The sequence below is a fragment of the Cnephaeus nilssonii genome (genome assembly GCF_951640355.1).
Source record: "Cnephaeus nilssonii genome assembly, chromosome: 17".
Lineage (NCBI taxonomy): Eukaryota > Metazoa > Chordata > Mammalia > Chiroptera > Vespertilionidae > Cnephaeus > Cnephaeus nilssonii.
The window spans coordinates 45,936,340-46,063,164 of NC_137088.1; the positions used below are offsets into that span (position 1 = coordinate 45,936,340).

General features: G+C 50.8%; 3 protein-coding genes and 1 long non-coding RNA gene across 9 annotated transcripts; 2 read left to right on the plus strand and 2 right to left on the minus strand.

Moving 5' to 3' along the window:
* The first annotated feature begins 5,787 nt into the window (after positions 1 to 5,787).
* On the plus strand, positions 5,788 to 24,605 carry KCTD6 (potassium channel tetramerization domain containing 6). Of its 3 annotated transcripts, XM_079794565.1 has the most exons (5): positions 5,900 to 6,027; positions 15,893 to 15,961; positions 17,627 to 19,872; positions 21,494 to 21,638; positions 24,018 to 24,605. In XM_079794565.1, exons 2-3 carry the CDS (start codon positions 15,935 to 15,937, stop codon positions 18,311 to 18,313), a joined length of 714 nt encoding a protein of 237 aa, XP_079650691.1. In that variant the 5' UTR covers positions 5,900 to 6,027; positions 15,893 to 15,934; the 3' UTR covers positions 18,314 to 19,872; positions 21,494 to 21,638; positions 24,018 to 24,605. The 3 variants fall into 3 exon arrangements, with proteins under 3 accessions (XP_079650692.1, XP_079650691.1, XP_079650690.1); XM_079794566.1 differs by having other exon boundaries at positions 5,788 to 6,027; positions 21,494 to 24,605; XM_079794564.1 differs by having other exon boundaries at positions 21,497 to 24,605.
* ACOX2 (acyl-CoA oxidase 2) lies at positions 20,718 to 61,327 on the minus strand. Its single transcript, XM_079794559.1, has 15 exons — positions 61,250 to 61,327; positions 58,340 to 58,519; positions 57,524 to 57,686; positions 57,175 to 57,326; positions 56,662 to 56,769; positions 54,212 to 54,331; positions 53,742 to 53,857; positions 52,914 to 53,086; positions 45,951 to 46,113; positions 39,703 to 39,893; positions 38,039 to 38,218; positions 36,380 to 36,485; positions 31,537 to 31,754; positions 24,617 to 24,749; positions 20,718 to 21,302 (listed from the first exon to the last, which is right to left on the minus strand). The coding sequence occupies exons 2-15, from the start codon at positions 58,494 to 58,496 to the stop codon at positions 21,240 to 21,242; spliced, it is 2,043 nt and encodes a 680-aa protein (XP_079650685.1). The 5' UTR covers positions 58,497 to 58,519; positions 61,250 to 61,327; the 3' UTR covers positions 20,718 to 21,239.
* Positions 61,328 to 70,907: 9,580 nt separating this feature from the next.
* FAM107A (family with sequence similarity 107 member A) lies at positions 70,908 to 90,577 on the minus strand. Of its 4 annotated transcripts, XM_079794840.1 has the most exons (5): positions 81,881 to 81,992; positions 76,092 to 76,133; positions 74,355 to 74,529; positions 72,700 to 72,856; positions 70,908 to 72,199 (listed from the first exon to the last, which is right to left on the minus strand). In XM_079794840.1, exons 3-5 carry the CDS (start codon positions 74,522 to 74,524, stop codon positions 72,092 to 72,094), a joined length of 435 nt encoding a protein of 144 aa, XP_079650966.1. In that variant the 5' UTR covers positions 74,525 to 74,529; positions 76,092 to 76,133; positions 81,881 to 81,992; the 3' UTR covers positions 70,908 to 72,091. The 4 variants fall into 4 exon arrangements, with proteins under 4 accessions (XP_079650966.1, XP_079650964.1, XP_079650965.1 ...); XM_079794838.1 differs by lacking the exons at positions 76,092 to 76,133; positions 81,881 to 81,992 and adding an exon at positions 90,137 to 90,577; XM_079794839.1 differs by lacking the exon at positions 76,092 to 76,133 and having other exon boundaries at positions 81,881 to 82,039.
* Positions 82,380 to 91,880, plus strand: LOC307113289. Its single transcript, XR_013814830.1, has 3 exons — positions 82,380 to 82,990; positions 85,657 to 85,755; positions 90,907 to 91,880. It is a non-coding gene; the product is annotated as an uncharacterized lncRNA (long non-coding RNA).
* The last annotated feature ends 34,945 nt before the right edge of the window (positions 91,881 to 126,825 follow it).

Below are 126,825 nucleotides of genomic sequence, written 5' to 3' on the forward strand. Positions count from 1 at the left end.
ATAGGTAATTAGAAACCTTATAAAAAGGAAAAATGCTCTCGTCAAACTTGCCAAAGCGCCTCCATGGCTGGAAGTGGGGGAGGCACTGGAAACTGCTGGCTGCAAGGGCGGCATGTGCCAGAGGCCGGGGCGAGTGTGCAGAGGGGCTGGGCCGGTCCCAGGAGAGGAAGCAGGGGGACTGGTTAGAAATGTGTTTCCCAGGCAGGGCAGCCAGTGAGGAAAAGGCTGAGGAACGTCTTTTATCAGGCTTAAGAGAACCTCTGCTTGGTGAAACCAGTGGCACAAGGACCAAAGGGGACTGATGGGGGAGAAAGGGAGTCTCTCTCTCTCTCTCTCTCACACACACACACACACACACACACACACACACACACACACACAGGAGACAGAACCCACCACCAAGAGAGGCAGAGGAAGTGGGTTTCTCCACTGGCCAGGTCCTTGGCTGTTCAGAATACTCCACGAGGGGTAGTTGGAAGGAGCTCAGCAAAGTCTTGGTCCAGATAATCCATGCAGTTAGCCGCTTTAGGATCCCTCACCTTCTGGGGTCCCTAGGGACCACCCCCAACTTGGGAGGGGCTGTGGGAGGCCATTGGATGGCCTCAGGTGGGCTGAGTGTAGGTCCAGCCACCAGGTGCTTAAACTTCCACAGCTCTCTGAGCCGTGGAGCTGCACCCCCAACCTTTGGGGTCACCTCCTTACCCAGGGGATCCTCACAGCCTCCAGTCCATGGCTGAGGTTTACACTTCCTCCCTGCTCCCCACAGGGCCTCGCATTTGTATGCCCAAGAGGCTGTTTTGGAAAAATCCTTAAAGGGACACAGACTGCTTCTTTTTGCATTCCTGCTCCACCAATCACAAGACTTCCTGAGGCTGAGGGGGTGGGGGTGGGTGGGTCGGGGGCTCTAACTGACCCAGACTAGGCAGGGGGTAGAGGTGGGGTGGGAAGGAGAGCTCCCCACTGTGGGTAATCAGCCAAGAGATTCATCCCATTTCCTGGGCCAAGTTTCATTTGCTAGTTCCTTTCCCCATCTTGTTTACTTTTTCTCTTTGGTGCCCTTTCATTTCTCTACTCAGTAAACCTGAGTGGCCATTTCCTGTGGCCAGGCTGGCCCAGGTGAGAAGAGACACTCTGGGCGAAGACTGAGACAGTTTCCTGCCAAGGAGGTCACATTCTAGTTGGTAATGGACAATTTCAAAACACAGTGAGCGTTCATGCTGAGTAGGGGCAAGCAGGGGAGGGGTTTGGGAGCCTGGGATGGGGGTGAGCAGACCAAGGGGGTGAGGGTGGAGGCCAGGGAGATCTCCTAGAGGAGGCAGAACTGGTGCTGGTTCCTACTAGGGTTTCCAGGTAAAATACAGACACTTGTACTTAATGCAATACTTGTGACATATTTACATTAAACAGATTATTTGTTGTTTACCGGAAATTCAAAAGGAACTGAGTGTCCTGTATTTTTATTTGTTAAATCCGGTGACCCTAGTCCCTGATGAATATACAGGAATTAGCTGAGTAAATTGGGGGGTAGGGGGGAAGGGCATCCCTGTAGAAGGAACAGCATGTGCAAAATCCCGGAGGGGAGGGATCCCAGGCTTCATTTAAGGAACTGAACAGTATCCAGTGGCTGGGTGTGGTGTGTTAAGTGCCAGGCTCACCGTGAAGTTCTAGGGTGCTGTTGTTGGCCAGACAGACAGACACAGCTTCTGCTCTCAGGAAGCTCACAGTTCACTGAGAAGCAGTGAGGTGAGGAGAGAGGACAGGCACTGTGGAACTTAGAGCCGAGGACATCAGCCTGGCTGGGAGGTCAGGAGAGGCCTCTCTGAGTAGGTGACAATCTGCTGAAGATGGGGAGACAGGCATGCCAAGAGCTTGGGGAAGAGTATTTTAGGCTAAGGGAACGGCATAGCAGAGGCCCTGAAGTGAAAAAAAAAAATTGCAGTAGGTCCCAGATACCAAAATGTGGCCAGAGGGGCTGGGGCCCCACAGAGAGAGAAGAGGGACAGAGGAGGAGGCTGGATTAGGGGCCAGGGGCCAGATCACACCGGAGGGAGTTTGGGCTGGATCCTGAATGCAATAGGAGCCTTCGAAGGAGTTTAAAGCAGAGTGACACACTAGCTCTGTGTTCTTAAAGGTGACTCATGCCGGAGAGAGGAGGGCAGATGGGCATTGTGGGGGCCGAGAGAATGAGGGAGGCCAGGGAGGAGCTACTGCAGATGTCCTGGATGGACAAGTGGGTGGCTTGGCCCAGCATGATGTGGTGGAGATGGAGGGAGAAGGAGAGGGAAACCCAGGCTGCACTGAGGAGGAAGACTTGGCAGGGCTGGGGTATCTGGCACTAGGAAGTGAGGGGTGGGAGGAGCAGTCATGACTCAAAGCTTCTGGGCTGGACAGATGGGAGGACGGTGGCATCATTTGCTGAGCTGAGCTGGGAGCCTGGGAGGTTTGGGGGTGGTAGGCGAGAGGGTTCAGGCTTGCACATTTTGAAGGTGAGGAGGCTGGTGGTGGACCATTGGAGGATGGACTGTGAAGGCAGAAAAAGTGTGGGGAGCTGGGCAGAGCTGTGGTCAAAGCTCTCGTCTCACACTCGGCTGTGTCACCTTGAGCAATGACTTCACCTCTTCTTGCCTGTTTTTTGATCTGTACCTGGGATGATGTGGGCAACCTGCACTCAGAGCTGTGGTGAGGGTGTGGTGGGCAACCTCCAAGATACAGTAACCCCATTGATTCTCACCTCCTGGTATTCACGGCCTTGTGTGGTGACCCCCACACTGTAATAGGGCTGGCCTGTGAGACCACAAGACTCCAGGTATGTCCCTTTCAAGGCTGGGTTAGAAAAGATCTGGTGGTTTCCTGTTCTCAGTTAAATCACTTGCTTTGGGCAATGCCAGCTGCCATGTTGTCAGGAGAGGCTCACGTGAAGAGGAACTACTGCTCCTCCTGAAAACTACAGGAGTGAGCTTAGATGCGAATCCTCCTGCCCCAGCCAAGCCTTCAGATGACTGCAGCCCCAGCTGACATCTAGGCTGCAAGGTCTGCTACCTACCTCATCTACTTCCAAATTCTTGACTCACAAAACCATGAGATAAGAAATGTTTGTTGTTTTAAGTCCTTAAATTTTGGGATAATTTATTATGTAGTGACAGAGAACTGACCCATTAGGTAAAAGCACTTAGCACAGTCCCTGGCACATAGTTGGGGCTACAGAATATGCATCTGTAGGTCTGGAGTTGAGGAGAGAGAGGCCTGGGCTGGAAGTATGGGTTTGGGAACCTTTTGGCTTAGAGACAATAATGGAATCCATGGAAGTGGCTGAATCAGTCCACAGAGAGGAGATGATGGCCTTGACCAGAGCCTGGACATGAAGGTGGGTAACGTCAGAGAGGACCGTGTCTATGAGGCTGAGAGGAGGTGCTACAGAGGCAGGAGGAAGAGTAGAGCAGGGCTCGGAAGAGTCTGTCTCTCAGAGGGTGTGGTCAACACATCACCCAGGGAGGCCTGAGGGGGGAGATCTGAGGCGGTTCTTTTGGATTCAGCAACAAGATTCCTGGTATCCCCATAAGAGCTGTGTGGTGGAGAGGTGGGCCCGGAGGCCAGGTTGAATGTTGTGGGTTGGGGTGTCAGTATAAACGCTTTCCACCCCTAAGCCCCAAACCAAGATGATTTATAGAAGAAATCTATAGGAAATCCAAATTACAGGAAACTCCAGTCTTACAGAAGCTGCTCTAGTGAAAAAATAATACATCATCAAAGTAAGTTTATTCCAGAAATGCATGGATAGTTTACTGTAACAAAATCCACGATTGTAATACATTACATTAGAGTGAAAAATCCCACATTTGATACATTTCAACGCCCATTCATAACACAGCAGAATAGTGTTTTTATTTACACCAATAAAAGATATCTATAAAAAAACCTACAACAAACATCATATTCAATGGTGACATGTTAGAAACAGTCAAGAACAAGACAGAAATGCCCACTGTCATTACTGCAATTCAACATTGTGCTAGAGACTTTAGTTAGTGAGTAAAACAAGGAAACGGAAATAAAAACAGGCAGAAGATACTAAACCGTCACTACTTGAAGACTCCATGATTACTTACACAGGAAATTCAAGAGAGCCTATAAACTTAGAACTAAAAAAGAGTTCAAGTTTGCAAAATGCAAGATGATTAATTAAAAGCCAACCACATTTCAATAGCCATCAATCAATATACTATAAAACATAAATTTGAAAATATAATTTATAATAGCAATAAAAACTTTAAGAGCTATGTAAGAATAGTTTTGTGAAAACCACTGACACAGTTCATTCCTCTCCGTTTTCAGTTGGGGAAATAGAAGCTCTGAGAGAGGAACTGACTTTTCGAAGGACACCCCGATAAGCCAGGTTTCAGTGGCACCAAATCCTAGAGATCTGAGTGTTGAATAATTTTGGTATTGTCTTTCTTTTGTTAAAAAGCAAAACAAAAACAGAACTCTGATTTAAAAAATATTTTTCTGATTGTAAACTCAATATTGATTCTAAAAAATATAGGAAATTCGGAAGAACATTCAGTAATGTCACTAACATTCCCATGCTACTACCTAGAGAACTATGGTCAATGATTTGCTGCATTTCCTTCAAAATATTTGTCTATGTATATGTTTGTAAAAGTAAAATTAGGATTTATCATGCATATCATTTTGTGCACTGCTTACTTTCTCACACATGTTCCTGTAAAATCACCTAGTCTTTTTGAATTTGATAACATAGCACCCAATTATGCTGATGAAGCATATGTCATTTATTTGACCCATCAGTTTAAGTTCTCAGAGAAAAACCAAGTATCAGATCTGACTGTGATAATCACTGGATGAAAGTGACACCTCAGAGCCAGCTCACGCACCTGCAGACTGAAACAGGCGAGTTTCTAAGGCCGGCGGTTATCCTGGTGGAGAAGAAATGGCAAAACCATCGGGCCCCCCAGCAAGGGGACAGAGATCTGGTTTGCAGGAGCGAATGGGATTTAGAAGGAGCCTATTCTTGGAGGCAAATTAGGTCCGAGACTTTTACCTCACTCCCCACCCTCTGCAGTCTTGGCTCCCTTCCTGGTGAAAAGAGGACAATATGGTGCCCAGACTCAATATGGTGACCAGCTCCTTTAGGCCTCAGAGCCTTTGCCCTGGTCCTTCCTTTCTGCTGAGGTCAGCTCTGCCCTTCTTCTTCCTATCTGGCTGCCCAGGTTGCCCCTTCAGGCCTGGCAGCCCTCCCCTACCCTGCCCACCAGGCCTGACGGGTGACCTTATTAGAGTCGCCTGCCCCACGGAGGGCAAGGCCAGGAGGTCCTCTGCCACCAGCAGAGTGTCCAGGTCTTCCTTGGCCATTGCCGCTGAAGCAGAGTCCCTCCCTTTACTCTCCATCTAATTCCTTTTATCCTGCGCCTCCCAACTCATCCTAACTTGTCAGGATTTTGTCCACTGGCTGTTTCCTTGGGTCTTGTCTGTTTTCTTCTCTACTTAGGACCCCCTCCATCTTCCTGGCCGCTGTACCCCCTAGGCCTGGCATATGGTCGGGGCCCCTTGCGTGTTCGTGAGAAGACAACGGAACAGCAGGGGGGACCCTAGGTCCGAGGGCGCACGCAGTGAAGGTTGCGGGCGGGCTGGGCTGATCCCCAATTGCAGGCGGAGGCAGGACGTCGGGGCGGGCTCGGGGCGGGGCCTCGGGTTTCGGGGCGGGGCCTGGGGGCGGGGCCTGGGGCTGCGGCGGAGCCGGCCTGACTGCGGCCGGGCTGAGCCCTGGGAAGTGCCTCGCCCCGGCCCCCGGCCTCCCGCACGCGCCGCCGGAAGAGGGCGCCCGCTCTCGTGGCGCCGCGGCTCTGCTGGGAGGCGCCTCCCGCGCCGCGCGGCTGGAGCCGCAACTCCGGGCGCGGGCTCAGTCGTCCCTCCGCCGCCGCCGCCGCCGCTGCCGGGCGCCGGCTCGCTCGTCCTCGCGCTCGTGCTCTCGGCCGCCGGTGTCTACCGGCGCGGCCGCCGCCGCCTGCAGTGAGTGGGGACGGGCCAGGGGTTGGGGGCCTGGGGCCGGGGGTGGGGGGGGTCGGGCACCGGGAGGAGCGGCCGGCCGAGCGCGGCTGAGAGAACGGGGTGGCGGGGCCGCGCCGAGGGCACCCCGGGAGCCGGGCGGCGCGCTCTGGGGCTGGCACGGGCCCGCGGCTGGCCCCCCGCGGCCGAGCGGCCGGGCTCGGGCGGGGGTTCCGGGCCCGCCCGGCGGGACGCGTGGTGACGGCGTACCCGGCTCGGGCTCCGGTGCGCTCCCCCCGCCCAGGCCCCAGCATCTCCCGTCCCACGCCGGGGCCGCGGCCGGGGTGGGGACTTGGTCTTCGGGGCAACCGCGGGGCGCCGCCCGGCCGGGCCCCTCGGGGTGCTCGAAAAGGATTGCTGTGGGGGTGCTGCTGCTTAGCCCCGTTTGCCCTAATGTAAAACCTGCGGGAGGGCTTCCGAGCCCCGCCTCGGGGAGTTTCTGCCCCGACACACTGCCTGCGGCTGAGCTTCTCACACCCAGATGTGTGTCAGCCCTGGGTATCGCTCCAGGTCAGGGGAGTGGGGGCCGTGGCCGTGGCCGTGGCCGTGGGGAGCCCTGAGCACCTGCCGCGCCGGCGCTGGTGGAGGCGGGCCCAGGGGTGGCCGGGAGAAATGAAACAGACCCTGTTTGGATATTCTGCTGAAGTTATCAAGTTTCTGTTCAAGTATAGCAGTTCTAGATCAAGTTCATAAATCCAACTTCAGGACTTGGTGGTAGGCGAGGTTTGGGTGCAGAGAGACCGGGGTGACCCGGTTTGGCCAAGAGTGTTGGGGGGCGGCCTGAGCGCCTCTCACCTTTTCCCCTGGGCATGTGCATCTTCCCGCTGTCACCAGTGCCGAGCGCCCGCATGATTCGAGGAGAGGAGGGAAGCCAGGGTTGAGTGTTGAGCACAGGCCTGATGTCTTCAAATGAGCCATGTGTATCTAGGAAGAGGAAAACCTTTACCCACGGGGTGGGTAGGGAGAGAGAACTTGGTCTTTGATTGAGAACCATCCGTCCATACTAACACTCCTTTTGGGGAATGCCCAAGTGGTCAGGACGGTCCCAGATGCTATATTCCTTAGGTTTGTGTGATTTGAATTTTCATAAGTCACATTTAACCCAAAGCATCACTACGGAAAGGAATCCTAGGGTGGATCTTTCTATGAATCCCTCAGTGTGTCTTAGATTGTGATATTTGGAGTCTGCTTAAGATGGAACACGCATATTTATTTGATTCTTCTTAACCTTGGAGATAACCCTGAGTCATGCTTTGAGAAGTTCCCTCTGTGGTCAGGAGCTCAGACGGCCGGCGGTCTCTGTAAAAGCGGGATGCTCCCCTGTACCTGTAGTTCTCCCCTCTGGGGCTCCGGGGAAGAGGGTCTGGGGAGATTGGAAGCGGATTAAGAGGTCTTTGGTATTTGCCCTGTCTTCATGCCAGTGCTCTAAATTACTTGTGTTCACATTCTCAAGTTTCTTAATTTACCATAGAAATTTTGTTTATACTGCCACTAGCATTTTCATATTTGTTTAACACTTGCCAGTTGACAAATGGTTTTCTATTCATGATCTCGCTTATTTTCTCCTCTGCGAAGAAGCAGCTGGGCATAAAGACTGATTTAATCAGGGTCTCATAAGCGGAATTGGGATGCAATCTTCACCCATTCTCTTTCCTCTGCACTGGCCTGCCTGTGACTTCAGAACCCTAGTCCTGACCTGCTACCCTGTAGGTCACTTGTTGCCTTTGTATTGTGCCTAAGTGGTATTACTTTTTGGGGGGAAGGTGCTATTATCCTGTTTCAGCCTGTAGAAACAGGGAGAGTAAGAGGCATTTAATGATTTTGTGATTATTTGTGAGAGCTCTTTAGTTTTTAGGACAGTTTTCACCTGAGAGAGTCTTCTAGACCACCTGGAGAGAAGAGAGAGAAGAAAGAATTGGTTTTAGGAAAAAACAATCCATCCCTTTAGTGGTGTGGTTAAGGATAACCTGACATCACAATCACATTCTCCTTGTGCACCTGGCTGCTTGTGCCAGCCTGTATGCCAGTGTTAACCCAGAAGACTCCTTTAGATGTCGCTGGACTAGTTACTATGAAAAGTATTTCACTTTCAAACTCCCACGTTCCAACAACAGAGAGATTCAGTACAAAGGTAATTTGCAGGTATGCACAGATGGAATTTATTGAGTCTTCTGAATGCCAGGCACGAAGATTTAATCGAAAGGCATTTTAAAAGGGCTGCCTGGAAACTTTGGAAAGGCAGTAGCTATAGGTTTTTATTATTATTCAAGTTTGGAGGACAGTGTGTATTGCAATCTAGAGGTTGTTAGATAGGAGTAGAACTTTTACCCTAGAGCCGTGGTCGGCAAACTGCGGCTCACGAGCCACATGCGGCTCTTTGGCCCCTTGAGTGTGGCTCTTCCACAAAATACCACGGCCTGGGCGAGTCTATTTTGAAGAAGTGGCGTTAGAAGAAGTTTAAGTTTAAAAAATTTGGCTCTCAAAAAAAATTTCAATCGTTGTACTGTTGATATTTGGCTCTGTTGACTAATGAGTTTGCCGACCACTGCCCTAGAGAATTCTTAGTCTGTACCTGAAGTGATAGACCCAGAATCTTTGAGTTAAATTAGTTCAGCATAACCATGAAGCCTGTAATTGCAATTCTGCAGTAGTGAGGAAAATGGCTTTCAGGGGTTCTGAGGTTTTTCTTTTAAGGTATTGTTTAATTGTGCATTTTCCAGATTTGCTACTTTAGAAAATTCTTAGCATGTTCTCTTAAGGCTTTTATAAATTCTTTAGCATTTTCCTTAATTATCTGCTAACAGAATTTATACATTAGTCATAATTAACATTTGGAGCTTAAACATGGTCGATTATTTAGTACTGTTTTATATTTTTAGGGAATGGTCACCCAGTTGTTGCCATAAGAATTTTATTTGGGCCAAAGGTCAGATTTTTCCAGGTGAACTGATTTTACAGGTTCTGGAGCCTTTCTTTGAACTTTATAATTGCGCTTGTTGCATCTACTGTTGTTTAAAACGGTCTGTTAGTAAGGCAGGTCACTTTAAAGGAAAATTTTTTTCATTGTTATCTTCATAATCTCCATTCCTGGCAAATTTTCTGAAATACTAGGTTTTTCTTTGTCTTAATCAAGTAAAACAAGCCTGTTTGATGTCCATTTCAAGATCTTCCTTCTGCTGCCCATCTTGTGGTCATTTAGCTTCTCATAAAGCCCTCCCTTGGAGACTGCCAGAAGGGAGAGAAGATGAAAAGAAAATAAATCATTTTCTAATTGTTAGCAGCTCTGGAAAATGATTTAGAAGAGATGGAAGCTGTTCTGGAAATTCTTTTGGATTATGTTCTATTTCATTCATCTGCGTTGTTTCTCAGATGTTCCTAATAGTTATCAATTCAGAGGGCAATGGTTCAGCTATTGGAAGACCAGGAATCTTCCAGCTTTGTTTGGTTTGTTTCTTGCTATATCTAAGCATCTCCACAGAGGATATTTAGAAGTAAGGAGTAAAGATAAAATTGAAGCAATATTATTTTTCCCTTAGAGCTCTTTAGTGAACAATTTGATTTTTTTTTGGATAGTTTAGTCATTGTTATTGGAAGTGACTTTATTTTATTTTGATGTATCATATACACAAGTGTAAGGAGGCGTTTGGTTGCTCTTTAAGATTCCCATAATTGCTTTCCTAAATTATTAAGCTTGATGGCATTACATCTTTGTACCGGAACAGAACCTTGGATTTGCTGTGGAACAGATTCAGGGGCAGGATCTAATTTTCTTTTTAGGATTGTTTAAGAAGTTATCTTGTTTTGATTTAGCAGTAAAAAAAGGGAAAAGGTTTAGTAGTGGACAGACCTTGTGTAACAGCTGTCACACTGATGGTGTCTGCTTTGTTTCCTTGTCCTGGTCCTCATTTCTCATTTTACCATTTGGACACTGCTGTATTGGAGTTCTGTTCTTTATTTATAGACAGGACGGCAGCCTTCAGTCACACTAGGGCAAGCATGTCAAACTCGAGGCCCGTGGGCCGCATGTGGCCCACAACGAATATTTTTGCGGCCCAGCCAATATAACGTTATGTAAGAAACGTTTTAATAAAAATTTAGTAACTTAATTTTTACATTATCTTGTTGTACATAATTATTAATAATGAACTGCAGTGTTCACTAAAGACTGATTACTATAATCGTGTTGCATTCATCTCCCTCACTGGCCTTAAGCGCAGCCACTAATACTAGCATCGAATATTTTAGCAGCCAATTGCCACGTCGTTAGTCTTGGACTGACTCGTTTGGTGTGCACAACAGGAAACATTTCACTTTCGGAGAATAAGAGAAATAGGTTTATTTGCCTTACGCTTATTAACTTGTGCAGTTATTTAGTGTCTGGTGAGTTAATGTTCAAGAAAAAATATTAGTTTTTATTAAAATGTTCTTTTATTTTATGTTAATGATTACTCATTTATTTCAGCCCTTTGTATTCATGTCTCTATTGAAATAGAAGCTTTTTCATGTTTTCTATGAAAATTGAAGCTTTTGTTTTTTTGCAGTCCACATAAACTTAAACCTTGTTTATTTGGCCCGTGTTAGCCTTTGAGTTTGACAGGCTTGCACTAGGGAGTAGGTTCTTGATGGTTTGCCTCAGGGGAATTTTTACAAACCTGTTATGACTGTGCGCTTAAACTGAGTGACTGTTAACATTTGTAACTAAAACCTTAGAAAGTGGATAACGTTAATAGATAGCTGAAGGAGGTCTAAAGTTAATCCTTTTAGTTTCTTGCTTTTTGGGTTCTCTTCCTTCTGTTTCTGCCCAAGGAGGGGATTCATGGAAAGATCTAAACTAGGAGTCAGAAAACTCAAGCTCGTAATCAGCTCTCTCCAGCTATGAGGCCTAGAGCAAATCCCTATCTGCTGTTTGTCTATTTTGAGCCTATAAAATGGGCATAGTAATTCCCGCACTGCTTGCTGTATCAGGAATGTTGTGTGTGTGTGTGGGGGGGGGAGCGGGGGAGAGAAAGGCCCTCTCCCCCTTTTACTTAAACGTTTCTTCATTCCAGAATCCCTTCTCAGGTTGTCCAGCTATTCCTGCAGAGGTCTACTGAGCGAGTTCTTCCCAAAAGTCCTCCATTTTTCCATTTGGAACTGTTCTTGCTCTCTCTTCCTTCTAGAAGGCCTCTGGCAGTCTGTATGTTCATAGCACTTTGAAGTCTGGGCTGTACTTCAGGTATTGCATGTTGCCTTTCTTCATAGATTGAAGGCAGGGATTGTACTTTTCCTGTTTCCTGTATCCACATTGCACCTAATGTCTACTGACCTACAGTAAATGTTGTTTGAATTATTTTTGAGGCTGTCAGGAATGAATGCTTTTGGTGATGGGAAGATGCCAAAGAGGGGCATCTTACAAAACCTTTGGATGACTGGTCTTTTAAATTGTTACTTACCTGTCTGTTTTATCAGTAACTGAATCAGATGCTAATAATACAAATTGGTAAAGCCCGTGGGTGTTTTTGTTTTGTTTTTTGTTCTCTTTACTTCAAAATACTGTTTGTGAAACAAGTCAGGAATGAAAGCTTGTCACAACAGCCCTGAATCTGACATTTGTTCTATTTCTCACCCTATAGCATGTGGAGGCCTATCTATATCCAACTGCTGAGTGTGGTATTAGAATAAAAACTGACTGCGTTGTCTGGCCCACATTTTCGCTTGTTTGCTTTGAAGAATTTTTGAGGTGGAGAAATAGATGCTTCGGGCTCTGATTTCAGCCCATGCTGTGCTATGCAAATGTTCTCTACATGCCTGACTGACCTTTTGAGAAAGAGCCTTTGTGATCTTCTGTAGCCAGGCCTGTTCTGGGAATAGTGTGCCAGATTCCTCTAAAAGTGGGAAAAGTGAATCTGTTCAAAGACCACATAAAGAAGCCAGTGCTTTTCCGATAAGTCCATGCTTCTTATTGTCTCTTGTCAGAGCTCTTGAAAGTGCTTTGCTGGTTGATTGGGGAATGATGTGTGTGAGAGGGTGCTGACTGAAGCAGCTCAGTAGCTGGGAAACTGTTTGCTGAAGTGATTTGGAATTGTAGGTAAATTCAAACTGGCATCATTAGTATCTGGTGTTTATCGCTGCCTTCAGGCTGACTCTCCCAAGTGCCAGCTGAGTGACTCAAACTGATTTGTAAGGTTCTTTTTGCCCCCAAATTTGCTTTAATGGTTTGGCATTTAAATTATTTTCTACTAGTGGCCCGGTGCACGAAATTCGTACACATTAAAAGGGGATTAATTCGAGGAAATAATTTAATATTGCTATTTGCCCTTTGTCTATAATAGAAGTGTCAGAGATTAAAGAAAATTAGTAAAATGTATATGAAAACCTTCCTCCTGTCAGAGTCCGGGGCGCACTACGGGACCCAGAGTCAAGTCCCCGCCCACCCACATGCGCCTCAAAATCGCGTGAGACCCAGACCTGGCCGGCCGCCCCCCATTCGGCTAGATCCAGACCTGGCCAGTCCCACTCTTGTCAAGCCCCGCCGGGCAGGGGGCGTAGCCTCAGGTTCCCTGGCCCAGCGCCAGGACGGGGGGCATGGCCTGAGGTCCCCCAGCCCATACCAGGGTGGGGGGTGTGCATTGAGGTCCCCCATCAAGCCCTGCCAGGCAGGGGGCACAGTCTCAGGTTCCCCGGGCCAGCACCGGCAGGGGGGCGCAGCCTCTGGTCCCCGGTCAAGCCCCACAGGGCGGGGGGCGCGGCCTGAGTTCCCTGACCCAGCAATGGGGGTGCACCTTGAGGTCCCCCGTCAAGCCCCTCTGGGTGGGGGGCACGGCTTTAGGTTCTCTGTCAAGCCCCGCCTGGTGGAGGGCATGGCCTGAGTTCCCCCGACCCAGCACTGGGGGTGCACCTTGAGGTCCCCTGTCAAGCCCCACTGGGTGGAGGGCAGGACCTGAGGTCCCCTGTCAAGCCCTGCCAGGTGGGGGGGGCGCGGCCTGAGGTCCCTGTCAAGCCCTGCCGGGTGGGGGGGCGCGGTCTGAGGTCCCTGTCAAGCCCTGCCGGGTGGGGGGGCGCGGCCTGAGGTCCCTGTCAAGCCCTGCCGGGTTGGGGGGCGCGGTCTGAGGTCCCTGTCAAGCCCTGCCGGGTGGGGGGTGCGACCTGAGGTCCCTGTCAAGCCCTGCCGGGTGGGGGGGCGGGGCGCAGCCTGAGGTCCCTGTCAAGCCCCACGGGGGTGGGGGAGGGTGTAGCCTCAGGTCCCTGCTGATTGCTCGTTAAGGCTCCTTATGGGAACTTGGCCTCAGCTGTGAGTGCAGCCATCTTTGTGATGGAGTGATGGTCAATTAGCATATTCCCTCTTTATTAGATAGAATTTGTTTTGATTATTGTATAAATGAAATGTATCAGTATTAAAAGTATACTTAGTTTTTTATGTTATGAAAGAAATACCATTCTGATGGTATTTCTCTTGCAAAGTGAGACTGGTATCTTGGAGGTCTAAGGTTTTTAATGCTTTTACTGAGAATTTTAGTTTGTACAGCTGAAATGCTGATGAAAAAGAGGTCGCCCCCCCCCCCACCTTTCTCTTAAACAACCTTTTTGGTAAGGATCATGATAGGTTTGTACAAGGATAAGGTTGTAGAGTTAATCATAATGTTCTTCCATAGAAATTCTAAAAATTGAATTTTCAGAGAAGATAGGAAGAATTTGAATGACTAATTTCCTTCCTAGGCTCTTCCTTGTTCCCTGAGTATAGGATAATTCTTTTTTTTTTTTAATATATATTTTATCGATTTTTTACAGAGAGGAAGGGAGAGGGATAGAGAGTTAGAAACATGGATGAGAGAGAAACATCAATCAGCTGCCTCCTGCACACCCCCCACTGGGGATGTGCCCACAACCAAGGTACATGCCCTTGACCGGAATCGAACCTGGGACCCTTCAGTCCGCAGGCCAACGCTCTATCCACTAAGCCAAACCGGTTAGGGCTAGGATAATTCTTTCTCTGTAGAGATTAGGTGCATGTTGTGGGAAGGATAGAGCGCCCATAGAATGCTCTAAAGCAGCAATTTTCAACCTTTTTCATCTCATGGCACACATAAACTAATTACAAAAATTCTGTGGAACACCAAATTTTATAGGTCAAATCTCGATTCTCAAATGTCTCCCATCTCAAACAATTCAGTTCTTGATGAAGTTGTTCATGTAAAACTTTGCTTCTCACCCTATCTGGTTTGGCTCAGTGGATAGAGCATCAGCCTGTGGACTGAAGGGTCCCAGGTTCGATTCCCGGTCAGGGCACATGCCTGGGTTGTGGACAATCCCCAGTAGGGGGCGTGCAGGAGGCAGCCAATCAATGATTCTCTCTCATCATTGATGTTTTTTCTTCTTTTTAAAATATATTTTATTGATTTTTCACAGAGAGGAAGGGAAACATCCATCAGCTGCCTCCTGCACGCCCCCTACTGGGGATGTGCCCACAACCAAAGTACACGCCCTTGACTGGAATCGAACCTGGGACCTTTCAGTCCAAAGGCCGACGCTCTATCCACTGAGCCAAACCGGTTAGGCCTCATCATTGATGTTTCTATCTCTCCCTCTCCCTTCCTCTCTGAAATCAATAAAAATATATATTTAAAAAAACAACAACTTTGGTTCTCGACCCAAAAACCCTTTCATGCTGATACCTGTATGATCAGTCACATGTCTCTCGGGCGACAAAGGAGAGAATGTGTGTGTGAGTCAGTTGACCACTAAATCGCGTGTTGTTAACATCCCAGGAAATTGTGCTGTGAAGATTTTTGTGTTTTTTTTTTGCTTTTTGGGGTCTGGAATGGATTAATTCAATTTACATTATTTCTAATGGGAAAAAAATGATTTAGTTTTCCAACAAATTATTCCTCGAACAGCCTTAGGGAACAAATTAAGTCAGAGAACCGAGATTCCACTGTATATTACATTTTTTGCCAATCTGACAAAAAAAAAAAGGTATAATTTAAAAATAAGTATTTTTATTGATTTTAGAGAGAGAAAGGGGAAGGGAGAGAGATAGAAACATCAGTGATGAGAGAGAATCATCAGTTGGCTGCATGTCCCTTACTGGGGATTGAGCCGGTAACCTGGGCATGTGCTCTGACCAGAAATCAAACTGTGATCCCCTGGTTCATAGGAATCGAACTGTATCTCTTGGTTCATTGGTCGAGGCTCAATGACTGAGCAACACCGGCCAGACAAAAGAGGTATAATTTTGATTCATTCACACTGGATGGCTACTGTGTTGGTGGTTGTCATTTTTTAATTTGGCAATCTAAAGGAAAAGAGGTCAGTGCCCCTGACTAAAGAGTCAGCTATTGCATATATATTTGTTAATCCTCACCCAAGGATAATTTTCCCCATTGATTTTCTTTTTTTTTTAGAGTGGCAGGGGAAGGGGGGGGAGAGAGAGAGAGAGAGAGAGAGAGAGAGAGAGAGAGAGAGAGATCAATTGGTTGCCTCCCACACGCGCCCCGACCAGGCTGGGGATTGAACCTGCAACCCAGGTATGCCCTTGACTGGGGATTGAACCTGCAACCCAGGTATGCCCTTGACTGGGAATTGAACCTGCAACCCTTTGGTCCAAAGACTGACTCTCTAACCACTGAGCAACCAGCCAGGGTGGTATTGCATATTTTAAAAATTCTTGTAGCACCCTAATTGAAAATCGCTGCTCTAGAGGAATGCTTCCCAAATCTTTGCCCTGTAGCAGGTTTTAATTGAGCAAAGATGAGTAGTTTTCTCAGGTTTCCGCCTGCTCTGTGAAGTGGGAAAATCTTTCCTCTCTGTTTTCATGGTTACATGTGCTGTCTTGTCTTTTTCTCCTCCCAAGTTTCCCTGGAACCTGGGCTCCCCAGACGCAGCGCTGGAGCAGATGGATAATGGAGACTGGGGCTATATGGTGAGATGCTTTTGCAGATGTGTTTTGAAGACTGTCAAATTATTTTTGTACTAGATGCCTGGTGCACGAATTTGTGCACGGGTGGGGTCTGGCCGGCCCACCCTGATCGGGGTGGGGGGCGATTGGGGGTGGAGCCGGCCAGGGGGAGGGGCCGCGTCAAACTCCCAGTTGAACTCCCGGTCAAACTCTGGTCGAGGGGACAATTTGCACATTAGCCTTTTATTATATAGGATGCTATATAGGATGTCTTTCCCCCCTTATGTATTCTTAGGTATCATACATCTTGTAAGAATGAAAATTATCGGTGTAACTCCCCTTAATTAATTTAGATGTGTTTTGGGGTGTTTGGTAGTTTTATGAAAGCAAACTCAACATAGACTTCAGAGTAACTTTATTTGAGAGAGATCATGACTTTTGGTCTTTAAAGTTTATTGCCGTTAATACTCTTCCTTTATAGAACAGTGACTATGAAAAGGGTGCAGTGGGGAATGGTACAGAGCAGCGGTCGCCAACCTTTCGGATCTCACGGACCACCATGGTCCACGGACCACCGGTTGCCGACCGCTGGTACAGAGCACATTTCCTTGTGGTGAGGGAGGTGAACCATGGAGAAGGTGCCACTTTTCCCACTTGTGCTTTCCTTGTGTGTGCATATCTTCCTATTTCCTTTCACTTTGGTAAGAAATATTTTACTTGTCTAGTACCTGAAGTCTGTCAGTCTGTCTTTATAGTGTTTCTTAATATGATTTCTAAAACTGAAGGTATATATTATTTAGAGAAGTTTGCTTTTCAAAAAACTAAGAGCAGTTTGCAACATTAATGTTACAAAAGTGAATACACTATCAGATTTTGAAATTTGAAAGTTGCTGTTAGCTTTTGGGTATATAAGATGGTGTTGATCAAACTGTGTATTTTAACTTAGTATTTGGCACTGTTATTACCATGAAAAAGTTAAGATTAGGTCTGCACAAATTTTATCTTTTAAAAAAATTGCATGATTCCCCACCCCCTTTTGAGAGAAGAGAAAACAGAAGAAATATTGAAAGTAGATTCTTTTAATTATCAAATCATTTTTTTGACCTATTTTATGTCAAATTGAGTTAAGAAAAATGACTTATTTTTTAAAAAATGTTTTTTATTGACTTTTTTAGAGTGAGAGGAAGGGAGAGGGAGAGAGAAACAACAAACACCGCCTCCTTCACGCCCCCTACTGGGAATTGAGCCTGAAACCTGGGCATATGCCCTGACCAGGAATCTAACCAGAGACCTCTCTGTGCAGAGACAACACTCAACTAACTGAGCCACACCAGCCAGAACAAGTCTCTTTTTTCGCAGAGAGAAACTTAGTTTATTTTAGTTTGGCCTTTGTCTTTCCCTAATATACTCTCACGAAACTTCTCTTAAGGTACTGGGGCTGAAATGAAATGGCTTTGGAAGTGATGCCCTGGTTTCTTAGAAGAAATAGTTATCCCCTTTTGAAAGCCTATGTTAGATCCCTGCATCTAGGTGGTAATCACTGAAAGTAAAGCTGTTTTGCATAACAGGATTGCTAAATACTTACAGTTTGAAGGAATCTTTTGCTTTGCTTATTACCATTTTTCTTAATTTGTCAAAGTTAGGATTTTAAAAACTTCAGGTGACTAATAATTTTTTACAAAATTTCAGATGACTGACCCAGTCACGTTAAATGTAGGTGGACACTTGTACACAACGTCTCTCACCACATTGACCCGATACCCGGATTCCATGCTTGGAGCCATGTTTGGGGGGGACTTCCCCACAGCTCGAGACCCTCAAGGCAATTACTTCATTGATCGAGATGGACCTCTTTTCAGATATGTCCTCAACTTCTTAAGAACTTCAGAGTTGACCTTACCCCTGGATTTTAAGGAGTTTGATCTGCTTCGAAAAGAAGCAGACTTTTATCAGATTGAGCCCTTGATTCAGTGTCTCAATGACCCGAAGCCTTTGTATCCTATGGATACTTTTGAAGAAGTTGTGGAATTATCAAGTACTCGGAAGCTTTCTAAGTACTCCAATCCAGTAGCTGTCATCATTACCCAGTTAACCATCACCACCAAGGTCCATTCCTTATTAGAAGGAATCTCAAACTATTTTACCAAGTGGAATAAGCACATGATGGACACCAGAGACTGCCAGGTCTCCTTCACCTTCGGGCCCTGTGATTATCACCAGGAAGTGTCTCTTCGGGTCCACCTGATGGAATATATCACAAAACAGGGCTTCACGATCCGAAACACCCGGGTGCATCACATGAGTGAGCGGGCCAATGAGAACACAGTGGAGCACAACTGGACTTTCTGTAGGCTGGCCCGGAAGACAGATGATTGATCTCCATCCCGGGGGAGTTCCTGGACACTGACTCTCCAGGAGATGGAAGAGACTGATTTTTTTTGTGTGTGTGGGATTTAAAAAAAGGTTATTATTATTTTTTTTTTTGGTATTTATTTGAAGGCATTGAGGAGCAGAAGGAAGTTTTGTGCTTTAGTGGATTCCTCTATGTTTATTCCCTTCACCCTGAGTATGCATGTGCCTGTTCAGAGCCTCCAGATAACTTTTTTATAAAAAGAAGTCTGAAAATTATTACGGTATATAATCAACCCTTAACAGAGCTTTTTTTATTACAGTGCTAAAATGATTTCTGATTAAATGGTCCCTAACTCAACTAGAGGCTCAAAAATATAGGAATGAAAGAATAAACAAGAGTGAGTACTCCTGATGCTTTTGGCAAAAATCAAAACATCATGTAGGGTGACCTAGTTTCCAAACCAATAAGCAGTATTGTAATATTCAAAGAAAACTGTTCCAATCATTTAAAAGTACTTGTTAAGTACTGCTTTTTACAGTTATGACAACTGTTTCTTTCTATGCATATAAATCAAGCAACCAAATATCTGTAGCCATGGAAATGTCTGACTAGAAATATTTATATTGAATTCTGAATACAAAATGTCCCTGTGGTAGAAATCTTCGTATGCCTGGTGCAGTATAATCCCCAAGTGTACTGTCTACCAGAAAAAAAACTAATAAAAAATGAGATAGAAAAATTAGGTTTATATTTATTGACTATTGTTACTTAAGGGAAAATCGTATTTCTTGTCTCTAAAGTATGCATTGTTTGTTTTATGCACTGCCAGAGCACACTTGTATTTGCTTCAAGAGGACTCAGCGGTGCCTTCGGATGCAGTGTATAGAACTCTGCTGTGTTATTAAGCAGGAATAGATGGAAGTACAATTTGAACAGTGAACATACAATTTGACAGATTTTATCAAGTAGGAATTATGTTGAAGATTAAAGACTTTTCTTCAATAAGCCACCATTTGTTATAGCTCTGAATGTGACCCTTATCCGAGCTTTGTGTTGAGTCTCGGAACAAACTGACTCTTCAGCCACTTTATTCTCTTATACAGGGGAACCTCGGTTCTCAAACTTAGTTCCTTCCGGAAGGCTATTTGGGAAGCAGTTTGTTTGAAAACCAAATCATTTTTCCCCATTAGAAATAATGTAAATTGAATTAATTTGTTTCAGACCACTATAAGCAAAAACACATGAGACTCTTCACAGCACCATTTCCTGAGATGTTAACTTGACTTTTTGCCATAAACTGACCTACACTCACGCATTCTCTCCTCTGTTGTCGCCTGAGAGACACATGACTGATCATACAGGTATCAGCATGAAAGGGTTGTTGGGTTGGAACCAAAGTTTTATTCGACAGCTCAGACATTCTGTAAACAACGTGGTCGAGAACCCAATTATTCGAGATGGGAGGTGTTCCCGAACCGAGGTTTTGACCGTATATGGTACCCCACAGATTATTTTATTATTCAAGTTAAATCTATTTCTGAAGAGAGGAAATAAACTGCAGTGAACGAAGGATCTGGAACAGGTATGTGTATTTGTTTCTCAATAGTCTTTATTTTGCATAGTTCATTTGATTCTGTTTCTTGGAAGTTACTCGCAGGAAGGTTTATGTTAACGATAGTGAGTGAGACTTCCTAGTTTGTTGGAACACCTTCTAAGAGGAAGCGTGTGATGCCTTCCCTGTTCTGTGGGAGCAAAGTTCTAAGTTGTGTGTTCCAGGGCAGACCACTCCTTTTCTCCTCTGAGATTCTGCCTCGGAAAGCAGGATGAAAACTCCTTCGTCCGTTTTGCCCATGTCTCTGAAAGTTTACCTTAAGATTTGACAAATGACCAACATTCAGAAACCTGTAATCACCCCATTTTCACCGTCCTCAAGCTAAAATTCCTTAGTTACGGACAGGTTGCTGTGGTTTCAGTAGATGTACTCATATGAAGTTATCTTTTTAGAAAATTGCCTCCGACTTCAGATTGCTTAGTGGTTACCTAAGACAAAACCAAGCCAGCCACTCGTGTGTTGTTAAGTTAGCTGAGGTGAACATGAGAAAAAATGATTTGGTTTGAAAACAGGTTATGGAAATGGGAATAATGTTTGGCCTTCCAAGGTTTTAAAAGTTAAAAACTTTTGAGGTCTCTTCTTTGTTCAGTTTACTGGAGATAAGTTTGCTTTTGGTAAATTTTCACAGATTTATTATTAACAATAAAATGATTACTTTTATGGGTAAATTAGGAAAAATAGCCAGCTGAGAGATTTTGCAATTTAATTTGGGCATTTAATTTTGAGTGTTTTATTTGCTTAGGCAACTGAAAATGTAGTTTGAGTATGTTTGGGTAATTTGAGATGATTATGTCTTTTATAAGTTTTAATTTTCTGTGGAAAGGTTGATTTTTCAAAATTGATACTTAGTTGCAGTCTTAGGACTGTACATTTTATTTAGATTACAACAAGTATAGGCACTTTTGGAGAAGGATTGTGTGTGTGCATGTGTGTGTCCTTTTAAAGTTTAAATCCTCAGATAAATATGAGCTATAGGCACAAATGATAACTAATGAGTCTTTTGGCTTTTGCTAGATCAAAAACAAAACCCTGGAACTTAACAAAATAGATGCTACAATTGTATAGTACTATTGTGTTTTATTGTAGGAAATGCCAAACATATTTGTTTAAACAGCAGTGTACCCATTGACCAACATCCACAATTGTTCTCTTTCCTTTTTTCCCTCTCATGGATTTTGAAGTAAATCACAGATGTTTCATTCACTTCAGACTGTCTCTCTGAAAGATAATGACTCTCTTTAAAAAATACATACACATATGTACTTTAAAGTTCTAATGCCATATTTGCCATACTACCATTATCACATAGTGGTGCTTCTTGAATGCTGTTGATTATTTCATAGCTTGGATCTCCAACTTTGTAATAGTGGTCTTAGATATTTCTGGTATGCAGGGTTCCCCTGTTGTAGAAAGAAGTGCATTAGTAATACAGACTACTTCTGCTAGGATTAATAACTTTTCAAATTAAGTTTTTTTTTGTTTCAAAATTAACATTATGTAAGATTAATTTTAAAAATTATTTTTAAAATTCATTTTGTGTGAACATATGGAGAAACATTTTTTTCCAAAGGGCATCCTTCGTTTTCTCCAGCAGATTTTAAACTGTGGATGCAGGTGGCCAATTAAAAAACACAGTTATCATTTGCTTTTGGAATTTAACACAAATAAAAGGCTCAACTCTTTGAGGCTCTTTGAAATGGAACATTAACCATAAAAGAATCAGAAGGTGGAATCAGGTAAGCAACATAATACGTCACAGTGGGTTATCCATCCCTATTATTTTCTGATGGGTTGATTTGTTCCTTCACAGCTCTCTTCTCATCCACGTAACATTTACTGGTGTCTTTTTTGCCTGTCTAGGTTACACTGTAAGCTCCTTGGATGACTCTTGATCTCCGCTGTATCCTTAGTACCTAGAATAGTTTCTGGCATATAGCGTATGCTCAGTAAATATGTTGGATGATTGAATTAATCAGTAGGTGTGTTTAAGGCATCTAGCAACTACTTGGGCAGACGTTTACAATAGAAGAATTGGGGCGAAATAGGATTCTTGTTTGGAAATTATCCCCAATGTTTCCTCCACTGCTTGCATCTGTAGGGAATCACTGATACAAGTTCGTGTGTGTGTGTGTGTGTGTGTGTGTGTGTGTGTGTGTGGCGGGGGGCAGCAGCCTTTGGCTGCTCCCTTTGGAAAGGCTGGCTTGAAATGGCCAGATCAGGAAAAAAGCCAAAAAACTAGTCATCCCGGCTCAAATAAACCTGGGAGAGCAGATCACACAGTCTCCGCACTAAGTTCAACCCCCACCCGCCCAGACAGAAGAGAGACTAGCTGAGGGCTCTAAGACATGTAACTTAGCATAGCACCTTTCTTGTGATAGAAAAGGTCAGTGAAATATATTCTCATTTGTCTGCAAGGTTTGAACGTAGCTGCTGTTTTAATTTATTTGAAATACCCGTAGTGAACCTTTTTCTACTAGTGCCAATGAAAACCGCCTCTTCTCGTAGTTTCAAAATTATCTACAGCAGATTAAAAAATTACACCTTAAAAGTGCCATTTTGCTGCTCTCTAGAGGAGCCAGAAATGTAAGATGATGTGGCTATATATTAGCAGTCAACCGAGTATCATTTTAACTAATTGGAAACTGTTCTCCAAGGTCATTTATAATCTCAGTTCCTAAATTGCTTGCTGTGCCTGTCACCTTTTTAGCAACATAAGTGAAGCTAGGATGGCAAGTCTCTGCAGCACTGTGGATGCAGCAGGTTCCTTCGTCTCACTGTAGGTCATAAAACCACGTTAATTATTCCATAGATGCAAAGTGTCTACCCTGTGATAGATCCTGGAGTTAGGAAGGTGACGACTACATCCTTGTTCACAGTGAAGTGAGTGGCAGGTGACAGAAAAGGGAAAAGTGAATGGGATGAAGTGCATCAACCTTTTTTTTAAGGACATCGTTTTTTAAATATATTTTTATTTCAGAGAGGGGAAGAGAGAATCATCAATGATGAGAATCATTGATTGGCTCCCTCCTGCACCACCCCCCCCCGCCCCCGCCCCTACTGGGGATCAGGCCCACAACCTGGGCACACGCCCTGACTGGGAATCGAACCTTGACCTCCTGGTTCATTGTCGCTCAACCACTGAGCTACGCCAGCTGGGCTTATCACATCTGTTGATGCTGTGGGTTGGTCATGCCCCTCATTTAGATAAGCCTGCCCTCATATAACATCCAGATTAAATTCTTTTCTAATATCCAGATTAAATTCTTTTAGATATAATAAGTGCCCCCTACGTGCTTTAGTGAAGATGAGGAGTCAGGAGATCTGGCATGTTTCCTTGTTGCTAGTAAAACAGGTTTGAGGAGGTTACATCATCTGACAGGTGTCACTGCGGGGTAGCTTTCCCCCGGAGCACCAGAGGGCATGCGTTTATGCTGAGACCACAGGCGCTCTTCCGGAGTGGGAGGACTGCTGCAGGTTTATGCCGGGATGTAAGTATCAGTGAGTAGATCTAAGCATTAGAAAAAGTAAAACACTAGCCTAGTTAACTGTACGCGGCAGTGACCGGATCACACCGTCGGTAGCAGGTTGTTTGTGTTTCCTCGTTGAGTTAAAAGGATGCCTTCCTGGAGTCAGAGAAGGACCAAAATGGATCGGCCTTCTCTCTGACAACCGTCTGGGGGGTAATGGTTGTGTTATAACTTGAGACGATCACGTTAAACCAAGCTATGAGGTATGGCAGGATGCGTACTGTTAAGAGCAAGTCTGACACTCTGGTAAGTGTGAACGAAAGCCTGAGAGTTGCCAATCTGATGAGGCGTTAAGACACCTTTTCTGAACTTTGACCTAAGAGGTAAAGGAGTAGGCTTCACCATCTGAATATCACGTTCTCATGATAGAACTTAAAATAATCTGTTGTGTACGTAGAGACTGTCTTTGCTTTTATAAAATCTGTATCAAATCTGCTATTAAATGTTGGTCCCTCAAATTCTAAGTACAGGGTTTATTTCTTTACTCCAGTTAATGATGCTCATTGGCATGCGTAACTTTTCCCAGTGAGGCTCACAGCCTGGCCCTCCCTTCTGCTCGTGACTTAGGGCTCCGGTATTCTCTCCTAGGACTGCCTGCTGGGAATCTTCCCCCTAACCCTGCAGTTGTCATTTGTATGGCTTCCTGGCTGCTGACGGCAGTGCAGCAGTTTTCTGTGTTTCTGGGATTGTGTTCCTTAAAGTGAAGAGGAAGGAGGTACGTCTAGCAGGCAGTCATGTCTGAGAGATCCGCCCCCAGCCCCGCCCATCCGAGCTTCCTATCACCTCTGAATACCCGCTTTTATCAACACAGAACTGAGAGTTAAGAGGCTGAAAACAAGGTGGGGTGTGACTTATCTTATTTTTGTTACTTAAAAGCCAGCTTGCCCTTCTGTGTGTATGCCCTTGGGTGTGTCAAGCCATGATTTAGAGCTTGGGTCCTCCTCCTAATTCCCTTTATCAAATTCTGAGCAGTGCATTTTGCTGATTACAGTCCAGACCCAGAGTTCCTGCCAGGCCACATCCCCGCTCCTGGTTTCTTTTGTGTAGTCTCAAAATATTTTAAACAGACATGCTATGGCAAGCGATTTCTAACCTAATGGGAATCAATTTAAATGGGCAAACATTGGAGGTGCATTCACTGCTTGTTCTCTGCTCTCCTCCATAATTTATGTGTTCTACTCAACTACCTGAGTATTGGTCGGTGACTTCTGAGCCCAGTAGAACAGGCGTTCATAGACATTTCCATCATAACAGCCAAGTGCTGAATTTAAACACTGATCCGTGAAGTCGAAAGCATCCGTTAACGAGATGGCATCCTTCCTGAGAGAAAAAAAAAACAAGAGTTTGTGAGTATTTTAGACTGTTCATGAATCTGATTATTCTGGAATGGTGAATAACAACACCTAATTAGAGGTTGCATCATTATTCACCTTCGAACAAGTCAGCTTTAATTTTTTTCGAAGTTTTTATATTTGATCAATTATATATGCACAGCATAAAGAATCAGTTCTTTGAGGATATTGAAAATGAGCACATCTTGCTCTCTCACCTCCATTTCCTACCCCTCCCCCCCATTCCCACCCAGATCTATCTATTTCAGTCTTTTAAGTGATATTTTTGGTTTTAACCTGAATGTCTCTACTTGTTTATATTTCTGTTTCTTGCTGGTTTACTTGTAGACATTATCTGTTGACTCTCCATTACGACAGATGAGGATTTATTTTTAGCACCCTTCTTCTGACCCCTACCCATCATCCCCCCACCCCAGCCTATGCTTCCTCCTCTTCACCTTCCTGCCTCCCAAGATAGCTACAATTCTGGCCAGACTAATACTCAGTGCTTAAAGTAGTATGACTGTACGTATCCTATATATGATTTTGACTTTATAAATCCTGTTCACAGCTGAGCCAGGTCCCCACCACAGCTCCCTGTTGCAGTGACCTACCTCCAGGCTCACTGTCCTCTCTCCCACTCCGCTGTCGTTAATTCTTAGTGATTTCACTGTCTATGTAGATGTTCCTCTAAAGCTCAGCTCCTCAGGTCTTCGAATCTCCTGCTCCATTGACCTCGTTCTACAGCCTCCCTCTGTCATCTTTGCCGCGATCAGACACGGGGACTCATCATTAGCATTTGCAACTTCTCCGTGATCTCAGACATGTTTCCTTCTCTGCTCCTGTCTTTCTAGCTTACTCCCTTTAGTATTCTGACTTCTATCTTCTTTTTTTCCCTTTCAAGCAACAAATAGTGTTTTATTTTAATCCTATTGAATGAAATAGTTTTTAAAAAATATTCACACGCTTTCCTACCTTTGTAGCAAAGGATGTAAAACACAGTATGCAGTTATTTGTTTAAACTCTTCCCTAACTCTTGTTTCAAAAAGCATCCGAGGTGACTGGGATACTGGACCTATTTTAATTCTTTCTGGATGACGGGATATCATCATCATGAGGTGATTTCATGCAGGGCTGTTTATAACTCTGTGACCCCACTGGCACCCACCAGTAGGTCCCTCATCCCCCTTGTGGTCTCACTTTTCTCCTTATCCCACTGAAACTCCGTGGCTTGTTATGTTACCTCCTCAAAAATATATTCAACAATTTTTCTTGCCTTGCCATACTTGTTTGGCAAAACCCCATCCCTGGTTATCTTTAATTTTCCACAGACTTTGTGCCACCACCTTTGTAGCTATGGCTGGAAAAACCAATGCTGACTTGGTCATAGGGTTCATGGGGGTCCTTATGGTTGCCCAACAATCCTATTACATTGCTCTAATTCATTTACTCTTTTATTCTCTTAGGTGATGTTTCACACTTTGTCTTCTATCCTCAAATCTACAGTCTCCACTTCCCCATCTCTTTTACCTAAATCACTTCCTATTCCTCTGATAAAGTAAAAGTGGTAAGAGCATTTCCACAAGTTCCCACCCATGCATTTATCCACACAGTGCCTTTCTCTTCATGGCTCCTCCTGAGGCCAGTCCTTCCTTGTCTACAGGGAACAGTGTTCCAGAAATTCTGCCTTTCCCCTACGGCACCCACACTCCCCTCTCTCCTGGATCATTTCCCTCAGCATACAAACCTGCTACCAGTTCTCCCATCTTAAAAGTAAGCCTTTGACTCCTCCCGGCACCATCCTCTGCCCCATATCTTGGCTCCTCTTTATGACATTCCTTAAAGCGCTGTGCTCTTTTATGCCTGGCCTTTTCACTCCTTTTTGCTGTTCTCTTGGACTAGATCCATATAGGTTCCCACTCCCACCTCCCCACTGACGTATCTCTGGTCAGGGTCACCCCAGCATCATCTTTGGAGGGGCCCAGGACTCGGTGTTTGGGCTTCTTCCCTTCATACTCTCATCCTGTGGTATCATCCTTCTCATGCTTTAGATACCAGCCATAGGCCAGTGCTGTCCACATTTCTCCCTCCAGTCTCACTTGCCTGCTTACTAACGTTTTACTTGATTTCTGACAGTCTTTTAAAACTTAACGTGTTCAAAACCAAATCCTGAGCTTCTAACTTTCTCCTGTCTAACCTGCCCAAACCTGCCCTCCTATAATCTTTCCCATTTATGGTAAATGGCAACTCTGTCCTGGCCAAAAACCTGAACTCCTCTCTGCCTATTCCACCCCATATCTAACCTGTCAGCAAGTCCTGTTTTATCTTCAAAATATATTCCAACTCTCCTTCCCACCACCTCCACGGCTATCACCCTGGTCCAGTCCACCCCCATCTCTCACCTGCGTTATTGCAGCAGCCTCCTCACCAGTCTCCCTGCTTTGCACCCTTGTCCCCCGTCCCCACTCAGTTCTTCATCTGGCCGCTGGAGTGATCCTTTGCTCTGTGCTATGCCCCAAACCCTCCCGTTCTCACACTAAGTAAAAGCCAGAGTCTTAAGTCTTTGCAGAGATCCACACCCCCTCCCTTGCCCCTCTCAGTGCACCCTTAACTTTCCCACCTCTGCTCTCATTCTCCGCGTTGGCCACGCCCCTCCAGCCCCTGTTCTCCGGATGGATGTGCCAAGCACCCTCTGGCCTCCACCATGTCTACTTCTCTGCTTGGAATGCTTTTTTCCCAGCCAACCACATGGCTCCTCTCACCTGCCCCCCTCAGATTATTCCTCAAACGTCACCCTCCCTGGGTGGCCTTTGACCTATTTACAATTATAGTCCCCCCTTCCCCCCAAGACTGCTAGCCCCCTTTCCTGCTGTCCTTTTCTTGGTAGCATTTATCACTATTCTGCACACTGTCTGATTTATATTTTATGTCTGTGTTTGTCTCCTCTCCTCGAGGCTGTAAGCATTTGTGCCCTTTTCAATCTGAAACTCATATCCCTCAGTTGAGGAGTATCTTCTTTAAGCATTTTATTAATGATCTGCTCCCTTCTCTTTTCTCTGTCTCCTCTTTCTCAGCTTTTTTTTCAGACGATGGACAGCTAGGATCAGGCCTCTTACTATTATTTTTTTCTCTTCTATTTTTGTCTTTTTGCTTTCTGAGGTTTCTGCAATTTTATCTTTTAATCCTTCATTGAGTTTTTCATTTCCAATCTCATTTTTTAATTTCATAGAGCTCTTGTTTTTTGTTCTCTGTTACTTTTTAAGAATGAAATTCTTATTTTATGGCCACAATATCTCCTCTTAACTCTTTGAAGATATCACTGATCTTTTTTTTTGACATTAATATGTTTTGTTTTTATATAATTATTTTTAAAATTACAGTTGACATACAATATTATGTTTCATGTGTACAATGTAGTGATTAGACATTTAACATATGAAGTGATCACCCCGTTAAGTCTAGTACTATCTGACACCATCATAGTTATTACAGTATCATTTTTATTATTACTATAAATCTCTCTCTTTTTTTAAATTACTGATCTTTTAAAAAACGTTTTCTCCTCCCTGAAGATTCTCTTGTCTCTCAAGTTGCCTCATTCTTGCTTGCTTTGGTCTCTTTTGTGTCAGGGGCTTTCCTCAGGTGTCTGGTGATCCCTGAGTGTCTGGTCACAGCTAAGAGTGGGGCATGAACTAGCTGGTGATCCCTGAGTGTCTGGTCACAGCTAAGAGTGGGGCATGAACTAGCTGATCAGAAGTCTAGTTGTGCTTGTCAGTGTGGGGTGAATTGGGGGACCCTGGGCTGGTCAGATTCTCCAGAGGAGGATCATGTTACCATCTTCCTGCAGGGAACTAGCCTGGCTGCCCACTCTGGGAACCGTGGGAGGGGGCTCGTCAGCACTTGGCCTGTACACGTGTACTGAAGCCCCTGTGTTCTGGAGGGCAGCCTCACCCCCAGCTGTTTACCTTCTGCCAGGGTGGGGCCAAGCAAGGCCTTAAAACTGCTCACGGAGGAAGAGGGGAACTGGGGACTCAGCTCTTTCTGAAACAGACTTTCAACCCGTCCTATCAGTCAACTTCACCCCCCTGCCAGAGGCACACGGTCCTCCCGTTCTCCGGTGGAACTTGGTTGCTTTTCCCACTTGTAGGGAATGATTCACTTTTCGCAGGTCTGCTAAGTCACTGTTTGTTCACCTTCCAATTCTCCTGTTTTTCTCCTCTAAGTGTTCTTTTTTCTTTGTGGGTTTATGCCTTTTTAAACATTTTAACCCATTTGCTGATGTTTTAGTGCGGCTTCAGGGGGAACAAAGTAAATGCATAAGTTCAATCTGCCGTCTTTACCTGGAAGTCCCCCAGCTGAGATTTTATGATCACTCGAATAAAAACTATTTGGGTCAGTTAACTACCATTACAGAGAGAGCTGGTTTTTAGTGTCACTTAGAATAATGTGCCATCCTTCATTTGTCATCTCAGAAATCTGAGGGTGAGACTGAATAGTCAAGGCTGGGGATTGTGACATGGGACTGTTAAAAGCATGGAATCTGTTACATACCTAATTATCCTGCCGTAGTAGGAAGATTACTTAGGAACCATAATGTGAGTAAATCAATTTGTGGGCTTTTGATGCCTGCATTAATTGTCTGTTTTCATCCGGGCTGTTTTGTCTTGCCTTGTACATTTCTAGAGTCAAGTCAAGCACTTAGAAATGCTGTTGCCGATAAAAATCATGCTTATGAGGTGGTAAGGTGATCTTTTGTGTTTCATCATCGCTATCAGGGCTAGAACATTATTGTCATCATGCGCTTTTAAAATGCCAAGCTTTTTAAAGTTAGATATACTTGGGCTTAAACAATGCAGTACTCAATTATGCTATTAATGGTTCCTATCACTGGATTCCCAATTATATTAGGAAAAAGTTAATACCTGAGGAATAATTATATCAAATATATTTTTGATGGTTTAATTGAACATTTACTAACCACCAACTTCTGTGAGGTGCAATAAATGGTATGCAACATATTGCATATTATTAGACATAAAATAATTTGGTCTAGTTTTTTCTTTTAACCTCCATTATGAATATATATATATTTTTAATTTCAAAAATCTTTTTTAAAATTCTCTTAGTCTTGTTGATAATGTAAAGTTAACTCTTGGAGGTTCTAGGGGTAAAAGTCACACACACATGTGTATAACCCCATCTCCCCCCAGTACCACAGGCATCGTATGTTCTCAAAAAAGGTTGTGTTCTCCAGTTAGCCCATTTTTCATGTTATGAACAATGGTGACTAATTTGTATTTTTAAAATATATTTTTATTGATTTCAGAGAGGAAGGGAGAGATAGAAATATCAATAATGAGAATCATTGATTGGATGCCTCCTGCACACCCTACACTGGAGATCGAGCCTGCAATCCGGGCATGCCCCCTGACCAGGAAATGAACCATGACCTCCTGGTTCATAGGTTGACGCTCAACTACTGAGCTATGCCGGCCGGGCCATCGATTTGTTGTTTCACTTATTTATGCATTCATTGGTTGTTCCTTGTATGTACCCTGACCAAACCCACAACTTTGATGTATCAGGACAATGCTCTAACCAACTGAACTACCCAGCCAGGGCGGTTTTGATATGGTTTTAAATCATTGCATCAGTATGTCATAACCCTAAACTCCACTGCATTAATGTTGCATTTAAAAACTATTTGTGTTATTGTTTTGAAGATGCGTGCATGAATTACTAGGTTTAAAAAAAATTTCCTCTTGAAGCTAAGGAAGGATTAAAATAAGTTTAGTCAACTTAGTAAGAGTTTGCTTAAGCACATTGAACAAAGACAAGGATATAGGATTTGAAATAAACAAGAGCCCAACCTTAACCTTAACACATTGCGGGCGGATCACGAGCATCCTCGTGTTTTCATATTACACAGTGTTTTACATAAATGCTAAAGGCACGCCTTAAAATTAAATACCCATTGCATTTTGAAGTTATTTATTACATGTCCTTACAAGCTAATATCTTTTTAAGTACGATACTTTGTAAAACGTTTTTTTGTACTCGTTCAATAGAAACTTCTCTGGTAAAGCTAGCAATAAAACTACTGGTGTGCAATGTGCTAAGAGCTCACACTCGGGGTCAGACAGGCCCCAGACTGTACCTGGCTCCTCCTCTGGCTAATGATGTGACCTTGGGCAAAGTACTTAACTCCACTAAGCCTGGATTTCCTCCCCAGTAAAGTGGGGAGAGTAATAGCATCCACTTCAGAAGGCTGTAAGGCTTCACTGAAGTGATGTATGTAAAAGCTTTTGGCCTAGTGCCTGACACACGTAAGTGCTCCTTAAATATTAGTTATGACTAGGACTCGTTATCAGTAACCCTTTGCACTCGGATGTCGAGTGTGACTCGACACGGTTAGCAGTAGAATAAAGGAATCGAAAAAAAGCAAGCGAGTGCAAAGGGTTAATACATATTATTCATATGTAATAGGCTTCATTTTACTCAAATTACTTAGATACTATTCCTATTTCCTTGATAGTGGTGAAGAGTTCAATTGAGATAGCTAGATAAAGATTCTTAGGCATTTTTGTTTTTAATTAATCCATAATGCTTTCTGTTGGTGTGATAATGCTCGGGTGTAAACCTCTCCAGGGCTGTGGCCGCTTTGTCAGACCCCCGTTTAACAAGGTTTTGGAGCTGAAAGTTTTGGAGTTTGACGTGAACAGAGGGCGAAGGGATATTTTCTGAGGACTACCACGGTTTGAGGGCCAGCCACTCACCGGATGAGGAAGAGCAGGTCCAGGTAGGCTGTTCTCACCATGTCTACTTGGGCCCCAGACAGGAAGCCGTCCTGGAGAAAGTCGCCCGCGGTAGACAGGATGCCATGCAAAGCAAAGAGGTCACAGAGGCGCTGGAGTGCCTGCTGGATGGCTGGTTCCTTGTCGAGTCTCTGCAGAGCTTCTGCAAAGCTCTTCACCGTGACGTAGTAGCAGTGCGCCTGCAAAGACACAAAGGTGCATTAGCCCGTTTCTGGCTCCAGAGGCCCTCCTGGAAATGAGCCTGCTGCAGCGTGTTTGCCAGCAGCCTGACACGCAGCTGCCTTTCTCCGGGCTCACTGTGGGTCTCACTGAGCCCTTCTGATAGTGCGTGTGGGACCTGCTTATGTGGGGGGCTGGTGGGCTCTGGAACTTGGCCCTTCGTTTTCTCATTTTGCTTGGGGCAATTTTTTTTTTTTAAATTTTCAAATATATTTATATTGATTTCAGAGAAGAAGGGGGAGAGAGAATCATGGATTGGCTGCCTCTTGCACGCCCCACACTGGGGACCCAGGCTGTAACCTGGGCATGTGCCCTGATGGGAATCAAACTGTGATCTCCTGGTTCATAGGTCAGCCACTGGGCCACACCAGCCGGGTTGCTTGGGGCAATTTCAAGTAGGTTTGAAAGGAGAAAGTACAGGAGAATCGGAGGCTGGCCTGGGGACAGTGGAGGACACCACTTGTCTCAAGAAAACAGTATTTATTGTCTGCACGTTCAAGGCAGTGGGAGATGTGTGCCGTGGGTGAGAAAGGAGGGGTTCGGTATGCACATGAGATGTATCCCAGCTAGAGAGAGACTCCTTGAGGTAAGCAGCGCTGTAATTTAGCCCCGCGGCCGCCACCTGGTGGTCCGTGAGGCCCAAAAGGTTGGCGACCGCTGATTGAGCCCTTAGGCAGCAGTCTGGCTCTGTGAGTAGTTAAAATAACCGGTTGGTAAGTGACCACTGACCTCAACCAGGTGAGAGCCCCCTCTGCCAGCCAGGCTCCTTCTCGGGCACCCCCCCCTCCACAGCCCAGCAGCTACAGCATTAGTGCCTGGCCCGGCAGGAGCCTCTCCGGACTCTGCTTTCCCTGAAATCCTTTCCGACTGGTTGGTGTCCCTGCCCTGCTCTCCCCAAGACAAATGCACAATGGATTTTACCTGGTAGGATGTACGAGTTCCATGGGGAAGGAGCAGAAAGGAGAGCACACCCGGCCCATGTGGCTCAGTTGGTTGAGCGTCAGTCTCATGCCAATGGGTTCTATTCCAGTCAGGGCACATGCCTGGGTTGTGGGCTCGATCCCCCAGAAGGGGGCGTGCAGGAGGCAGCCAATCCTATGTTTCTCTCTCAATGTTTTTATCTCTCCCTCTCTCTCTGAAGTCAATAAAAACATATTTAAATAAATAAAACCGGTCTCCTATGTTTATTTGCATACGGATTACCTGGAGTGACTTAGTAGCAGGCTTAGAGTGGCTTGAGGTTCAAAGGTGTTTACCCGCGGGGAAAAGGAATGGGCCATCCTTTCAGGAGGAAGCAACTTAACCCGACTGAGCACTGGAGTGGAGTGCAATGAGAGCCCTCGGGTGAGAAAGGGCTGTGAATGACGGGGGGATTTAATTCTGTGGGGTCAGGCAGCCACTAACGTCTTCAACAGGCCAGAGATCGGAGCAGGTTTTTCACGTGGAAAGCATCTGCTTTTCCCAGAGAGGCCTCACAGGGGTGCTAATGACACCGGTTTACCACCTGGACCCGTGCTCTCAGCCTTGCTGGGTTGGCAACATTTGGGTGTGGAAGAGGCGCGGGCTGCCGGGTCCCACAGCCCTTGCTGCTCAAACTGGACCCAGTTTGGCAAAACTGCAGACTTACCTTTCACCGAGGCCCCGCTTCCCTGTTCTAACCAAGTGCCACGTCCTGAAGTTCTCAGGGCCCGGGGTTGAGGAAGGAGTGATAAAGAGCTGCCCGAGAGCCTCCCTGGGGAAGCAGGAGGAGGGCCAGGGAGAGAAGGTGGCCTCCACGCTTCGGGGGAGGCTGAGCTGCCCTGGCACCGTGCTCTGAACTCGGTGAACTTCCTTAACTTTGCCGTAGGTTGATTTAAATCTTGCCTCCTGGCTAATTTGGGAGTGGAGTGGAGGGATCTATACCCTAGGTACCTCTCTAAACTTTCCATGCATTAACTCCTCTAATCTTCATAATAATCTTCCAAGGTAGGTACTGTTATCAGCTCCATTATGCAAATGAGGAGACTGAGGCATGGAGAGGTATGTTGCTTGCCCAAGGTCACATGGCTGGTAAGTGGTAGCAACGAGATCCAAACCGGAGCATTCACCTCCCAGTTAACACGTTAAGCGCCCAGCCTGTTTTGTCTTCCGGACGGAAAGTATAGTGTCAGTCACCGGTGACTGACTGGGCGCTTAACGTGTTAAGAGTCTGTATTCATTATATACAGTAAAGTTAATTTGTTTTCCAATTACAGCTGACATACAACATTATATTAGTTTCAGGTGTACAACATAGTGATCAGACATGTATATACGTTACGAAGTGATCACCCCAGTAAGTCTAGTACCCATCGGACACCATGAATAGTTATTACAATATTATTGACTACACTCCCTATGCTTTTTTTTTTTTACTCCTCACCCTAGGATATTTTTCCATTGATTTTTAGAGAGAGAGTGGGGGAGAGAGGGGGAGAGAAATAACATCAATTGGTTCCTCCTGCACGAGCCCTGACCAGGGGCCAGACCGGGGAGAAGCCTGCAACTGAGGTACATGCCCTTGACCGGAATCGAGCCCAGGACCCTTCGGTCTGCAGGCCGGTGCTCTATCCACTGAGCCGAACCGGCTAGGCCTAGTCTATGCCTACCTGCTGCCCTGTGTTGCCAAAGCCACCAGAGACTGAGTGCCAGCATTTGCCCCAGGTTCCTGGGGACGACATCTCTCCTGGGCAGGGCTGAATGATAGCATCAGAGCCCATCAGGCCTCAAGGGCTCCAACGTGCCCCCTGGTTATACAGACAGAGTGAGATCCCAGAGAGGGAGGACTGCCTGGGGGCACACACTCTGCTCCTTGGTGTCCACCCTCTGCCACTGTTCCCTGCTCCTCTCTCCCTGCACACTCACAGTTTCCAGATGGTACGCTGTTGGGAGCTTGATGGCCTCCCAAACCACAAAGCCCAGAAGGTGCAGACTTCCCTGTCCATTATGACTTTGGAGACTGGGCAAAACCTCCCAGGAAGCCCTGGGCTGGTTGAGCTCACCCTTGCACCCCCCAGAGCATGGGGCTCACCCCCCTCACTAATGCGCAGCGGCTCCCTGGGGGCATGGCTTGCGTCCCTGGGGGAAAAGGAAAGGGAAGCATCTTAACCAGCCGTTTCCTACCTCTGGGACTAACGTCCGTGGAACTGAGATCACGCTGCCCCCCCTCCCGGGGTTGTGTGCATGAAATGAGGTAACCCTGGCACCCAGTGCCGGTCCATTGAAGGCAGGACATAGGTTTGGAAATGGACGGCCGTGGTTTTTGTGGTCGGCTGGCGAGAGCACAGCCTGGGCTCACCCTCCTCTGTGTAGATAGGACATTTAGCACGTTGAGGAGAACCCGCGTGGCAGCGTTAATACCGCACCTGCCAGTGATGGAGGTGGCGGTCACCAGGTGGCGCTCACGTCCAGCCTGCCCGACCCGACCAGCTGCCTTGTGATGGCCCCTGCAAACTCCTCCAGAGCTCTGGTTTTAAGGCTGCCGTTTCTGGGCCTGCTGGCTGATGATTGAAATGATCCCTTTGATTTTCTACCTGCCTACGCTGGAGCTCATTTTTATTTTCTTTTATCCCCTCGATCTCTCTCATCTAGCCACTTCTCTCCATGCCCTCTGCCAGGTTCATGGTCAGGACCACCCTCAGCCCTCACCCAGACTGCTACTCCCTGCTTCTAACTGGCCTCTAGCCTGCAGTCCATCCCTCCCCCTGCAGCCTGGACGATCCTTCTAGAATGAAACTGATGAGTTCACTCCCCCTCCATACAAACTCTGCAGTCTTCCCATTGCAATGTGAACAGCCCAAACTTCTCACAGTGGCGCAGAAGGTCCCAGGCCCTGCCTCTCTGTCCTCGTCCCCGCTTTCTCCCTCTCCTCGTTTCAGTCTTCTTCCTTCCGCTCCTCCTTGGGGCGAATTTGCATTCCTCCCGATCACCACACCTTTTCTTGCCTCTGCCTCCTGCACCTGCTGTTCCCTCTGCCCGGAAACCTTCCCCTCCAAAGCCACAGCCTCTACCCTCTGCCTCGCTGATTGCAGCTCATCCTTGAAGTCTCGGCCTATATACCGCCCCTGGGAAGCCTTTCGGACTCTGCGGGGTGGTAGAGACGCACCTGCCCCGGATCCTGTCAGCCTGCATCTCCCCATCACAGCACTTCCCGATTGCCGCTGCGATCGGACACTGCTGAGCCCCCAGAACCCAGCCTGATGCCCACTGTTCAGTGGGTGCTCAAATATTTGCTGGCTGACTGAATTATGCACCAACACAAAACACAGTGGAAATTCAACCAGACTTCTAAGGCTTGCCTGCGGGACTAACGGGGAGGCTTGACCTGCTTTTCTATCTGGGAGGAAATGTTTGAACAACCTGAAGCAAATCCAATAACACTGCCTCATTACGTTTCCCCTAAGAGCTGCCAGCAAGACTGCTCTGGAGTTAAGTCCTCTAATTAAAACACCTGGGCCTGAAGTCGTGGGAGTGGAATGAGGGCGGCCGCTGGCCGGGCTGGGGAATAGGAGCAGAGCACAGGCCTTCCCAGCAGGCAGGCCTTTCCGCCTCAGCGGACACAGCTCACCTTGGCCGCCTGGAGGTGTATGACGGTGGTCTGGTTCCACGCCTCGTGCTCGTCGGCCCCGGATTGCAGCCGCGTCTGCAGGTGATGCGCCGAGTCCTTTATGAGCCTGAGGCCAAAGACAAGAAGTTCAGCGTGACTGCGAGGGAAAGAGACGGGTGGAGCTCAGCCCCGCAGAGGTAGAAATAAGCCCCAGTTTTAACCACTATGTGTTACAAAGCTAAACGCTCGATACACATGACCTCTTCAACTCTTCCAAGGGCAGGCATTCCCAGTCGACGGTGGGGAAAACGGAGTCCCAGGAGAGCTTAACTAACGGGTCCAGGGTCACACAGCTAGCACGGAATGGAGCTGTTCATAACCTCAGAGCTGTAAGCAGGCTCCATCCCGTGTTTGCAGGCCATTCTGCTGGTTCCCTGTGGCCGAGCAAGGAGAATGGCTTTTCTCTAAAGGCTAATGAGGCCTGCAAGTCACCTGGCTGCTGCAAGTTCTGTCTAAGGGACCTTAAAATAAAAGAAAGCTAACCCTTGTCCTCCAAACCACTAAAACGGTCATTTGCCATTTGCTTAACCTTTATTCTTCTATTTTCTGTTCCCTGCTCATCTCCTGACCCTTAGCATTTGTAGGCAAAGCAAACTGTTATTAAGCAATATTTATTTTACATTTTCAGGGAATAAGTAAGCAGATGTCATATTGAATTCCAAGCAAAAAGCAATATAAAGACATTTAATTACCTTCATTACCCTGAGCACCCTGATTTTGCCCTCCCCACTTCCCCCAACTGAAATGATAGCTCTGTGAGGCCTGGGCTTCTTATGGGACTAGTTTGTCAATAGGTCTTAAGTGCCGAGAACAGTGCCTGGCATGTTGTAGGCACTTTCTAAATAAATATTTGTGGAATAAGTAATGTCCTGAGTTGCCTGTGACCTTGAGATAACTATTAACACCCCCGGGACCACAGGTTGGGATACCTCTTTTATAGACTGAAAATACGTTTCCAGTAGTTTTTGGTGTTTTGGTGGGGGAAGGGGTAAGAAGGTTTCCTTTTTAGGTAGTTCAATCGCTCCATCTTTTCGTGACGGTGTCTGTGTTTGGCCAGGACCTCATTGTTCCCAGCCCCTGGTATGTTTGGACAGTTCTGACACACGGTAGGTGCCTGACAGTAACAGTATTTGCCGAGTGACAGAATGGATGAGCCCTTGGTCTTATCTTTGTTCCCGGAGCCTACTAGATCCTGGAAATAAACTAATTCTATCCCTTGATATAGTCACCTTTTTGAAAATTATTTTTAGATTGTGGGATATTTTGAACATAGGCATATTGCCTTATTCGTTGGTATTTACATACTGATACACTTGTAGCATTTACATATGGGTATGTTATCTGTACTTTACATCAATAAGAAGCTAAAGATTTTTAAAGTCCCCTTGCACTGGCCAGAGAGGTGATGGCCTTCTACCAGCCCTACCAGGATAGGGAAGGGATGATCCGTGGCTGAGGGGTGGGACGTCCCCTTCTCCCTGCCCATAGTGGCAGGAGCTGAGAGGACTGAGGAGGTTGGGGAAGGAGGTGGCTTTTTGGAACTGTATCCAATCCTAAAGGCCCTACTGTGGGAAGGAGCTGCCCCCAGGTGGGGTGGCTGATTTCTCAGCTCTGGCTCACCTGACGGCCACATGTGCCCACGCCCTGGTGTAGAGCTCTGGGCGAAGGAAGTCTGCTGCCCTCCGGGCTGGGCACGTGGCCAGGTCAGGTGCGGTCAGGTACGCAACAGACTGAGGGAGCGACGTCTTCGACGTGGAGCCTGGGGATGCCTGAGCCTGCAGGTAGCTCTTCACCAGAAACCTAGTGGGTGGGGATGGAGGCAGGTGAGAGGTGGGGAGCACTGTGGTACAGGCCAGCACCCCTCTCTCCCGGAGACTCACACTCTTATGTCCCCTGTGGGAGAACCAGGGCCACCCAGGTTCTTGCCCAGTCCTTCCTGATGGCCACTGCCGACCCCCACCCCCAGCCAGCCCGCTGGGAGGCCTTCAGGGAGCTGTGCACCGAGGCTGCCGTTTCACAGTGAAACGGGCCGGAGCTGTGGGGCTGGGCAGACAGATCCTGAACATAAACCCTTTTGATATCTGAGCAAACAGAATCCTTTCTGATGGTTAGGATCTTACTGTTCGGGGATTTGTGATGAATTGTACAGCGACTGGAAATTACATTTTTCTTAGCTGAATAAAGGATAGGTGTAAGAATGCTAACATGAGTGGGAAGATTACAGGTGACTCTTAGCCTCTTCCTTGTGATAATCCAGGGCTTACAGCTCTGGGCTCAGACCACCTGGGTTCCCTGCAGCTCCATGAGACCGAGGTGACGCCTTAGCAGGTACTTCACCTCCCGGCCTCAGTGTGTCCGAGTCTAGATGGGGATGGCGATACTTGCCTCAAAGTGCCTGGCCCAGTGTGAGGCCCAGAGTTCTAATACACGATGTACTCTTGGTAATTTGGGAAAAACCCCAATAAATATTACATATTAAAAATTCCAAGAAATATTGTATAGCCTATTTGCCAGTAAGCCCTTCCTGCACGGAGAAGTACTTGCCTTGTTTAGTCACCTGGGACTAGATGACCCTGCAAAGGCCTTGTCAGCCAGGAGGCCCGAGACCCCCTGGCCAGAGAGGGAGGGGCCGGCCCAGCCATTCCTTCCTGCCTCTGCGCGTGGAGCCTGCCGTGTGCAGGGCCTGCGCTGAGCCTGGGGACGAGCTCCCGGTCACAGACCCAGAGACACTTTCCGGCTGTGATTACTGCTTCAAGGAGACAGGACAGTGTGGGAGGGGAGGGAAGGGGGGTGATGCAGGGGCCAGGAGGACTCAGACTGGGAGGATGAGAGGGAGCCGGCTGTACAATAAACTGGGGGCAGAGAGATTTAGGGGAAGGCCCGCGGTGAAGCAGAAATGTATGGCTGGCAGAGTGAGCGGAGGCAGGAGCTGCAAGAGCAGGATGGAGGGGGCAGGGGCCATGCTGGAGACCTTGGAGGCCACAGTGCGGGAGCCACTGAAGACTGTTATGCGAGGGAAAGAAGCGATCTTCTCTGGGCTTTGAGAAGATGCCTCTGGCGGCCCGTGGGGACGGACTGCAGTGGGCGGAAGCGTCAGTGAGGAGACTGATGCTATCGTCCAGGTGATGGGGACAGGGTCCAGCTGGGGGCTGTGGTGAGTCTGGGGGGAGCGGATGGTTGGAGACATATTGTGGGAGCTGGACAGTCCCCAAACGGCACTCCCCAAAGTCTGCTGCCCGCGTGGACATCCGATGATGCTCCCACCCGAGCAGCCGCAGCCTTACCTGGCCACCTGCAGGTAGAGCACGGTGTTCTCACCCTCGTAGGTGCAGGAGGCTGTCACTCTGCTGACCAGCGATGGCAGGCCACTCAGCTTTGAGTAGCCGTGTCCGCCACAGGCCCTGCGACACACCTCGGCCCCCTGGGTGCAGAAGTCCGATACCATGGCCTTTAGACCTGAGCTCAGGGCGTGAAGCTGCAAGAACAGGAAAGGGGTCAGGTGGTGTAGGGAGCCCTCCAGTCAACACCCATGCTCCCCACGCACCGAGCACTGCTGCGTGCTGAGGTAGGAACTGTTCCTCAGCTCACAACTCTATGAACCAGAAGGCTGAGATTCAGAGAAGTTATGTGACTTGCCCATGGGCACACAATGAGGCAGCATTACAGTTAGTAAGGATAGCAAGAAATGAGGAAAGCCCTCCAGGCCAGAGTCTTCCAGGTTGCCAGGGTCTCGGGGCAGGGTGCCTCCTGGAGGGGGCTCCTATCTTCCAGGAGTTAGGGCTCTGCTGGCAAGCAGAGGTCTTGGACAGCTGGCCTGTGAGGAAAGAAGTCCACCAGGATCCACTGTCCTGGGTTATGGGACAGGCTGCCAGTCACTGACCTGGCTTGAGTTTTTTGTTCTTAAAAACTCCTCTAACTAGAAGAAATAAAGGACCGCATCAGTGAGCTAGAAGACAAGGTGGGAAAAAATACCCAAGCAGAGCAGCATCTAGAAAAAAACAACTTAAAAAACAGGAGGAGAGCCTAAGGGAACTTTGGGACAACACAAAACAAAATAACATCTGCATAATAGAGGTGCCAGAAGGAGAGGAAACTGAGCAAGGAATAGAAAACCTGTTTGAAGAAGTAATGACAGAAAACTTCCCTGATATAGGGAAGAAAAAACTCACACAAATTCAAGAAGCTCAGAGTCCCAAACAAGATGAACCCCAAAAGACCGACACCAAGACATATTATAATTAAATTGGCAAACACCAAAGACAAAGTAAGAATCTTAAAGGCTGCCAGAGAGAGATAGAGACAGAAAGTTACCTACAAGGGATCTGCCATCAGACTATTAACTGATTTCTCAACAGAAATACATCAGGCCAGAAGGGAATGGAATGAAATATACAAAGTCATGCAAAGCAAGGGTCTGAATCCAAGCATACTGTACCCAGCAAGGCTATCAATCAAAGTTGAGGGTGAAATCAGCTTTACAGACAAAAAAGGATTAAGAGAGTTTATTACCACCAAACCAGCAATGCAAGAAATGCTAAAGGGTCTGCTATAAAAAGAAGAAATAGGAAGGGAAGAAGGAACACAGGCATAAAGAATAAAAATAGCGACAAACAAGTACCTATCAATAACTTTAAATGTAAATGGATTAAATGCCCCAATCGAAAGACATAGGGTAGCTGAGAGATAAGAAAACATGACCCATATATCTGCTGTCTACAGGAAACCCACCTCAGAACAAAGGACTAACTCAGACTGGTGGTGAAGGGATGGAAAAAGGTTTTTCAGGTGAATGGAAATGAAAAAAAAAGCTGGGGTAGCAATACTTATATCTGACAAATTAGACCTCAAAGTGAAGGCCATAACAATAGATAAGGAAGGCCACTTCATAATACTAAAGGGAGCAATTCAACAAGAAGATATAACTCTGGTAAACATATATGCACCCAATACAGGAGCACCCAAATACATAAAAAAACTTCTGGAGAATATCAAGGGAGAGATTGACAGCAATACAGTCATAGAAGGGACTTTAATACCCCACTAACACCACTGGACAAATCCTCTAAACAAAAAATCAGCAAAGAAACATCAATCCTAAATGACTCACTAGATCAGATGGAATTAATTGACATCTTCAGAACATTTCACAAAGCCACAGAATATACATTCTTCTCAAGTACACATGGGTCATTTTCAAAGATAGACCACATATTGGGACACAGGTAAAGTCTCTTCAAATTCAAGAAGATAGAAATCATATCAAGCATCTTCTCATCACAATGGCATAAAATTAAAAATCAACTACAATAAGAACAATAAAAAAATCAAACATCTGGAGGCTAAATAGCATGCTATTAAAGAATGACTGGGTTACCAAAGAGATCAAAGAAGAAATAAAAAGCATCATGGCAACAAATGACAATGAAAACACAACAATCCAAAATCTATGGGACACAGTGAAAACAGTCTTGAGAGGGAAGTTCATAGCTTACAGGCCTACCTCAAAAAACAAGAAAAAATGGTAATAAATTATCTAACCCAGTGGTCGGCAAACTGCGGCTCGCGAGCCACATGTGGCTCTTTGGCCCCTTGAGTGTGGCTCTTCCACAAAATACCACATGCGGGCGCACACGTACAGTGCGATTGAAACTTCGTGGCCCATGCGCAGAAGTCGATTTTCGTCTCTCAAAAGAAATTTTAATTGTTGTACTGTTGATATTTGGCTCTGTTGACTAATGAGTTTGCCGACCACTGATCTAACCCAACAACACAAAGAGTTAGAAAGAAAGCAACAAGAAAAGCCCAGTGTAAGCAGAAGAAAGGAAATAATAAAGATCAGAGCAGAAATAAATGACAGAGACAAAAAAAAAAAATCAACAAAACCAAGAGCTGGTTCTTTGAAAGGATAAACAAGATTGATGAACCTCTAGGCAGACTCACCAAGAAGCAAAGAGAGAGGACACAAATAAACAAAATCAGAAATGAAAGAGGTGAAGTAACAACCAATCCCACACAAATACAAATGATTATGAAAAATACTATGAACAACTCTATTCCAATAAAATGGACAACCTAGACAAAATGGACATATTCTTAGAAAAATACAAGCTCCCAAAACTCAATCAGGAAGAATAAAAAAACCTGAATAGGCCTATAACTACTGAAGAAATTGAAGCAGTGATAAAAAAAAATCTTCCAGCAAACCAAAGCCCTGGTCCAGACGACTTTACAGGGAGTTTTACCAAGCGCTCAAAGAAGAACTAAAACCTATCCTCCTCAGACTAGTCCAGAAAATTCAAGAGGAAGGAACACTTCCAAGCTCTTTCTATGAAGCCAGCATCACCCTAATACCAAAACCAGATAAAGACACCACAAAAAAAAGAACTACAGGCCAATATCCTTGATGAACACAGATGCTAAAATCCTCAACAAAATTCTAGCAAATCAGATTCAGCATTACATTAGAAAGATTATACACCATGACCAAGTGGGATTTATTCTGGGGATGCAAGGATGGTACAATATCCGCAAATCAATAAATGTGATATATCACATAAACAAATTGAGAGACAAAAATCACATAACAATATTAATTGATGCAGAAAAAGCATTTGACAAAATCCAACACCCTTTCTTGATGAAAACTCTCAGCAAAGTGGGAATAGAGGATCATACCTCAACATAATAAAAGCCTTATATGACAAACCAATAGCCAACATCATACTCAATGGGCAAAATCTAAACTTATTTCCCCTAAGAATAGGAACAAGACAGGGATGCCCACTTTCACCACTCCTGATCGATATAGTACTGGAAGTGCTAGTCATAGCGATCAGACAAGAAGAAGAAATAAAAGGCATCCAAATTGGAAAAGAAGAAGTAAAACTGTCCTTATTCACAGATGACATGATACTATACGTAGAAAACCCCAAAGACTCCATCAAAAAAACTACTATACCTAATAAATAAATTTGGCGATATAGCAGGATACAAAATTAACACCCAGAAATCTATGGCCTTTTTATACACCAATAATGAACTCATAGAAAGAGAAACAACAACAACAACAAAAATCCCAGTTACCATTGCACCAAAAATATTAAGATACCCAGGAATAAAGTTAACTAAGGACATAAAAGACCTGTACTCAGAAAACTACAGGGCATTGAAAAAAGAGATAGAGGAAGACATAAACAAATGGATGAATATACCATGATCATGGATTGTTAGAATCAACATCATTAAAATGTTCATACTACCCAAAGCAATTACAGATTCAATGCAATCCCCATTAAAATGCCAACAGCATATTTCAAAGATCTAGAACAAATTCTACAAAAATTTATCTGGAATAAAAAAAGACCCCAACTAGCCACATCAATCCTGAGAAAGAGGGATCACAATACTAGATATCAAGCTATATTACCACGGTTCTCAAAACTGCCTGGTACTGGCACAAGGACAGACATATAGACCAATGGAACAGAACAGAGAACCCAGAAATCAACCCAAGCCAGTATGCTCAATTAATATTTGACAAAGTAGGTAAGAGCATACAGTGGAGTCAAGACAGTCTCTTCAATAAATGGTGCTGGGAAATTTGGTCAGATACATGCAAAAAAAATGAAACTAGATCACCAACTTACACCATCCACAAAAAAACCCTCAAAATGGCTAAAGGACTTAAATGTAAGACGGGAAACCATAAAAATCCTACAAGACTCCATAGGCAGTAAAATAGCAGACATATGTTGTAGCAATATCTTTACAGACACAGCTCTTAGGGCAATGGAGACTAAGGAGAAAATAAACAAATGGGACTACATCAAAATAAAAAGCTTCTGCACAGCAAAAGAAACCATCAACAAAACAAGAAAGCCCGCTGTATGGGAGAACATATTTGCCAACGATATTTCCGATAAGGGTTTAATTTCCAAAATTTACAGAGAACTCGTACAACTTAACAAAAGGAAGATAAATGATTCAATAAAGAATGGGCAAAGGATCTAAATAGACCCTTTTCGAAAGAGGACATACAGAAGGCCGAGACACATACGAAAACATGCTCAAAGTCACTAATCATCTGAGAGATGCAAATCAAAACAACAAGACACCATCTCACACCTGTCAGAATGGCTATCATCAACAAATCAACAAACGACAAGTGCTGGCGAGGATGCGGAGAAAAAGGAACCCTCGTGTACTGCTGGTGGGAATGCAGACTGGTGCAGCCACTGTGGAGGACAGTATGGAGTTTCCTCAAAAAGTTAAAAATGAAACTCCCATTTGACCCAGTGGTCCCACTTCTAGGAATATATCCCAAGAAACCAGAAACACCAATCAGAAAGGATATATGCACCCCTATGTTCATAGCAGCACAATTTACAATAGCTAAGATTTGGAAACAGCCTAAGTGCCCATCAGCAGGTGAGTGGATTAAAAAACTGTGGTACATCTACACAATGGAATACTGTGCCGCTATAAAAAAGAAGGAACTTTTACCATTTGCAACAGCATGGATGGAACTGGAGAGCATTATGCTAAGCAAAATAAGCCAGTCGGAGAAAGATAAATATCATATGATCTCACTCATATGTGGGATATAATGATCAACATAATTTGATGAACAAGAATAGATCCAGAGACAAATGGCAGTGGAGGGGGATGGTTAGAGAGCAACCAAAGGACTTGTATGCATGCACATTAGCGTAACCAATGGACACAGACACTGGGGCGGTGGGGGCTTGCCCAGAGTGGGAATGGCTGGGTGTGTGTGCGTGGGGTCAATTGGGGAAAAAGGAGACATATGTAAAACTTTAGACAATAAAAAACAAAACAAAAAAACAAACAAAAAACTCCTTTCAAGTCCTTGGGAGGAAGTTTGTGTTCCGTAACCTGCCTGCACTTCACTTTCCTCACCTGTAAACGGGGCGTGAACGGTGCCTGCTGGGCAGGTAAGGGTCAATGATGCTTTTAAATGCTCATAAAGCACAGGCCAGCACAGGCTGAGCTCACAGTACATGCGAGTCCACAGCCCTTTATCCGACACCCTGGGGGCCAGATGTCTTAGAATCAGAACCATATTTTGAATTTTAGAAAGCTAAAGCAGCCATTTAAGGTTGATTATATATAAAACCCCTACGAGGAGTCCAGGCAGCCTTAGTGATCACACACATTAATGTTTCTGCTGTAAAGCATATCACACTCAAGGGGTAAATCCGCCCAGTTCGGGTCAAACCGTGCCACCAAATGAGCTGTCAACACTCTTGCTTTTCAGAGCTTTTGGGGTTTAAATGTGCATCAGGGATTGTGCATGTGTTCTGTATACTAGGTGTGATTATTGCCTCTAACATTCTTTGGGCTTTTGGGGGGCCATCTGGGGTGGATTTCCTTGTCGGGATGCAGTTCCCCCTGGGTGCGATGGGATGCTGGAAGGCTGGGGAAGGAGCAAGTGGAAGGGCCCCGGGGAGGGAGGGCGGGCGGAGACGTTTCAGCCCCCTCCTGGCTCTGCCCACCAGCCGACAGCAGGTACCTCAGGCAGCAGGCTGAAGTCTCTGTCCAGAATGGCGCTGTAGGACTCTTGGAAGAATTCCTGGAGGCTGGTCCCCATGAAGTGGAATGCATAGGCCGTGGCCAGCTGGGGAAAGAGCTTGTGCTGCTGCGTCTGGTAGTCCAGGACTTTGGCCTCCGGGTCGCTGGGGGCAAGAAACGTGGGAGGGTTAGAAGACTGTGCGAGTTACATTCACCTTCCCATAGCCCCACTGCCACAAAGCCTTAAAAAGGGCGTTTTATATCTCACTATAAAACTTGACCCGGGTTCCAGAAGAAAAGGAAACTGAGCAAGGAATAGAAAACCTGTTTGAAGAAGTAATGACAGAAAACTTACCTGATATAGGGAAGAAAAAACCCACACAAATCCAAGAAGCTCACAGATTCCCAAGCAAAATGAATCCCAGAAGACCGACGCCAAGGCACATTATAATTAAATTGGCAAACACCAACGACAAAGTAAGAATCTTAAAAGCAGCCAGAGAGAGACAGAAAGTTACATACAAAGGAACCCCCATCAGACTAGCAACTGATTTCTCAACAGAAACTCATCAGGCCAGAAGGGAATGGAATGAAATATACAAAGTCATGCAAAGGAAGGGTCTCAATCCAAGAATACTGTACTCAACAAGGCTATTAATCAAAATTGAAGGTGAAATCAGGAGCTTCACAGACAAAAAGAACTAAGGGAATTTATCACCACCAAACCATCAATGCAAGAAATGCTAAAGGGTCTGTTGTAAAAAAAAAAAGAAAAAGAAATAGGAAGCGAAGAAGGAACACAGGGGTATAGAATAAAAATGGCCACAAATAAGTACCTATCAATAATAACTTTAAATGTAAATGGATTAAATGCCCCAATCAAAAGACATAGGGTAACAGAGTGGATAAGAAAACAAGACCCATATATCTGCTGTCTTCAAGAAATCCACCTCAGAAAAAAAGACGGACACAGACTGAGGGTGAAGGGATGGAAAAAGGTTTTCCAGGCGAATGAAAACAAAACAAAAAAAAAGCTGGGGTAGCAATACTTATATCTGACATATCACTTTTATGTCAAAGTGAAGGACATAACAAGAGATAATGAAGGCCACTTCATAATACTAAAGGGAGCAATCCAACAAGAAGAAATAACTCTGTTAAACATATACGCACCCAATACAGGAGCACCCAAATACATAAAAAATCTCTTGGAGGATATCAAGGGAAAGATTGACAGCAATACAATCATAGTTGGAGACTTTAGTACCCCACTATCACCATTGGACAAATCCTCTAAACAAAAAATCAGCAAAGAAACATCAATCCTAAATGACTCACTAGACCAGATGGAATTAATTGACATCTTCAGAACATTTCATCCCAAAGCCACAGAATATACATTCTTCTCAAGTACACATGGTTCATTTTCAAAGATAGACCATATGTTGGGACATAGGCAAAGTCTCTCCAAATTCAAGAAGATAGAAATCATATCAAGCATCTTCTCAGATCACAATGGCATAAAACTGGAAATCAACTACAATAAAAACAATCCAAAGAAATCAAACACATGGAGACTAAACAGCATGCTATTAAACAATGACTGGGTTACCAGAGAGATCAAGGAAGAAATAAAAAACATCATGGCAACAAATGACAATGAAAACACAACAATCCAAAATCTATGGGACACAGCAAAAGCAGTCTTGAGAGGGAAGTTCATAACTCTACAAGCCTACCTCAAAAAAACAAGAAACAATGGTAATAAATTACCTAACCCTACAACTCAAAGAGTTAGAAAGAGAGCAACAAGAAAAGCCCAGTGTAAGCAGAAGGAAGGAAATAATAAAGATCAGAGCGGAGATAAACGACATAGAGACCAAAGAAACAATACAAAAGATCAACAAAACCAAGAGCTGGTTCTTTGTAAGGATAAACAAGATTGATGAACCTCTAGCCAGGCTCACCAAGAAGCAAAGAGAGAGAACCCAAATAAACAAAATCAGAAATGAAAGAGATGAAATAACAACAGACCCCACTGAAATACAAAGGATTGTTTCAAAATACTACGAACAACTCTATTCCAACAAACTGGACAACCTGGAGGAAATGAACATATTCCTAGAAAAATATAACCTTCCAAAACTCAATCAGGGAGAATCTAAACAGCTCAATAGGCCAATAACTATGGAAGAAATTGAAGCAGTCATCAAAAAACTTCTGGCAAACAAAAGCCCAGGGCCAGACGGCTTCACAGGAGAGTTTTACCAAACATTCAAGGAAGAACTGAAACCTATCCTCCTCAGACTATTCCAAAAAATTCAAGAGGAAGGCACACTTCCAAGCTCCTTCTATGAAGCCAGCATCACCCTAATACCAAAACCAGATAAAGACAACACAATGAAAGAGAATTACAGGCCAATATCCCTCATGAACATAGATGCCAAAATCCTCAACAAAATTCTAGCAAATCACTCCAGCAGTACATCAGAAAGATCATACACCATGACCAAGTGGGATTTATACTGGGAATGCAAGGATGGTACAATATCCGCAAATCAATAAACGTGATACATCACATAAACAAACAGAGATAAAAATCACATAGTCATATCAATTGATGCAGAAAAAGCATTTGACAAAATCCAACACCCTTTCTTGATAAAAACTCTCAACAAGGTGGGAATAGAAGGATCATACCTAAACATAATAAAAGCTACATATGATAAACCCACAGCAAACATCATACTCAATGGGCAAAAACTGAAACCATTTCCCCTAAGAACAGGAACAAGACAGGGATGCCCACTCTCACCACTCCTGTTTGACATAGTATTGGAAGTATTAGCCATTGCAATTAGACAAGAAGAAGAAATAAAAGGCATCCAAATTGGAAAAGAAGAAGTAAAGCTGTCCTTATTTGCAGATGACATGATATTGTACATAAAAAACCTGAAAGACTCCATCAAAAAACTAGTAGACTTAATAAATGAATTCGGCAATGTAGCAGGATACAAAATTAACATCAAGAAATCTTTGGCTTTTCTATACACCAATAGTGAACTTAAAGAGAGACTAAAAAAGCAATCCCATTTACCATTGCAGCAAAAAAAATTAAGATACCTAGGAATAAACTTAACTAAGGAGGTAAAAGACCTATACGCAGAAAACTACAGGACACTGAAAAAAGAGATAGAGGAAGACATAAACAGATGGAAGAACATACCATGTTCATGGATTGGTAGAATCAACATCATTAAAATGTCCATACTACCCAAAGCAATCTATAGATTCAATGCACTCCCCATTAAAATACGAACAGCATATTTTACAGACCTAGAAAGAACTCTCCAAAAATTCATCTGGAATAAAAAAAGACTCCGAATAGCCACAGCAATCCTGAGAAAGAAGAATAAAGTAGGAGGGATCTCAATACCAGATTTCAAGCTGTATTACAAAGCCACAGTTCTCAAAACAGCATGGTACTGGCACAAGAACAGACATATATAGATCAATGGAATAGAATAGAGAACCCAGAAATTGACCCAAACCACTATGCTCAATTAATATTTGATAAAGGAGGCATGAACATACAATGGAGTCAAGACAGTATTTTCAATAAATGGTGTTGGGAAAATTGGACAGATACATGCAAAAAAATGAAACTAGATCACCAGCTTACACCATACACAAAAATAAACTCAAAATGGATACAGGACTTAAACATAAGATGGGAAACCATAAAAATACTAGAGGAATCCACAGCTAGCAAAATCTCAGACATATGCCGAAAGAACTTCTTCACTGATACTGCCCCTAGGGCAATGGAAGCTAAAGAGAAAATAAACAAATGGGACTACATAAAAATAAAAAGCTTTTTTACAGCAAAAGGAACTATCAACAAAACAATAAGAAATCCCACTGTATGGCAGAACATATTTGCAAATGTTATCACTGATAAAGGTTTAATCTCCAACATCTACAGGCAGCTTATAAAACTTAATAAAAGGAAGATAAATGATCCAATAAAAAAATGGGCAACGGACCTAAATAGAATCTTTTCAAAAGAAGACAGAAGGAAGGCCAAGAGACACATGAAAATATGCTCAAAGTCACTAATTATCCAAGAGATGCAAATCAAAACAACAATGCGGTACCATCTCACACCTGTTAGAATGGCTATCATCAACAAATCAACAAACGACGAGTGTTGGCGAGGATGCGGAGAAAAAGGAACCCTCGTGCACTGCTGGTGGGAATGCAGACTGGTGCAGCCACTGTGGAGAACAGTATGGAGTTTCCTCAGAAAACTGAAAATGGAACTCCCATTTGGCCCAGTGATCCCACTCCTAGGAATATATCCTAAGAAACTGGAAACACCAATAAGAAAAAATATATGCACCCCTATGTTCACAGCAGCACAATTTACAATAGCTAAGATTTGGAAACAGCCTAGGTGCCAGTCAGCAGATGACTGGATCAGAAAACTATGGTACATCTATACAATGGAATACTATGTTGCCATAAAAAAGAAGGAATTCTTCCCATTTGCAGCAACCTGGATGGAATTGGAGAACATTATGCCAAGTGAAATAAGCCAGTCAATGAAAGAAAAATACCACATGATCTCACTCATTTATGGATAATAAAGAAAATTATAAACTGTTGAACAAAAAGATAGATACAGAGATAATAAAGCATCAAACAGAATGTCAAATTACAGCGGGAAGGTTAGGGAGAGGTGGGGGAGATAAGAGATCAACCGAAGGACTTGTATGCATACATGTAAGCATAACCAATGGACACAAAACTCGGGGGGTGGGTGAGGGCATGTATGGGAGTGGAGTGCGGGGGGCAATGGTAAGATATGTACACATATAATACCTTAATAAAAAAAAATAAGTAAATAAAACTTGACCCAGAATGACATGAGGCTAGTAATACCCTTTTAAAATTCCACCTAACATGAATAACCACTCATGTCACTGCAGAAAGACGGTCATTTGCCTATGGGTTACGGGTGCTGCCCCTTGTGGGCGAGGTTTACAAAATGACAGCACATCCTGCTAACATCTGGGAAGGTCTGCATTCTAACACACGTGGTCCCAAGGATTTGGGGTGAGGGCTGTGGCCCTGTACTCCTGATGATCTGAACCTTGACCTTTCACAACCCAGCTGCACTTGCTGGGCGCTGGGAAAAGCGTTGCACCGAATTACTAACTCTGAGGCTGTAAACTCGGCCCGATGGAGTCGCCAGAGAGGGACTGCGCCTGCCTTGTCCAGTGCTGCGTCCTCGGGGCCCGAGACGGAGGCCAGCGTGTGGGCTGTTCCTGAAAGGCGTGGCAGTGAGAAGCCTCCCACGGCTGATGGGGGGAAACCTGGAGTCTCTTCTCTACGCACAGCCCCTCAGCTGGGATGGATGCACTATTCTAACCACCCGCGGGACATTCTGCAACTAGACAACCGGGCTCTGGCCAGGACATCACAGCAGCCCCTGCCCAGCGCTCTGTTCTCCAGAGCAGACACCTTCCGCCCAGCATGGAGGCCCAGGCTGGCGAGGGAGCCTTGGGTTTGCCAGAGGAAAGGACCCAGGGCCAAGGGCCGGACACGACTGACTGCGTTTCATCCTCAGCACCACCCTGAAAGCCCCTTCCTGTCGTGCCCGCTTACAGATGAGGGCGTGAGGGACCAACAGGTGGGACAGCTAGCCTAGCTCCCATCACTGACAGGTGGCCCGCAGGCCTGCCGGGCATCCGACCCGCAGTCCATTTTGCACTGGACTCCTGGACCCTTGAGCCCATTGCATGGGACACCATCAGACTCAGACTGGCTGCTCCAAGGTCCAGTCTCTACAAGCGGGAAAGCAGACCCAGAGCGGGCAGAGGACTTAGCCGGGTGGGGATGAGAACTGCCAGGGTGAAGCCTGTCCCTCAGCACCACGAATTCAGTCAGTTCTTCTGTGCCCAGTTCTGCCCTCTGTGCGTGGCTCTGCCCTGTGCCCAGCTCTGCCCTCTGTGCCCGGCTCTGCACTCTGTGCCAGGCTCTGCCCTAGGCCTGGCTCTGCCTTAGACCTGGCTCTGCCCTCTGTGCCCGGCTCTGTGCCCTGTGCCCGGCTCTGCCCTCTGTGCCCGGCTCTGCCCTAGGCCTGGCTCTGCCTTAGACCTGGCTCTGCCCTCTGTGCTCGGCTCTGCCCTGTGCCCAGCTGTAGCCTCTCAACCTGCGGCACCACATGCCCAGGCTGCACTTGCTACATCCTGGGAGTGTCCATTTGGGACATATTGATTCTAAAAAGTGATTTACCTGAAATTAAAATTTAACTAGTAGACCTGTATTTTTATTTGCTGAATCTGACAACTGTGTGTGTGTGTTTGTGTGCATGTGTGTGTGCATGCCTGTGCACTTGGGTACACGTACACGTTAAAACAGAGGGCACACTCAGCCTTTGCTATTTGGTGCATGGAGTGGAGGAAATTGTCAGCCTAGCACAGACATCCATGTACAACAAAACGTATCCAAGCTTGGACAGACCAGTCAGAAGTTGACATTCACAGCCAGACAGAACCCACTTCAGCCTGTGGAGTCTGATGTGGCCGGTGGGCTTTGCCAGACACGATTACTCACCCCCTGACAGAACCAACTTAGGAGCCAGTCACCTGCAGCTGGCAACCGGCTGACCAGACACAGCTGTGCAGGACCTAGTTGGACTCAGACAGACAGACAGACAGACAGACAGACAGACAGACAGACAGACGCTCACACGGCCCGATGAGGACAGACACCGACAGACACAGGCCGGGCCAGCTGATCAGTGGAGTTAGGGGAACAGGTAGAGACCCCGCAGATGTGGCCAGATGGGCCAGGCCCGGGTGGATGTGTGTGTTGAGGGGTAGTGCCTGCTCTCAGCACGGGCTCGGGCAGAGGGGACCTTGCTAGGGCACCGTGGGACTGAGTTGCCCTCCCTTGCCTGGGCCGGAGCCGGGATTGGCGGCGGATGACTGAGTAGCGGATGGCGATGATGCAAGCCTTCTCCAGCAGCGGGTTGATCTCGTCCAACAGCAGGCTCACCCGCACCACCACCATGGAGAGGTAGTTGCTCTGTGCTGTTCCGAGCTTGACGTAGGTGCCATCTGGCAGGACCTGGTAGACCAAGGACAGGTGCTGGGTCTGAGCCAAGGCTCCCTGCCTGCCTACACCCAGAACCGGGGTCCCCCGTGCCCGGTGGACACCACAGTCCTCGAACCACTTACCCAGAGCAGACATAGCCCGCCATCAGCCCAGATGTGCTCATGTGACTACGCTGCTTGTTAGAAGTGAAACATCTGCCTCAAGTGCCCCGGTTCACAGCTCCTCTCCTGGGACACCCTGGGCCTTCCCAGAGGCCATAGCTACAGGTAATGCCTGGCCAATTGTGGACCTCTAGAGCTTGCTCCAGCACTTGGCTGGTGTCTGTTCAGTGATTGGTTGTGTCCAGGCCTCACTGTAGGTACATATGCATGGCATCCTCCGCCCCATCCCTCTTCTCTTCAGATAGCCTCGCCATCCATCTGCCATCTAACGAGGTGAGCATTTACCCACGAGAACTCTGAGGCTCAGAGAGGCCAAGAGACTTGCCCCAAATTACACAGCTCCTAAGCCGGGGTTTTACCCAGGTCTGTGGGACACCAGCGCCTCTCTGGGGGAGAAATGCCCCAAACTCGGCTCTATGGAGGAGGCCCAGAGCCAGCAGCCACCTGCGGGGGACCACCATCCCCTCTCCAGGCAGTGCGGGCCGGCAGACTCCCCAGGCCCCTACCTGTGCAAAGCGACTCAGCATGTTTTCCCTGGGGATCCGCACGTGGTCCAGTTGCAGGAAGCCATTGTCTATGTACTCAAAGTCCATCTTGGGCCCGATATCTCCAGCAGTGACTCCTAGGAGGAGGTGGAGTTGGGAACGTGGGTCCATTGAGTGTTTGCTCTATGCCAGGGACCACACACACACACACACACACACACACACACACACACACACACACACTCCTGAGCCTCACAGCAGCCTGTGCACTGGGTGGTTACACCTGTTTTGCAGGTGACCAAGCTGGAGTCAGATAGATGCTGCATCTCTAGATCATCCAGCTAGTTAGCATCAGGTCTGTCCAGCTAGACTCCTCCCTGCCCCAGAGTGACCAATCCGGCTTTTCCCAGGGACTTCTGAAGCCCTCTGCAGGGAGTGCTGGTGGGGGGCCTCCTTCTGGCTGGGGTCCTGGAGGGAGCAGCATGGCTTACCTGGCAGGAGGCTGTGGTCCTGGAGGCTCCGGATGGGCACAATGAAGGCATGCATGCCCTGCCGGACTCCCGAGCAGATCAGCTGGGCCAGGACCAGGGCGTGGGTGGCTGATCGTCCCACTGAGGGCAGAGAGACGAGAGGCCAAGTGTGACCCCGGGTGTGTGAGGCTATGTGTTAGGAGGGCCAGTGGGGTGGCACGGGGAAGGGCAGGGCACTTTCTGAGGCCGGATGGGGTTGGTTTGATCTGCCTCCAAGGATGTGGGACAGGGGAGGACCACGAGGAGCCCTGAGGGCGAGAGAGCGTTTTCCAGTGGAGTCACACGGGAGAGGGTGTGAAGGCAGAGGGAACAGCGGGCTCAGAAGCTTGAGGACTGGATAGGCTTAGGGGGGACTAGGCAGAGAGGAGGTAGCATGCAGGACACAAAGGGATGCTCATTCAGGTTCCCCTCAACTCACAGGGCCCCGACTTGTTGGATATGACTGGAACCATGCAAAGAGCTTTAATGTGTGTCTGATTCTAGAATACACTGGGTAGGAGAGCCATTTGGTGGCTGGAGGCATAGGGGCTGGTGTGGCAATGTCAGGTTTGTGTAGCAAGCACACTACAATTATGTAGGCAGGACCCCCATGGGACAAGGAGGCTCAGGAGGCTGATGGGGACATCGAGGGGACCAAGCTACCCACGCCCTTTGGGTTCTCCCGCTTCCAAAGTCAAACGCTGACAAAGGCTAATGATTTTAATGAAGACAGTCCAAATGGAGCAATCTGGGGAAGCTTGGCATCTATTAAAATTTCGTTCTACGACAGTCTTCTGCCTGAAGGGTGTGCCCTTGAGTCATTTTCTTTGGGGTCAAGGAGACAGGGGTATGTATGTGAGGATGCGCGGCAAGAGCATAGGCCAGACGCACAGGGATGTGTGCTCACCGCTGTCCCCACCTGGCTGAAGGGCCCCTTTGTAAAGTCGCTGATCACAGGGAGGGGGGCCCGCTAAAGGCACTGTGAACAAGCTTTTTGTTCTTTTCTGTCCTCGAAAACCTGCTAATGACTCTGGCTCTGCTGGTGTGGCTCAGTGGTTTGAGTGTCGACCTATGAACCAGGAGGTCATGGTTCGATTCCCGGTCAAGGCACATGCCCTGGTTGCAGGCTCAATCCCCAGTATGGGGTGTGCAGGGGGCAGCCAATCAATTCTCTCTCATCATTGATGTTTCTATCTCTCTGTCCCTCTCCCTTCCTCTCTGAAAAAAAAAAAATTACAAAAATGACTTTGCCATCAACCTAATTATAATAAATACAGTTAATTATCATTTATCAAAACCCGGGTGGTGCCAGACCCTGTGCTGGTGCTTTCCAGTTCTGACAAGGCAGGTGAAGAGTCCCATTTTCCAGAGAAGGAAACTGAGTCAAATAGAGCTGAGTGACCCCTCAAGGTAATATTGACCTGGAGAAGGCAGAGCTGGGATTTGAACTCTGCCTGATTTCAAAGGCTAGTTACTTTTCTCTGCAGTTGTGACAGCAGTCTTTCTTTCTCTGTCTCTCCATCTTCGTCTCCTCTCTCCTCTCCTCTCCTCTCCTCTCCTCTCCTCTCCTCTCCCCTCCCCTCCCCTCCCCTCCCCTCCCCTCCCCTCCCCTCCCCCCCCCTCTCTCTCTCTCTCTCTCTCTCTCTCTCTCTCTCTCTCTCTCTCTCTCATTGCTTTCATGTCCCTATGTCCCTCTGATTTCTGTAGCCTCTCTTGTCTCCCTCTCTGCTAGTCTCTCACCTCCGTGTTTCTCTTTCTGCTTTGGTTGAACTCCTCAATTCGTTGTGTATGTATTTTTCCGTATAAGCGTTCACTAATGGGTCCCCAGCTGCCACGGATGTGTCCTTGGAAGTGTATTCTCAAACAGGAGGCAGAGGGCCTTGGGGAGACCGCTTCTCGGGGCCCATCACGGAGCCTCAGGGAAGCGCGGACGCCACCTGGCGGCCATGGGAGGTGCCGCGGCCTGATTGGCGCTGCTGGTGGGTCTGGAGCAGGGACACTGAGGGCTGTTAATCCCAGCCTGTGCCCTCCAGCTGGCAGCAAACTTTGGGAGATGAGAGGCACTGGGATTGTGGGGAGCGCTGGGACTAAGCCAAGTGTGTGTTCCGTGCATGCACACGTGTGTGCCTGTGGGAGGGGCTTTGGCCTCAGCCCCCAAAGGTTGGGTCGACTTCCTTAGTTACTTCAAGTGCCCTTGGGGCCTCTCAGCCACTCACGGATGAAATCTTCAACTCCCCGCCCGCCCCCCCCGCCCCCCCATTTTACAGAGTAAGAACCTGAGGCTCCAAGAGGTGAACTGACTTGCCCAAGGCCACTAGCCTAGAGCAGGAAATCAATCTGAGGTCGGATGGGCATCAAGGTTAGTGCTCTTCCGCCATCCAGCTTTGTTCTCCTTGGGGACAGATGGGGCTGGGCGATGGATGGGTACTCACGGTCACCCGGCCACCACTTGGTGGCAGTTAATGTGGGGCTGTGCATCACAAACTCCTGGGTGTCTGCATCGTAGGTGGCTTCCGTCTCCAGTCCCTGAAGATACGTCCCTGGGAGTCAAGGAGGTGAGTTAGACTCGGGCCAGGGTGGGAATCTCACCTGCGGAGCAGTGTCCGGGCACCAGCTCGGTACAACTGGGGGTACCTCCCAGCTGTGCTTATAGGCATTGCTTTCCTTCCCCCCGGGCTGTGTGGGGGACACGCGGCCAGCCCATGACAAGGATGGTTGCTGACATTTCCGGGAAGAACAGCTTGCCACGCCGTGAGCTTGGACATTGTTTGTATAAATCAGAAGAGGGCACCACCCCCTCGCCCAGACCCTTGCCTGCCACCGGCTGTAAGATTTGGGCAGGATCTGATCACAAAGCTCACTTTCCTTGTCAGTCTGCACATCTGTGATGACTGAGCCGTGAACGGGCCCTGGAACCGGGCCCTCCACGCCAGGCCCTGGCTCACCGTGTCCCAGCTCTGTCTGGGCGTATGTGGCGATGATCCGGAACTGGTTGCAGAGCGGGGCCCACTTGGCGATCTGCTCCTCTGAGCCCAGGCTCTGGAGGGATTTTGAGAAGATGTGGTGTAACCCTAAGGCCAGGTCTCCAGTGACGGCCCTGTGGGGGGAGAGACACTGTGCTTGAGACAGGGGCCCAGGGGCCCTCACCTGAGCAGGTGCAGGAGGGAAGGGGCACCTCGCGTCCTGCTTTCCCAAGAAGAACCGCCGTTGTTGGGGAAGCTAGTTCCTGGGGCTGGGGCTCTGGGTGACCCCAGGTGAATCCCTCTCGGCTGGGGCTGCCCGTGGAGTGAGCACCTGAAAGCGTAACGTGATTCACGACTGCCTTCCGACCAGCCCAGGCGCTGTGCTAGCATCTGGAGGTGGAATTTCTTCTTAACGCCGGCTTCGTAACGCTCATTCTGGCTCATGAAATAATTATCCTTCAGGCTAAACTCTGGGTCACTGTGGATGATGCTCTCTGCCAGGAACAGACAACAGTGGCTTAGGGACCCGCAGGAGGTTCCTGGCACCTCCACAGCTTTCCACCCACTTGCCGCTGGCCGTGGGAAGGAAGTCAAACGTTACTGTCATGCCCTAACCGGTTTGGCTCAGTGGAGAGAGCGTCGGCCTGCGGACTCAAGGGTCCCAGGTTCGATTCCGGTCAAGGGCATGTACCTTGGTTGCGGGCACATCCCCAGTACGGGGTGTGCAGGAGGCAGCTGGTTGATGTTTCTCTCTCATCGACGTTTCTGACTCTCTCTCCCTCTCCCTTCCTCTCTGTAAAAAGTCAATAAAATATATTTTAAAAAAAAAAGTTACTGTCACTTGACAGCTGCGATGGCTGAGGCCCAGAGCTGGGCAGGTGACTTGCCCAAAGTTACAAAGCTATGGCAGCGGCAGCATAAGGACCAGCATCCAGGCCGCCTGCTGCGCGGACTCTTCCTTCGATCCCTCAGATGGGCTCAGGGGCTGCTGGCTTCAGAACGATGCCCTCGAGTCCGAAGGGAGTCCGCAGCCGTCGCATTTTGAGAGCAAACTCTGTCATTTGAAGGTGGAAGTGCCACTGAGAGACTCTTCTTCCGAGAACAGCTTATGGGCACACAGCAGACGCCCAGTCCCGCCTCCTCTTACCCACTTTCCTCCGGAGCGCAGTGTTCTCGGCTCCTCCGTCGAGGATGTTGGTGAGCCTTTCCACGTCGAAGGACGGCTGGCGCCTCTCGCTTTCCATGTCGGGGTGCACCTGCCAGCTCCAGGCATCCCCCATCGACACTCGTGCTGGGCTGCCCATCCTAGCCCGGATCTGCCTGCTGTCTGAGGAGAGAAACAGCGGTCCCTGAGCTGAGGTTTTGCTTTTCACCGTTTTGGCGATCCGTGGTCGAGCGCCGTCCAAAATGGTTAAATTCCAGACATAAACAACTCACCAGCTTTACGTTGTGCAGCATTCTGGGTAGGATGATAAAAACCCCTCGAATTCAGCTCCATCCTACCCCAAACGTGAGTCATCCCTTTGCATCCATCCCTGTCCCCTTGTCACTTAGTAGCTCAGTTATCAGGTCAACCGTTGCCGTGTCACAGAGCTTGTGCTGAGTCACCCTTACTTTACTTAGTGACGCCCCGGAGCGAGAGGCGTGAAGCTGGCAGCGCGGCCAAGCCAGAGAAGTCACAGTGCGTCCTTTAGGTGATGTTTTGAGAGACCACATCCATATAACTCTTATTACTGTATACTAGTATTGTTATAATTGTTCTATTAGTTATTACTGTTAACCTCTTTTTTAAAAAATCAGGAATGTCAATCTTTATTCTCTTTATTGTGGTTAATCCTCACCCGAGGATATTTTTCCATTGATTTAAAAAAAATTTTTTTTTTAGGGAGAGTAAAAGGGATGGGGAGAAACACAGAGAGAGAAACATCGATGTGAGAGACACATGGACAGGTTGCCTCTTGCATTTGCCCCAACCAGGGCCAGGGGTTGAGCCTGCAACCGAGGTACAGAATCGAACCGGGGCCCTTTCATTCCGCAGGCTGACACTCTATCCACTGAGCCACACCGGCTAAGGCTGCTGTTAATCTCTTACTGTGCCTAATTTATACATCATGCTTGATCACAGGTATGTACAAGGTTTAGCACTATCAGCAGTTTTAGGCATCGACGGGGGTCATGGTACAGATCACTCTCGGATAAGCGGGGGCAGCCGTACGCCTGGCCTGGCTGCTCTGAGCCGAGGCGTGCTGAGAGCCTGTGTGCAGGAGGAGTGCCAGGACTGAGTGCCAGCCAGGGGCTGCCTGGTGCCCCTCCACCCCACGCTCCTCCCTGGGGCATCGGCTGTGGCCCAGGCCCAGGCCTTGTCCAGGTGTCGTAAGCAGGGATTGCTCAGTAAGGGGAAGGTCAGTACCTATTAGCCAAGATCGGGGCAGGATCTGACCACGAAGCTCCTGCTGCCACTGCAGCCCGTGCGACAAGCATCGCCTGGGGAGGTCCTCGCGAAAAGTCAGTGAGGGTCAGGAAGAACCTGATCTTGGCGGGGTTGTGCGTGGCCTTCAGCTGCACAGCTGGAGGTGGCCAGGGGTTGGATGGGTTCTGGTCACAAAGCACATGCTCCAGCCCTGCCATGGGGCCCCTGGGGGAACCTGTGGTCCCAGCTACGGGGTCCCCTCAGTCCCCCGTTCGGGTTCGCTTGCCCATGTCTGTGAGCCTGGAGGGTGCTGTGGAGCTGCGGGGAGGAAGCTGGCTCCTGGCCTGTGAAGTGTTCTACCTGGAGGCCCTGTGTGTCCCTCGTAGCCACGGTGGGTCCTGCATCCTCCATAGCACCCCCTCGGCCTTCCCGGGCCTCTCAAATTCCTCAACTCCTTCCGCCCTGGGGCCACCAGCACCCTCACCCCTCAGGGCCGCAGGGGCTCTTGTCTGTTCTCCCGGCTCTTCCTGGAGTTTGCTCCTGACCCTCCGCTTGTGGACGGAGCCCACGCTCTCCCTTCCTCCCACTTGGCCTCTGCTCTGTCCCCTGGTGCTCCTCCTCAGTCCCCGCCTCCAGCGACCCCTCCTCTAAGCAGCCTTCCTGGCGGCACCCCCTGGGAGGCCAAGCACCCCCCTTCGGGGCCGTATGTGCTCCAATGTGCCTCCCCCGGCCGTGAGTGCCCGGGACTGTCCCGGGGCCTCGCTCACGGGGGCCGTCAAGCCTTTCCGCAGGCGGCCACCACTTCGATCCCCTTTCTCTTTCACCGCGACCCTGCAGACACTCTACTGGCACCGCGGCTGCTGCACAGAGCTCAGGAGCCTCAGGGAGGGAGGAGAACGGGAAGGCCTCGCAGCACACGGGGCACATGGGACTCGTATGCAGGCTGCCAAACCCACACGCCCTGTGGGCCTGGCACGGTCACAGGCCCCCTGGATCCCTGCAGGGCCACCTAGCCGGCTCCTCTCTTCCTGCCCCACCTCCTCTCGGCCTCCTGCAGCGAGCACGCTCCCCACCCCTCAGCCCCAGGCTCGTCCCTTGGCTCCCTAATCACCTCTTTCAAGTCTTTTTAAATATATACATATAATTATAATATATATATATATATATATATATATATATATATATATAATTGTTGACAGTATTACAGATATCTCCCTGCCCCCCGACCCCCTTCTCCCAGCCCTATCCACCCCCAGGTCCTCACCACCCTATTGCCCGGGCCCATGGGTCTTTCAGGTCTGATCAGTCACACCTGCCCCGGCTCCCAGTCTCCCTCCCTCTGCTCTGCTCTTTCTTTTGCGAGGTGTCCTGTCACACAAGATAATTTACTCATTTATTCTGTTTTTGCTTACTGCTGTCTCCCCTCCTAAAAGGTAAAGTCCAAGAGGGCAAGGACCTCTGTCACCTTCATGCTGCCGCTCCAGCCCTAGCACAGGGCCTGGCCCGGAGGTGTGTGTAGAAGGTAAGTGTCAGTTAGAGAAAGCAGTGCGCAGAGTCCCTGGGAGCCGCGGGGAAGGCCCCTACTTCATTGGTCCAGTTGGCAGGGGTCTCCCAGTCCCCCCGTCCCTCAGCCCCGGATCGACTCACCTCTGTCCCGCGTCTGCACTGTGGGCCGGGCCTCCCAGCTGTGGCAGGCCTAGGCTTCCGGCGAGCGGCCCGGCCCCTTTCCCCTCCCCCGAGGGGCGGCACCCCTGGCGGCCTCAGCCGCTGGCCCAGCTGAGCTCCCTGTGTGCTCTCTCCGCGTCTCCCTCCCGCGGCTGGGGCTGCCCTGTGCCCAGCTGGGGCCGCGCCATGAAGCAGGATAGAGAGCTGGGCCTGAAGCTGGCCGGGCAGCTCAGTGAGTGCCAGCGGCGGAGCCTCTGTCTTCCTCCTCCTCCCCCTCCTCCCCGGCCCTGCCTCCCAGAGCCTGCTCCCCGCACTCCGCATGAAGAACCCCACGGCCCCGCCCGGAGCCCAGAGCCCTGGGTTCGAATTCCGAGGTGTGACAGTCCCCCCTCCTCCCAGGCCCCCCTTCCCTGGTCTATAACGTACAGGCTACACGGGAAAGCTCCCGGTAAGCTGTGAAGCCCCACGCGTTTGTAATCTGAGATTATTACGGCTTTCCTGGTTCCCCATAAAACACATTTCTTAAACCCCAGCAGTGATGTTTAATGGTGGGATTTCTGATTCTGGGGCGGTCTGCTGGTGAGGTATTTGTGGGCAGAGGCGAGAGTCCCTAGGTTTACAGGATGCATTGATTTGTTTCCTTATCAATACAAATCTTTGAGTGCCCACAATGCACTGGGGTACTTACCGCAGAAGCAAAACTAAACTAAACTAAACTAAACTAAACTAAACTAAACTAAACTAAACTAAACTGGGTTAGTGCCCTGCTCCGGGGAAGCTTCCCGGCTGGGAGTGGGGGCTTCAGGGAGACCGATAGTTACAGGAGGGCCGGGCAGGAAAACCTAGACACAGCCACTCCCGAGGAATTTATAACTTGTTTCCACGGAAGCCTCTGGCCCCCTCCCCCGGCCCTGCTTCCCCAGCCCTCCCGCTCCCCTGGCCAGCTCCCCTTTCCGGTCCTCTCACCACAGAGGTGCCCCCTCCGGGGAGTCACGCAGTCTGGGTTAGAGCTCTGACCTGCTTCCTGAGCTCCAAGAATCTGGCCTTGACGCTGAGCCCTCCACAGAGCTCCTCCTGATGGCTGCCTTTCGTCGCGGTGGCTGGGCCCTCGGCAGCTTCAGGGGAGACCAGGCCTGGCCCCGCTGTCCTCCCGGGGAGCTGTGTGGACAGCATCTCCTTCTCCGGGGACAGCCTTGGCGTCCGGGGGTCAGGCCGGGGTCACAGAGGCCTGGCATGCTGGTGCGGCTGACCTGCTACTGCTCCAGCCCCGCAGCGGCCAAACGTCCCGCGTGGCCCACGTGAACCGCATTGTTAGTGAAAATCTCCCAGCATGACCCACGGCCCCACGTGAACCGCATCGGTAATGTAAATTTCCCGGGATGGCTCCCGACCCCACGTGAATCACATTGTTAATGTAAGTTTCCCAGCATGGCCCACGGCCCCACGTGAACCACATTGTTAGTGTGAATCTCCCCGCATGGCCCACGGCCCCATGTGAACCACATTGTTAGTGTGAATATCCCAGCATGGCCCACGGCCCCACGTGAACCACATTGTTAGTGTGAATATCCCCGCATGGCCCACGGCCCCACATGAACCACACTGTTAGTGTAAACCCCCGGGCATGGCCCACGGCCCCATGTGCATCACACTGTTAGTGTGAATCTCCCCCATGGCCCACGGCCCCACGTGAACCACATTGTTAGTGTGAATCTCCCAGCATGGCCCACGGCCCCACGTGAACCACACTGTTAGTGTAAACCGCGGGGCATGGCCCACGGCCCCATGTGAACCACACTGTTAGTGTAAACCCCCGGGCATGGCCCACGGCCCCACGTGAACCACACTGTTAGTGTAAACCGCCGGGCATGGCCCACGGCCCCACGTGAACCACACTGTTAGTGTAAACCCCCGGGAATGGCCCACGGCCCCACGTGAACCACACTGTTAGTGTAAACCCCCGGGCATGGCCCACGGCCCCACGTGAACCACACTGTTAGTGTAAACCGCCGGGCATGGCCCACGGCCCCACGTGAACCACACTGTTAGTGTAAACCCCCGGGCATGGCCCACGGCCCCACGTGAACCACACTGTTAGTGTAAACCGCCGGGCATGGCCCACGGCCCCACGTGAACCACACTGTTAGTGTAAACCCCCGGGCGTGGCCCACGGCCCCACGTGAACCACACTGTTAGTGTAAACTGCCGGGCGTGGCCCACGGTCCCACACAGACAGAAACATTTTTCAGAAACGATATGCCACGAGCTTAGAGCTCATCTCCCAGGAGCTGCCAAGGGCCAGCCTTTTCTTGGGAATGTGCGGGGTTTGAAGTCCTGCCGAGTTAGCCACGTACTGCACACTGGGTGTTGCCAGTTTTCCCAATAATGTCTTTTCTGTGGGTCGGCATCCAGCCCAGGATCCCAATTGCACGTAATGGTCCCGTCTCTCTGATTGGTCAGTCCCTCAGTCATAGTCTTTTGTAACCTTGGCGCTTTGAAGGGTGCTGGTCAGGTGTTTCTTTAGAGCGTGCTTCCATTCGAATTTGTTCGGAGGCCAGACTCTCAATGTTCCTTTATTTGCTTTTTCATGCCTCGTGTACATAACATTTTTCTTTTTCTTTATTCAAATGCATCCTGTTTTGCCGACAGAAGTTTAACTCCGCATGGATAAGGTTAAAATGCTATTTTAGGTTCTTGTTTTTGTAGTTTAAAAATATTTAATTTTCATTTGCATTGTGTTCTGTGTATGTATAAGGTGTGGGTCTAAATTATCCATTTGGTATCATTATTCTCTTACAGAGACATTTATTGTTATTGTAGAACAAATTCATTTGCTGAATGAATAAATAAATATTGAGGATATTGTATTATTCTTAGCACCTCATATATTAACTTCTTATATTTGCTTGATTCTATTTTGAAAATATCAGTTCTGTGTCAGTGGTTCATTATTTCTGCCTTAGTTTGATATCATATGATGTTATAATTATCCTTTTTTATGTTTTGAAATTTAAAATTTGGTAGAGTTGGGCTCATCATTTTTATATATATATAAAATTTGGTGTCCCAAAAATGTATACACACTTTAACAGCTGATAGCTCAATTTTGAAAAGGAAATCTATTTTAATAAACACTGCCTTTTAATTATTCAAAGTGTGTGTATACAGTTTTGGGGGACACCCAACATATTTCTGTGTATGTGTGTAATTTCTTCAATTTCCCCCTTTGGCCTCCCTGCTTGCTTCTTTTTCGAGATGAATTTCTGAAGTGAACGTCTATTGCTTTTGCCTGCTCAGCCACCCTTCCCCTTCCCCTTATTTGGGTAAGAAAATCCTCCTTTCTTGTGAAGAACCCATATGCTCTGGGTGAGGTTGCTCCTGCCTCTCTGGGGACAGCCAAGTGGGCATATGGCCCAGTCCTGATCAAGCACAGTAGCTTATCTCCCTGGTCAAAAGTGATTGGTTCCGGAATGAACACACAATCCAAGATGGGCCAATCAGAAACCTTCCTCTCTGACCACCCACTCCCCCAAATGGTTCCTAATTGGGACAGACACTTGGTGCTGTGCTTGCTTAGTTGGAGGAGGGTCAGAGGCTACCAAGAGTCAGTCATCTCACCCCCCACATGGAGAGAGTTGCGAGAGAGAGAGAGAGAGAGAGAGAGAGAGAGAGAGAGAACACGAGAGCTTGATGCCTTGAGTCCCTGGATCCAGCCATACTTGAGGCTTGACTTTATACTTTTGAAATATAAATTTCCTTTTCTTCTTAAATTCTTTTACTCGCCACCAAAAGAGTCTTGATTAGTACAGTTTATTGTCAAAGTCTCAGGTCTCTCCTGGGGATTTACAATCTAGAAAAGATGACAATGTCCCTAGATAAATATGGACAATATCAATCCATCTTCCCAACTCAGAGGACCACCTCTGTCTCCATTTTCACCCATTTGTTCCGATCAGCGTTTTAATGATTTTATTGGAATAAATGACGTTTTGAGTTAAATTAGCTTCCATGTCATTTACTTTTCGAAACATCACTTGGAACCTTATCCCTCTTCAGGGACCGCGCAGACTTCTGTGGCCCTGGTCTGGGTCGAATGCTGGGCAGCGCGGCGGCCTGTGCTGGGGTCACCCCGGACCGGAAAGGGAAGCACACGTTTGCTTCTTTCTCAGGCCTCGCCGCGGCCGGTGTGCCAGCAGTCCGGGACGGCTGCCCGCGCGGGGGCCGGAGCGAGCCTGGCTGCTCTGACTTTGTGGCTCTTTCACCTGAGCTGAAAGCTCCTGCACGTGCTGCTGGGGGAGAGGGAGACGGAGGGTCCCCGGGGGCTTCTCACTGCCCCAGCCCAGAGGGACCCTCATTCTCCTTCCTCTCTCATTCCTCGGACCAGAACTAGCCACCGGGCCCTGCCGAGGGGGCGCGGGGGTAGGAGGCAGTCCTCCAACTGCCCAGGGAGCCACGGGGATGCCGGCCACGCAGGTGCTCCTGGCCTCCTGGGGTCTGGAGAGGCCCGCAGTGGGTTAAAGCAGACAAGAAATTCCCAGGAGTCATTTTAAAACGGCAGTAAAAGGAGCGGATAGTGTGGGGATGGAGAAGGGATGGGGTGTGAGGAAGTATGGGACCGAGAGAAGGGCAGGGGGTCTGGGGCGACCAGCCCTGTCAAGCGAGCTTCGGGGCTAAGAGGAATCACCGAGTGGACACGGGGCTTGGAGGTGTCGGGTCCTGGCAGAGAGGACAGAGTGGAACCACCGAGGGCGGGAAGAGGATGATTAACTTGTATTGAGCGCTGGCCGTGCGCCTGGCTCTTGCCAAACATTCTGCTTGTCAGTCCTCCCGACAACCAGTGGTGCTGGTGCTATCGAAGCCTCACGCAACACAAGAAGCTCAGAGATGTTGAGTAGCTTGTCCAAGGTCACCCATGTTAAGTCCAAGGTCACCCATCTGGAGAGTGGCAGAGCTGCACCCCGCCCCCGCCCCCAATCTGACAGCCTGTGCCACCTGTCAAGATGTCCTTAACGGGGAGACAGAAAGAGGGAGAAGGAACTGACACCCCTTGAAATGTGCCAGGCCCTGGGCTGGGCACTCCAGCCACTCACGTTCCAGGACCTGCCCGACACATGGAGGGGCTCGATGCACGTGCCTCTCCATCCTGCGCCTTCCCCGGACTTCTTGGGCAAAGGGCAGGCATGTGGACCCCTGGGCCCCATCTGGCCACTGCCTTTTGTCTAAGCTGTGAGGGGATGCAGCTGGGAGCCTGGGGCCTGGGTCCACTCCGCAAGGTTGGTGTGGGCCAGGCCGCCGGCTGGCTGGGAAGGAGGAAGGAGGGACGGGGAGGAAGGCTGCTGGGCCTGAGCACTGGCAGATGCGTCTGGGGACAGATGGGAAAGCTTATGTGTGGGCGCTTTGCAAAACATCCTCCTACAGCCTCCACCGGCAACGCCGCCAGGATACATGTGCGGCGGTCAGGCGGCGTGCGCTCCCCTGGCTTCCGCCACCTGCTGCCTGTGAGCCTTTGGGCAGGGGCTGTCCTCTCTAAACGCTGGATCTTTCCCCTGTAAAATGGAGGCAATGACAGTCCTGGGGGAGAAAATGAGAGGATTCATATATCCAGCCCAGTCCCCGGCAAGACACTCCATGTTCAATCAACACAGAGGTCGTTCCCTGCATCACAGATCCGGAAAATGGGGTCCAGCAAGTTGCCCGGCTTGTGACACATACTGACTGGCTGAGCTGGGGTTGGACTCCAGGCCTGGGCCCAGAATTAGCCCTCTTCCGGGGCAAGCCTGACCCTGGCCTTGCAGGGGGAAGGAGCAGTGAGGTCAGGCACCCAAAAGGGAGAGTTAGGGGCCCTGGTCCCATGGGAAGCCTTTCCTTGGAGGGGCGGGGGGAGCCCCACTGGCTTGGCTGTTGCCCAGGAGCGTTGCTGGGGCCCCTGACTGGGCAATTCTGCGCGTCTCTGCAAGTCCTTTCTGGGAAGCAGATGGGCACACGTACTGAGCGGGCCGGCTTCGGGAAACAAGCCCAGCCCCGTGTCCTCTCTGGGTGAGCGCCAGCCATCCTCAACTCAAATAACTGGCACAGGCTGAGATGTGGGCAGTTTCATACCAGGAGGGTGAGGCTCTGTTCTCCTGAAGCCTGGAAAGGGGGTACCTTCAGGCAAGGCCCTGGCGGGGGGGAGGGAGGGCGTTGGTGGGTCTTTGGGGGCAGACACATCAAATCGCTCGGCCGTAGGGCCAGTCCTGCAAGGGGCAGGAGTGGCACACGATGGTAGATTCGGACCTGTTGGCTGTACCCAGAGACTGCGGCTTGGGGGTTGGGGTGACATTAGGGGTGGGGCCATGACAGTGTGCAGACGGTCCTCACCCCAGGATTCATGTCGGTCTAGTTGGCCTGAGTCTGTTTTTACAGGTGGAGGTCGAATCCCTTACACTGAGATGGACAAATCACACACAGAAGGTGCAACAGGTTCTCAAATCTCGTGGCCAAAGGTCAGGAAGGCACAGGGGCCTCCTATGAGCTTCTAAGCGCCAGGCCCCGCCTTCACAGGAAAAGGCAGGCTGTGCAGACAGCCGGCTCGGTGTGACCCTCCCGCCCCAGGCATTGCTCCGTGACTGCTCTCAGGTCCCGTCATTTACATTTTCCTGAGGATAGTCTTTCAAATGGTAATAATTCATGTTTAAAGTGCTGGTATATATGTAAAAACGCTGTTTAAACACTTGTGTTTCTTCATCGGCAACGGGTGATGACGATCCTGACTTGTCGTGGTGGTGGCATTGCTGGCCTTCCACAAATGCAGTGATCTTTACTGACACCCATGCACAACCTTTTTGAACACCTACTGTGTTCAGAGCCCCGGGTTGGGACTGGTAAGGGTGAGCAGCATCAGGCAGGGACCCTGCCCTCACAGCCCAGGAATTAGTGTAATAGTGAGTTTGGCGAGGGCCCAGGAGCACACGCTGAAGAGCAGGGAGGGAGGGAGGTCCCTTTGTCCCCCTCCCTCCGGGCTTTGTATTGGGTGCTGGAGCACCCTTGAAGAGGGTGCCCTCCAAACCCAAACCCAAACCCAGCTTGTGGCCCTGCGGGCAGGAGGGAATGTGGCCTCCGTGAGAACAGGGCTTGCTGCTCTTGGCCTCCATTTGGGCAGGCCTGATGCTGGGGCTCCTCCTTCTCCATGGTCTCCAGCTCCATGTGGGTCCTGCAGGCACAAATGCCAGAGGGCCCGGTGTCCTGACGGAAGCCCACGCGACCAAAGGAAAGCTTCGGGACCAGGCTGACAGCTCTGGGCAGGGTCAAAGCTGTGGCGGCAGGAGGCAGGCGGGGGGATGGGGATGGGAGCGGCTGGCCCTGGGAAGAGGCCGGGGAGAGGGAAGAACTGGTTTCTCAGTGATTCAACAAACATTTATGGAGCACCTGCTGAGTGCCCTATGCCCTATTTGGCCCGTAGCCTTCTCTCAAAGCTGGAAGTGGGATGGCCTGTGATTCTGGTCCCTGGGCCCACTTTGCCAGGTTTACCTGAGCCCAGCCACCTGCTGGCCAAGAAGGAGGAGGGGGGGGGAAGGCCATTTGGGAATCAGCAGTGAACAAGACAGACAAGAGTCTCTGTCCTCACGGTGCTGACATGATTGTTAGGAGAGACACATGATCAGCAAGTGAAGTATATGTTAGATGGTGACAAATGGTAAGGAGGAAAGACAAGGCAGGGAAGGAGGGCAGAGGGTATGGGCGGATGCTGAGGTTTCAGATGGGGTGACCAAGGAGGGCCTTGTTTAGCGAGCAGGCTGTGTGGCTCCCTGGGGGAAGGGCACTCCTGGCCAGGGAATAGCAGGTGGAAAGGCACTGAGGTGGGGTGTGCTTAGGGGGGGGGGTGGTGGTGAGGAGTCCAGGCTGGAGAGCTGCGTGAGTGAGGGGGGGGGGACAGGGGGAAACAGGTCACAGGTGAAGAGGGAGTGGACCTGGGACCTTCTCCGTCACAGGAAGGACTCTCCTGGGAGCCAGTGGAGGGCTCTGCAGAGGAAGGATAAGATCTGCCTTGGGTTTTTAACAGGGCCATTTGGCCGCTCTGTTGAGAACAGACTGTACGTACGGGCAGGGGCAGAAACAAGGAGACCAGTTCGGAGGCCACCCCAGTGTTCCAGATGTTTCATTTCCCACCGCACCCCCAGCACACGACATGCTTCCTGGCACAGAGCAGGCACTCAACCGATACTTACGGAATGGTGTGTGAATTCGGGGTGTCCAGATGCCAGGTGCCATTAGGCCACAGGGAGAAGGTGTAGAAGGGCAGGTCCCAGGTTTCTGATGGGAAGAGGAAGCTGGGTTTGCAGTACAGCCTCAGGTAGTTCTGGGCAGCAGGACTGGCTTTCTGGGTCAGGAATGTTTGTCTGCAAATAATAGAGACTGGCCAACAGTGGCTTAAACAAAGAGAGCTTTATTTCTGTTTATAAGGGCTCTGCAGGAGGAAGGTTGCAGGCATTGGCTTGGTCTAATGATGAGGAGGTCAATGTCTTTGAGATGCTCTTGGCCTCTTTCTCTTTGTAGCGCGAGGGCTGCTGTGGCTCCAGGCATCACATCCCCAGTCAAGGCAGGAAGAAGCTGGGACCCAGGTCCGTCTCTTTTGTCAGAAGAGCATCAGCTTTCCCAGAAGTTCCTGTGGACTTCCTCTCACATTCCACTGCCCATCCCTGGGCACAGGCTCCCCCCAGGCTGCAGAGGAGGCTGGGACAGGGAGAATCCGGATGGTTCTCCACCGTGGGAGGTGACTAGAGAGCAGTGGGGACTGCCCACTGGGGAGTGGACAGGGGTGTCCACCGTGGCTCCACGGGACCAGTGGGACTTGAGGTCCCTTCTGCTTATGGGGCTTTTGTCTCTGTGACTGGCCGCCTCCCTGAAGCTCCCCTGGCAACACCTGAGTGGAACCCTAAGGGGCCGATTCCAGGCGAGGCATCCTCTCATGCTTCTCTTCACGTCCGAACAACACATCGACCCCGAGGTGGCTTCTCTTGGGGAGCAGCGGTCTTTATGAGGGAGGGTGGGTCTTGAGCATCACCTCACCTGGCAGACATTTAAAACAGCGGTACCGCATCCTCACGAAGACAGTCACTCCAAGAGCCTTTTAGAGTTGGACTTGCATACACACCCACCCATGCACACACACACCCATACATGCACGCATGCAGCCTGTCGCTATCCACATTTCGGTCCCCCTCACAGTACGCAGTCAGGAGGGAGACCGGGATGGCCTCCCTCTTGCAGATCCCACCACTGGCCAAGAATCCAGGGCATCGCCGTGGCAGCCGTCTCTGGGCGCGAAGAAATGCTCCCAGCACCACCCGGGAACCGTCAATGGTGGGCTTACAAAGCCAGAGGCAGGGTTTGCTCTTCAGGGGAGAACGAAACAGGCCTGGTTTATTCTTTAAATCTTGAAAAATGGGGGCAAAAGGTGAAACCCTTTGGTCTTGTGTGAGAGGGCTTTGGGGAAGCAGTGGGTGAGGTCCCTGGAGCTGCCCGGGGGGCGGGGGGAGGGGGGCAGAAGCTAGGGGGTGTGGGTCTCAGGTTCAGAGGCTGAAAACGGGGACTCACAGGGGCCAGACCGTGAGGGTGGCAGTGGCGTCTGCAATCACTGTTGATATTTCCAGAAACCTATTGGAAACCATTGTGTATGTGCTCTCCATGGGCTTTAGATTAAAAAAAAAACACACACTTTTTTTTTTTTTTGGCTAGAATTGCACCACAACAGTGCGGTAGAAATGCAATTGGCAGTTCTAGACTGTGAGATGTCTGGTGAGAACCCGTCATAAACCTGACACGACCTGCTAGGCTTTAAGCCTTCTCGGGCCTGGGGCCCTGGGTGGGCTGGCCACAGAGAGCCCTGAGGGCTGCAGGGGAAGGTGGGAACCCCAGGGCACAGGCCTGAGGGACTTGGGGGGCAGGATGGCTTCGGGGTGATGTTTCCAATGTTGAGCACCCCTGGCGCTCCAGCCTTGCTGCTTGGTGTGGCCCCAGAGCGTGATGGAAGTGCAGACTCTCAGCCCCGCCCCAGAGCTACTGACGCAGACACCGTAATTTAGCAAGATCCCAGCGGGTCGTAGGCAGGATGGCGTCTGCGAAGCACTGTGGCAGACTCCTGGGAGCAGGGAGGCTGCAGCCCTGGCTGGGTGTGGTTTCGAGTCCTGGACCAGGGGGGCCGGGGAGAGGGGTGTGGGGGAGGCTGGCAAACTCTAAGAAGCTGTCTTTGTTAGTGCCCTCCCCACCTGCCATGATGGGAGCCACCTGCGGGCTGCCCGCCTTCCTCACCAGGGACAATGCACTTGAACCTCTTCCCCTTGGCTGGCTCTCAGGACGGGTGTCCTGAGATGCTCCGACGAGTTGCCTCACTCCTGGCTGCAGGTAAAACCGCGGGCAGGGAAGTTCTCCAAGACCTGCGAGTGGAGCTGCCCAGAGGCTCAGGGTCCCCTGGGGGCCTGGGCAGAATGGAGAGCTGTCGGGCCAGGGAGGCCCCTGCCCCTCCTCCCCACTCTGCCAGGAAGGGCTCGGCAGGGCTGCTGGGCGGTGCCCTGGGAGGTGAGAGTTCTCCCAAATGGCTTCCTCTAGGAGCAGGAGGGGTGAGTGCTCAGAAGGAAGCTCCTGTGAGCTTCAGGACCCCCAGCTCTTGCGGGGGGTGGCGGAGGAGGGATAGGCAGGGCCTCTGGGACAATGCAGTTTACAGGAGCAAGCATGAACATAGCAGATGTCCCAAATCATGGGGGCTCGGGGCTGCCAGATACAGAAGGGCTGGAGAGGGTGTGGGGGCCGGGGGAGGGCTGCGGGGTGCCCGGGCTCCCCCAGCCAGCTCTACAGCACCCTCTCTTCACTCGACAGCGTGGCGATTCTCCGCAGGTTTTCCCTGACTTTAATGAATTCCGGGGCATGGTCCTCTTCCTTTTCCGGTGGTTTTTCCAGCTGAAGGAGAGAGGAGAGGTGTGAAGTGGGTGGGGCTAGGGGAATTCCGAGGCTCAAAAGCCACTGGGTTTGGGCCCAGGGTTCTCTCTGGGAAATAGAACCAGGGGCCAGTTTTGCCACCAGCCTGGTAGCTGGGAGGACAGATCATGAGACCAAGTTCCCCCTGTGAAGCCTCGTTCAAATTGGTCACCTCATTCGGCCCTCACCTCTCAAATGGGAACGCTACCTGGCTCAGGGGCAGTGTGAGAATGAAATCAGCATCAACACGCAATCGATGGGGCCGATGAGGAGATTGAGGTTCAGAGGGGGGAAGCCACTGGCCCAAAGTCACCCAGCGAGGTGAGTGGCAGAGTGAGGACTCAGGCCAGCGGTGGACCCGCGGTCCAGCCCTCATTTGGCTCCACTGGCCAGCTGCGGCCACACACAGGGCTCTTCCTTGGGCCAACGGGCATTCTTGGGGGACGACGGGCCAGGGCAGCGGGGCTGGTGTCCTCACTCACCTGGCTCAGCCTCTGCTGCCGTCTCAGCAGCTCCTGCTCAAAGGGACACTGCAGCCGCTTGGCCTCCAGCTCCTCCTTCTTCTTCTTGATGATCTGGTTCCGCCTGCGGTGCTCCAGGACGCGCTGCAGCTCCGGCTTGCTGTCCACACCCAGGCCCCTGGGGCGGGGGGAGCTGTCAGGAGACCCCAACTCCCCACCCCCATCTCGCACTACCATTATCTCGTGCAACCCTCCTGGCAACCCCAGGCGGGGCGTGTGGAACCCTTACTGCCCCTTATACAGAGACGGGGAGTGAGGCTCCTAGGAGTTCAGACCCGGTCCAAGTCACAGATGCGAAGGGGCTGATGGAGGATTTGCACCCGGGCCTGGCTGGCTGCCGAGACCAGGTTTATGTTATTTCAGGCTAGTTTCTCGGGACATGTTTCTAAGGGTGGAACTGCTGGGTCAGTCTCCTTTAAGAGATTTTGGACGACTTTCCACCTGCCCCTTAGGAAAGATTATCCAATTTATACTCTGTCAACAGGGTACAAGGGTACCTATTTCTCCCCTGTCACCACCCAATCCTTTTGTATTTGTGAAGCTGGTAGGCAAGAAATAACACCTGGTTTTCCTTTGTTTCTTTGATTATTAGCACAGCAAACAGCCTTTGATTTGTTTACCAGCTGTCTGCATGTCCTGTCTTTTGCTCATTTTTTTCTTATGGATTTATAAGAGGTATGTATATATTAATTTTTGTCTGTTATTTATATTGCAAATATCTCTCTTGACTTGTCTTTAGGTTTTTTAAAAAACTGTGGTAGTGGTTTTTGGCATTAAAAGGGATGACTCTCAAAGGCAGAAATACTTCTGATATACAAAGAAGAAAGCAAACACCACCAAGGATACAAGCTGTTATCTGCGGGAAGATCCTTTGCACACAGCTGAAAACAAGACTGCAAATCCCCGCCCGCGCCAATCCCAGAAGCGGCCAGGAGAGGGAGCTGCGAAGGCGCCGACGCCTCATTCTGGCCCTGGTGAGCCTGGACTATTTTCCAGGCCTGGGAGTGGACAGAGGCTCAGCTCCCCTCTCCCCTCCTCCACGTTCCTTCAATTGCGAGTTCTAGCCCTGCCCCAGGCCTGTCTCTCACTGCATCCCCAGCCTCCCTGCTCCATTCATGGCCCCTCCAGGGTTGTGACAACTCTTGCTTGGGACCCTCCCCAGGACGGCATGGTTCCTCTGGCCTCCCTCACACTTTATGCTCCAACCACACTGAGCGATGGGTGTTTCCCGTCCGGTTGCACAGGCTCACCCATCTGCTGGAAACATACGCCATGGAACCACCCACCCTACCATCTGGCTACGCATCCATCCCCTCCATAAGGGCAGGAGCATTCCTTCTTGAACCCCCAGGGTCTGGCTTAGTGCCTGGCACACAGTAGGTGCTCAATAAAAGCATGTGGAGGTCCGGCACACAGCGGGGAGCTGGATGGGAGAACAGGGCTTTGGGACCTTCACAGTCTCTGCTGGTCACCATGTGGGATACCCTCAGCCCTCCTCAAGCTCCCAGGAGCCCCAGAATTGCCACCAGGCCTGCCTTCCACGAGGGGCACCCCCTCAAGCCCCGGCAGCCCGAGCAGCTGCGTGCCAGGCTGAGGCAGCCGAGCTCCGTCCCCACCTTCTGTGGTTCATGAGCAGCTCTCGGTGCAGCTCCTGATGGCTCCGCGAGGCCTTCACGGGGTTCAGCAGCTTCTTGGGCTTGATGAGCTCTGGGTTCCACTCTCTGTACTCGGGCCGGGCCATCAGGCCACCGATGTCTGCCCGTTCCCTCTGGATCTCTGAGTACATGGAGGCTGTAGAGATGGGCGGGGCGTGGGTCAGAGCAGGTCACACACGCACCCACCCCCGTGGGCACAGCGGAAGGGCAAGGGGTTCGGTCGCCTTGGCCACCTGCTACTGTGTGGCTCTGGGCAGACTAGCTGACTTTCTGAGCCTTAGTTTCCTCAACTGTGAGCTGCAAACAACTGAACCCGTGCACAGGCTTGTTGTAAGGGCTGGAGATGATGTTTGTAAAGTGGGGTATAGAGGTCAAGAGCGACTGGGCCACAAAATATGGGTTGACACGTGCAAATGGTTTTAGCCTGACTTTGAAAAAAAACACTTTCCCTCCTATGAAAGGGATTACACTTGAGTTTCTGTTTCTCAATAAGTCCAGAAAAAGAAATTATGTAAAAAGAGCAAATATGTACTTGGTAACGACAATTTGGATGAGTGCTGTAATTAAAAGAAAATATCACCCCTTATGGTCCAAATTCCCTATCCATAATTCCGAATGCGTCGTGGAAGTGACCAGCTTTTCCCTTTCTCCAGAGCAGGGAGCAGCGTGTGGAATCCCGAGGCTGCTCTGCCTCCGATTACGAAGGGAGGGCTGTCGGACGTGAGCAGATGTCTGGCTTCGCGATGGCCTCACTGCCGCCAGAGCAGCCTGAAATCGGTTAAATTCAGGCGGAAGGGCTCCCTCCTCTACAAGTTGGCTACATATCCCTGAAGTGCTCAAAAGCAAGTGCAGAGCGAGAGCGAGAGCGAGAGCGAGAGCGAGAGAGAGAGAGAGAGAGAGAGAGAGAGAGAGAGAGATATTAAGGAAAAGTCTCAGGAGGGTGACACCGCCTGGCCCATTGGATGCTTATAGTAATGAGAGTGAACATTTGGGCATTGGCTCTGCCCCCTTCATGAGTCCTGCTTTTCTGAGGTTGAGCCTCTACTACATGCCAGGCACTGGCAGTGTCTGGTCTTGTACATAGTAGCCAATTAATATTTGTTGGAAATTGGTAATAGAAACTTTGAGGTTGTACAGGTGAGGAAACCAAGGCTCACAGAGGTTGGTCTTGAGGAACCAGCGCCTTAAGGCGTGGGGTTTCCATGCGGCCACTGAGGGACTGTGTCCCCACTTCACACACCAGGGTCAGTCCCCTCTCTGGAGGGCCACCATGTTGGTTTTGGACAGACACTCCCCATCCCCCCCCTTACTGGGAGCAGATGAAAGCCATTCTCTGCCTGACGGGTTGTACGGATGAACAGGAGTTCTCCAAGTAAACTAGATGGGGATGGCGGGTCTGTGCAAAACCCTGGAAGTGGGTAATGGCTCCGCGGGGTTGGGCACAGCAGAGGTCTGATGGGTTGTAAATTGCAAGGTGACATGCCAGGGAATGCAGGCATCAAAGGGAAGGCGATGCTTTGCAAATGGTGTCCCACCGGAAACGTGCCTGGCATTTCTATGACTGCCCATTGCAGGGTGCCTTTGGGAGGATGAAGAGAAACCACATTTGTGAAAGTGCTGTGTCAACTGGGAAAAGTGTTAATTATTACAAGATATTTTGGATGTAGTCAGATTAAGTGTCAGAGCATAGAGACATACCTGCTAATTTTTTTTCTTGAATTCACATTCTCAGAACTGTTTCTAAAACAAAAATTCTAATTAATTTCCTTTCTTCTATTTTTTCATTACGCTGTTTTTTGTTATTTTATTACACTTGACAAAATAAACAGTTGGCTATAGTAGTTACCTCCCTGTTTAGAAATGTGAATATTTTCTTAGCCGATGGGATGAAGTTGTCTGGGAGCCAATACCTTAGAACAGTGGTCGGCAAACTGCAGCTCTCGAGCCACATGCGGCTCTTTGGCCCCTTGAGTGTGGCTCTTCCACAAAATACCACAGCCTGGGTGAGTCTATTTTGAAGAAGTGGCATTAGAAGAAGTTTAAGTTTAAAAAATTTGGCTCTCAAAAGAAATTTCAATCATTGTACTGTTGATGTTTGGTTCTGTTGACTGATGAGTTTGCCGACCACTGCCTTAGAATACTCTGATTCAGATTGGAGTTTTAGAAGTCTCCCCTCCCTCCCCCATGATACCTATTTCTGTTACCAAGTCCCATCAATTGTTTATTGAGTAATTCTCAGCTATAGTCCATGCAGGCCCCTATCACACCACACTTTACTCAGCAGCTCCCTTAGTCCGCTTGAGCCTCAAACCTTCCAGTGCTTCATAATTTTAATCCGTCACACCGTCTTCAAAACAACGAACTGTATGTAGCCAAAGCAATAAGGCAGGACACAGAAATAAGTTGTGTAACTTCAGGAGAAGGCAGAATTACTATTTACATAAGCGATCACTATCTACCTGGAATTCCCAAATACATGAACAGAAAAGCATTTGGGACTAATGAGAGAGTTCAATCATGTGGTCAGATACAACGTAACCAGAGAAAACCAAGAGCTCCCACATCACAGGAGCGTACACGATAATAAACATTCCTTCTGCCATCTGTTTGGGCTCCTATAATTTTCCAGGAACTGTGGTAGACACTGGACACACAGAGGTGAACTAAGCAAGCGAGGTTCCTGCTCTCACAGGCTGACATCTACTAGGGAGGCAGACAGTAAACAAGTACACCGGCCAATAGGAAGAAAGGATTCCGACTCGCCAGGAGCCTCCTGGGGGAACCAGGGGGGGCTGAGACCAACAGCTGGACCCACAGTCAGCCCGGTGCAGGGGGAGGGCCTCTCTGAGCAGGCGACATTTGAGACCCAAGGAGGCTGAGAGGGGCAGAGGGAACAGCATGTGTGACTCAGGTACCTAGAACAAGCTAGGCCTGTGCAGGGAACAAAAAGGCACAGTGTTCCCGGAGTGGCGTGAGCGAGCGACCGACCGGGAGAGTGGCGGGTGGACGGGTGGGTTCAAGTCCGGGAAAGATGGCATCCGATTGGCTTTAGAAAAGGCCATTCTCGTTGCTGTGTGTGGGAAAACTGTCAGCAGGTTTGAAGAATGTTTTTATCCGACTTCCTTTTCTTTCACTGCCCAGGGGCGGCCTCTGTCTCTCCCGTTAAATCCCAGAGGAAAACGTCTGATTGGCCAGGCTGAGGACCTTCATTCACCCCATAGACCACCAGCTGGCCAATGGGTTTGCTGCCCGGGCGGGCCCTAGCCCTCAGCGTCTGCGGAGAAGAGGGTTCCCTGCCTTTTCATTTTGCACTGAGCCCTGCAAACTCGGTAGCTAGTCCTGCACCCCAAGTCCAATCCGTGAGCAGCTCTGGCTCAAAGATCTGCTCCAGACTTGTTTCTTTTTTTAATGAAATCAGCGGGGAGCTGCAGGGCTGGTGTTTCTCGGAGGCCTGGGCGGGGTGGAGGCTGGGACAGGGATCCTGAAGGATGAGGCTGGCGCTCCAGCCCAGAGTTGCAGGCTGCGAACACGAACACGGATGCCTTTCCCGGTTAGGGCGCTGAACTCCCGCAGACAACACGTGTGGGGGCGGGGGCAGGGCTTAGAGGGTGCTGGGCCTCCGTGTGCAAAAGGTTACGAAGATGCCGGAACAAAGGGGCTGCTCAGTGAAGTGCTGGTGACTCAAAACATCTGGGCCCCCGGGGGCCAGCGGGCCTCCTGGGCAGAGGTGGGGCCACCCTCAGGACTGCTCTGGCCAGTCTCTCAGGCCGCTGGGGTGTCCTGAGAGACCGAGACTCTGGGAAGTGACCATAATGGGCGGTGAGGAGAGGTGAGGTGAGGTGAGGTGAGGTGAGGTGAGGTGAGGTGAGCCATCCTCACCTTTCCATCAGGTGGTCTCTGGAAAGAGGACAGATGGACGCCCCAGGGAAGAGCTGGAGCTGGAGAGGAGGAAGAGGCAGTCTCAGAGAGGGTTAAGGGGCTAGCCCAGTGGTCGGCAAACTGCGGCTCGCGAGCCACATGCGGCTCTTTGGCCCCTTGAGTGTGCTTCTTCCACAAAATACCATGGCCTGGGCGAGTCTATTTTGAAGAAGTGGTGTTAGAAGAAGTTTAAATTTAAAAAATTTGGCTCTCAAAAGAAATTTTAATCGTTGTACTGTTGATATTTGGCTCTGTTGACTAATGAGTTTGCCGACCACTGGGCTAGTGAATACCCTTCGCTGGCTGTCCAAGAAAGACAGAAGGAAGCTTAGGTGTACGGATGTCGGAGCCATCAGAACCCGGATTGGCTCTGCCTGCCCACTCATCACGTATTGCCTGCTCTCCACAGAAGCAGCAGGGTTGAGTAGCTATGGAAGCTGCTCTTGATCAGCAGTCTTCGTGAGGTTGTTGCAAAGTGAATGAGGTGATACTTGCAAGATGCTTGGAGAGCCAAGGACGCGAAGTGCTGGCTATAGGGCAGCCACATACAGCAGGGCAGGGCAGGGCTTCACACCTGTACCTTAAACTGAGTGTGGCCCCTGGAACTGCACAGTGTGGCCACCTGCTAGCCGTTAGCAATGGCCGCTAATAAGTCCCATCCCCAGTCTCAGATTGAGCTTTCTCATCTTCCTTAAAAGCTGCACTGGTTACACCAGGGATTTCAACCCTGGCCGCACACGGGCATCATCAGGGGACGTTTGAAAAATACCGGTGCCCGAGTGCACCCAGGGATTCTGGTTTCATTCGCCTGGGAGGCAGCCTGGCTTTGGAATTTTAACACAGTTCCCCAGGTAATTCCAATCGTCAGCCAACTTTGTAAACCAGGGTTAAAAATCAAGCTTCTTCGCTGGGGCCTGAGTTGAATTGTTGACCTCGCTATCTCGAGTGAAGCCACAGCTCTTAGCAGCTCCGTGGCCTGGGAGGGACCCTTCCCTCCTCCTCTGTGAAACCAAGATGCTGTGAGGACTGGCTGAGCTGAAGTGCGGGGCAGGGGGTAGAGGCAGCCGGGAGGTGACAGCTACAGGGAGTGTTCTGCATGACGACAAGATGGGCAAATCATCCACCCTTCATATGCAGACTGTGGGACGGACCTCACATTTGGGGGAGGGGGGGTAATAAAAGGTCAGAGGAAGATCGGGAGATCGGCCTTGGTTCTTCCCTGGTTCTGCCGATGGCTCGAGAGGTCCCACAGCTCCTCCCCAAAGCTCCACAGGAGGCCAGCCCCCTCCAGACACGGCTCAGCTGGGGTCACTAACTGCTCCCCAGCGAGCTCAGCAGGCTGCTGGGGCAGGTGGGGCTAACGTAGGGGGGCAGCAGTCCCCTCCGCTCCCCACAGGGAACAACAGAAGAGATGGAGGAAAGCGGTGCCGAGGGAGACCAGGTCACAGTTCACCCTGAGAACAGCTGCAGGACCTCGGCTGTCTAGGCTGTACCGAGCCCTTCTTTCACCTGCCTTCCCTGCTGGGGCTCTGGCTCCGTCTTCGATGACATCAATGGTAACAAACGGCACATGGACCAGAAAAGCAGCATGGTTGAGGCAGATGTTTTAGAGGGACAGACTGGATTTGAATCATGGCCACATCCCTCCCTAGCTGTGTGACTTTAGGCGAATAGCCTAACCTCTCTGAGCCCCTGTACAGTGGGGAGAATAGCAACGCCTACTCATGGGGCTGTGTGGAGGGTAACATGATACAATGTGCGCCATGTGGTTGGCCCAGTGCCTGGCACAGCGGTGCTCGCGAGGCAAACTGTGGCTCCCCTGACCCTGTGGTGAGCACTCAGCATTGGAAGAAAGCTCACTCACTTCCTCGTGGACCTCACAATCGCCCTAGGGGGCAGCCAGTGCTACTATTTTATCATTCCCATTCTGTAGATGAGAAAATCGAGGCTCAGCGAGCTCAAGCTACTTGTCCCAAGATACACAGAATAAATGGCAAAACTGGGACCTTCAGACTCCAACGTCAGCGCTCTTTCTACTCACTCCACTCCTCCCGGCGCACAAGGTAGGTCTACATCTCTTTTCTCTCTCTTGATACTCAAGAAACCCCAATGAAGAGGCCGTGTGAGTCCATTTTATAGATGAGAAAACGGAGGCCTGGCAACTGGAGGACATCCAAGCCACACAGATACCAACGCTGGGCTGGGCACACAGACTCCACAGGTTGTCTGCCCACGGCCGGCCTTTGTTTGGGAGGGACCCGCGGGGCCTTCCCTCCCGGGGGTTGGTCAGCGTCTGCACTCCTCTGCCTTCCCTCCCTCGCCCTTGCTCCTCGTTGCTATCCGAGCGGCTGGGCTCAGCACACGCCCACCGGACCGTCCCGCTTCACCATGCCATGAGGCGGAGGGGCAGAGGAGAAAGAGGCATTCAGTAAGAGTGACAAGCGTGGCCACTGCATTTCCTAACGCGCCTCCCTTTCCCCCTCCCGGTGGGGAAAGTGCCCGTTTGTATTTCACTGGCCGGTAACCAAAGAGCTGTGTATCTGGGAGCCACCTCCAGTTCTCCCAGCAGCCCGTGGCCTGGATGCAGCCTCCCCACCCCATGAGAAAATGACTCCAGACAAACTTCCTGAACATTTTGCTCGGGGCCCCTCGGACCTCCCAGTGCCAGGGCTGGACATGGAAGGCCCTTAGCCAGGCTGGTGGAGAGGCCGTGCAGCTGGCCAAGGAACAGAGCAGGCCAGGCATTCCTCTGGCCCACCCGTGGCGCGATGCCCCTCTCCACTTGGCAGATGCCAGGGAGAAAGGTCCTGGCTGGTACTTACCACCCACCAGCAGAGCTAAGTGACATTCCGGGTCCAAACCAGCTGGAGACACGGCTTTTCTGCCTCACAGCCGGAAAGTGACGCAGCCAATCCTATAACACCCGACTTCTGGCCTCGAACCGCAAAACGCAAAAGCCAAGTGCCCCAGAGAGGCGGGAGGGGGGCATGCGAACGTTGCCATGAGCCACAGACCGTGCTGGGCACCTCAGCCACATTTCAGGAAGCTCTGACAGCAGACCGAGGAGGTAGGTACTATCGTGTCCCTTTTTACAGACGAAGGAACTGAGGCTCCGAGGGGCCACGTGATTTCCCCAGATCACACAGCCGGCAAGTGAAGGCGCCAGGATCTGGGCAGAGCTGTCTGAGGCCAGACCTGTGCTCTCAGGTGCCGCCCTGCAGCCTTCTGTCCGTCAGCGATGAAGAGAAACCGCCACGCGGCTGATAATGGACACGGGGGAGTCAGATCCTGTATAAACTCGGATCCCTCTGAGGAAGACAGATCAGCAAGAATGGAGGGCGGTATCGGCGTGCTCCCTCCACGGGTCTCCTATCTTCTCCCCAGGCCCAGGGTGCCGGAGGCACCTCCCCGTCATTTCACAGCTGGGGCAGAGCCTGGGTACCTAAGCTTCAACAGCTCCAGTCCCCACAGCCCACCCCAGTGCTCTAGGGCTGCCCTCCTGACCCCGTACCTCCTCCTGGCCCAGCACCCAGTTCCCAGCAGGTGAAACAGAAGAGAAATGGTCTTACTTCTCTGCCCACGTCGTACGGGAACTCAGACGGTGTTGCTGGGCTCCTCGCTCCACCTAGAAGTCCCAGACCAGCTACAGGGCCGCCGCCTCCGAAGGGCGGTTCTTAAACCCCCGGGATCACAGGCCAGGCGGCCGAAATGTGCCAGCAAGTGAGGCAGCTTTGCATTCCTGTTTATTCTGGTATCAATAAAAAGGAACTGTTACTATAGTAACAAGTATTTCACTCGGTGCACAGCCACTTCCACAATGCGGAACACCGTGTCCAAGCCACACGTTTGAGAGACACAAATAAATACCTATTTTGTCAGCTTGTTGCAGAGTAAGAAACATGCCAAGCTTTGTTCTGAGTGAGGAGGCATTTCCGTTTCTAATGGGAGGGTCGGCAAGAGTGCAGCCAGCACCGCCTGGCGCAAGGGAAGCCGGCTTCCTGCTGGGTGCCCCGTCTTCTGGGGTGAAGGGAGGGGGAACCACCCTGGGTCAGTTCTTGGCCACCCACCGGCGGGTCCAAAACTCTCTGCACTTTATTTACTCGGTGCCCTGAACTTCGTCTGAACTTCAGAGAAGCGCCAACAGGACATTGCCCAGGGGAGCGTGGGGGAGTGGAAGCTCAGCACCCCGCCCCCCCCTCTGTCAGCCCTGGCTTGGGCACCAGCCCCTTGGCAGCCACTGAGCCCTGGTTTCTGTGTTTGTGGAGAATCACAGGGTGGATGGGAGAAAACATGGATGAGATGACATCAGTGAAAGCATTTAGTCAACGCTCAGCAAACGGGACTTTTCCTGCAGAGAGAGCTGCACTCCGTGTGACCTGTGGGAGGGCCCAGCATGCGGCAGTGGGCCCGGCAGGAAGCGCAGGCCACCGTCCTGGCTCAACGAGCAAACGTGTGGATGCAAAAATAAAGAACGTGTGTCGATGCCAGAGGCCACGGACACACATGCCCTCGCAAGGAAGCTGGCATCTACAGCCACACTTGGCCTCTTCCCACCTTGACTTTCTCAGAAGCGTCTGTCCTCTGGCCTCTATCATCACTTAAACAACATCTGCTGAGTTCCTACTATGTTCCTGGCACTGCTCCAAGTGTGAATGAGAAGAGGCTATCTCTGTGCTCAGGTAACCTGCATTCCAGGGGGTGGGGGTCAGACAAAAAATAAGGAGACAAGAAAACGCTGCGCTTCGCTGAATGCCACGATGGGAGTAATTCTGGGTGAGGTGAAGGGGGCGGGGAGTTGGGGCTTAGGAAGCTGGACCGGGTTGGGGGGTGATGTTTTAGGGAGGCTGAAGGGTGAGAAGGAGTCACAGTGTGAAGTCTGCTCACAGGGGAGAGCATTGCAGGGAGTAAGAGGAGCGAGTGGAAAGGCCCAGCGGGGGAATGAGCTTGGGGTGATGGAGGAAGCCAGGGGGCTGAGTGTCGGGCGTGAGGAGGAGGTGGGAGACGGGGCTAGAGAGGGGGCAGGGGGCAGGTCAGGCATGTCCCAGGGACCTGGCCACGCTGGCCCTTCCAGGGCCACTTAAGGGTCACAGGTTCTCCGGTAGAAAGTAATTCTGTGGAAACAACGTATGTCCCTTTTTGTTTCTTCTTTTTGTTTCTTCTTCCTAAATGCTGCTTCTCTTGAGGTACTTTGAGTGGTAGCCTCCCCCAGCCTTCCATTCTGATGTGGCTTCAATTTCACTAAATTCTGACACAGGGGACAACAACTAAGTCCTTGTCAGACCACTCCTCTGCCCCTGGTCCCATAGACGGCTATTTATGCTGAGTGGCCAGATTATGATGATCTCTGAACGCATAATAATCTGGCCACTCAGTGTATATCCTATATAATAAAAGGCTAAATGCAAATTGTCCCCTCGACCAGGAGTTTGACCAGCAGGCAGGCCGGCCAACCGCCCATGTCCCCTCCCCCTGGCCAGGCTGGCCGGACCCCACCCATGCACGAATTCATGCACCAGGCCTCTAATATCTATATACTGAGTGGCCAGATTATTATGCATTCAGAGATCATAATAATCTGGCCACTCAGGGTATTTGGGCCTTTCCGGGGCCCACAGTGGTTTGTCTGAGCCAATCCCAGTGCCCGCTGACAGCTGGAGCAACACAAGGGGTCCTGGGGCAGGGGGACCGCCGACAGCTTCTGCTCCCACCTGGAGAAGAAGCTCCAGAACCCAGCTCCCTCCAGAGGAGACACTGACGGTTCCCATGCCAGCTTGCCCGCCGGCCTACTTTGTGCCCCTTTATTAGAAGACTCCAATGGTAGCCCCCGAGCAACCAGAGCCAAGCAGAGTTGGGCATGAGCCCCCCACCCCCTGAGGTTGGGTGCCACTTTCCCCACTAAAGCTCTCCTCATGGTTCAACCTCTGTATAACCCATCAGGCTCCCCCATGTGACTGCCAGCCTGGGGCAGGGCCTCCCTATCCTCCTTAGCAGGCCTCTCCCCGGCCACGGTGCTCAGCAACAGCACTGACACGCAGACGCCCAAGCACTGACTTCCCCGAGCTCGTCACAGCACCATCTTCTGTGTGCGATTGGTGATCAACCGTTTCCCCAGCCACACCCCATCGGGGAGAGAGCATGCTGCACCCCCTAATAGGATGCAGTCCATAGCATGTGTATTTATTGAGCTGAAAAGGTGTCCACTTCATGTTTAGTGAAAAGTCAAACTGAAAAACCACATGTATTATAACTCCCCCCCTCCTCTTTCCCCCAAATCCAAGTTAGCACAGTTGACCCTTGAACAACAAGGGGTCAAGGGCATTGATCCCCTGTGCAGTCAAAAATCCACGTACAATTTTTGATTCCCCAAAACTAATAGCCTACTGTTGACTGGAAGCCTTGCTGATAACATAAGCAGTCGATTAACATATTTTTGTGTTATATGTATTATACTAGGGGCCCAGTGCACGAATTCATGCACCTTGAAAGGAACTGGGGGCTGCGAAGCTGCAGTGAGCACAGGGGTGGGTCTTGGCCCATCCTCCGCACCCCCGCCCGGCCCCTCCTGCCACGGCCCCCGGTCCCCTGTCTGCCAGCAGCCCTGTTCCTGCTGCTGCTGCTCCCATGCACTGATGGCATCGGCCCTGCTCACACCTGCTGACAGTGCAAAGCGACTAGGGCCAGCGCCATCAGCGGGTGCAAGTGGCGGCTGCTGCCCCAATAGCCCCTCAGGAGCAGGGGGAGGTGGAGAAGCCCTCAGGGGCAATAGGGGCTGGCAGCCACCACTTGCACCCGCTGATGGCGCTGAGTGATTGGGACTGGCACCGGGCGCCAGCAGTGGGTGTGAGAGGCAGCTGCTGGCCCCGATCGCCCCTCAGGAGCAGGGGGAAGTGGAGAAGTCCTGAGGGGTGACAGCTCTGAGCGATGGGGGCCAGTGTCGGGCGCCGGCAGCAGGTGCGAGCAGCGGCTCTGGCACTGGCAGCGGGTGCGAGCGCTGGGTGGGACCGTGGTGTGCAGGAGCAAAGAATTTTCAATAACCACCAGAGGCTCGCCCCAATGACAGCAACCGGTGCCCTGCCTTGGTCTGGCACCCCTGCTCACCTGCTCCACCATCCCGCCACAGCTGGCGCCCGCCATGTTCCACGTGCACCCCCTGGTGGTCAGCGTGCGTCATAGCGACTGTTTGTTAGGTTGTTCTGCCATTTGGTCTATTTGCATATTAGGGTTTTATATATATAGATAATGTATTCTTACAATAAAGTAGGTTAGAGACAAGAAAGTGCTAGTGAGAAACTCATAAAGAAGAGAAAATACATTTACAGTGTTTATTGGAAAATTTTTCCTATAGGGGACCTGTGCTGTTTAAACCTGTCTTGTTCAAGGGTCAACTGCATATACACGGAGAACCAACCTGGATGCAGGCACACTAACTAACCTACTAACGGAGGTCAGTTCCAGATCAATGTATCTTGAACATCGTTGCTAGACATCACTTAGAAGGAGGGGTAAAGTGGAATCACTGGGCCGTTGCTGTATTAGAACCTATGCGGGAGAGGCCTAGGAATCTGGATTTTAGCATGTCCCCTGCGGATGTGTTTATATTTGGGACTTTGAGAACCACTATTCCATGGCATAAAATGACAAGCTCGCTCCTTTGTCACTACATTATTGTAGTGTTTGTGGCTTAAAAAAGACAAGTAAGCATCGATTTCTTTTGCTGTCAGAAAAAAGCAATAAAGATTAAAAATATGAAAAAGAGCAACCTTTTCCAACTAACTGTAGTTATGCTTCACATCTGGTTCGGCCGTGTCGGAAAGCAGGGGACTTCTGGGAAAATGAACCTTTCAGCCGGTTCCTCCAGGTATCGGCTGAACGCAGCCCCAGCTGCCTCCTGCTGGGTCGGTGTGGCTTTCCCTGAGGCCTCCCCATTCTGGGGATCAGATTCAATCCGTGGAGGACTGAGGGGATCCCAGCGCTGAGCACATCCCTCCCACACATCCTTCCTGCCCCTCTGACGCTTGTTTCCTGGAGAACAAGAGGTGCAAATGGAAGGGCAGTGAAGACCAGGGGAGGCAGTGGTGAGTGGGAGCTGGCAACCTTCCTGCCTCTACGGTGGGCGGTGGCTACAGCTTTCATTAAAAAACTCCCAAACCCTCCTTCCTTTCATTTCTGCCCCTTTTCTCCAAGCCGACAGGAACCAGGAGCAGTTATCTGGGCCCACAAACATCAGACAAGAAGTTCCCATGGCAACTCCAAACTTCCTCCCCAGCCCTGCATTCATTCTATCTCCAAGGCCACTTTTCAAGCCTCAATGAGGGTTTTGAGAGCCACCCACACAACAACCCTAGAATCCAACCTCCCTGCCCCCTACATGCTGGGCTGAAAGGAATGGGGGAGGGCGGGAGCTGCTTTGGCAGAAAAACTTGTCATGGGATCCACGGAGAGATTATAAAAGTAATGAGAGTTGCCTTTACAACAAGTTTGAACTAGGAAGAATTTACCCGGTGGAGGGATTTCAAGCGTGAAAACGGGGAAGTGCGAGGGAGTGAGGGAGAACCGAGTCCTGTTTCAGAAAGCTGGCTGTCAACCCGCTGCCGTGAGGCAGTTCATCTCTCAGCAGCAGAAGAGCCTGGGGTGCCCCATCCCCAGTACATGGTAGTTCACTTGTAGCCAGACAGGAGATGGACAGGGGAGCTCGGGATGGGGAGAGGGATGTGAGTGAGGGTGAGTGTGTGTGTACAGAGGAACCTGGGCAGACCATCGCCTGTCAAGCCACGCAAAGTTCCATGATTCCTGGCAGTGGGGTTGCCAGACGTAGCAAACAAAAATACAGCATGCCCAGTTAAATTTGAGCTTTAGATAAGCAATGCATGATTTTCTAGACTCTGAAATGTTATTGGTTGTGCATCTGAGATCCAGATCTAACTGGGTACCCTGTGTTTTACCTGGCAACCCTACGTGGCAGGGGGGGCTGGAGGCTCCGGCTGCCCCTCGGGCTGCAGAGGTGTGGCTCTGTCTGTGCCACAGAGACATGCTTCCCTCCCGGCCAGGAACCTGGCCTGAGCTCCAGGTAGGATGCCGGTAACCAACTGCAGGAGGACCTTCACTACAGCCCTGCACAGCCCACCAGGCATGGCCAAGCATGCGTGCTCCCCTGAGGGGACCCTGCTAGCCCAGTGGGTCAGAGCCTGGGCTCTGGTGTCAGCACAGACACCACTCCTGGCTCCAGGCTGCACAGCTAGGTGACCTGTGACCTTCAACTCTCCATTTCCTCATCTCCAAAAGGGGGCCGACATCCTTTTGAGGAGTGAAGGGGACACAACATGGTGGGAAGCCCTTCACACAGTACCGGCCCCAGAGTCTGGGCTCCACGGCGGGAGCTGTTTTCTGGATCACGCGTTTAAGAGCATGAAAGATTTTCAGCCAAGTGAGAAAGTGAGATCAAAGACCAGAGTCAGTACAATCTCAGCGACGAAGAGCAAGCACACACGACCACCAACTTTGCACAGCAAAGATTAAAAGGGGACATCCCAGTGTTACCAGGGCCTGCTTATGGTTAGTGGGATTCTAGGTCAATGACCGTCCCTCTCTATTCTCGATTTCCCAAAATATTCATGGTGAGCCTGTATTATTTTAATATTCAGTTATTTTAAAATAATTTGAGATGACAGTTTTTCTAAAAGCGTTGTAGTACTTTGGGGCATAAGTTGAGGCTACTGTATGAAAACGCTGCCATCCTGGCTTTGATTCTACGATCCTGTCCTCGGAAGCTGCTGAAGGGGGATCTTGCCTCTTGACTAAATGGCCGGGGTTGGCTCCTCTCCCCTCAGTCATACTCACTGCTCTTCCTGTGTGAGACAGCCAGAGCAGGCGGCCCTGGGTCTGAATCTCAGCCCCACCCCCGATGGGCTGTGTGACCCCGTAGGCAAGTCGTGTGACCCTCTGAGCTTCGGTTTCCTCATGTTTAAAACAGTGGTCAATACATACTGGTTGAATGATTAAATGAATGAAGTTCATGAGATGTACAGCATTTGGCAGAGAGAATGGCAGTAACAAGCGACCAACAAAAATTTGCCATTGTTATTACTGTTCTCAGAAGGTGTGCAGACTTCGGCATCCATGGACCCAAGTTTGCATGTGTTTTCTACCCTTTAGAAAAGGTTCCTTAGCAGGGCCATGGGCCAGCAAGCTGCTTGTTCTCTCTGAGCCTCGGTCTTCTCATCCATTGAATGGGCATGACAATTAGCGGTGACTCCAGGGCTGTGGAGCCGGCCAGAGGCCCAGTGCCTAGCACAGAGGAGGTGGCCCAGTCACAGGCCTCTGTGCCCTCCTGGCTGTGTCGCTGTGTGCAGTACAGTTACCAGGCAGACATGTGCCGCCGGGAACGACTCTAACATGTCTGCGAGTTTGGAGGGGCTGCGAGTGAAACATGCTACCTTTGGAGTAAGGCTCTTCCTGGCTGCAGTTGGAGGGAACGCAGCGTTTTGGATTGGAGCTGCGCCCTCTCCGCATCTTTGTGAGGAGATAGGACCTGGGCGGGGACACTTAGAGAGTGCTTGGTGGGGAAATCGCTGGAGCTGGGATTTGAAATCAGATTCTTCTAATGAGAACGCGCCTCCCCTTCTGCCGGCCGGCCGGCGCCGCCAGATCTAAGACCCTCCCCCGGAAGGCGCCGCCAGCCCCAAGGCTTGGCCAGCTCTTGCTTTTGGACTTGGAGAGCCTCGTCCCCAAGCTCCACAGCAGGGGCTCCGCGGCGGGAGCCGGTCCCGGTGGGAAAGGCAATCGGTCCCGGAGGTCCCGGAGCGGACGGCTCCCGGGGGCTGGCCCCGCAGCAAACAGCCCTGGCCTCTCGCTTCGCCTCCAGCGATCTGCAGGCAGGACCGCTGGGTGGGGCGCTCCTTGCCCTGGGCAGAGGGTCGCTCCCCGGGCGCCCAAGGCCCTCGAGGCTTTCTAATCGCGTACCCCCAACTGGCACGGACCCCCAGGAGACCGATCTTCCCCTTCTCCAACCGTCACTTTAAAGCACAAATCCAGAAGGAACTGTCCCAAACGCTGAATTCGGACATTCAGCGTTTCCTTCTTTCTACATTCCCGTGTTTTCCAAATTACTTGTAAATTGACCATATCTTACGTTGGTTTCATTTTCCTAAATAAAAACATCTCTCATTGTCCTGATCAGAAATGTAATATGTTTACTCCAAATAAAAGGACACATAGGAGAAAACACACTTTCAACTCCCACCCGCAAAAGCGACCGCCGTCGTGTTTCCTGACAAATCTTTTTCTCCTTAAAGGACGCGTATGGAAAACGGTTCCTCGCCTCCAGTAACTTGCTCTCCCCTCCCACCGTCCCCCGCTAACCTCACACTCCCCTGGACACCCGTCCGTTTCGCGCTCCCTCCTGCCCAGCGCCTGCGTCCCGGCCTCACCCATCCTCCGCGCGCCCACGCCCCGCGCGCCCCGCGCCCGTGCGAGTCCCCGCTTACGGGACCGGCCGAGAGAGGAAGCTCGCAGGACGTCTGTCGTCGGGACACTGAGTGTGAGCGAGCGAGCGTGTGCACGCGCGCCCACACATAGGAATACAACCCCCCGAAGGGAAGAATGTAGGAAGGAAAGAAGGAACGAAAGGAAATAAAAAAGGGAGAAAGCAAAGTAATTTAAAATAATGAAAGGGAGGAAAGAAGGAACGAAAGGGAAGGAGGGAAGCAGAGCAAGGAAGGACCAGAGCGCCGTGGTCGGCTGGCCCGGGGCTGCGCTCGGTGCGCCCACCGAGCCCTCTTCGCGCTCCTCCAAGACGGAGGCGGGGGAGGGGTCTTGCTCCCACTTACCGGACCTGAGCAGCACTGCCCGGTAGAGCCCGGTGGCCTCGGCGGGCACCCGTGCCCGCTCGCCCAGCCTCTGCGCCATGCGCCCGCGCGCCCGACAGCGGAGCCGGCACTGCGGGCGGGGAGCGCACGGTGCAGCGCAGCCGGCAAGTCTCGGCGGCGGAGGCCAAAACCCCGCCGCGGGTCAGGTTACCGCGGCGCTGCGGCCGCCGGGCGCGGAGGCGCCGCGGGGGAGGGACCGGAGCTAGGGCAAGGGTAGGTCTACCCCGCCAGGCAGCCGGCAGGGCGCGGGCAAGCATCTGGTGTGAGGACCCCTGGGCCCCGGTCCCAGGTCCAAGGCGAGAACCGGGTGTCCTGATTCCCAGGTGGTCTCCCACCTACTCTGCTTCCTTCCCCTGGCCGCTGGCCTCGCTGAGAGCTTGTACAAGCAGGTGTGGGGTTCTGAGGTGCTATCCTTGGGATCGGAACCCAGCGCCACCAATTAACAGCTGTGTGACCCCACGATTTAATTACCTAACCTCGCAAAGTCTCAGTTTTCTTATCTGTAAAGTGGGTACTTAGCTCACAGGGTTGTGAGGGTAACTGATATGTCTTAGAACAGTGGCTAGCACAGAACGAACACGATATTCTGGTATTTTAAAAAGTGTTCCAGGGCATCTGGGGTGGGTGGCACTGAGAAGCAGGGGACTTCACCGGGGGAGGAGGGTTGTGGTGGGAAGCCTGTGGATGCACAAGATTGACTTCTCTGGCTTTGTGGACTCTTTTAACAGCAGAGATGGGAGGACCAACCAAAAGAATCTGAAAGCGAAGAGGCAGTCAACCAGGCGGATCTGGAAGATACTGTATAAGAAACTGAGTGTTGATTATCTACTGTGCTGGGCGCTGTGCTCTCTTCCAAAACAAAAAGCAAATCTCCACTGTGTGCTTGATGTCCTATTTTGTTTCATCTTCCCAACCCTATCAATTAGCATCTGTTAGCCTTCCAATTTTGCAGATGAGCAAACTGAGGCTCATAGAGGTTAAACAATTTCTCTGCCACCGCAGAGTGTGGAGCTGGGATACAAACTCAAGTGGTCTGACCCAGACATGGGCTGCTCTGTTATTTCATGGACTCTTTACAAAAGCGCTGAAGGGCAGGTGTTATCTGGAGTTATAGATGAGATCATTGAGACTCAGGGGGTGAGGTGACTGGCTCCTGCTCACACAGCCAGATGGAGGAGCCAAGACCCAATCCAGACTCCACCCACAAACTAGTGCCCCTCAAACCTAGGGACCCCCTGGAGCTGTCCAGGGTACTGGATGGCATCTGTTAAGGCTGCACTTGCGTGGGCCAGGGAATCCTGAGCTGGCTGTTGGGGCCTCAGCCACACAGTATCACCTCCATCTGCCTCTGAGTCCTCTCCAGCCTCGATGCCTCCCAGGCCATCTGCCTGCAAAGCCCTCTCTGGCTGGCCCTTGGCCACTGCCCAGTCCCAGCTTCTGCCCTGATTCAGAGATCCCTGTACTTCCCTGATCCTCAGTCAGCACCCTGGGCCCCAGGGACCCGAGTGACACACTTGGATCTTCAGGGACTTCACTGATTGGCCGGACTGACCATGCCTGTCATCAACAACCAGCCGCCATGCGTGCCAGGCACCATGCCAGACATTTGGCATTCTCTATCTCATATCTATTCTTCGGAGGATGAAATTGCACTCAATTTACCATTCATCTCATTTTATCCACTCTTCGATAAAGTATGGTTAAGGCCCTTTTAGAAATGAGGAAATAGGCTCAAGTGAGTTGCCCAAGATCCCATAACTAGTTAGTTGTGGAACTGGAATTTGAACCCAGATGGCACCAACGCTGCAGGGGGGAAACCAAGCCAGGATTGAACGAGGTGGGGGTTCAGGAAAATTGTGACTAAGGAATGTGCATTGACAGCATTCCCAGAGGATTAACTCAGGTTGCACCCCTCCCCCCTCGGGGATCCTAGGTGGATCTGACTTACCTGAGCCATTTAGTCTCTGCTTCTCATTTTCATTATGAAATATGGCCCGAGGAGAGTAATCTTTCTGTGAACAGAAAGAAAGGAGGTGGAGGTGAGCCTCTCTGTTCCTTGGCAGGGGAGGAGTGAGGAAATATTCAATGTCCCTGAGTCTTTTGACTACAGAAAGGACTGGGCAGGGTCAAAATCTTCATACTGTCCACTCATACTACCCAGAGAAACACATTACTATGTCCTTGGAGTGCACATGTGTGTGTGTTGGGGGGTATTTATGAGACTCATGCCCTTTTTAAAAAATAGATTACTTTTTAGAACAGTTTTAGACTTAGAGAAAAATTGAGAAGATTATACAGAGAATGTCTTATACCTCATACCCAGTTTCTCTATTATTAATATTTTACATGTATGTAGTTGTACATGTATGTAGTAGGGCACATTTGTAACAATTAATGAATTAATTTTGATATATTGTTAATAATTAAAGCCATGCCTCCTTACGCTTCTCTTAGCTCTGACAATTTCCCAGACTTTGGTTTTGATGGCCTTGACAATTTTGAAGAGTACTGAGAGTCATGTCTTTTTTATGTTGGGATCTTATACACACAGTTCCTTCTTCCTGGCCTGCCTGCTCCCCACCTTCCTGGCTAACTCCTTCTCCTTCCAGGGGCAACTCAGAAGGCTTCAGGGTTTGCCTCTCAAGGTCAGTTCTTGGGCGTCTTCTTTCCTCCCTCTACACCCATGACTTTAAAAACAGCTCTAAGCCAACGACCCCCAAACGTGTGTTTCCAGCCCAGACTTTCACCGTGAGCTTAAACGCTGCCCAACAGGCCACCCGACATCTCCACTTGAGAGTCTAATAGGCCCAACGCTTAGTGGCCCAAACAGAACTCTGGACCACTCCAGAGTTCATCCCCTGGACCTCCAGCTTAGCAAGTGGCTCTCGGCCCTGTCACTCCGGAGCTGGGGGTCTGCTCGCCCTGTCTTTCTGAAACCCACAGTCCTCAGGTCACCAAGGCATGGTGGGATCACCTCCTGGGATCTCTTCAATCCATCCACTCCTCCCGGTGCCTCCACCCTGGCCTGGCCGAGCCCCCACCACCGTACGCCTGGATGCCTGCAGTCGCTTGCTCTCCTTCAGGTCATGGTCCACATAAACTCCAGAGCAAGCTTTTAAAATGTAACTCAAACCCTGACCCTGTCCTACTCAAAACCCTTCAGTGCCTTCCTTTTGCACTTGGAACCAGACTCACATGCCTTCCCTTGGCCTTCAAGGCCTCTGCAACCTGGACCCTCCCTGCCAGCCTCTCAAATCTCATCTATTTGTTTCCTCAAACGTTCAAGGGCTCAGAATGCTTCAGTGAGGAAAACAAAGGTCCTTGACCTTGTGGAGCTGACATTCTAGTGGGGGGGAGAGACAATGATGAGTAAGTGAAATGGATAGTATGTTAGAAGGTGATGTACTGTGGACCAAAGGGAAATTAGAGAGGGGGTGGGGGAGTCAGTGGTAAGCCAGGGCAGTATGGGCCAATAACTGGCTGCTCAGAGTCCCACTGAGAAGGTGAGAGGTGAGCACTAACCTTGGAGGAAGTGGGGGATTTGGCCAAACAGATGATCTTGGGGCGAGTGTCACAGACAGAGGGAACAGCTAGAGCGAGGGCCCTGGGGCTGGAGCATGGAACAGCAAGGGAACAGCAAGGTGGCCAAGGTGGCTGGAGGGGAGGGGACACAGGGGCAGTCATATGAGGGAAGGTCAGTGAGAAAATGGGGCTCCTTTCCCTCACCTCCATACTCCAGTCCCAAGAACTACTGGGGCTCGCCTGGCATGGCTCAGTGGTTGAGTGTCAACCTATGAACCAGGAGGTCATGATTCTACTCCCAGTCAGGGCACATACCCAGGTTGCAGGCTCAGTCCCCAGTGTTGGGTGTGTAGGAGGTAGCTGCTCAATGAATCTCTCTCATCATTGATGTTTCTATTTCTCTCTCCCTCTCCCTTCCTCTCTGAAATCAATAAAAATATATTTTAAAAAAAGGACTATTGGGTTCCCTGAAAGCCATGCTGCCTCTCACTCCTGCTCACACACAGTGGTTTTCTCTATGAGGATGCACTCAGCAGCTCTGCCTGCTACTCCTTACCCTGTAGGCTGGGCTGCAATGCCACATCCTCAAGGAGGTCCCCTTGATCACGTGCTCCCACAGCACCCTGGACTTCCCTTATATTAATATTCACCACCAGCTCCTCAACTAGACTGTTCTGGCCTGTTTGTAGCTGTCTCCCAAGGGCCTAGTCTAGAGCTGGGCTTGGATTGGATGCCCAATTACAACTTATTGAAAGAATGAATGCAGTGAGTGAATGAATGAATGCACCCACTCGGGGAGCTCTGGGCTATGTAGGGAAAGTGGCTAATTCCACGGAGAGCAAGAACGGAGGGAGGCCTCCTGCTGCCTCCCCAGGGATTGCTCAGGGTGGGTAGAAGGGCCTGGGGTCCTGACGTTTTCCCAGGGTGCTCCCACTTTGAGCTCTGCTACAGAGGAGGCCTTAGAGGAGGGAGGGCGTTTTTTTGGGATTTGGCCAAGCCTCTTTTGTGTTTTTTAACAAAGGCATTGAGAGGACCAGTAACCTCATCTGTGGAAGAAAATTCCAGGACATAGAAAAAGGACCTGCTTCTGAGGGCTCTTGGGGGTTCTTCTCATGTCTCCCTGCACAGACCTGGGGAGGGGGGTGGGTCCCAAGGGCGGCATTAGCATCACAAAGCCCGGACTGCAGAAGGAGCAGCTCCCAGAACCAGAGTTCCAACAATTGTGCCTTGCATGCCCGCCCCCCCCCCACCCCCCCTTGCATGAAAGACTGAAATCAGGGCAACCTATGTCAGAGGCCCCTGTCCCTTTAATGACCGGAGCTTGGGGAGGAGAAAACGCTCACTTGCACGCAGCCCCCTGTGAAGGCGAAGCTAATTTGAAAAGCCACCTGGATCTTTGCTGACGTATTACAGGTAATGGATAGTCTTTTCTAAGGACTGTGCTGAGAAATACAGCCAATCCTCATTTGTTCTCAGCGTTTAGGGATTGGAAGATGCTGGATTAGTTATCATTTTGGTTCGTGAGAGGTAGCACACACAATACAATACCAGAGGAGATGCCATTGTGTATTGTACAACGGACCCAACTATGTCTGAACACAGCCCACTGTTGGCCGAGGCCAAAGACATTTGCATTTCTCCTGTCCTTCCTGTGGCCACCGCCTGCTTCCTTTTCATGCCCCGATTGTTGCGGAAATGTTCTCGGGGTTGGACCTGGGTGACCTTCCATGAGTCTATCCCCCCCTCTTCCTCACTTTGCTTCTGGAGGCTGATGCCTCTGTTTGAGACATGTCAAAGGGACCATGGACCCATCACACATCCTCCTTAGTCTTCCCTACAAGATGCGTGCACTAAGGAACACTTATGGGACCTTGCTTTGTTTGTAAACGTTTAACAACGGCGGTATAGAACACATCCATAAAGTGCACTCATTCCAAGTATGCAGCTCTGTGAAGTTAGCCATTTGTGTTCACCCACACAGCCACTCCGAGACTGAGACATAAAGCATTCCCGGCACCCCGGGGGGCTCCCTGTGTCTAAGTTCTAGAACTTCATATAAATGGAATCAGGAAACGTATTCTTTGGAGTCTGGCTTCTTTCACTCAGCAGCATGTTTGAGATTCATCAATGTTGTTGCCTGTATCAGCAGGCTATTCTCTTTATTGCTGAGTCGTACCCCATCCTACGGCTACATCACGGTGTGGTTGTCTGTCTTCCTGTGGATGGACATTTGGATGGCTTCCAGTTTAGGCTCTGACTCATAAAGCAGCTATGAGCATCTTTCTATGAATTTTTGGGTAAACACAGTGTGTTTTCTGTTGGGCAAATACCCAGCCGAGGAATTGCTGAGTCATAAGGTAGGTGAATGTTTAGCTATAGTAGATACCGTCAACAGTGATTGTATCAATTTATGTGTTGTATTTTTGATATCTTCACAACATAGATTTTTTTTTGAAACATTGAGGTCACTTCTGTGCATAATGCCTTGGATTGGTGGTGAAGACGCAGGAGGTATTAGCAAAATTACAGCTTATGAACATAGATGGGCCCGAGTTGTGACTTTGGGAGAGATGAGGTGGGATGTGAGAGTGTTTGTCCTTGTAACCTGGAGTGAATCAGAGGGAGGTGTGTCTCTGGGTGTCTTTTTCACCGCCCCCAATAAATTGTAAATACTGTGAGAACAGAGACTATGACTTATTCAGGGGTGTCTTCAATGTGTAGCATAGTTGCTGGCACATAGGTGCTTAGTAAAGGAAAACCAACTTAATAATTGTAACAAACATTTATTGAGCATGCCCTATGGCTGGGCACTGTGGTGAGACTTTACCCCTATGGTCTCAGTTAAGCCTCATAATGGTCCTTTGACCATTAGGGAAGAGTGAGGTTCCTGAATCAGAGATGAGGAAGGAAGCTGAGCCTGGGACAGCTTAAGACACGGCTAACACGCGGCAGCCCTGCAACCATGAGGCAGTCCGACTCGGAGCCTCGCTCCAGGTAAATAGGTACGAGAGTGGGCCCACTCTCGCTCTGAAATCTAATACCCGCCCATTTTTCCTTTGTCCAACAGGTCTTATATACCCAGTGTTGCCTCCCTGTCTCTGGGAATTTTTATGGATTTATCATGTCCATGTAAATTCCCATGCGCATGTATTAAATTTTTATTTTCTCCTGTTCATCTGTCTCTGTTAATTTGCTTATTAGTCCAGCCAGAAGAACTTAGAAGGTGGGAAGAAAAGTATTAATAAAAAAATATCCCATTCACAAATGGGGTATGTGAGTGTGTGCATACATGTGTGTGCATGAGTGTGTGTGTCGTGGCAAGAGCCTGCACCCCATTTCACAGAAAAGGAAACTGAGTAAAGGAACCCTTCTCTGTGGAGTCAGCCGGGCCAGCCTCCCCGCCAAGCTAATTCTTAAAGGCAGAATATTTAACATGGACCCATTGGCCCCATTTTACAGAGAAGGAGGCGGGCCTCAGAGTGGAGGTGCCCTGCCCAAGGTCATGAAATTGTCTGCCTGCAGATTCCTCCCCTCCTCGCCACCCTTAGGTGGCTCACGTGACGAGGCATTGGGCTAACTGTGCGAACGGCATGATCTCAAGGAAACCTTGCAACTGCCCAGTGAGGTAGCTCAACTGTGATCCCATTTTATAGCTAAGAACATGGATGCTCAGAAAGGTTACACAACTTACTAAGCTCACCCTGTAAGTAGAAGAGCAAGTTGGGGGCCTCCTGCTGGCTCTAAAGCTGTGACGAGGCAGTGCTGTCCAGTAGAAGGTCCTGCGATGACGGAAATGTCCGATATTTGTGCACCTGGTAGCACGAGCCACATTTCAAGTGCCAAATATTCTCAGGGGCCTAATGCGCTTGAAATGTGGCTCGTGCTACCAGGTGTTAGTCTTCCTTAGTTCTAATTAATTTAAGTCGCTTGTTGGACAGGGTAACGCTAAGGGGTCTGGTCGGGAGAAGAGCTGCGGGGCACAGATGACTGAGCAGCTGCCCTCGTGGGAAACCATCGAGCCCACCAGGAGGGACGCACTGGGGAGGTCCTGACAAAGCGCCCACAGAGCCAGCTCTCATTTTGGGCCCCAGAACCACGCCCGTGGAAAGAGCCAGGGCTTCGTACTCAGACGTGGCCTTCACAAGTCTCTTAACCCAAGACTCCGTTTCCTCATGTATAAGATGCTTTAAAGATGAAATGAGAGAATACACAGAATTGGCATTTGATAAGCTATTTAGTGGTCATACTATTATCACAATTGCTTTTATGGATTATGGGCTCACTGTTAAGCTTTTATGTTTTTTCATTATATAATGGTAAAGCATATTTATGGTAATACTGGTAATTTAAACAATGCCAATGGGTATAAAGCCTGACCTAAAAATCTCTAAATACTCTACCCCCTCCCAGATGAAACCATTGTAAGTAGTTTCCTATGCCCTCATGCCGGATATGTCTCCACTTCTATAAACACCTAGAACAATTCCAATCTACCCTTTTGAAACGCACAAAAGAGACCCCACTAAATGCATTATTCTTCAACTTGCTCCTGTCACTTTAAGAAATCTCGAGGGCATTTTCCCACATGTGCAGGTTCAGATCTACCGCATTATCTTCCTGTTTGCACAGTGCTTCCCAGTGAAGGTCATTCATGACTAATTTTGCAGGTCCTTCCTGCTGGACATGTAGGTTGTTAACCATTTATTTTGCTGTTGCGAGTGATGTTTCAAGGAGCACTTTACACACGTCCTTCTGTACGTGGACGAGAGCACTCCCCCAGAGGGGCTCTTTTCACCAGTAGAACCCGGGGGTCAATGGCTGGGGTATTTTAAACCGTAATAGATCTTTGCATATGTACAATGTCACTTAAAACCTCTCAGGAGCACTGAACTTCAAAGGAATGTTCTAGTATGTTCTTCTGAAAAGACTCCTTAAGTCATGCTAGCAATCACCCCTGGAATGTGTTTGTTGGGTGGGTTTGGAGTTCCGGAGAAAACCGATTTTTTCTTTAAGCGGCTCTGGTTTCTAAAGTCTCTGTGGGGTAGGGATGTGGACAGGGCCAGGAGAGGGGACGTAGCCAGGGGACAGCAGCAGGTCAAGGAACTGATCCCCACTAACCCCAGCCCTGGCTGGCTGCTGGGGCTGAGGGCCAACCCTCTCCTCCCTGGGAGGCCAACCCAGTCGGAAGCAGGGCTTTGCTGCTTATGAAAGAGCACCCCAGGGAGCCACAGCCTGGGGCTCTGGTGGGGGAGGGGGAAGGCAGGAGACACCCAGAAGGGCCTCGCCAAGGACCGGACAATGGCGGGTCCCAGTAGGTGAAATCCAAACGGCCCACAAAAGTAAGAAAAGATGCTTGGCCTCCCCAGAAACCAAAGAAACGCACACTCAGGCAACAATGGAGTATTATTTTTCACCTATCAGATGGGCGGAAATTAAAACAACATGGTACCTCGTGCTGGAGTGTTGATACCTGATGTGGGTAAATGGACACACAGGTGCACTCGTGGAGGGAGGGTCGCTAGCAGGAAACTGGCTTTCTCAGGTCGATGCTATCCCACCTCTAGAAATGGCTGAAAGGAAATAACTGAGCAAATGCACAAGGGTATGTGGACAAAGAGGTGCCTTATCCAGCATTGTTCATGACAGCAAAAAGATTGGCGACAAGGCAAATGCCCAGAGGTAGGGAACTGGTTAAATAAACGGTGAATCTGTGGCTAAAATTGATGCTGTAGACTTGTGTTTACTAACCTGGAAGATGCCCACAGAAGTGGGGAAAAACAGGTTATAGAATAGTATTTGTGGTTCTGCTTTTTGGAAACAAAATTGGTTATATGTATTTTTACATATGTAGTGTTTTGCTCTAGATTTAGTGTTACATATATACACACATATAAATAATATATACGTTTGCATGTAGATATAGGTGTCTATGTGTGTCTATATATGTATATAATGTGAATTTACGTAGTAAATGTTTGGAAGGGTATGAATGAAAATCTCCTCAGTGATTATATTTAAATGGTGGGAAATTTTTTTCACAGCATTTAGTCATTAATTCATTTTTCTAGTTCTTTAAGTTTCCCGAGGGTTTTTCTTTTTGGCAATGAACCTGTGTTGCTATCATAATAGGAAAAGTAATTTGTTAATATTTTAGTTTGGAAAGCGACGCCTCTGTCTCAGCGGTATTAGCCAGTCTAAATGCAAGCCTGTCCCCAGCTCCTGTCTGCTGTAGAAGCCCTCCGATCCCAGGCTGTGATTACAATAGTAACGACGAAGAGGAGGAGGATAATGAGGTCCATGCACTGAGCACACACTGCATCCAGGCATTGGCTGGCACTTCAAGCGCATTCTTTCTTTGGGTCCGCACAGTGGCCTGGGTCACAGGCACTCTCACGTCTCTGGATTCCCTAGGAGAGCCTGCAGTGGGGACTTGGTGCCAGTGGTGCATTGAGTGAGAGCTCTCATGGGAAATCTGTAAAGGAGTCAGGGAGGGATGCAGGATGAAGCGGGAAGAGAAGTTAAGCAAAGATGTGCGTTCAGCCGAAGTCTAGTCTTAGCCTGATCCCTGATGGGGAGCGCTGGACTGTGCATGACACCACAGCACTGTCCGCCTTCAAGGCCAGGAGGCTGGCCACTGGCGATGGGACGATGGGGAGGAATAACCAGGGAGATGGCATCAACCTCCCAGGGATCTCTGGGTGAGGCACCTCCCCTCAGCCAAGGGCCATTGTTCAGAGAAGAGTGCAGCGATTAGCAGCCAATGCTCACAGCGTTGTAATTCTTTAATTACGGCGGGGGATGGGTATGCGGGATCAGTAAAAGGGATCCAGGTGGAGCACCAACCTCCTTCATATTATTATCCCCGTTTTACAAATGGGGAGGGGGGCTGTGGCTCAGAGAGGTTAAATAACTTGCCCCAGGTTCCCCGGCTAGTAAGAGATAGAGCTGGGTTTTGAACTCAGGTCTGAAGCCCTTGCTCTGAGCTCTGAAACGAGACTGCTGGTCATTTCACCGAGCAGAGGGGTGGGGGGGAGATTGGCTATCCTCCCACTTACCCCTGCCCCCCCCTCCCAGGTTCCCCCCCATCTACTCTCTGTGTTTCCCATTGGTATCTTGGCTGATGAGCAGTTCCAACGTAGGGTTTTGAAGAAGGGAGCCACAAAAAGCCTTTGTGTTTCTGCAGAGGTCCCTGAAGGTTGTCACTGGTGGAGTTGGTTGCTAGGAGACATTTCTCAAGAAAGGTTCCTTTGGAGAAGGAGCTCGGGCTCTGCCCACAGACCCACGTATGACACCTGGGAGAGAGACATCCCAGCACGTGTTTCCTGCCGGGGATTGGAAGTAGATCCAATTCCTTCTCTGACTGTTTTTTTCTGGGCCCCAGCTTGGAGCATATCCTGGCTGGAAACAGTTTCTGTGCCAGACAAACTCCGAACCCTGGGGACAAAGGGCCCTTTGGGATGACCTGCCCACTCTCCCCATTACATAAACGGGGAACCGGAAGCACAAGGAGTTGAGAGACTCACATAGTGAGTTAGTGGAGGGGTCTTGATTCGTCTCTCTCATTCCTGCACAAGGCAGTTCCTGCCACCACCCCCAGTCCCCCCAACCCTGAGTCCTGTATGGCGAGACAGCAGGCGCTCAGTGTGCGAGGACTGGCTGAGTTTTTCTTTACTCATCTTTGGGCTTCAAAGCCTTTGTGGGGGTCAAATGATTACTTTGCTCAAATGGAGCTGAGCAGCTGGCGTTTACTAGGCATCTACTATGTGCCCAACCAGGGGTTAGGGGCTTTAGCATCTTCACCTGCTAACCTGACCTCTGCACTGTCTTGGGGTCAGTTTCTACTGCCTTTTTTTTTTTTTCTCGACTAAAGATCACCTTTTGTTGTCTCTTTGTAGGTCTAGAAAATTTTGATCGTATACTATATGTGGGATGTGACGTATTTTAGAGACTGGATCTGTTTTTGTCTTCTGAAGAGTGTTACATTTTGTTTTTGCAGGCAGTACAATTACTGGCGGATCCCTTTGAAATCCCCTGGGCTTAGTTTTATGCTTCGTTAGGGAGGATTCACGCAAAGTTCAAGCTATTTCCCAAGCCTTCCTAACTTGGCAGGACTCACTTCCAGACTCTCCCCTCTAAGGATCTTGAAGGACTTGGCTTCAGGCTTTGTTAGGGCAGGTCCAGAGCAGCCCCTACACTGGAGCTCGGTCCTCACTCCGAAGGCATGGCCTTTCTGGTTCAGCTCGATGCCTGGGATGAAGGTCTCTCCAATGACTCCCAGCACTGCTTGACCTGTAGTGACTTCACTCCCCAGCTCCTAACAGCGGCTATCTGGTAAACCTTGGAGAGTCTCACCCCAGGCACGTGTAGCCCAGGCTTTGGACAAAGACTTTTGGGTCCTGGGACCCTACACAGACTTCTGGGGTCCCCCTTTTCCCACAGATTCCTTCTGCTTTTGTTCCCCCAGTGCCCCAGACTCTGATCTTTGCCTCCTAAGCTCAGAGGGACTGCCATGCTCTATTGGGTGTCCGTTGCCCTGTGCCATGCTGGTGCAATGATCCCAGGAGAGCCCAGGAGGGGAGGGGGCTCACCGAGGAGCTTTCCTCCCCTCAGAATCACAGCACCTGTTCCACACTGTCTGCTCTCCACTGCCTGACAGCAGTTGTCTATTATTCTGTAAAGTGTTAAGTTATTTTTGGTGGGAGGGCTGGTCTGGTACCTGGTCCTCCATCATGGCCAGTAGTCAAAGTCCAGCGCACACCTAGGTTCCCTCTGTCTTCACTTGATTCTAACAATACACTATGGCAAAGGTGGTGGCTTGTCACTCTCACAGTTATGGTAGTGCCAGAGGCCCATTGCACGAAATTCATGCACTGGGGGGTGTCCCCTCAGCCCCTCGCAGTCTGGGATGCCCTTTGGGGATGTCTGACTGCATGGAGGCGGGAGAGGCTCCCACCACCACCGCTGTGCTCGCCAGCCGTGAGCCCGGCTTCTGGCTGAGCAGCGTTCCCCCTGTGGGAGCGCACTGACCACCAGGGGGCAGCTCCTAGTTGAGCATCTGCCCCCTGGTGGTCAGTGCGCATCATAGTGACCAGTGGTTCCGCCGTTTGGTCAATATTAGCCTCTTATTATCCTCTCTAATAAAATGGTAATATGCAAATTAACCATCACTCCGCTACATAAGCCACACCCACCAGCCAAGCCACGCCCACCAGCCAATCAGGACGAGTATGCAAATTAACCCCAATCCAAGATGGCTACAGCCACAGAGAGCAAGGTTTCCCAGGTAACAGAGCAAGCCAAGCTTTCCATAGCCGTTGCAGGCCTAAGCCTCCACTCAAGCTACAAAGTTTCAGTTATAGAAGGTAAACAAATTGAAACAAATGGCGGCAGAATGGAGCTTGAGAGAGCAGGCCAGGGTTGCCGGCGGCCACAGGGGAAGCAAAGCTTTCCGCACACCCTGGCCGGGCCCACCCGCTTAAGGCTAAAAAGTTTCAATTGTAGAAGGTGAATTAACTGCCACAGAAAATGGCTGCCGCCCCGGAGGGAGCAGCAGGCTTGGCTCCGCTCCAGGCTACAAAGTTTCAATTGTAGAAGGAAAATAAATTCCAGATACCAGGGCCTCTGCTTGGGTCGCCAGGGGGCGTGGCCGGCCTGCAAACCACCACAGGCCCCTCGCTCAGGCCGCCCCATGCCCCAAGGGAACCCCACACTGATCCGGGACATCCTTCAGGGCAAACCAGCTGGCCCCCACCCGTGCACCAGGCCTCTATCCTATCTAATAAAAGAGTAATATACAGATTGATCATCACTGCAACACACAATATAACTGCCCCCATGTGGTAAAAGATCCTGCCCTCATGTGGACACAAGATGGCCAGCAGGAGAGGGCAGTTAGGAGGCACCCGGCCTGCAAGGGAGGGCAGTTGGAGGTGATCAACCCTGCAGGAGAGGGCAGTTAGGGGTGACCAGGCCAGCAGAGGAGAGAAACTGGGGGCAAACAGGCTGGCAGGGGAGCAGTTAAGCATCAACCAGGCTGGCAGCAGAGTGGTTAGGGGGTGATCAGGCTGGCAGGCAGAAGCGGTTAGGGGCAATCAGGAAGGCAGGCAGGCAAGCAGTTGGGAGCCAGCAGTCCTGGATTGTGAGAGGGATGTCCGACTGCCCGTTTAGGCCCGATCCTGTTGGGATCGGGCCTAAACGGGCAGTCGAACGGGATCGGGCCTAAACGGGCAGTCGGACATCCCTCCAGGAGTCCCAGATTGGAGAGGGTACAGGCTGGGCTGAGGGACAACCCCCCGCCATGCACGAATTTCGTGCACCGGGCTTCTAGTATAGGATATGTTTTCATTTATGTGTGTGTGTGTGTGTGTGTGCATCTGTCTTGCCAGCATGCACAAGCAAGAGATTCTCCTTGCTGACTTGGTAAAGTAAGCAGCCATGCTGAGAAGAGCATAAGGTCAGGAACTGAAGCACACGTGTTGGGAATTGTTGGCAGCCTCTGGAACTGAGGCCAGGCTCCAACCAACACCAACATCTGGGACCTTCTGTCCTATAACCACAGGAAATGAATCCTGCTGCAAACTGATGGAGCTCAGAAGCAGGTTCTTCCCCAGTTGAGCCTCCAGATGAGGACACAGCCTGACGGCCACCCCCTTGTGAGACTGAGCAGAGGACACAGCTATGCCAGGCCAGGACTCCAGCCCATGGAAATCGTGATAAAGAGTGTTGAAGCTGCTGATAGCGTGATAATTTGTTACCACAGTAGAAAACCAGTGCAATGGGCTGTGGAGAGTGAGAGACCCGGGTTTGATTTCTGCCCTGCTTACCAGCATTGTGACCTTACATGAGTCACATCACCTCTCTGAGCCCAGTTTTCTCATCTGCAAACAGGTGCAGACTTGAGAGAATTGGAGCTAGTGATGGGAAGCACCTAGCACATGGTCTGGAACAGAGTAGGTACTCAATAAATAGTGGCAGTTAAGAGTTATCATGATTTTAAATTTTCTTGTATTTTTCTAAGTTTTTTGACACCTATCATGGATTGCTTTGGTAAATAGAAAAAAATACGTTTTTCTTAAAATAATTAAGGAGAGAGTTGACTTACGTAAGAGCCCAGATCTAGGCAGCATTAGAGCCAGTTGAAGCCTGAGAATCCTTCCTCATACCTGAAACAGCAGCAGCAGCAGCAGCAACAACAACAACCCTATGAGCCAGGCCCCTCAACTGTACCCAATCTGCAGGGTGATGTAACTATTCCCATTTTACAGATGAAGAAACTGAGGCTCGGAGAGGCTGAGTCACTTGCCCAAATTCCCACAGCTGACAAGTGGCAGAGCTGGGATTTGCCTCCTGCACCTGGAAGGAACCACCTAGTGCATGGCCTCCAAACCTGGCCTGGATTCTCCCTCCCCAGACCCCCGAGGAGGTAGCCTGAGGGACACCTGGGTTTTCTGGAACGGGGCAAAGGCAAGGAAATCAGCAGTGAGGCCTGGCCCCAGATCTCATTACGCCAGGGGAGATCGCGTTTCCCCTGTTCCGGCGCCGTGGGCAGGCAGAGAAGTGGGCAGGCAGCCACTTCCCTGGTTATTCAAGTAGAAAATTACAGGTGCCCAAAATAGCCTGGGCATTCTTTTATTTATGAATAAGCAGCGAGTCTGTGGAGCTGGAGGGGGGGGTCACATGTATTTCTTTCCACTGGGCACCTTCCTGGGATCTGCAGGGATCCCTCTCTCAGGAAATGGGGAGCTGGCAGGACTGGGAGGGCGCGCTTTCGGGGCGTGGGTGTGGGAAAAGGAGATCCCAGGCCCCACCAGGCAGCCGCTGGAGGGGACCCCAGTCCTGAGGGCCCGCATTCCCTGGGGGTGCAGGGAACGGGATGGCAGACCTGGGCCTGTCCTAAACACCCCCTCCTTGTCCTATGACCTTGGGCAAATGGCTTACCCCCTCTGGGCCTTCATTTCTTCTGCTGTAAAATGGGATGAGTTCTAAACTCACAGAAAAGTTTGTTTTCTTCAGAGCATAAAATTAGTACTTGTTCACTATAGACAATTAAGAAAGTACAAAAAACCCCACAACCCACAAAGATGACCATTATAGCCCCCCATTGCCCCTTCCCTATTATCTAATCAGGATTCACATTTGGCATATATCCTTCCAGGCTTCTTCGTACGCATGTATAAAATATGTAGACAGCTGGGAGGGCCCAGTGCCTGAGCCACTGTGCTCTAAAAATGGAACCCTCACATAGAGTCGGTCAAGAAACCTGTATTGGCCACTGCCCTAGGCCCTAGGCCCTGGGCCCCAGCACCCGCCACATCCTTCTTCCTGTTTCCAGCCCTCTGGCGACAACCCCCGGCTCTGAGCCCCCGCTCAAAGCCATCTGAGGGGTTATGGGGAAGGAAAGCCACTTCGCAGGCCCCAGACTTGGATGTGGGGCCCACGGTGGGGCCTGGAGGCCCCTGGTAGGGACATCTGTGACCTCCCCCTGCCGCCGGCCTGGTGCACAGATGGGCTGGCCTGGGCCTGGCTTGTCAATCCCGGCCTCTCCTCCCTGGAGGACCGGAGGGGAAGCTGCGGCCCTCTCCCCGGGCTGCGTCTTCACTAGTGAATATGTAAAGCGCTTAGATCGGGAGCCTGGCACACCGAGTGCAGTCCATACACCTTAGCCACAGACACGACTGTTCCATCATCATTACTCCGAGTTGGGAGCTGGACAGCCCGAGGCCATTCCCGTTTGGAGACTCTGATTTGTAATGAGCCAGAGGAGACAGCAGGATGGAAGTAACAGCAGCGCTGGTGGCCACCACTTCCATTTATCAGGTACAACACTGTGGGCAGATACTGTGCCGAGTCATCACGCTGCGCACAGCCGCCACACTCAATGGTTCTCTTCGCCCCTATTCATAGATGAGGAAACCGAGGCCCAGGGATGTTAGGTAACTCTCCCAAGGCCACACAGCTGGCAGGTGGCAAACAAGGACTGTACTCCAGGTTTGTCTGATACAGGATCCCTCACCCATGCGGCCGAGCCTGTCCATATGAGCAAGGCCTGGTCCCGGCCCCTGGGGAGCTCACTGTCTGGCGGCACAAGCCCGAACTTGGAACTTCTCCCAAGTTCCCTGGGTTAGCTGAGTGGTGGAGGGAGAAGGCTGTGGATTCTGGGGTCAGCTGTCTTGATCTCTACTCTGACACTTGCTAGCTCTGTCATCTCTTAACTTCTCCAAGCCTCAGTTTCCCTTCCGGAGAATGGGGATAATAAAAGTGTTGTCGAGAGGGTGCAATTAGATAACATAAAGCTCCTAGCGTAGGTTTGGGGCATAGAAAATGCTCAGTAAATCCAGCTGCTATTCCACTGCTATTCCCAGAAGATGTATTGAATTTTCAAGGGCCACCCCCCTTTCCACCTGAATGGTGGCAGAGCGGGGGCTGGTTTAGCTCCAGGAAACTGGTCTTCCCCGGAATGTGGAGTTGGCTGCTTTGTATTGCCCTTGGCCTGGGCTGTTGCAGACGCGGACCCCAATGTGAAAGGAGGTGGCAGGGCAGAGGGGTCGTGCCCCAAAGTCCCTAACATACACTCTATCCACTCTGCTTCCCCCTCCCTGTCAGTATGAGGAACCAGCAGGGTTTCACAGCGGCCCGGCCCTGTACTCCCCGTACTCGCAGAGAGGGTGCTGCCCTGAGCAGGGGGAGGTGGAGCAGGGCAGCTGCAGGACCAGCCAGGCCCATGGGGCATTGGCTCACCTGGACGGCTCCTTCCCTCGGGCAGATACTCTTGGTTTCTGCAGCTCCTGTTTGCAGGCAGGTCCCTGACGGAAACTCAGCTCAGGGCCTTGACAACTTGGTTGGGAGAGGCAGGGGCACTGCTGCTTCAGGGCTTGATTCTGGGCACTGATTCCTGGGTTTACCACTGACCTGCTGTGTGACCTTGGACAAGGCACCTAACCTCTCTGAGCTCAGTCTCCCAGCTGTGAAATGGGGATCCCAGGGGCACCGACTCCCTGTAGTTGTTGTGAGATGGTCCATGTAAAGGACTCTGATGGTGCCTGGCACACAATAATTACCAATTAAGTGGGAAATTATTTCCTTGAAACGAAGTTGTCTGAAGCCCTGTGGTCTGAGTGGCCCAAGTGCTCTGTATGAGAATGAAGAAAGGGAGGCGACAGGCCACATTCTGCAGGTTGTGTCCCGTGCAGTGCAGGTTTAGACCTGGGAAACCAGCTCCCTTAAAGAGCGGACATGGCCATGCTCCCTCTTCTTGGTAAGTCTGCACAACCTCACGTGCACACAGCATTTTATATCCAAGTCCAAAGAAACCCACCCACGAGCCTAAACGTGCAAGTTATCCCAAGGAAAGGACAAAGGATGCGCACCAAAATATATCTACTAGGACGCGAGAGAATAAAAAATACACCCTAAGTACCCCCAAATCAAGGATTGGCCAAGCAAACTGTGACCTGTCCAAATTAGTGGGAAACAATGCAACTACGAAAAAGGAAAAGGTACCCATGGTCAGTCGCGGAGTGTGGAGAGGAAGTCATTACGCAGCTCTAACGACACAGGAGCTGAGGGGGCGTCCACACCTCGTGTGAGCTGTGGTTTTATTGGATGGAAGGATGATGGGTGATTTTACTTCTCTCCCTTTTCTGATCAGTATTTTCTGATTTTTCTACAAAAATGCATTCTATGAGCAATAAAGAATAAAAAGGTATTTTAAAAGGACAGGAGCAAAGTTTACTCTTTTAAATGAGAGAAATGGAGTACTGCGGAAAGTTTGGAACATAAAGAGGAAAAAACCAAATCAGCTATACCTCCTTCTCCTCATCCCTATTCTCACCCGCCTTTCTGCCCTGTGTGGGGTCAGGTTTGTTTTGATCGAATAGCAGCTGTACGGAATCTGTTCTCACCGAGGCCGCAACTCTGCGTGACCCTCCACCCCGCCCTTCGGGGATCTGTTTCTACGGCTCTACCTCCATCCCCTCGTTGCCTCTCTGGGCTTCAGTTCTAGTCTCTTTGGAAGCACACATGCTGCTGATGGCTGGCAGCTCCGTATCACCAGTCACCACTGCCCCTGAATTCCAGCCCAAGCGAGCGGCTGACTCTTTGGCCAGATAAAATAACAACAGAAATAGTAGCCTTTGGTTGAACTCTTACTGAGTGCCAAGTACCTACTGTGTTCAATAGGTTCTTTTATTAACCCATTTCACAGATGAGGAAGCTGAGGCCAATAGAGGTCAAGGAGGTGGCCAAGGTGGCAAAGTTAGTGAGTAGAGGGGCCAGTAATTAAACCACAGTTCTGACGTCACAGCCCAGGCTCCTAATACTATGCTAGAACTGACTCCAACTGCTGACCGCAGGCCTACCATACCAAGCTCCCTGGCCTGGTTCTGCAGCCCCCATCAACCTCTGCCCCTGTTGTTCTCAATCCTACAGCGCTCACGCTTGCCCTGGCCCTGCCCAGAGTTGCCTGCAGTCCCCTGAGTGGTGGCAAGGCCTCTTTCCCTTCCACCTGGAATACTGTCACCCTCCTCTTGGTCTGGCTCCCCCGTCCAGGGCTCGGCTTAGATGGCACCTCCTCCGGGAAGCCTTCCCTGATGCCTACGGTTGAGTACCCTTGGGCCATCACCTCCCTGTGAGGGGTGAGCTTGGAGGAGGCCCTGCTCTCTGACCCTCCCCATCCCTCCTAAGGTGCTCAGCCTCCACAGCTGCCCAGTCCTTGCCCTGGGATGGTGGAGCCTTTGCCAGGCAGGAGGCAGATGGCAGGAAGCTTCAGTCCTTATGGCCAGTCCCAGGTCTTCATGCCACACCTGACAGCCTTCTGGCTCAGCTCCTGTAGGCACCACGATTCCCTGCAGCCCGTGGCCCCGGGGAGGCAGCCAGGGCTCTGCGGCCGGAGGATTCTGGCTGGGGTGGAGCGGGCCAGGGCCAGAGGAGTGCTGCAGACTGGGCCAGCGAAGTCACCCTCCCTCTCCAGTGTCCACCTGGCTGAGCCTGGCTGAGACGTCCCTGGAAAAACTGCCGCTGGAACTTTCCATGGACTCTGGGCCACTCTGGAGTAGCAGGATCCAGAGGAGAGGGAGCCGTGAACCCCTCCGCTGCTCAGGCTCAGAGCAGACTTGCAGGGAGGTGACAGGGCTAAAACCAGTCCCCGTGCCGCCAGTCCCCGAGCCGCCAGGTCCTGGGCGGGCTTTTGGAGTCCTGCTGGGGATTTTTTGCATTAATGTCCATGGGCGGGTTGGCCTATAATTTACGGAAGTTTAAAATTTTACAGGCATAAAGTCTGCCACATCATTCTCTACTATCTTTTAGAGGAAACCAACTTTTGGCCATATTGATTTTATTATACATTCGTTTTCCATTTCTTTAGTTTTTGCTCTATTTTTTCCTTTCTTCTGTATTCTTTGGATTGATTCTATTGTTCTTTTACCAACTTCTTAACTTTGACATTTAGCTCATTAAATCCCAGCCTTCTTTTCTATCTGCATTTAAGTCATTTTAGCTGCATCCCAGACATTTCAATTTATGGTATTTTCATTATCATTCAGGTCTAAATATTGTCTTGAGTATTTTCTTTGGTCAATTTACAAGTGTTATATATTCCAAACATATGTCAGTTTTTTTAATTTGTGTTATTGTCTTTAATCATGCTGTTGACACACGATGATGTGTCTGATTCTTTGGTACCTGGACTTAGTTTGGAACCTAGCATGTGGAGTATTTGTACATGCTCCGTGAGTGCTTGAAAAGATGTATAGGCTTCTAAATATATCTTTTAAACCAAGTCTGCCATTTTCAAAAAAGAAAGTAAAACCATAATGAGATACCAATGTACGTCTATGAGCTTTACAAAAGTGAAGATGTTTTGAAACTAGAAAACGTTGCTAAGAATGTGGGGCAGCTGAATACAGACAGTGTGGTGGGAGGTGACTTGTTATCACCAGTTTGGCTCTTTCTAGCAAAGGTGCGAAGGATGGCATTTCAGTTACTTTTCCTCAGTTCCTATTTTTTGTTCAACCTGGTGTGTAATAACTCGGGTCTCTTCACTGTGGGGTGTCGTTCTCCTATGGGGACTCCCACGTAAGAAAAACCCTGTAAGCCTTTTTCCTGTCAATCTGCCTTAGGTTGATTTCATCCCAGGCCCAGTGCCGACCCTGAGGTGGAGGTGACGTCTGGCCCCCTGACAGGTGAGAATGGATGTGCCCTCAGACGCAGCAGTCCCACCTCCTGGTCCACACCTGGGAGACACGCGGACACTGAGACACACACAGGGAAGCCCACGGCAACGTTTTCACGATGAAGTTCGGGGAACAACCGAGGGCCCCCAGCCGTAGTGTGGCTAGGTGGTCGCGGCACATTTGTACAGTGAGACACTATCTGACCTTGCACACACCTTTCAGATACACCCAGCACCGTGCACGACCCTCGGGAACACATGGTAAACGGAGAAAGGCAACTGCAGACGCCACATCCCACGCCCACTTATGCAGAGCTGGAATCTCAACACTGTAGGGCTCTGTGCCCAGGCCGGGAGGGAGGTGGCCTCTGAGAGGGAGGGGAGGGGAGGCGTGGGCAGGCCCCAGGCTCCTCCCAGGTGGTGCTCAGGGGCTTTTTCTTTAGCTAAGTGGTCAGATCCTGGGCGTTTGTTGGCCATGCTTCATCGGACCCTACATATGCATATTTTCCAAGTAGTCTTTTGTAACTAATATTTAGTTCAAATGATTTAAAGAATTTAATAATTACAACACAAATTTGTTCATCTATCCACAAATCATCTCTGAGGAAGAATGTGACAGATCTTACGTGAGGATCAGCTTATTCTCTACTCTTTCTCCAGGAAAGCCTGGGCCCGATTGTGTGAAAGGACCCAAGTGGGGATTTTGGAAGAAAGACAAGAACTAAGTTCAGGAGTGACCTCAGTGGGGCCTCCGCGGGGCCAGGGCTGAAGCCACTTCCTGGGAGAGTCCCGCCTGAAGGAACTCGCAGGCCGTGGGATTTACAGCGTGTGCTTGCCCACAACAGGGGCTGCCTGGACGGCGCGGCTCTGAGCAGGCCGGGAGGCTGTGACGGGCGAGCCAGGGGCCAGACTGGCTCTTCTCAGGGATGCCAAGGGACAGTCAAGTCCCCAGCCTGCTGGTTGGCAGAAACGACATTGGCATGAGTTTGAGATCCTGCTTTTTCTTGCTCTGCCCCCGGGCTGTTGAGGGTAGGAGGCTCCCGGGGAGGAGGGTACAGAGGCACCAGGAAGGGGGCAGCTGGTCCTTGGGGGATCTCCACGCTGGCGTCCAACCGTGGTGATGGTGGAGAATGCAGTGTGATCTTACGATTCCCGGGAGCTGACGGGGAAGGCTGTGAGGAAGGCACCTTTCCTAACCCGCTCCTGCCAGCCATTCATGGCGGCCGTGCCGTCTGGCTCCCTGAGCAGACTAGCAGCTGAGTGGCCCTGGGGCTGGGCTGCCCTCTGTGCCCCAGGCCCGGGGCAGCATCTGGCTCCCAAGTGGATGCTCAGGGCATAACTGTGGAGTGGAGGAGTGAGTTCCCTGCCTGGCAGCCATGGTTCACTCAGGCCTGTTATATGTCCGCCCTGTGCTGGGCTCGGAGCATCCAGCGTGAGCCACAGGCAGGGTCCCTGCCCCTACGGAGCGGAATGCTGGTTGGGAAAACCAGATGTGAAGCAGTTAAAGGAAGAACCAAATGGTGGTCAGCTCGGAGGAGCCAGTCCAGGACTAGGGACCGGGATGGGGTTGCTTTAGCTGGAGGGGTCAGGGGGCACAGGGAAGATCCACCAGCGGTGCTTCGGCCACATCATGTTTGCCATGAACGTGCCGCACTGAATACCCCAAACGACCCCAAAGTGTTCCCCAGAGCTCGGGCGCATCAGGAAAAGGCCCTGGTGGTCCCCCAGAACAGCATCACCACCCAGCTTCTGCCCGCGTTTCAAAGGTTCTGTGTGTGACAGCCCTCTGGGACGCCCCAGGCCTCATCCTGTGTTTCCTTGAGTCCAAGCCGGGCCCTCCCAGCTTCCCTGGACAGGCCTGCTGATTTTTTTGGCCTCCTCTTGGATTTTTAGATCACAAAGCAGAGCCCCAGCTCCTGGCCCTTTCTCTCCGCCCCGGGCCCTGAGATCCGATCTCTCGCTAACAAAGGCCCTGTTCACAGGCCTCAGAGACACAGTGTTCTGAAAGCAGATCCCTGGGGCCCAGGGAGGGTGTTTTTGGGTTTCTGCCTCCTCAAAAGCCGGCTTTGGATTTGGCCCCTCCTGCCCCACCTCCAAGCCCTTTCACGATGGAAATTAAATTCGACTGAACTTTCAGTCCCTTCTCCAGCGCTGCTCCCAGCGGGACTGGAGCCACCGCGGGCTAGTGACTCGACCCAGCAAGGTGGAGATTTATTCTGGCTTGAGATGCAGTTTCACCCTGACATTTGAAAAACAAGTCACTGAGAATGTGGGCTGAGGAGCCAGATGTATCTGGGCTCAAGCCCCAGCCCGGGTCCTCGCTGACTGTGACCTTGAGCGGTGAACTCGGCTGCTCTGTCGGGGTTTTTGCGTTGGTGAACGGGGACCTCATACCTCTGAAGCTGGGTTTGTGGTGAGGTTTCTGGGGGAGTTCAGTTATTGGAAAGCATTCTTCTTATTTTTTTAAATGTTTTTAAAAAATTGATTTTAGAGAGAGAGGGAGAAGGATAGAGAAATAGAAACATGGATGAAAGAGAAACAGCAATCAGCGACCTCCTGCATGCCCCCTACTGGGGACAGAGCCCGAGATCCAGTCGTGTTCCCTGACTGGGAATCAAACCTGGGACCTCTTGGTTCATGAGTGAATGCTCAACCATTGACCTATACTAGCTGGGCAGGAAGGCATTCTTATTTTTATCTTTAAGAAGTACCCATTTTACAGATGAGGATAGAGGCCTGAGCAGAACTGTGGCTGCTTAAGCTTCTGAACCATTTGGGCGGTTTCCGTCCCTCTTGTGGGTGTAGGCCAAGGCTGGGCTGTGCTGTGTGGGGTCCCTGCAGCCCTCGGTGTGTGTGTGGGGGAGGGGTGGGGGAGGAATCTGAAGACCGCCTTGCATTAACTCAGAGATCTCTCCCGACTCCATTACAAGTGTGAAGTGGGGAAGACAACCCGGGCCAGGCTCCTGAGAGGGGCTAAGGACATTGCATGTGCCCTACATCTTTTGGGGGTGAGGGTTCCCCATTTCCTCCCCCCCCCCATTCATTTACCTCTCACCCATGGGGTAGCACAGCTGCCAAGCCTGATGGGGTGGGGGAGGTGGGGGTGGAAACTTGGAGCCCAGGGAGGGTGTCTCGCCGGGGGTCACTCAGGACCCCTGAGGCAAAGACTTTCATGTCAGTGGGCAGGGAGGCCTGCACTAGGAGGTCGCACGTGTGGGGCAACGAAAAAGAATGAAAGGAATGTCCTTCTCTCTCCCATCCAGGCGGGAGGTGTGGCCCCGGGCCTGAGGGGGGTTGAGTCGGCCCTCTTGGCTCCTCCCCCTTTCTTACCTGGAGGCATTAAAACACCTGGGAGTAAAGAATGGAAGGTGAGGCCAGGAGGACAGGTTTGGGGCTTCCTCCGTCTGCTCTCGGGGGACCGCTCTTCCTGACGTTATCTCTGTCTCCTTCTCCCTCTCAGTCCCTCTCTTTCTCTCACCTCCACTTTGAATAATTGAGCAAAAGGAAGGAGAGAAAACAAAAGTTCTTGATCAAGAGACTGAGGCAGAAGCATGGTTGGGGTTGGGGGTGCGGTGGCAGGGCCAGCAGGGGGGTAGCTGGGGGAGAGGGGAGTTACGGCCCCACTTGAACCAGCCCCACAGCAGTCCCTGCCCCAGAACCGGGAATGAGGAGGCTCCACGCAGCTCGGGAAGAGGAGCTGGAAAACCACGAGGTTCTCCCAGTTCCAGGGACAGGCCATGCCTCACAGCCTCCGGGATGCTGGGGTGGCCCCGGAAGCTGCTCCCAGCTCCCCCGCCCCCCGGCCTGTTAACCCTCTTCATTCTTCAGATCCCAGCGTGGGAGGTCCCGTTCTGTGCCCTGGGTCCTCTGAGAGCACCTGGCACCTGCCCTGTCGTCACCGGGGACTTCTTTCTCTACTGCTGGGCTGTGCACCGAGGACAGGACCTGGGTGCTGGTTGGTCTCTGGTGCCTGGGACCCTGGGACCCAGTAGGTGCCCTGTCTGTGCTGGTGGAATGAATGATGAACAACCAATGAGGACTTTGCGTTTGGCCAGGAAGTTGTACAGGTGAAAAGTGTGTGTGTGTGCATGTATGTGTGTGGTGTGTGTATGTGTGCATGTGTGCGTGTGTGTGTGGTGTGTGTGTGCATGTGTGCGTGTGCGCGCGCACGTGTGTGTGTGTGTGTGGTGTGTGTGTGTGTGTGTGTGTGTGTGTGTGTTGTCGGCAGGTGGGAATGTGGGTCAAAGCCTGAAAGCTATTGGAAGGCAAGGAGGGGGCGTGTGGGATAAAGGACACCCTTCCCCCAGCCTGAGGCCCTGTGGGGCCCGTGCAGGAGCTTGGTCTTTAACTCCACCCTGTGTTACTTCCAGGGGACCCAGCCCGCCTTTCTCCTTCCTCTCCTTCCTGAGCTTACTGAGCACCTATTATTGCTGGGTACCAGGGACACGTGGTGCGCCAAAAGGCAAATGCAGTGTCTCTCCCCTCATGGGTACATCACAGAATTACACGCAAAATTACAACTGTGGTCAGAGTGGTGGAGACTATTGAGATCATAATGGGATTTGCCCTCGTCTGGGGAACTCAGGGCGAGTGGTGGTGCCCTGGGGTCCCTGAGGAAGCCTTACGGCTTCTAATCTCTCCGCCCCTTCCCAGCTGCCCTGGTAATCTGCAGGCCTAGTGAAACCCGAGTCCAGTTCTGCAAAGGCACCGCTGAGACCAGCTTGTCCCCTCGCCCCTGCCCTAAGCCCCTCCCCCGTGTAGGTATGTGAGATCCACTCAGGGAAGGTTTCCTAGAGGTGTCAGCTGAGCCGGCCTCTGTCTTCTTTCCCCTCCTTTGATTTCTTTTCCTCCCAAGCAGGCTTCAAGACATAAGGACGGGGAGGAGAAGTTTTTTTTGGAAGAGACGATTGCAGGGAGTACGTGGTGCCATTGTCTACTTACAGAGCGACCTTCCTTCCTCTGGGCAGACCTGGCCAGCACCTGCTCCAAGGCTCCCCCGTGGAGGTGCCCTGGACTTCCACCCGCTAACCCGCCCCCCCACGGCTTTGTGCTGGGCCCGAGCTGCTCGAGGCAGCCCGGGGCACCCGACTCCTGGACCAACCTCGGGGAGGCGAGGGCGGAGGAGGAGGAAAGCCCCCCGGGTGGCCTTGGGGACAGAGAACTGCCCTTTCCTGCCTCCAAAGGCCACCTGCCTGCCCTCAGGCACCCCTGCAGCTCTCCAACCCCACCCCGTCCCTGGCTTCCCCAGGGAAGACATTTCAACTCCAACTTCTCCCAGGGTTTCTGGCCAGCTGCTCTGGGGGCGGGTGAATGAGGTGGGGGGACAGGTCACAGTGAAGGGAAAGACAGCGTCTACCGATGGGCTCAGGCGCTGGAGGAAAACATCTGGGGCTCTCCGACCCAGGGGGTGACCAGATGGAGAAAAAGGGGAGCCTGGGACTGGGTGGCCACGTCGGGGTTTGGAAAGCCAGGCTCACCTGGCTCCCATGTGTACGTGTGCCTCATCCCAGATCCCAGGAGTGTGGCCCCACACCCATGCCCCCGGCTGGCACTAATGACCGGGGCCTGGGACCCCTGCCGTCGCAAATGCACGCAGAAGGATCTTGTGCTTGGGTTAATCCCTAAAGTTAATCGTAATAACTTTTTTTTCCCAATTTTTTTTATTAAGGTATTATATGTGTACATATCTTACCATTGCCCCCCCACCCCACTCCCATATATGCCCTCACCCCCCAGAGTTTTGCATCCATTGGTTATGCTTATATGCATGCATACAAGTCCTTTGATTGATCTCTTATCTCCCCCACCTCTCCCTAACCTTCCCCCTGTAATTTGACAGTCTGTTTGATGCTTTACTGTCTCTGTATCTATCTTTTTGTTCAAGTTTATAATGTTCTTTATTATCCATAAATGAGTGAGATCATGTGGTATTTTTCTTTCATTGACTGACTTATTTCACTTAACATAATGTTCTCCAATTCTATCCAGGTTGCTGCAAATGACAAAGGAGGCATGAACATACAATGGAATAAAGACAGTCTCTTCAATAAATGGTGTTGGGAAAATTGGACAGATACATGCAAAAAAATGAAGCTTGATCACCAACTTACGCCATACACAAAAATAAACTCAAAATGGATACAGGACTTAAACATAAGACGGGAAACCATAAAAATACTAGAGCAATCCACAGGCAGCAAAATCTCAGACATATGCCAAAAGAAATTCTTCACTGACACTGCCCCTAGGGCAATGGAAGCTAAAGAGAAAATTAACAAATGGGACTACATAAAAATAAAAAGCTTTTTCACAGCAAAAGAAACCATCAACAAAACAACAAGAAGGCCCACTGCATGGGAGAACATATTTGCAAATGGCATCACTGATAAAGGTTTAATCTCCAACATCTACAGGCAGCTTATACAACTTAATAAAAGGAAGATAAATGATCCAATAAAAAAATGGGCAACAGACCTAAATAGAATCTTTTCAAAAGAAGACAGAAGGAAGGCCAAGAGACACATGAAAACATGCTCAAAGTCACTAATTATCCGAGAGATGCAAATCAAAACAACAATGCGGTACCATCTCACACCTGTCAGAATGGCTATCATCAACAAATCAACAAACGACGAGTGTTGGCGAGGATGCGGAGAAAAAGGAACCTTCGTGCACTGCTGATGGGAATGCAGACTGGTGCAGCCACTGTGGAGAACAGTATGGAGTTTCCTCAAAAAACTGAAAATGGAACTCCCATTTGACCCAGTGATCCCACTTCTAGGAATATATCCGAAGAAACTAGAAACACCAAGCAGAAAGGATATATGCACCCCTATGTTCATAGCAGCACGATTCACAGTAGCTAAGATTTGGAAACAGCCTAGGTGCCCGTCAGCAGATGAGTGGATCAGAAAACTGAGGTACATTTACACAATGGAATACTACGCTGCCATAAAAAAGAAGGAATAATCGTAATAACTTTTGAACAAGGGGCCCCGTATTTTCGTTCTGCACTGAGTCCTGCTAAGAAGGACAAAGGGACGAGGTCTGTGCCCTGAACTCCATCTCTGCCCCCAGCTGCAAGGTCTGGAAAGGGGCCCGCCCCCTCCCCAGATTGACTGCCGTTTGTCACCTTTACCACGGCTGGGAATCATTTACCTGAACCCTCAGTTCCCACGTGGGGAAACCGAGACCCAGGGGGAGAGGAGTGTGTCCGAGGTGCTCTGGGCACTTCCTCACTTACGCCCGACACCATAATGCCAACGTCGGTGCTCTTTTCACCCCCCTTTGCAGATGGGAAGCCGGGGCACGGACACCCCGGGAGTGAGCGCAGAGCTCAGCCCACACCAGGCCCCGCCCTGGCCCGCCTGCTCCCCAGGAACCCTGCGCCTGACGCCTGGGCCTCAGCTTCCTCCGCTGTGGAATGGGGTGAGGTGGTGGGGGATCTGGGCTGAGGATGCAAAGTGCCGGCCTGGGGGAGTGCCCACTGGCCGGGTAGGCGTCCGTGCAGCCTCGACTCGGCCACTTCCGCTGGGGACCGCTGAGCCTCAGTGACCTGGTCCATAAAATGGGGACGGGAACAGCAGCCTCCTCCTGGGGCCTCTGTGAGGACGGTATGAGGAAAGTGGGGGGCGTGTGGCGCTCAGTGGCAGGTGGGGCGAGGCCTCTGCCCCGAGGCCCAGAGCAGGCAGGAAGGGCAGAGGGCTCAGCCAGACGTGGGCGTGGCAGCCTCTACCTCGCTGGGGTGCCTGCAGGGAAAGCAGGTGAAAACACCTGGCTTAGTGGCTGCCAAGGGGGGTGCTCATTAGCTGAGACCCCCACCCCTCATCCCTCACACCTTCTGATGGGCTATCTGTCAGCTGTGCGGTCAGAACCCAGGACACACCTGGTCCAGGAACACTTACAAGAGCAGGTGGGCGGGCACCGGGCCTGGGACTGTGGGTAGGCATTGGGGGGTGGGGAGGAGAGTCTAAGGGCACCTGGTGTGAGTAAAGACTGGGAGGCTGAGTGATATGGGGAGACAGGGCTCAGTGAGGGGCCTGAGCTCTGCTTTTGTTGGGGGTGAGGGCGGTCCTGACAACCTTCTCTTGTCCCCAAGCCTCCCATTCCGGGCCCTTGGGGAACCCAGCTGAGGAGTGGGGTGCTTGGCCCCAGCTCCCCTCAGAGAAGCAGTCTGAGGGGGTGGGCAGGGTTGGGTCCACAGCGGGGCACAGACAGGGAGAGCCTCCTGACGAGGTCCTCACGCCCCAGCGAGCTGGGGGCCAGCCAGCGGGCACCCTCCATCACCGGGGATCGTGTGCGGAGGGAGAGCCAGCAGGGCCCGGCCCTTTGTATGCCTCCTGGGCTCTCTGAGGACCAACACTCTCTCCCAGGCCATTCGTCACCGGGGCCACATCGCCCGTGTTCCTTCCCGTCGGTGTCAGCCGGGGAAACGTTCTGCTCATGAAGACGGATGCGAAGCGACGACGTCTTGACAAACATCAGCAGGCGGAACACAGGGCTGATTCAGGGAGGTGAGACAGCTGCCTTTGGGGGCCCAGCCAGCCCCCTTGCGCTGAAACGCCACCTTGAGCGTCTAGGGCAGCACTAGGTCTCCCCCACAGATCCCCGAGCCCCTGCTGTGAGACAGGCCCCTCACCTCGTCCTAGTGTGGAAGGTGAAGTCATCCTCCTTGACAGAGGGGAGACGGAGCTCAGGGAGGCTAAGCAAGGTGCCCCAATAGGGGTTCCAGGTGGGACCCGCACACTGTTCTGCCTGCACAAGAGCCCACTTTCACGCACGCCGCGCTGAAGCCCACGGGCTACAGGTCGGGCTCTTTAGACTGCACACCAGCTGTGTGGCCTGGCCTCTTGACCATTCTCTCCAGGCCTCGGGTTGTTTGGGTAGGTAAAGCACCCACCCCCAAGAGCAGCTGGAAGATTCAATCAGAGACTTAGTGCAAAAGCTAGCGTCAGGGCATTATTTAGTACCAACCTCTTTAAGGCTGGAATTAAGATCATGGCCTGGGGTGCTGAACTTAGGTAGGAATCGCCTGTGGAAGCTTGTGGGCACGTCCCCTCCCTGGGGGAGAGGCCCTGGCTGCTGATGGGGCTGGGGACGCAGCCCCAGACCCTGAGGTCTCTGGATGCTCAGCTGGTGTCTGAGGCCCAGAGGAGCTGCTTTTCCAAGGCCCATTGCTGCCCAAGGAGCTGCGGCCCCGCTGTGCAAGGCAAGAGCTCAAAACAGGCTTTATCCAGGACACGCTGCTGCGCTCTTCTCTCTAGTATCCACGCGTGCCCATCGGGCCAATGTTTGCAGCTTCGGGAATATTCCAAACGGAGACATTGTTTCCATGTATGGGAAACATCTTCATTTGCTTCTTGCAAACATCATGATAGTGGTCAGGGTACCACTTTGCAGATTAAAAAAATGCCACATCCAAGGGAAGTTAACAGGATGAATAGAAGCAACAATGTCCGTGTTCCGATTTCTGGCCTGCTACTCTTCCTGCCACACCCTCAGACTTCTCACGTTCTCTCCATCCCCTCTGTACGCACCGTGGTCAGAGGCACGGCTCCCTCCCCCCCAGGGTGGGACATTATGGTTAGAAGTCCAGCATCCAGCCTACCCCTCCCATTGAACAGCAGCCCTGCCACTGGGGATTTGCTCTCCAGCTTCAAAGGGGGGCTCTGGTCCCACGGTCCCACTTCCATCCTTTGCCATCGACAGGTTCAGGGTTCCAGGCAAAGCCAGTGGCCCCAGGGGACAAGTCAGGAATGAGAGCATGACTTAATGTGAGCCAAGGAAATTCAAGGGAACCTTGGCTGGGGGCTTCTGGGAAGAGTCCTGGAGACATTATTGAGCCATGGGATATCCAGTTAGATGAACGCAGTGCATTCCCTTATTGTTGAAGCTGGCTGGAGCTGGGGTTTCCTTTCCTCACAGTGGACAACATCCTAAGCAAACATCTGAGTTATGGTAAGGTGACCAGATCGTCCCGCTTTTGGCGAGACAAAACCGATTTTTAACAATTTGTCCCACGTCCCACGGCGTTTTAAAAAAGTCCCTATTTTTGGGGTTTCCACAGCCTTCTCCGACCTGGAGTCCTCACACGCAGTCCCTGCTCGTCTGGCCAGCCACCCCTGTCTCCACTGTGACTATCATTATTTGCTTATGTCCAGTCTCTCCAACCAATAGGGAGGCTGTGAGGGCAGGGACCTTGCTTCTCCACCCTTGGCCCAGCTCTCAGCACAGGGTGGCACGTACTCGGTGTTTTGTGTTTCTGCGGGAGGGTGGTGTGGGAGCAAATGAGGATTTGGCAGACAGAGTGATGTACCAGGAGAGAGTGCCTTGGTGGACACAGGTCATCTCCACGGCCAGCTTGGTTCTGCCCTTCCCGGTGCTGAGGAAGGAGACCGCTGCCTTCCCGTGTGCTTCTGCAGTCTGGCCTGGAGCTGCCCGGCCCTGGGCAAGTCCTTCCTCTCCCTGGGCCTCAGTCTTCCCATCTGTATAATGGGGAGGGGACTGGACCATATCACTAAGGGTTTTCCAGAGCTTTTATTTGATGACTCTGATTAAGCTATACTGTGGGAAGGGGTCTGAGGACAGTAGAGTGAGCTTTATCGGACAAGCCAGCGGGAGAATAAGTGGTTGGGTGCTGGGCATTCTGTTCCACACAGCCAGGCCTGTCACAGACATCATACCCAGCTGCTGCCTCCAGAAATCCGGAGAGAGATGGGCGTGGTGGGGGTTGGGTGGGGTGGTCCACGGGTAGGGAGCTGAGGGGGCCTGGCCTGGGCTTGCTCACAGCTCTTCTCTACGTTGGCTCCACCCCTGACCAGCTTTTTCATCTGCCATTGGGGTGATATTGATACCCTCATGGCCCAAAGGAGCCATGGTGAGCTCAGAGGAGGATGCAGCTGGAAGAGGATCACATTCGGGGAAAGACAACATTCACTGGGTGCCAGTTTTGCTCCAGGCATGATGCCATTTAGGTTTGACCACACGCTGATGAGGATTATCATCTTTAGCTTATTGAGGCAGAAGCTGAGGTCCACAGAGGTGCAGCAACCTGTCCAAGGTCACAGAGGATGCGGAGGAACTGAGTAGGGCCTGCCTGACCCTAAGCCCCTGTTCTTTTGTTGTTGTTGTTAATCCTCACCTGAGGATATTTTTCCATTGATTTTTAGAGAAAAGGGAGAGGGAGAGATAGAGAGACACATCGATTGGTTGCCTCCTGTGACCCAGGACTGGGGAACCTGCAACCGAGGTACATGCCCTTGACTGGAATCAGAGCTGGGACCCTTCAATCCACAGCCGATGCTCTATCCACTGAGCCAAACCAGCTAGGGCTAAACCCATGTTCTCAATCACAGTGCCCTGCTTCCCCCTGGGAGGGCTTCTCCCTGAATGCAGGGGGAGGGACAGGGCCAGGGTAGGCATGGCTCTCAACCTGGGGGCTAGTTCGGACTGACTGGGGGAGCCTTGGATGCTGTGATGGGAAGGATTCTGAGGCTGTCTAGACTTAGTGGGAAAGGGTTCCGGGATTGATTTGTGATGTCTGCCATGGTGAGGGAAGTGGGAGAGGCAGTACATGAGACATATTTTGCTATTCCTGGGTTAGACCTTCTTAGGGTCTTTTCTAGGCCCAGGAAGCTGGTCTCCAAGGTGACCTTCTCCCCACATTCACGTTCAGCAGAGCTAGGATCTGGAGACTGAGCTCATTCCCCCGCGGGAGAGGGGGAGCAGGAAGAGTGGATGGGTTGGGGCCAGGGCTGGGACTTGGCTGGGAAGACGGCTCCGGGACTCCCGTGGGGCTGAGTGCCCCACACTGGCCCCTGTAGGCAGGAGTGGGCATCGTGAGGCGGGGAGTGAGTCCCAGGACATTAAGCTTTTAGGAAAGTGACACTGGGGGCTGCCGAGGGAGCAGGAGCAGGGACAGCACTAGGCGGCCCCTGGCTGTTATCTGGCCACCACCCTCATTTTGCAAATGGGGAAACTGAGGTCCAGAGACCTTCCTCCATGGGGTCCTTGATGCGTTTTACTTTAAGTTTAAAACAATGTGGGATGCGCTAGGTTGGCAGAAAGTTTGGACTCAAGAAGAACGGGGCCAAGAGCCTGCCTCCCCCCACTCCTCGCCTCCTGCTTCCCCCTCCCTCCACTGTTCCCCAACTCTAATGTACGAGGCTGTCATGGGTTGTTTGAAGAGAGAGCCCTGCTGACTGGGGCCCTTGGGGTGTCAGGCACCATCTCATGGAGTCTCCCAGGAGGTGGGACCAGCCCCTCTGACACGCTGGAGCTGATCCGGAGGGTTCAGTTCCTCACCATAGCAGGTGGGTGGGGGAGCTGGGGCCAGGGCAGCCTGCCCACACCACCGGGCCCCCTGTGAGCCGTGAGCATGAATGGGAATCCCTGGAGAGCTGACCCCGGAGGTCTGGGTCAGCCCCTCCCACACGCATCTCCAGTGCTGGCCCGGGGCGTCTACGCCCCACGTTCCCATAACCACAGCACTGGCTGTGCTTGCCACAGACGCCCCGCGGAGAGCCCAGCTTTAAAGGCGCTGGGTAACGAGCTCAAGAGCATTCTAACAACAACAGAGCACAGTGTGCACTTAGCCCACGCCGTGCCAGGCACGGTTTCCCACACGTCACATATTTTAATTCATTTAATTCTCACCGCGAGCCTCTGAGATACTGACGCCTATTTCCCCATCTTACAGAGGAGGAAGTGAGTTACTGAAAGCTCCAATAACTTGCCCACGGCCCTATATCTGGTAACAACCGGTTAGCCAACTTGCTGATAATGATCCTATTTTTTTTATCTTGCCCCGCATTCACCGGTACCAACAGGCCCTGGGACATGGCGGGGGGGGGGGGGGGGGGGGAGGGGGGCGGCACCCGTGTGCAAGGAGGTAGAGCCGCGTGTATAAGAGCGGGGTGCTGAGGGATCGGGCAGCCCCCAGGTCGGTCCCAGCGATGGAAAGGCCAGTTACCGGCCGTGCCCTGAGCCCCCGTTTCTAGATGCAAATCTTGGCTGTGAGCTCAGGGAGGGGCAGGTGGGCAGTGCCTGGCTGAGGCTCCGAGGAGCTGGCAGGTGGGGTGTGAGGCTCCCACCTGGCAGACCTGGTCTCCCTTCCCGTGTCCAGGGCCCCAAAGGACCCGCAGGGCTCCTACCTTCTTCCCCTGGGTCGCTCCCATGGCACGAAGTGGGCACCAGGCCTGGGTGGGCCTCGGGGGCCAGGCTGGGGGTCCTCCTGCTGGTGCTGAGCTCAGGAGCTGGGGCCCGAGGGGTTCCCTGGGCCAGGGCCCCCCGGCCTCTCGCGTCTCATGCTCCTGGGGCACAGAGGCGCCTCACAGCTGCTCCAGGGCCTGCAGCTCCTCAGACGGGCTCAGGGCGATTGGCCTTGACAGAGGCCTGGTGTCCCCAGGCGCCCACACACCCTCCTGGGGGCTCTGTGGCTCGTCACACCAGACCCCTGCCTCTCAGGAAGGAAGGAAGCTGAGGCCGCCAGGGCTGGGGAGAAGCAAGCAGTCCTCTCACGCTGCGGCCGGCAGCTCGGGACAGCGGGTGACATCTGGGCGGCCCGGCGGGCAGGACTTGGCCTTCTTGCAGGCTGGGCACCGCTCACCCAGACGGCGGAGGCTGCGTGGGGCGCCGGGGCACGGGCTGGGCGGCTTGCGTGGGGATGTAAGGCTCAGGCCAGACAGCCCGTTAATAATAGATGGAAATCACTTGTGGCCGGGCTGGCCCAGGCAGACGCTCTGCGGGCCGAGCGCTCCATTCAGGGCAGCGGCCGGCGGGGCGGGCTGGGGCGGCCGGGGGAGCTCAGGCAGGGAAATATCCGGAGGCCAGATTCCAGGCCAGGGGACCAGTTCTCAGAGTCCCCCCTGGAAGTCCCCTCCTCCGCACTCGCCAGCCCCTTCCTTCTCGCTCGCCAACACGGGGGCGAGATCACGGCTGGAAGCCCATTGGCCGCAGCTGTTCCTCACTGCGGTGTGGGCCAGGGCACAGGACTGAACTCTGAGCCTCAGTCTCTTCGTCCGTGTGGGGGTCAGATCATCACACCGCACCGCGTTGCTCTGGGGGCTGGAAGGGGAGGGCGTGTGTATCAGAAGCCGTCGTTTTGTCAGAGCGTAAATCAGATCCTGTCATTCTCTGTTTTGTAACCTTCCTCTCGGCCAAAGAGGCCTAAGGGCGGCCCCACCCCTCGGGGCTGTGAGGATGAAATGAGGCAATTCCTGGAAACCTCGGCACAGAGCCTCTGGACACCAGCAGGTCCCCACAGAAGTCAGGTGCTGCGGAGACGATGCGGTTAGGAACAGTGACGGCAAACCCGCTGCCCAAGGCCAGTCCAAGGTAACCCGCCCATTAAGCACAACACTTGTCCAAGAGCTGGGCGGGTGGGGGGAGACTTGTCCTGCTTCCCTTCCGTCTGGCCCAGAGCCTGGCCCGGGGAGGTCGTGAGGACTGCGGAATGGGCGTTGGTGGGAGAGGCAAGGACAGGCACGGATCCGGCTCTGCCCGTGCCCCCGGGGTCACCAGGTGTTCTTGGTGCACACAGGATCTGTCACGTCTCGCTCGCCCTGCGACCTCATTCCCGCCACCTCTCTCCCTGATGGTTCCTGGGTCATACCACTTGGCCCCTCACCGCAGGCCCTTTGCACGTGCGGTTCTCTCTGCCGTCTCTCTCCCGGGACTCCGTCTTTTGAAAACTGCATAATTCTTCCCTTTCTAAGCTTCAGGCTCGATGGTCACCTCCTCAGAGAAGCGTTCCCTGACCCCCAGTGCAAAGCAGCTCCCCAGGCTTTCTGTTTATTGTTGTTTTTTTTTCCCATAGATTTATCAGCAACCGAAATGGTATCTTCTCTGTTTCCTGTTTGTCTCCCCACCTGCAATGGCAGCTCTACAAAGCCTGGGACCTGGTCTGACTTGTTCCTTGGGTTCCCCCGGGGTCTAGAATAGTGGTTGGCACATTGCCATCACTCCGCAAACACTGTGGAATGGCTGGAAAGTGATGGAGGATTACATAAAACAGGCGAAGCAGGTAGAGTGCCTAGCACAGCCCCGCCTCATCGCCAGTGCTCCCTGCACAGCAATGATGAGTACTGCTGTTGTTGTTGTTGCTGTGTGTCCCTCCACACCCGTGTCCCCTCCGGCCAAGCAAAAGCGTGGCTCCTTCCTTCTGCCCCTCCTCCTGGGTCCCGCCCCCGCTGCTGCTGTTCCTTTCCTTTCTGTCCCAATCATGGCTGGGGCCCAGGCTCTGACTTCCTGTAGTAAGAAGAGCATCCCCCGAGAGGTAAAGGGCAATGACTGAACGGCAGTCAGCCAGAGCAGTAAAAATGTTGATTCAGAGGTTCTGAGCAATTCAAATGTCTTCAGCGGCATTCAGGAGGAAGAGGAGGAAGGCAGGGGGAGGAGGAGGAGGTGGTGGTAGGGGTCAATGCTTACCTCAGAATAGTTTTAGGGGAAGGGTTTCTGAAAAGTCTGTTTCCTGTAGTGATGGAGATCGACTGGAATGCCAGTCCTTATTCTGAGGCTCCTTGGCTGTGTGACTTTGGACAAGTCACTTGACCTCTCTGAGCCTCATTTTCCTCGTGTATAAAAGGGGATAACCATGGCCCCCGACCCCACGGGGCTGTGAGGATGAAATGAAGTAATTCATGTAAAACTCTGCATAGGGAATCTTTGGACAACAGCAATTCTCCATAGAAGTCAGGTGCTGCTGTTATGGTGCTGTTAATAACAGTGATGTAAACCCCCTGCCCATTGGCAAGTCCAAGGTAAACTATCCATTAAGCACAAAACCTTTCCTAAGAGCTGGTGGGCGGGGAAACCAGGCCGCCCTTCCCTTTCTATCTTGGGCTCCCACCTAGTGGCAAAGACTGGAACTACAGCCACTGGAAAGCGCTCGCTGTGCGCTAACCCTCACTGCCCATCCTCACGCCCCTGGCAGAGACCAAAGGCAAGTTGACCAGGAGGGCAG

Coding starts and splice junctions, on each gene's coding strand:
- KCTD6 (XM_079794566.1), top strand. CDS start 15,935: ATGGATAATGGAGACTGGGGCTATATG. Junction 15,962..17,626: donor ATGGAGACTGGGGCTATATG/GTGAGATGCTTT, acceptor ACAAAATTTCAG/ATGACTGACCCAGTCACGTT.
- ACOX2 (XM_079794559.1), bottom strand. CDS start 58,496: ATGGGCAGCCCAGCACGAGTGTCGATGGGGGATGCCTGGAGCTGGCAG. Junction 46,114..52,913: donor CAATCCCGGCTCCGGCCCAG/GCAAGGGAGGGC, acceptor TCTTGCCCCCAG/CGACCCGGAGGCCAAAGTCC. Junction 36,486..38,038: donor TGGGCACATGTGGCCGTCAG/GTGAGCCAGAGC, acceptor CTTTGGCCTCAG/GCTCATAAAGGACTCGGCGC.
- FAM107A (XM_079794838.1), bottom strand. CDS start 90,215: ATGGCGCAGAGGCTGGGCGAGCGGGCACGGGTGCCCGCCGAGGCCACC. Junction 74,530..90,136: donor GGCAGTGCTGCTCAGGTCCG/GTAAGTGGGAGC, acceptor CCATCTCTACAG/CCTCCATGTACTCAGAGATC. Junction 72,200..72,699: donor GGCAGCAGAGGCTGAGCCAG/GTGAGTGAGGAC, acceptor TCTCTCCTTCAG/CTGGAAAAACCACCGGAAAA.